At 32.6% G+C, this 134,761-nt stretch overlaps 15 protein-coding genes and 1 long non-coding RNA gene across 28 annotated transcripts; 5 read left to right on the forward strand and 11 right to left on the reverse strand.

Moving 5' to 3' along the window:
* The first annotated feature begins 16,842 nt into the window (after positions 1-16,842).
* ARF2A (auxin response factor 2A) lies at positions 16,843-23,180 on the forward strand. Of its 2 annotated transcripts, none has more exons than XM_010320115.4 (15): positions 16,843-17,523; positions 17,628-17,743; positions 18,006-18,101; positions 18,243-18,299; positions 18,454-18,609; positions 18,695-18,779; positions 19,553-19,643; positions 19,722-19,886; positions 20,356-20,475; positions 20,695-20,770; positions 20,854-21,025; positions 21,132-22,069; positions 22,143-22,333; positions 22,431-22,627; positions 22,754-23,180. In XM_010320115.4, the coding sequence occupies exons 1-14, from the start codon at positions 17,451-17,453 to the stop codon at positions 22,606-22,608; spliced, it is 2,514 nt and encodes an 837-aa protein (XP_010318417.2). In that variant the 5' UTR covers positions 16,843-17,450; the 3' UTR covers positions 22,609-22,627; positions 22,754-23,180.
* Positions 23,181-24,360: 1,180 nt separating this feature from the next.
* On the reverse strand, positions 24,361-26,987 carry LOC101266110 (transcription factor ICE1). 2 transcript variants are annotated; one of them, XM_004235794.5, is made up of 5 exons: positions 26,793-26,987; positions 25,546-26,663; positions 25,012-25,239; positions 24,768-24,938; positions 24,361-24,697 (listed from the first exon to the last, which is right to left on the reverse strand). In XM_004235794.5, exons 2-5 carry the CDS (start codon positions 26,656-26,658, stop codon positions 24,611-24,613), a joined length of 1,599 nt encoding a protein of 532 aa, XP_004235842.2. In that variant the 5' UTR covers positions 26,659-26,663; positions 26,793-26,987; the 3' UTR covers positions 24,361-24,610. The 2 variants fall into 2 exon arrangements, with proteins under 2 accessions (XP_004235842.2, XP_069151473.1); XM_069295372.1 differs by lacking the exon at positions 26,793-26,987 and having other exon boundaries at positions 25,546-26,775.
* An 8,480-nt stretch (positions 26,988-35,467) lies between these two features.
* Positions 35,468-37,617, forward strand: LOC101246334 (uncharacterized). The gene has a single exon (XM_010320366.4). The coding sequence runs from the start codon at positions 35,536-35,538 to the stop codon at positions 37,285-37,287; it is 1,752 nt and encodes a 583-aa protein (XP_010318668.2). The 5' UTR covers positions 35,468-35,535; the 3' UTR covers positions 37,288-37,617.
* Positions 37,618-38,015: 398 nt separating this feature from the next.
* LOC101246041 (probable LRR receptor-like serine/threonine-protein kinase At3g47570) lies at positions 38,016-40,634 on the reverse strand. Its single transcript, XM_010320365.4, has 2 exons — positions 38,659-40,634; positions 38,016-38,536 (listed from the first exon to the last, which is right to left on the reverse strand). Exons 1-2 carry the CDS (start codon positions 38,984-38,986, stop codon positions 38,421-38,423), a joined length of 444 nt encoding a protein of 147 aa, XP_010318667.2. The 5' UTR covers positions 38,987-40,634; the 3' UTR covers positions 38,016-38,420.
* Positions 40,635-45,980: 5,346 nt separating this feature from the next.
* CD4A (ATP-dependent protease CD4A) lies at positions 45,981-51,666 on the reverse strand. The gene is made up of 10 exons (NM_001329961.1): positions 51,567-51,666; positions 49,957-50,538; positions 49,738-49,853; positions 49,364-49,486; positions 49,095-49,280; positions 48,241-48,456; positions 47,845-48,062; positions 47,466-47,541; positions 47,294-47,383; positions 45,981-47,179 (listed from the first exon to the last, which is right to left on the reverse strand). The coding sequence occupies exons 2-10, from the start codon at positions 50,525-50,527 to the stop codon at positions 45,995-45,997; spliced, it is 2,781 nt and encodes a 926-aa protein (NP_001316890.1). The 5' UTR covers positions 50,528-50,538; positions 51,567-51,666; the 3' UTR covers positions 45,981-45,994.
* A 1,080-nt stretch (positions 51,667-52,746) lies between these two features.
* Positions 52,747-60,443, reverse strand: LOC101265320 (dual specificity protein phosphatase PHS1). The gene is made up of 11 exons (XM_004235792.5): positions 60,096-60,443; positions 59,777-59,851; positions 59,562-59,695; positions 58,319-58,523; positions 57,743-57,919; positions 57,489-57,649; positions 55,661-56,747; positions 54,846-54,992; positions 54,527-54,754; positions 53,694-53,851; positions 52,747-53,442 (listed from the first exon to the last, which is right to left on the reverse strand). Exons 1-11 carry the CDS (start codon positions 60,132-60,134, stop codon positions 53,076-53,078), a joined length of 2,778 nt encoding a protein of 925 aa, XP_004235840.1. The 5' UTR covers positions 60,135-60,443; the 3' UTR covers positions 52,747-53,075.
* A 1,757-nt stretch (positions 60,444-62,200) lies between these two features.
* On the reverse strand, positions 62,201-63,215 carry LOC104646567 (ATP-dependent Clp protease ATP-binding subunit ClpA homolog CD4A, chloroplastic-like). The gene is made up of 3 exons (XM_010320363.4): positions 63,110-63,215; positions 62,512-62,992; positions 62,201-62,415 (listed from the first exon to the last, which is right to left on the reverse strand). Exons 2-3 carry the CDS (start codon positions 62,983-62,985, stop codon positions 62,296-62,298), a joined length of 594 nt encoding a protein of 197 aa, XP_010318665.1. The 5' UTR covers positions 62,986-62,992; positions 63,110-63,215; the 3' UTR covers positions 62,201-62,295.
* Positions 63,216-65,894: 2,679 nt separating this feature from the next.
* On the reverse strand, positions 65,895-69,926 carry LOC101265627 (serine carboxypeptidase-like 45). 2 transcript variants are annotated; one of them, XM_069295373.1, is made up of 11 exons: positions 69,812-69,926; positions 69,010-69,250; positions 68,816-68,917; positions 68,621-68,716; positions 68,084-68,176; positions 67,906-67,985; positions 67,486-67,767; positions 67,273-67,397; positions 66,736-66,828; positions 66,509-66,626; positions 65,895-66,330 (listed from the first exon to the last, which is right to left on the reverse strand). In XM_069295373.1, exons 1-11 carry the CDS (start codon positions 69,812-69,814, stop codon positions 66,181-66,183), a joined length of 1,383 nt encoding a protein of 460 aa, XP_069151474.1. In that variant the 5' UTR covers positions 69,815-69,926; the 3' UTR covers positions 65,895-66,180. The 2 variants fall into 2 exon arrangements, with proteins under 2 accessions (XP_069151474.1, XP_004235841.1); XM_004235793.5 differs by lacking the exon at positions 69,812-69,926 and having other exon boundaries at positions 69,010-69,553.
* Positions 69,927-72,286: 2,360 nt separating this feature from the next.
* On the reverse strand, positions 72,287-75,813 carry LOC101264710 (DNA-directed RNA polymerase V subunit 7). Its single transcript, XM_004235790.4, has 2 exons — positions 75,690-75,813; positions 72,287-73,123 (listed from the first exon to the last, which is right to left on the reverse strand). The coding sequence occupies exon 2, from the start codon at positions 73,111-73,113 to the stop codon at positions 72,571-72,573; it is 543 nt and encodes a 180-aa protein (XP_004235838.1). The 5' UTR covers positions 73,114-73,123; positions 75,690-75,813; the 3' UTR covers positions 72,287-72,570.
* A 2,544-nt stretch (positions 75,814-78,357) lies between these two features.
* Positions 78,358-87,999, reverse strand: LOC101264412 (coiled-coil domain-containing protein SCD2). Of its 4 annotated transcripts, none has more exons than XR_011220170.1 (18): positions 87,148-87,999; positions 86,275-86,468; positions 85,546-85,621; positions 85,340-85,381; positions 85,173-85,235; positions 84,834-84,883; positions 84,730-84,757; positions 84,422-84,496; positions 84,211-84,321; positions 84,040-84,100; positions 82,215-82,328; positions 81,976-82,094; positions 81,744-81,810; positions 81,208-81,249; positions 80,848-80,905; positions 80,737-80,777; positions 80,294-80,420; positions 78,358-78,742 (listed from the first exon to the last, which is right to left on the reverse strand). XR_011220170.1 is itself a non-coding variant. In XM_004235789.5 (17 exons), exons 1-17 carry the CDS (start codon positions 87,511-87,513, stop codon positions 78,615-78,617), a joined length of 1,704 nt encoding a protein of 567 aa, XP_004235837.1. In that variant the 5' UTR covers positions 87,514-87,999; the 3' UTR covers positions 78,358-78,614. The 4 variants fall into 4 exon arrangements, 2 of the variants coding, with proteins under 2 accessions (XP_004235837.1, XP_019068695.1); XR_011220171.1 differs by having other exon boundaries at positions 80,737-80,797; XM_004235789.5 differs by lacking the exon at positions 80,848-80,905.
* A 7,284-nt stretch (positions 88,000-95,283) lies between these two features.
* Positions 95,284-96,650, reverse strand: LOC543929 (acyl carrier protein). Its single transcript, NM_001247593.1, has 4 exons — positions 96,594-96,650; positions 96,337-96,432; positions 95,547-95,672; positions 95,284-95,408 (listed from the first exon to the last, which is right to left on the reverse strand). The coding sequence occupies exons 1-4, from the start codon at positions 96,648-96,650 to the stop codon at positions 95,286-95,288; spliced, it is 402 nt and encodes a 133-aa protein (NP_001234522.1). The 3' UTR covers positions 95,284-95,285.
* A 2,187-nt stretch (positions 96,651-98,837) lies between these two features.
* On the reverse strand, positions 98,838-99,219 carry LOC138347317 (uncharacterized). Its single transcript, XR_011220172.1, has 2 exons — positions 99,094-99,219; positions 98,838-98,993 (listed from the first exon to the last, which is right to left on the reverse strand). It is a non-coding gene; the product is annotated as an uncharacterized lncRNA (long non-coding RNA).
* On the forward strand, positions 99,081-103,106 carry LOC101265525 (NF-X1-type zinc finger protein NFXL1). Its single transcript, XM_004235708.5, has 2 exons — positions 99,081-99,317; positions 99,406-103,106. Exon 2 carries the CDS (start codon positions 99,449-99,451, stop codon positions 102,827-102,829), a length of 3,381 nt encoding a protein of 1,126 aa, XP_004235756.1. The 5' UTR covers positions 99,081-99,317; positions 99,406-99,448; the 3' UTR covers positions 102,830-103,106.
* Positions 103,107-104,694: 1,588 nt separating this feature from the next.
* LOC101262797 (stromal processing peptidase, chloroplastic) lies at positions 104,695-121,077 on the reverse strand. 2 transcript variants are annotated; one of them, XM_010320359.4, is made up of 25 exons: positions 120,659-121,077; positions 118,361-118,552; positions 117,428-117,654; positions 116,505-116,703; positions 116,360-116,407; positions 116,144-116,251; positions 115,842-116,030; positions 115,454-115,753; positions 114,575-114,676; positions 114,056-114,190; positions 113,224-113,448; positions 112,682-112,885; positions 112,023-112,193; positions 111,585-111,734; positions 110,793-110,930; positions 110,184-110,411; positions 109,896-110,048; positions 109,557-109,683; positions 107,492-107,594; positions 106,761-106,881; positions 106,586-106,666; positions 106,231-106,332; positions 105,925-106,075; positions 105,689-105,812; positions 104,695-105,159 (listed from the first exon to the last, which is right to left on the reverse strand). In XM_010320359.4, the coding sequence occupies exons 1-24, from the start codon at positions 120,842-120,844 to the stop codon at positions 105,721-105,723; spliced, it is 3,732 nt and encodes a 1,243-aa protein (XP_010318661.1). In that variant the 5' UTR covers positions 120,845-121,077; the 3' UTR covers positions 104,695-105,159; positions 105,689-105,720. The 2 variants fall into 2 exon arrangements, with proteins under 2 accessions (XP_010318661.1, XP_004235747.1); XM_004235699.5 differs by having other exon boundaries at positions 118,361-118,558.
* A 1,222-nt stretch (positions 121,078-122,299) lies between these two features.
* LOC101258544 (uncharacterized) lies at positions 122,300-128,627 on the forward strand. Of its 5 annotated transcripts, XR_003246134.2 has the most exons (8): positions 122,300-122,421; positions 123,082-123,151; positions 123,224-123,367; positions 123,575-123,648; positions 123,723-123,895; positions 126,748-126,793; positions 126,992-127,085; positions 127,208-127,682. XR_003246134.2 is itself a non-coding variant. In XM_069295375.1 (6 exons), the coding sequence occupies exons 2-5, from the start codon at positions 123,104-123,106 to the stop codon at positions 123,856-123,858; spliced, it is 402 nt and encodes a 133-aa protein (XP_069151476.1). In that variant the 5' UTR covers positions 122,300-122,421; positions 123,082-123,103; the 3' UTR covers positions 123,859-123,895; positions 126,748-128,627. The 5 variants fall into 5 exon arrangements, 3 of the variants coding, with proteins under 3 accessions (XP_069151476.1, XP_004235820.1, XP_010318660.1); XR_011220173.1 differs by having other exon boundaries at positions 126,748-127,085; XM_069295375.1 differs by having other exon boundaries at positions 126,748-128,627.
* A 1,360-nt stretch (positions 128,628-129,987) lies between these two features.
* Positions 129,988-133,311, forward strand: LOC101254676 (nudix hydrolase 18, mitochondrial). 2 transcript variants are annotated; one of them, XM_010320357.4, is made up of 5 exons: positions 130,032-131,350; positions 131,489-131,609; positions 131,727-131,945; positions 132,057-132,321; positions 132,401-133,311. In XM_010320357.4, exons 1-5 carry the CDS (start codon positions 131,265-131,267, stop codon positions 132,415-132,417), a joined length of 708 nt encoding a protein of 235 aa, XP_010318659.1. In that variant the 5' UTR covers positions 130,032-131,264; the 3' UTR covers positions 132,418-133,311. The 2 variants fall into 2 exon arrangements, with proteins under 2 accessions (XP_004235807.1, XP_010318659.1); XM_004235759.5 differs by having other exon boundaries at positions 129,988-131,350; positions 132,057-133,311.
* Positions 133,312-134,761: the final 1,450 nt, after the last annotated feature.

A 134,761-nucleotide genomic window follows, 5' to 3' on the forward strand; every position in this document is an offset into this window, starting at 1 on the left:
TATGAAATATATTATTATTATTATTTTGGTAGAACCATTTAATATACTTTTGAGTATTTTGTGGATACAAATTATTTTTATTGACTTCTATTTTCTACTAATAAAAATATTTTTCTACCTATGTCCTTTTTGTTTGCACCTACCTTGTTTCAATAATTACAAAAAAAATTTAAACAATTTTAATTTTGATGAGAATCTAGGGGAATTGATTATAAATTTGACTACTATACATCTAATTGATTTGTATTAATTAATAAAGTGTTTATATTTAAAGGACAAAGCTTAGGTTTCTAATTATGACTAATTAGAGGATTAGATGTTGTCTTTGAGACCTACTAAAACCTTAATTATGTACTATATAAAAAGGTAGGACGGTGGGGCTAATATTTTTATATTCAAATAAATAAAAAACTTTATTTAAACAAAAGCTCCCTATGTTTCATTGTTCATAACATGTTCTTCTTGACACAACATAACCAATCAAAATATTTTTTTAAATTATTATAATAGCGAAGTCAGAATTTTAAATTTAAAAATAAAAAATTCAAGTGTTAATAATTTATTCATTTTTAATTTTTTCCACATATTTTATTAATTAAAAAATATTGTATCATTCAAATTCGTATTTAGTCTTCTACCTCTGTCGTACTTATCCTTAAATATATTATTATGCATTTTTCAAATAATAGCAATGTTTATATCAGCTTATATCAATATATGATCTCAATAATTCATTGAGTAATATGTATCTTTACTAATTATCGTTTACATGGTCAAATGAAAAAAAAAACGTATAAAGATAGGATTAATTAATCTTAATGTAGTAATATATATTTGTTAATAGTTGGTGAAACATGATCGTATGAAGAAGTCATGGTTGGCCATAATTCGAAGCCCATTAATCACTAATATTTTGACACATTAACATGGTCCCATCATAATATTAAAAATAATTTCAAATATATAGTCTGTGCATTTGGGATATTTAAAATTTAATTAGTATTATTAAAACTTATCTTCTCCCAAAATGATGGTGGAGTTTGGCCCATGTTTGCTAAATGGATTGGTGGTTTAGTCGTCTTATTAGATTACAAAGTCTTAACTAATGCTCATAAATATATATTATTTTTGTGATAATTATTGGTAATATTCATCAACCACCTCCTCCTAAATCTATGAGTAAAATACTAATCATAAATCACTCTTACTAAATGTAATATAGATTTATAATTTTTATTCTGTGTATGACAATTGTTAATCACGCTTTTATATTGGCGATAAATAAATACCTATCAAAAATAAAGTAATCTTTTGTTTTAATTAAAGTGAAGAAATAAAATCATAAAAAGAAGAAAATCTAGTTGCAAAAGCAAAAAGGAGGATATCCCCTTTTTTCTTTTTTCTTTTTGTGTTCGGCTGGTGCTATGTAATAAAGTTTGTAAAATCGTGTTTTTTAAAACATGACTAATCTATATATGTGTATAAAAAAAAATTGTTGACGCTAGGCTTTTTCCCCTTTATGAAAATGTAATATTTTCCAAAAATTAATCTCTAAAATATAAAAAAATCTAAACTCACAGAGATAATATATAATTAAATTATTTATATCGTGTAACTTTTTAACGAATATTTCATTGGACGGAGTGTCTTGTTATCATGGTCCAACATATTAAAATGAATAATGTATTAACAATATTTAAAGTCATCTAGATTAGGACTTATCATAATATCATTTGTATCTATCAATTTTTTATACTTTTGAATTGAACTTCCACTTTCTCATTTGAATTTGCTCTCGTCTTATAAATAAAGTGATATATGGATATTCAATTTAGTGCTCTAATTTTTATTTTTTTTTAATACTATAATAACTATGCAAAAAGTCAACATTTACATTTATGATTAAATTATCTCATAATTAAACTCCCAAAAAAAAATTTGTGAAGCTCCTTCCCAAACTATGTTGTTAAAAGTTACCAGTTTTAATAACGGAATTCAAAATAAAAAAATATATATAAATAAACTACAAAATATTAAATCAAGAATATTTATTATTCCTATGCTCCAAACTTTATAATTTCTTTTTAATTTCGAGGATAAGAATTAAAAGAAATAAGTCATATATACTAATCATTGTTTTATAAGAATTCAACTCGTTGAAATGTCATGTCAATAGTGACAATTTTTTCAATGACCAAAGAATTTTAAACATCTTATGAAAAAATTCAACCAACCATTTATAGATAATAACAAAGAATTAAGTTAAAAGGAAAATTAAGAAAAGTGACTCATATCCCAAAAAAAAAAAATAGGATTATTAAATTGACTAATCACATTCACACGTGTTAATAGTATCCCCTCCCAAATTACAGAATAATATATTATTTATTATTTTTCTTTTCCTTTTTAATTACGATTTCACATTAATTCAGTAACTTTCTTTTACTATCTTAAAATTCAACTATTACTATTTATTAGTTTAAAATTATTACAAAAATTTTAAATTATAAATTCAGATTCCACCTCGATCAGTGGCTGTAACGACCCGTTTAGTCGTTTTGAGCAACAGACTTCAATTCTGGAAAAACTGGCAGAAGCGACGGACCCCACGACGGAACGTCATGGGCACGACGGACCGTCGAGGGGGTCTCGTCCCAAAATACTTAGAAAATCTGAAATTGGGTACTGAAAATCAACTCTCTGAACTTTGTGACGGAATGGCAGGACGGACCGTCACAGGTGTGACGGACCGTCACAGACCCTTGGTGGAAATTTGGGTCTCTGAACTCTGCGACGACCTGCAGGACGGACCGTCGCAGGCACGACGGCCCGTCACAGGTTGCGCAAATCCCAGGCAGAGTCGGATTTCTGGTGAAGTTTTAAGGGACGTTTTTGGACTATTCTTTCCTTAATTATAGACTTCGGGGGTTTATATTAATAACTCAAATTCTTGAGGGTTAAAAGAGGTAACCCTAAGTTAATTAGCGGGGTATTATTGCCACCTTTTATTCTTAATTATATACTAATTAGGGTAAAAGAAAGAGGGTTGAATAAGAAAAAGAAGAAAAGAACAGAAAGAGAGGGAGAAAACGAACGGGAAAGAGGAGAAACGAGAAGAAGAACAAAGCTTTGGGAACTTGCTTGCTTGATTTCTAATCTTCGGTGGAGGTAGGTTATGGTTTTCATGTTTTCATAGTAAACTCTTAATAGAGAATGATATGTATTTGTAGTATTGCAAACCCTACTATATGCTTAATTGTATGTTTGCATGAATATGATTATGTGATTTTGATAAGATAAGCATGATCAAAAATATTGAATCCCAAATCTTGAAAAGAAACTTTAATATACATTATTAATGATGATGCCTTGGTATAGAAGAAGGCTTGATGAATTAAAGTAATGGGATTGAGGATGCCTTGGTATAGAGAAGGCTTGATGATTTACAGAATGATATTAGTGGATCGGAGTGTCACGTTCCGACACATAGATTTAGTGGATCGGAGTGTCACGTTCCGTCACATGTAGGGGATCGGAGTGTCACGTTCCGACACATGTAGGGGATCGGAGTGTCACGTTCCGACACATATAGGAGATCGGAGTGTCACGTTCCGACACATGTAGGGGATCGGAGTGTCACGTTCCGACACATAGAATTAGGGGATCGAAGTGTCACGAACCGACACAAGAGGAGGAAAGACAATGAATCTTGAAAGATGTTAATATACTCAATCTAACGAACATGATTCCCAAATGAGTATGGTATTGGGGCTTGAGTCCTCATGTGTGAATTTGATGGTACTTATTGATGATTATAGTACTTGTTGTTGTTACATGTTGAGTTTTATAGTTGATTTATGATAATACTTGATATATACTGTTCCCTATTTTGAGTTGGCCGATGATATCTACTCAGTACCCGTGTTTGTACTGACCCCTACTTTTATTGTTTTCTTCTTGTTTAATTGTGGAATGCAGCAAACGTGCCGTCATCTTCGACTCAACAGTAATTCAAGCCAGTCTTCGTCACACCGGATCTTCAGGGTGAGCTAACATTTCTAGCTTGAACTGGATCTCCTCCGTCACGTCTTGATGCCTTGAACCTCCGGCACGGACTAGCTTCTTATGTATTTTTAGCTTTTAGAATACTCTTAGTTTAGTCATTTGATTGTAGATGTTCTTGTGGTGATGACTTCCATATTCTGGGGATAATGATAAGTTTTTGAGTTATAGAAGTTGATTATTGATTTTTATTAATGAGTTTAAGTCTTCCGCATTACTTTTGTTGTTATTACATTGAAACGTTAAGGTTCGATCGGTTGGTTCGCTCACATAGGAGGGTAAGTGTGGGTGCCAGTCGCGGCCCGAATTTGGATCGTGACAGTGGCGTAGTCATATAATTGAACACCCTTTCTCGAAAAGAAAACATATATACAAGTAGAATAATATGCGAAATGACTAAATAACATATATTCAATATCCTTAACATAATAAATTGTTATTTCTGAACAGTCTTTAAGAAATTTTTAACTCTGTTACTAGCTTCGATGTTTATCAACTTGTTTATTGGATATTTAGAGATAACATTAAAAATTAAACATGGCTTGTGATGGTGGACTGTCTTGTCTCAATAAACAGAAGAAATAGTGTACCAATTATATCATATAATATTATTAGTTGTGAAAGTAGCTTGATGGGAAATTAAATATTTTTTTAAAATAATAAAAGAATATATTGCTGCCTATTTGTGGACAACCTAGGCCAGCAACAACATCTGAATGTTTATTATAATAATTAACTAATTAATAAAATAGATTTCCATTTTGTTGGACAAAATTAGCCAATGGTAGAAGGTCAAAGACTATGACTTAATAGTATAGTATATAAAGTATAATATATAATACAATACACATAATAATAATATAATCTAGAGCCCACATTTAAGCAACTTTTTTTTAATCTATGATTGGTTTTTCTTGCATGCGAAAGTTACGCATTTATAATGTCATTTCTTAATTTGAAGATTAGTTAAATTTATAAAGTAAAACGTCATAAGTAAAAATTAATTAAAAAAAGATATTTTATTTTTTTTTTATAAAATAATAGATGGTCAAAGATGTCACAACATATATTTCTTGTCGTATAAGTCAATATAATGTATGTTTACCAACACCAACAAAGAAAACCTTGCAACATATCATAAGGAGAATATTGAATATCAGTTGAGTGGGACGGTTAAAATTCCTCCAATCTTAATGAAGATTTTCTATTTGAATTCCTCCAAAAGAAAAAAAATATATACATTAGACGCATACAAAGCACAAATACAAATATAATCTCATAGAAGAAGAAAAAGTGGAGTGTACTGGTCGGTTAAAAAAAATTATTTTGATAATAGTGACACAAATTTATACGACAATAATATTTAAAATTTATATTTAATTTATTTCGCATCTTCAATTATAGCTAACACATTAAGATTTGTAAAATTAATAATCTCATATTGGTGCAAAAAGGTATATTCTCTAACACAATTATAAACCATGGTTATGATCATAATTATTGGTTTTAAATTTGTTGATTGTTGAATCTTTGTTATGATAAAGGAAATCTCATAAGTAATTTGTTTGTACACATAATACATACATCATTCTTTGTGTTCCCCAATATCCCCATCAACCCTAATCTCTAGCTGGAACCTAAAACCTTATTAAATTAATTAAGCATGCTTGCTGTTGCACTAATTAGTGTTATCCTGTCTTAATTAACACAACTTGTCAATTGTCATCACTTAACCCACCAATTAAAAGATTACAAAATGGTGCTTAATTAATTAATCAACGAGAAAGCTACGGGTTTTCCTACTTAAATAATACGACAAAACAAAAGAGATATTTAGTAGTAATAGATTTTTTTTATTGTCATGGAAATATTTAGCCACAATTGAGTTAAATCACTGCGTTCAAAAACTCTAAATCTTAAGTGAAATTTATATAAGTATTGATTAAGAATACTCGTATTTATTATTGTTTTTTTTTTCTGTGAATAATGATGATCACCGGTGTTCAAATGATTTTTTCTTCTTCTTCCCTTGTGTTTATTTAGTTCTCTAAACTTTCCATCTCAATATTATTTATGTTTTTTGAACTAAAAATACAAAAATAAATAAATTGAGGAATATGTTTAAAAAAAGCTAACTTTTTTCAATTGAAACTATATTACCCAAACAATAATATTTCAATACAATAAAAATAACTATTAGCGGTATTAAATATTGACATTAATAAAGAGTGTTAAAGTTTTTATCGGTATTAGTTAAGTGTCATCAGAACCAATGTCGCTAAAGATTTTAGGGACATATATAAAGAGTGACAATTACCCCTAAAAATACATAGTTAACGACAATTAAGAATTAAATATCGCTAATGATCATTCTTATAATAGTATTTAGGAGTTATTCGTCAGTTAGCTAGAGTAGTGCAAGTATTCATAATGTAAGATTAGTTACGAGTGAATTTCTCCATTATACATGCATATATTAGTTAATAAAATTAGTTACTCCCGCATAAAATGACATATAGATTCTCTCAATGCTACACATATATTAGAAGAAAGATTTATAGCCTTGGTGATAAAGGTAGTTGTTTTGCAATGTCGCGAGCAAATCAGTTATAGTATTACTTTTTAGAAGGAGTAAATAAAAGAGAGAACTCATGGATTGAATCTGTTTAGTATTATCTTTGACCTGCCTCATACCTTTAACCATATGAATGATCAAGAGGGAGGCAGATTCAACATAATACATGAATAACTTATTTCTTATCTACCTATTATATGTCATATCAAATTAAAAATTAATACATAAATTAACTTATTTTTGTCCAATCATATTAAATAACCCCTCAGATCTTCAAAATGTGTTTATTTTCGATGTAAAATTTCTCAATCTCAATACAAATACGAAATATCGAATAAAAATAAAGATATCAAACGCAAGCATGATGTAGAATACGTTGTAAAAGAAAAGGTCCGTTACGATACGAACTTTTTACCAAAGTGGTCACGCAAACTCCATGACACGACGTAACAAAATTTTATTCCATCTTCAACTGTCTGGCGCCATATGATTTGTACACGTGTCCATAATATGACATGTTGACACGTGGAGCATTCCTATTGCATGATGTAAAGCAGGTCCAGGATGTGTACCTATCTTATCTTTATGCATTTCCTTTTCTGTCCTTTTCCTAAATAAATTATAAGCTGTAACGCAATCCCGTTTCAAGTCCGTAACCGTTAAAGCTCAATTTCGCTAAAAAGACCAAAACGGGATTTTGGAAACTTGCCGTTACAAACGGCGCCAACTTTTAGTGTTTGGAAACGTTGTCGTTAGCTAAGTTTTCTTTTCTTTTTTTCTCGGTAAAATATACTCCCATAAATAGAATCTGAAAAAAGTAATGTATAAATTGTTTTGTTTTTATTTTTTTAAATAAAAAAATGTTATTTTTTTATTAAATCATGTCTATATTGCAAATACTAAAAATAGAAATGCCTGATTAAAACAATTAAAAAGAGAATAAATAGCTATGCTAAATAAAAGGGGGAGTTAGGTGAGGTTTCGTTGATTCGAACGAATCCAATAGCTTTTTATAGACTCTATATTAGTACTAGAAAATTAATTAAATATATATGTGTATTAATTTGTGAACCCAACAAAATTGATTAACGATTCTTAAGAAAATTTTAGATCTTCAGATTCATTATCCTAGCTCCGCCTTTGAATTGCTAAACATAATAAATGAAACAACAGATATTCGATAGCGGACTAGAAACATCCTTTAATTTTCGATATTTAAATCTTATTATTAAGATTCACGTCCTTGTTCGATTACAAATATGTCATAGTTATCTAAATGATTTTTTTTTTAAAAAAAACATTTTCTTCAAACTACTTATATTTTTTTATATTTACTTTCGTATCGACAATTTCTTATATCTTTTTACTGTTCAAATCATCTCATTCTCATCTCTCTCGTATTTATCATTAATTATGTTATTAAAATAAAAAAAAAAGAAAGGGATATGAAAGTGGTCTGCAGATTAGGGGCCAAAAGGGTAGAAACTTGTGGAATTGTGCAATTGTCCTAATAAATGCTTAGCCCAGAGGGCACACTGGTTTACTAGTGGACCCCACAATAACTTCTATTATTGTTGGCTCCACAGGGGACACTACCTTGTGGGGCCCTCTCCCTCCCGCCGGCGTTACTTTCCGATATCCTCAGTCAAACACGGCAAACTCCTCTTTCACTAACATATTATAATATGATCGAAAAATTATATTATTTACATTTTCTATTTTTTATTATATAGAAGAGTAAAGTGAGAGGACAATCAATAGTAAAAAACGTAATTTCACGTTAATAAAAATTTATTAAGAAAAATAATAGATAATTTGAGAAATATCTTTTTATTTATTAAGTGAATAATGATTAAGGACAAAAATGTAATTCCAATTAATAAAAATGATAACAGCAAAATTAAATAGTTCTAGAAACATCTTAAGTTATAGTTATTACCATTAACTTATTTTGTTATTACTTTACTTTTTTGTGAATTATTGTGATATTGATTTTATTATTAGTGCATTTTATTATTACTTTAATTTAATTCTTAATATTTTTTCAATTGATTATGCTTATAAAAAATGTTACTTTTTATATAAAAATTTATCATGAATTAATTATTTTCATTTTTATTTTGGTTCTAATTAATATACTTGAAAATAAATAAGTGTAATAAAATTAATTATATATATTAAATTGAAATTAAAGAAGAAAATGTTAAAAAGTAACTTTACAAATAAAAATTAATAGGATGATATATTTGTATCAAAGACGAAATAATTTAATTCTAACAAAAATCTATCAAGAATATATAATTCTAGAAACATCTTTCTATGTATGAAGTGAATGATGATCAAAGATAAAAATGTACCCTCACGCAAACAAAAATATACCAAGAATGATAATAAAAAAATTAAATAGTTCTAGAAACATCTTTAATTATTCTTATTAGTATTACCTCATTTTTGTTATTTCTTCATTTTGTATGAATTATTGTGATATTTATATATTATACAAAAGTAAATATAATTATGATTACGCTTAGGTCTTAATAATTATATATCACGTATCATATTAGGTAAAATCAATCAAAATTTAAAATAAAATTTGTATGTATATTTAAATTTTGTTTATTGAAATACTTTTTAATTCTGTGATCTTAAATATGATATATAAAAAAATTAAAATTCAGAAGTTATTTTCTTTTTGAAATGAAATTAAAAAATAAATTCATATAAATCGAAAAGGAGGGAGTCATATATTAAAAATGAAATATAATGATTTGAAAACTTTAATTCTTCGTTTTAGTTTCTATTGTGTTACATATTTAAAAATTACATTAAAAAGAATCTTAAAAACACAATGTAATAATTTAAGATATTTTTAGAAAAACATAGCTTTAGCATAATGAAATTTGGTTGAACCTGCGCTAACGCAGACACCTGATAGTATATATTATAAAAACTATAATTTTAGTTAGATATACTTTCAAAAGTGTGTTGTCAATTTTGTAATCTAAAAATATGAAACTGAATAATGTTATTAATAAGTTATTGACTTGACGACAATTGAAAGTGGTGTTAATAGGAGTAAGCTTTTCTTCAAGTTGCTATGACCAACGTACATTTAGTTCCCATTTTTATCGACAACACGTTTTAGTAATTTATCGACATGTCTTCAAAAGCTTGCACTAAACGTAAAACATTTTTTTTAATATTAAATTTACATCGTATTTTGATTAATTTTATGATATATTTATTATCGCTAAATATTATTTTATTATAGCATGTGGTGTGTTAAAAATAATATATATATATATATATATATCTTGTACTTTACTTTTTAATTCTTTTTAAAAAAATTGTTTCTCTTTAATAATTTTGAAATATAAAACTCAACATATTTAAAACTACGAAATAAAAAAAAAGCATATTAATTGCATACATCAAAACTAGTATTTTTTATATAATATGTATTCTTTCATAAATTAGTTCCTAGGATATAAGCCCATACAAGATTATATTAGATGCATACATCAAAGGAACTAAAAAAAAAGTTAACCTAAGAGTAAACACGATTTAAGATAAAATTGCAAAGTAATATAAAGAGAACATTAATCTCTAATAAATTAACTTTTAACATTATTAAATTTAATATTTTTTTTTAGATAATGTTACTGAATAATTTTTATATACTCTATCAAACGACACGTTAGATTAGTATGGCTGTAATTGACATTGGTGCAAGAGTTTGGAAGTACAATAATTGAGCTAGTATTATGCCATGTCTAGAGAACTATACTCCTCTCATTGACCCTACATTACCTCGTGTACTTTTATTGCATTAATTATAACTTAAAATATCTTTCTTTTCGAATTATTTAGAAGTTGTATTAGTAGCTTATTAAATATGTTTTGTTTTAAGATTAATTAACTCAACATTCTGAACAATGTCTATCTTGTTGAGAGTATTAATCTCCAAAATAGATATTCGTAATACATGAATTTAAGTTTTTTAAACTTTAACGTGAATATTAAATACTGAATAGAAAAAAAATAATATATAAAATATCAAAAATAATTGTGTGAAGTCATGTAAATATAACAAAACACATGGCCGGGTTTAGGAAGGGAGAAAGGGTGTCACGTGACACTTCTTTTCGGAAAAAAATGGCTAAATCATATATAAGGTTATGAAACAAAAGCAAACATAAAAGGTCTATATAATAAAAGTGACACTGCTTGAACAATAGAAGCGTATAATTATAATTAGGTTCTGCTGAAATTACTTAGCCTAGGTTTTGCATGTTCAATCCTACATAGCAACATTTTTTTAATTTTTTTTCTTTGACCTTCTTTGTTTAGCAATTATTTAGTATTTTGTTTGTGTATTTTAGTATAATATCATTAAGGAAATTAATTTGAATATATTTCATAAAAAGAATTATAATTATGTTTTTTTTAGAAGAATAAATTATAACAATATACACGAATTGCATTTATTTTTTTTTTGGATTTTTTTAAAAAAATATGATTTATATTATTTATTTATTTTCTCATTTACAACATATCAAGAATAATTCTCACTGCTATGTAGTGGAAGTATTTGGACAGGAAACTGTGTATATTTGCTTTTCTTCCAAAATTGATTAGTTCCATCAAAGTCTACAAAATGAAAAGGTTACAGAAACATCATGATAACTTTTGGAAAGATGGACAACTAAAGCATAATTTTACCTTTGTTAGTAGGGGCACATTCATTACCTTAATTTATGATCACAACTTTTATATGTTTGCCCTAAAATAGTTTCAATGTCCTATTTTTCTCATTTAGTGTTTCGTTTTTTATACTGATGTCGATTTAAATTAATTTTTTAATTTTCATATTGAAGCTCAGGTATTTGTTTACAAAGGAGATTGTGTATCTAAGACTCAAATTTAAAATATCTAATGCTTATCATTACATCACAGTCATTTTCTTTTTTAATTCATAAATAAACAACCACTAACAACACACATCTTATTCACTCTTTCTAGCTTTAATCTATTACAATCAAGTTCAAAATATCAAACTTTGTGATATATATATACTAAGATGATATGGATATGATATCATGATATCGAATCGTAAGATGAAATTGAAATTTTGTTTGAACTATTGGACATGTGATATAGAAATTTTTATGTTGTATATTTTCTTATAAACATAAAAAATGCATAAGTTGTAAAATTATTAAAATAGCCCCAATTATTTATTCAATCTTATAAAAATAAAAAAAATTATTAAGTCGCATAGTAAATTATTACAAAGGTATTTGATCTCCACTTAAGTAATTGTTTCGTCTAGCTTTAACTTAACAAAAAAATTGAACGTATATTGTAGTGTAGTACTTTTTAATATAATCCTCCCGCATAGTATGAACAATTTTCCTCAAGTTGAACTTGCATTTCTCGATCATGTGACTGAGAAGACTAACCAACATTGTTATTTTGAGTCATTTGTTGGTCAATATCATCTGCAACTATATTTTTATGTTTATAGACCATAATTATTCATCACTTTAGTAATCGATTGGTGTGAGTTGAAGTGACTATATGTTGATGAGAATAATAAATTTTATGTCGGTGAGAATAATAAATTTTAAAAACTAATGATGTGATTATAAATTTTATTTACATATGAGATAAATGGCTAGTAAACAAAAATGTAAAGTTATTTTAACAAAACATAAACCTGTGGATCAATTTTTGTATTAAAATTTCTCAAATCAAGATGTGGATCACCATGTAATTACATATGATGTTTTTTGGAGAATATGAAATCATGAGTTAGAATCATCGTAAAATCGCATGTCTAAACGCTGACCAAATACCTACTAACAATAGTTAATTTGTCATAATAGTCTATTAGTATATTTACCACGTTATTAGTTTGATCCTTAACATAGTGTTTGTAATTATTTGTTAAGTAATTGAATTGTGTGAACATTTTTTTTGGCTACTATTATAAAAAAAAATTATCCCATACAAATTAGCCACGAGACGTGCACCTAAAGGTATAGTCAAGTGATCAATAATCTAAAATTTAAATCATAGTGAAATCAAAATATTAGAACATGATTACTTCTCATATATCGAAATCTAAGTGGTGATGAAGTAATTAAGTATCTACGCAATAATAATATAATAAATTATTCATAAAATTAGTTTGAGGTACAAGTTGTCTAAGGTGGTAAGATATTTTATGAGTATAAAAGCAAAACTAACCAAGTGAGATGTATTGTTAACCTACAAACACCTAGTATTGGGGTGTGGCAATGCTATTTGCTTGATTTATTTCCTAATTAGGGTAAGCCCTTCAACCAAACCCTAAAACACCATGCATTGTTTGGGACAATTTGGCACCCTATAAAATCTACATTCATTAATTTATTATAAATGAAAATTTAAAGGTTGTGAAAAATACTTTTTTTTTTTATGTGGCAAAAGTTAAAGGACTAAATAATTGTAAATTCCATGGAAAAGTGAGGTCAAAGTTGAATAGGAAAAAACTTCCACCAAGTTGTGCTTTATTTTGTACTTTGCTTGTGAACAAGCGGAAACTACATTAGCACAAAAGATGATAGAGACGTTGCGGAGTTCGGGTCAAGTAAACGAAGAAATTATTTCATTCGTATTTAATGATAGATTAAGAAGAAAAAAAAAAAGAAAAAGACGATGATGGATTAAGAAGAAAAAGAAGAAACCAATAAAATATACTGGGTTAAGAAGAAGAAAGACGATTATGGAAAAAGAAGAACTGAAAACGTGATGGACTAAGAACTGAACGGGAGAGAAATTGTTCAAATTTTTGAAATTTCAAATATTTTGAATTTTGAAATTCAAAATTTCAAAATTGGGAGTTTTAATTAAAATTAATTAAAATTAATAATTCAAAATCCAAAAACTGATTTAAAAGGTTGAGTGTTTTAATGGAAAAATTCAAAATCCAAAAACTGATTTAAGTTGAGTGTTTTAATGGAGAAAAAATAGGCATTAAAATGAGTAATCGTGTATTATAGGAGAGAGAATGTTATGTATCTATAAACTTATACTAAATTAAAAAAAAAAGAATTATGTAATATTTTTTTTTAAAAAAAAGAAAAAATTAGAGAATATAAAACGTATAGTTGTGTATTTAAGTTATTTTTCCTATATTAATTAAGGTTCTGTTATAAACGATCTAAGAATGAGATTGCTTATATAATTTTTTTTTTTAGATCCTAGATTGTATGGTTGTTGTTTCAATGTTTATATTACGTAACTTTGTTTTATTAATGATATGAACATATATTTGATAAAATTATATTGCACGATGAAATTATATATAAAAATATTATATATCTATATTAATTGTAAACATTGAGTTCGGATAAAAATAATAATTTAGAGATGCTTTCTAAACTTATAATATAAAATATAATTGAAAACAATATACTTTGTCTTTAAACTTATAAAATGCAAATTTTATTGGGGATAATTTTTATTTTTTTTCGTAGTGGACATTTATTTTGAGGGAGTAGCATTTAGACCACTCAATAGTAGTAGACAAAATCAGCTTGGTCCCATTTTAAAGGACTTTTCTTCATCTTATCATTTCTCGTAACCATTTAATATTTATACGAATCTTTGATATTTATATTAAAATCTAATTAATTTATTTTAAAAATTTTAATATTTAAAATTTAAATTCAAGACGTTTTGTTAAAAAATAAACAAATTGATATCTTCTGTCTAATATTACAACGTCGAAAGATTTTAATCTCAATTTACATGACATATATTATTAACTAAAAATATTTATTTCTTAAAGCTTATGATTTAATACGTCATCCAAATTTACGACTTACATATTTTATGTTTTTCACTAAGGATTTAACTTAAATTGAGTTGTTTTTTTTTTCTTAATTAAAAAAAACACTTTTTTTGGAAAATTAAATTATGCCTCCATTTTCAATTTCTCCCCTCTACTACGTATACGTTTTGCCTTACTTAGCTTAGGTACAATTAATAAACCATATTTAATGAATAGGTAATTTGTTATGTACAAGTACAATGTATATTCTTTATAATCACAACCGTTTTGGCATTGAACTTAGCCATAATTAAGAGTTAAGTTATGTTACGTAATGTTTCATTTGTTCTAATTACTCTTATTATACAATATATAGTTCCAATATATTTATTTACCCTCAAAACGAGTTTATATACGTGATTTAAAAAACGAACCTTGAAATCATCAAGTTTCAAAATATAAAGTAAAAGTATATGCTTGCGCTAAGCGTTTAAGACTATACTTGACATTAATCATGCGTAATCAAATTTGACATATTCTTCTTGATATATGTCACATTTTTTTAATTCATCTCATTCATATCTAATTTTTACCTCATACAATATCATTATATTTTATTTAATAAAATCGATATAATCGATTATCATATTGAATATTTGTTTTTGTAATTTGGTGCTTTTAATTTTTGTATTATTAATTAATAAAAACATATTCTTTATGTTCATTTTGGTAAAGAAGCAAACTGATCTTATGAAGTGAAATAGAAAGGAAAAATAAAACACGAAAGCTTCCCAATTGAGTAATGTTAGAATAATTAGGATTTTTGCATTCTTAATCACCATTTCAAATTTAAACTTTATAATATAATATGTATATTAAAATTTAATCAGATCTAAAAACTGTTTTTCTTATTGGTAATACGTCTAGTAATCATAATATCACGTCACATCGGCGCGCACATATAGTGAATGACACCCTGACTCATACAGTATATTTCATTTACTATTCTCTCCGTTTCATATTAGTTGGTCATTTTCATTCTTTTAGGCATATAAAGAGATAAAAAATATAAAAAAAAATTCTTATTTTGTAATAATTAATTTTTTTGTTATATAACAAAAAATAATGTTGGATATACTATGATATTACATACATCACATATATTATCCTTTGAAAGGGTAAATAAAATTACTCGATAAAATGAGATTAAGAAGAAATAAAATTATCTTTTACATTTTTATTTGTTAAAGTAATTTTGAAAGAATGAATAGAATTTTTAAATGATAATTTGAATCAAGAAATAAAATGTGTTTTAAAAAATAATAAATAATATATTTATTCGAAAAAAGACATTTGATTCATTTAGTAACTATTATAGTAGTGCTTAATGGCCAGAAAATTTGACTAGAAATATTTTAAGATCTATGATATTTTTTTAATTTCAAAATAAAATGATTTTACCATTTTAAATTAAAAATGTAAAAATATTTTAAAAGATAAAATAACACGAGAAAAGTCCCATGACCAAATATTCTGGCTAAAATTTCCTGTCAGAGCAAACTATTGATCATAAGTATATATATATTTTTTAAAATATTGACGATAAATGTATTTTGAGGCAAAGTATAAATAAAAAGATATTTTTATTCAATTTAAATAATTTATAAATTTTTTTTAAAAAATAATAATTAAATCAATTAATATGAAACGAAGAAAGTAGTAGAGTTACCAATGGATTGTTGAGTAGTTAAACCCCATCCTACTTTGCCCGTAAATAGCACGACAAAGCAGCTTCCCCATCAAAACAATAGTATACTCTATCGACCTTTTTTGAAAACCAACATCCAACATTTATTATATTTATTTGACAAAATTATAAATGTGACTTTTCATTTACATTTAATTTATATTTATGTCATTTCATATTATAAAATTAAATTAGAGTCAATATCTTAAAAAAGCCACTGAATTATGAGACATATATTTTATGTGGCTAAGTTTATATATAATATTATATAGGATGATATTTATATATGTCTATTTATTTAATTTTATATTATTTTAAATGAATATATATATATATGTGTGTGTTTTATAATTAAAAATCATAAATAACAATTTAAGCTAAAAAGGGGACATGTTTGTATATTACATTTTCTTTTTATCCTTGGCAAATTAAGTTATAGTTACACAAGTATATTTATATTAGATTATAATTTTTAAAACAATATAATTAATATATTTTTGTTAAAAGTAAAATATATTTTTGTTAATTCAGTATATTTATATCTTATTAAGGTAAATAAGCTATTTTAAAAATGCTTTCAATATCATGTCATGTCCTGCTTAATTACTTCTCTTTCTCGTGACATTTGCCTTTCGCACATAGTAGTCTAGCTAACGGCGTCAATCTAATAACCCAATGAGAATACGACAGCATCAAACGTCTAACCGTGCACGCCGTTAATACCTCCTTTATGAATTGTCCCCCTGGACAGTGTCTTAATGACTGGCTATACCCGGTTGAAAAGACAGAAACAGACGGGCTATAGCAAGTTACCTAACTAGGGTTAAAATTTAACCGCGGTTGAAATGATTGCTACAACCGTTTTGACCCCTTTGGTTATCGAAAGGCTCTCCCTCTTTCCCTCAATGCTTTTGTGTCCTTTTCTTTTTTTTTGCTCTCTTTCTCTCTCATCACTCACATGAAGAAGCTCCTACTTCTATCCATTGAAGATAGATAAATGAACACGCATATACAAACAGTTTTTAGAGAGAGAAACTAGAGCGAGAAGGCTCTGTAACTTCAATTTTGAGTGTTGATTGCTGTTTCTAGGGTCTCTTTGGTTACCAGTTTTGCATGCTTTTGAGCTGAGGAAGAGTTTAGTGCTTTTTTTCTGGTGAATTTTGGAGAAGGAAGTTTTATTTTGTGCTTGTTTTATGAATTGATTAGTGTGGATATGAGAGATCTGTGTTGAGAATTAGTGTACGGAAATGGCTGCTTCGGAGGTGTCGATTCAAGGTTACAGCGAGCCGAGTGATGGTTCTAGGCCGGTTTCAGAGACTGGTAGGAGTAGTTCCGGTGTCGGAATAGGTAATTTGAGTGATTTGTTTTATAATATGGAGTTTTCCGGTGAGTTTTCTTATTTGTGTTTGTTTTTGTTTACAAAGTTGATGCTGATACGGCGTTGTACACGGAGCTTTGGCGTTCATGTGCCGGTCCACTTGTGACGGTACCGCGAGAGGGTGAGCTGGTGTACTATTTCCCTCAAGGACATATCGAGCAGGTTTGTTTGTAAGAACACTTTAATTTCGTTTTCTACCTTCGTTTTATGGAATCGCTTGTTCAATTTCACTTTTAAATACACTGTTGAACATGCATTACCGAGGTACTCTGTTTCTCGTTATGATGTTTTTAGCTTTACAGCTTAAATTCAATCATGATCCTTACCTTTTTGGGGAGAGGGGGTTGAGTTTGAGAAAATTAAGTTGTCAATCGCACTGATTTGCAATAGAGCTTTTATGTAATCGATTGTGGTTGAATGATAGGTTGAAGCATCAACTAATCAAGTGGCTGACCAGCAGATGCCTTTGTATAATCTTCCATCTAAGATTCTATGCCGTGTTGTGAATGTCCTGTTAAAGGTAATGGTTTTGTTGATGCTGCTGTCTTAATGTGTTTCCATTTTTTTTAGCTTACAGTACTTTTTCCTTTTATGAACATTCTTATCTATACAGTTAGTGCTTAGCTGGTGTTTCTGTGTTGACTTTTGACTGAATTTGCAGGCTGAACCAGATACTGATGAGGTGTATGCACAAGTGACTTTGATGCCGGAGCCAAATGTAGGTTTACCATTATGTTTATTTTTAACTTTTTCTTTTATTTTTCAATTTTTGGTTTTTTGATATCATGTTGAATAAAGTAGATCGAGCTATATATATAAATCTTGAATTTCTAGTTAAATAAATCATCTAATTTCCTAAATGACTATCGTAGCAAGATGAGAATGCAGTGAAGAAGGAACCTATGCGCCCTCCTCCACCACGATTTCATGTACACTCTTTTTGTAAGACTCTAACAGCCTCTGATACAAGCACTCACGGTGGATTTTCTGTCTTGAGACGACATGCTGATGAATGCCTCCCCCAACTGGTTAGAAGAATATTTCTTAATGTGTTCATGGATTTTGTATTGGTGACATTGAGTGACTAATGATTATTATTTGCATCGTTAACAGGACATGTCTCGGCAGCCTCCCACACAGGAGTTGGTGGCCAAAGATTTACATGGAAACGAGTGGCGATTCAGGCATATATTCCGGGGTATGATACCCAGCAGAATCTTAATCACCTTTTGTCTATAAAACTTACCACCTCCACCCTGTTTGGCCAATTTATGTCCTTTGAGAGCTTAAGCGGAAGGCAATAAAGGCCAGGTTTCCTTTTGAGGAGTGAGGACGGGGGTGGGGGGTTGTGGGTGGGTGCAACATAGAGATGCACCATCACACAGCACATTCTTCCCTATTAAGTGCCATTGTTGGTGTATAATACCTATTGCATTCTTGTGATCACGCGGCCAAATGAAGATCACTACAAACTTTATGTGGCTCTTGTAAAAATATTTAGTAGATTATTTAGGATTTTACAATAGGAAAATCGTAATGAAGAAGAGCTATGCAAATTTCATTTGAACAATACTTTAGTGGTTAAAGAAATTCCTGTCTTTGTGTTTCATATCATAATAATAATTTAACTGAAAATATGATAACATAGTGTCACAACTCAAAGGAAGAACAACATAGTGTCACAGCTCAGAAGAAAAATAATGTTAGTAATCAATATTTTGATTTTTCATTTTCTTCTTTTGGACGGGTGCTTTGGAGGATAGGGGAGAAGTCTGTTAACAAAATTGTGTTTCTGTAAACACAAAGTTGTAAGATTTTCAATTCTCATTTTCTTCATTTTCGAAATTGTCTTTGGAAGTCTGGTAACATGCTGCTTTATTTACCATGCACTCTGCAAATTATTGGAGGGTTGATGTGCTTTTCCTGCCATGTAACCTCTGGTTTGTTTCTCACCCAAGCTTTGAACTCCAGGCCAGCCTAGGAGGCATCTTCTTCAGAGTGGTTGGAGTGTCTTTGTTAGTTCGAAGAGGCTTGTTGCTGGGGATGCATTCATATTTCTTAGGTTCCATTCGTGAAACCCTCTCTGAATTTATTTGTGCCACTATTAGAATCTGACTAGAGAAGTGTTGTGCTACTTTAGAGGTGAGAATGGGGAGCTTCGTGTTGGTGTTAGACGTGCCATGAGACAGCAAGGAAATGCTCCATCATCGGTGATATCCAGTCATAGCATGCATCTTGGTGTACTTGCAACAGCTTGGCATGCCATTCAAACAAAAACGATGTTCACTGTGTATTACAAGCCCAGGTACCTGGTCTGAAATGACTAAATAAAGCACCGACTAAAAGGACATAACTAGAGATCTTTGATTATAAGTTAAATGTTACATTTACTCTTTCTACAGAGGTTGGAAACTTAGAATCAGTAGCTCATGTTGTTTTATTGCTTGTTGTCTATACATTTGGAAACATTTTATAGTATTTCTCCAGTGGTTGGTATTAATAGTGCATGTTGTTTCATTGGTTGTTCTCTATGCATTTTGGAATCATTTTATTTTTATTGGTTGCCCACTAGAATACTCGGCTGCTCATATGTTTGATGGCCTCCTAATATCAATAACTCAACATACTTTACCATTTATTTTTTGATTTGTATCTTTTTTATGTCCATTTTTTTGGGGAAACTAGGGTGAGAAAGTAGGTACTTGAATTATTGTTGGTGTTTAACATTAATAAAAGGATTAAACCTTCCTTACTAACTCACTTTTATGTTACAGGACAAGCCCTGCTGAGTTTATAGTTCCATATGACCACTATATGGAATCTGTGAAGAATAATTACTCTATTGGAATGAGGTTTAAGATGAGGTTCGAAGGTGAAGAAGCTCCAGAGCAAAGGTGGGCAGCAGTTTATTCTATAGAAATCATCTTTTTACTGTTTAAATTGTGAGTTGGCAGGTTGTAATCTTGACCTGTGTAATGGACTTCAAACTGACAGTATATAATGACAACTCATTTGGTGACTGGCTGTTAATCATTTAGACTGTTGATTTAATTTTTCTGTAGCAGGGTATTTACTATTCAGTTCTATAATTTAATTAACTTACAATGTTATAGGTTTACTGGAACTATTGTTGGTATTGAAGATGCTGATCCCCAAAGGTGGCTTGAATCTAAGTGGAGATGTCTGAAGGTAGTTTCGACTTTATTTTCCTGGTTTGACTGCTTCTTTTACCTCATTTCACATTGTAAGTCATTCATTTCTGGTTTCTTAAGGTACGGTGGGATGAAAATTCAAGCATTCCAAGGCCAGACCGAGTTTCACCGTGGAAAATAGAACCAGCTCTTAGCCCTCCTGCACTTAATGTACCTCCAGTTGCAAGGCCAAAAAGGCCTAGATCCAGTATTTTGCCCACATCTCCTGATTCATCTGTCCTTACTAGGGAAGGTGGATATCTCATCCCGATCTTTTCCATTCAGTATCTTGTGCACCGCTTATAAGTCTTGTTTTCGAGCTAAGTAATTGTCATGTACTTTCTTATTTTTTGTTTAAGGTTCATCAAGAGCGACAGCAGACCATTCCCAAGCCAGTGGGTTTCCGAGGGTCTTGCAAGGTCAAGAGTTATCGACCTTTAGAGGCGGTTTTGCAGAAATTAATGAGACAGACTTGTCTGAGAAACCAATGATATGGCAAACATCAGTGAATGATGAAAAGAATGATATTCATTCTGCATCAAAGAGATATCTTCCAGATAAATGGCTACCTTTAGGGAGGCCTGAGTCATCTCTCACAGATTTATTATCAGGTTTTGGCTCCTCCCATGGGTTCTGTTTACCCTCTGTGGACCAAGCTGCGTTTGGTGCTAGCTTGGTGAAGCAACAAACACAAGATCAGGAAAAGGATTTTAGCTTATTGGGAAAGCCATGGTCTCTTCTGTCTTCCGGTCTCTCTCTTAATCTGATGGATTCTGGTTCAAAAGCTCCTGGCATAGGGGGTGATACTCCCTATCAAATGCGGGGAGATGCTAGGTATAGTGGTTATGGTGAGTTTTCAGTACTCCCCGGTCATAGGGTTGCAAATCAGCAGGGAAGCTGGATTATGCCTCAACCAGTGTCGCCTTACATGCAGCTCTCCTCTCATTCAAGAGAAATGATGCATAAACCCTCTGTAGTAAAGCAACCCGAGGCTGTGAAACCCAAAGAGGGTAACTACAAACTATTTGGCATTCCTCTTACAAGTAATGTTTGCACAGATGCTGTTATGATGCGGAAAAGTTCATTGATTGATCCAGCAAGTGACATGAATATTGGTATACACCCTCATCAATCCCTTGCCACTGATTCTGATCAAAGGTCTGAGCAATCAAAGGGATCAAAGGTGGATGATGGAGTTGCAGCTAATGATCATGACAAACAATTTCATACCTTTCATCTTGCTGCTAGAGACAAGGATGGCAAAGGGCATAGTAGTTCTACAAGGAGCTGCACAAAGGTTTAAATCTGATTTGTCACAACTTTAGCTATTGGCTTTAATGAAATTTCTAATGATTTATTTTTGCCTACAGGTTCATAAACAGGGTACAGCACTCGGAAGGTCCGTAGATCTTGCAAAGTTCAACAATTATGACGAATTGATTGCTGAACTGGATCAACTTTTTGATTTTAATGGTGAACTCAAGGCTCGGAGTAAGAGTTGGCTGGTTGTATACACTGATGATGAGGGTGACATGATGCTTGTTGGAGATGATCCATGGCAGTGAGTACTTAATATCATTCCTTTTATATATCAAAGTGATTATTTTCTTTCCTCCTGCGCTGCTTACTTAATATTGGCTTGCACTGGTTTGAAACAGGGAATTTTGTGGTATGGTTCGCAAGATTTTCATCTATACAAAAGAGGAGGTGCAGCGTATGAATCCAGGGACCCTTAATTCAAAAGGTGAGGACACTTCTTCTGTTGCTGAGGGCTCAGACGCTAAAGAAGTGAAGAATCTGCAACTTCCTTCTGAATCTGGTCAAGCAGAATCTTAGGTTTTCCTCCAAAATTGAGGTACTTGGAAAAGATTTACTTGAAGAGAGCAATCTTTTTGCTTCAGTTTTTTAAAACCATTTTCCCTGTAAATGCCTCCAGGTGTTTTTCTGAGTTACTTAATTACTGTTGTTTTGTATTTGACAGGTTTATAAGATAGCGAGGAGATGGCTTTTATCCACCTAGGTGTTACTTTTTTGGGGATTTTTGAATATAACCTACAATATCAACTCCCTTTGACGTGTGGATGGGGATGGTCTCTTCATATAAATGCAGCTTCAGTATTTGCAGTTTTGAGCCTTTATTTGGAGCCAATATCTGGCCCCTTATCTATCTATATACATAGTATATGTAAATTATCAGCGTTGGTCATTAACGTTGCTTCTGCCAATCTCACTTTTGTACATACCAATTTCTCTAGCTGTAGCTGTAATTAAGATTTCGATTCTACTATGTATGTACCTGCCTTACTGTTGATTTTTGTGGAAGTGGTATCCAACTACTTTGGGCAGATAACATATTTTGTATCAGCAATTATGGTAATGTGATAGAAAAGAAGGTTTTTCTGAGTGAAGAGCTTTTTCTGTCGTGCAATTTTGGTCATTGGCCTATCTATTTATTCTTGTTGCCCAATATCCTTATCCATTGTCTTCTACACAACCATATTGCTGCTTGCGTTTGGAAAGTTGGGCAAATCATGTAGTTGTATTAATGTTTGATATTTGAATTATAGGATAGAGAGGAGCAAGACATTGTAAATTCTTCTTCACGCATGCTTTATGCAGCAAGCCAAGGTTTTTTTTCGTCTTAGATGAATAGTTTTGTCTAAAGACAGGTCTTTTTTTTCGTTTTAGATAAATAGTTAACTCATTCAAGTTCTAACCTATCTTAAGAGAATCGACAGTTGAACACAATTTAATCCGTTTTAAGACTCTCTTTACGTTGATGTAATGTATATTGATATGAATTATTATCTATTTTTATTATATCTTGTAGGATTTTTCACCCCAAAAAATTGCAAAATTGGACGTGTTTTCATGCCCCAAAAAAAGGGATTTTTGTGCCTAGGATTGTCATTTTTCTTTCCTTATTCTTATTAGATGGTTTTTTGGCAAGAATTTTGGTAGTATTTTTACATTCTTTTTAGTTAGATTTTAGTATTTAATAATTGCCATAAAAGTAGATTGATTTTCATGTTATTTGGTATAGATTTCCCACAGATATAGCGGTGAATTTGATTTTTTTTTTTTTACAAGAACAATATTATTATAAATTTAATAGGTTGTCTTCTTTACACCACTTTTGAGGGGTGAGATTATTTCCTAACATCAAAATTTTTAATTAAAAAGGTAATGAAGTACTAATTATTGACTATTTTTAAAAAAATAACAGGGTCCAGATTACCTTTTAATCTAAGTTCAGGAATTGATTTTATGGAAAATGGTCATATGGTAGAGGGACAAAAATGACATTTTCCGTTGATTTTATTAGTATCATGATTAACCTTAAAATACTAAATGCTTAATTTTGAACTTTGAGAATTTTACTATCTTTTATCTTTGTATTTTCATTTCCCCATTATTTTGTTATTTTTCCAAGTAAGTTGATTCTTATCACTGTTGCTAAGTATTTGTCTAACACAATTATCGTTGCAAATATTATTGTATTTATCGGGTTTTAATTAGGTAAAAGTTTAATTCAATAAAAAGCAGTTATATACTGTAAATAAAGAAAGATAAAGCTGGACAAGGAACTTGTTGAAAGGAATTTCATAGCATTCAGTTTTGGAGCTTCATAAGCTCAATGTTTCTCCTAAAGAAAACACCAATATAACTGACTAAAAAAGAAAAAGGACAAAACCCGGTTCGGACCACCATGGTCTGTAACCATCTAATAACATGAAAACACAAGTAAACTAATAAAGTCTTGAGGTCTAAAAGCTATAGCACCCTGAGGTCCAAAATCTTCGATAGAGCCTCTCCTTCGTATACTAGATCGAGCAGCTTATATCGTCCCCCCTTGAAAGCCAGCAGTCTCCATCAACACAGCTTTGATCTGATCTGGATGCATCTCTTGACCTTCGTTCGATTGCTGCAATTAAATACAAGTCAGAATTAATACTACTACATTTTTAATCCTACTGTCCGAGATGGAAAGGTACCTCAGCTCGGAACACATCCAACACAAACCCATTGAAGCAGCTGATAACAGCTTGTTGAATGTCCAGTCCAAGACTGTCCAGAGCCTTCATTGTTGAGAGTAAAACCCCTGGTTTGCGGCTGCAGATCATATGAATGTTCACCGCTTTTCCTTCCCTGACCCTCACTTCAATCTACATGAATAAAAAGAACAATAATGCATCATCGAAAAAACCAATAACATAACGAATGAGATGCCAAGATTACCCTAGCAGGTTGTCCAGTAGGGCTGGACAGGGGGCTTGGAACAAGTTCCTCCTTTATACGACTTGGCAGAGCTGATGCAGTCGGTGTCAGAGGATGGAAGCTGGTTGCGGGACTCAATGAAGAGTTGTTAGCTGGTGTGGACTCCAACTCATTATGCAGCTCATTGATGTCATGCAGAAGCTCCTTCAAGTACTTAATTGCATCTCCTAAGATTGAAGCCCTGTCCATCTGCCAACATACAATCAGATTCACCGCGCATAACCAAGAGGGAAAGAGTGATTACTTCTCCCAGCAATTAAAACTTAAGTTCATACAACAAGCCAGTGAAATAGATAACATTTGTTTACTGTAGGGGGAGGTACCTTTCAAGAATAGTTCTATTCTCTATGTGGTCCAAAAATTTTAAAATCATTTCATACAGTCCCATGTGAGTAAATTAAATGCTACACTATCAGTTTGTACTATGCAAAACTCAATCTAAATGGAAGCTAAACGCTAAAACATGTTGAATTCGAGTTAAAAGAATTTCATTACCTTGGTTATCTTTGGGACAACCGATCGCAGCATGTAAAGCCTGTCATTCAGCTTCTTTCTGCGGCGTCGCTCCGCCATCAGGTTCTTAGCTGGAGGTCCCTTCTTTTTTCCCTTTTGATCAGCGCCACTGACAGTGCTGGCTGCATTAGAGCTGTCCCCAATCTTGATCCCATCTTCCATTTTGTTAGAGATATCCATGAACTCATCCGAGTCGTAATTCAATGTTCCATCCATGCTAACATCTTCAAACTCATCATTCATGCTGGACTTCCTTTTTTTATCAGTCAGATTACTGGAAGATTGACCGATTTCTGTACCTAAATTTTCACCATTACTAACCAAGTTCTTTGCAATCCTTTTCTGGAAAAGAGTTGGCTGTGCTCCAATGGAAGCAAAATTGTCTAAAGGTTTATGAGTTCTAGACCGATTGAGAAACAAAGTGTTCCCATTAGCAGAATTGTTAGCTCCAAATCCCATCGAACTGTACCCACCAGCTACCTGAGGTAGCTGGAGCAGATTGGGAGAAGAAAACTGAGTATAAGAACTCAGGTTGTTCGTCCCCATTTGGTTTGGTGAACCCAGATGATGATACCCAGTATTCATCATCCCGTTCCCAGCTTGATTCAACATACCCAAATTGAAGCTGTTATCCATTGGGTTGTTGGATAACCCAGTGAGTGAAGAAGGAATAGTAGATTTTTGGAGCATGAAGAAGTTCACCTGAGAAGGGTCAATGTTGTTGAAAACGTTACCAGAAACAGGCGAGCAGGAAGCTGAAGAATCAACGGGTTGCAGAAGCAAACTGTTTTCAGCTTCAGTGAAACTTGTAGAGTAAGAAATGTGGCTCTGCATGTTGCTACCACCACCACCATTGTTGTTGTTGTTGTTGATGTGATGATTGTTACTATCACCACCACCCATAAACCAATCCACACCTCCATCATCAACCATACCTTGGAAATTAGTAAAACCACCATTGTTCAGCTGATGATTTTCATTGGGAAAACCACCATTGTTCTGTTGATGATTTTCATTGTTCTGATTAACCCAAGAACCAGTTCCTCCATCCTCCTTACCATCAATCCAACCCATATCATTCACTCCAGTTATCATTTTTTCTGAAGAAAAAAAAACAAGTTAAACAGAAAGAATAATCAAAAGGGTGTTACTAAAAACCAACAAAAACAAAAACAGAAAAGTGGTTTCAAAAGAAGCAGAAAAACAGGGGAAAGAAGAAATGCAAATACCTTTTTTTTCCCTTTATATGAGAGAGAAGACAACTTAACACAGAGAGAGAAAACTCAACTCTGCTATCACTATTATTACTACTAAACTTTCTGCTTCTGCAAATACACAATTAAGCCTCAATTTATAGCAATATTTGCCAACTGATCATGGGAAGTAATGATTAGTTTTTTTGGATGGATTCTTCATTTTCAGATGAAAAGAGATAAAAATGGCAAATTTCTAGGCTTTATTTTGTAATTAAGCAAAACAAAATCATCATTAAAGTTGACACAAGTTTGGCTTCTTCTACTCATTTTGGTTTTAAGCCAAACAAATCAATCTACCTACTTATTTTATTTTGTTTTTACGCGGTATCTGGTATATCTTTCGTGACTATTTATTTTTCCTTTTTTTAAAATGAGAGATTAAACAAGATATTTTATTAATTTTTGTATTTGAAATTTGTGTATTCATACGAGGTGTATTATTCATATTTTTATTGAAATTTACGTGTTCATACGAGGTGTTCCGTTGATATTTGTATTAAAAGAACTTTAACTTTAAGTTCATGAATTTATACCTAGTGTAATGTATTCCTTAACAAAAATGAATTCATATTTTAGATCTTTTGATCTATAGTTAAAAATGAACATTTTTTATTATTATTTTATTAGTATATTCAATAGTGATATTTGTATCGAAATCACTTTAATTTGAAATTTATGTATGTATATGAGGTGTTTTCTTTATATTTCTATTATAATTTTAAGTTTACGAGTTCATACATAGTGTGATATATTACTTAATAAAAATGAAGTCATATTTTAGACTTGAGAATATATAGTTAAACATGAAAAAACATATCATCTAATTTATTCATATATTCAATATCTTGATTAACTCGAATTTATATTAAGCATTTTAATTCATATTAGTTAAAAAATTATATCTTAACAAATTTGATTTATATTTATATCTCAAACATAAATTATTTAATTATAAATATTTTTTTTTTTTGTGATTATCAATCATTTCTACATTCTACTTTTAATACTTGTTTATTCCTTCAAAAACCTCATCCATTTTTAATGTCTCTTCCTTTTTCTTCCTTATTTATCTATTTATGAATAAAATGTTCTAATTTTTTTTTAACTTGTTTGATTTAACTCATGAGTACTGTCAATGCTTAGTCAAATATCTATTAATTTTCATTAATATAATTATCGAATAAGTATATTTACCAAATTTGATCAGACAAAAAGAATAACAAAATTATCTATTGACATTATTACTTGTAGATAGGATTGTAACTGACAAATAATTTTAATAAACTTTTATAAAATATTTTTAATTTTATATTTTATAAGAATTTTTAATTTCTACATATAAATATCTACGAATAGAACATAAAGAAAACTTTGCTAGTTATTTTTTAAAAATAAATAAATTATAAAGGATTATGCTCACCTTTTCTTGTAAATTGATACAATAGTAAATAGGGATGGGCTCACATATGTTAATGGATAAAATTTGTTTGCTCATAAATTCACTCTTTTAAGAATATTAGTTTTTATTTTATTTAAATAGCCATAAAATCATTTTAAAAAATAACTTATAACCTACTCATTTTTTACTTCTTATTAAATTTTAATTAAATTAAAAATTTATACTAAACATATCAATTTATATCTGAAAATTTGAAATACATCCTAACAAATATGATTTGTTTTTATATTTCAAATCTAAGTCATCTAAATAAAAATAAAATATTATTCATCGCTATACCATAATCATTTCTTAATTCATCTTCCCAAACTTGTTTTTTCCTTCAAAACCTCTTTCATTTTTATTTATTTATTTATATTTATGAACAAAATAATATTTTCTCAATTTTTGTAATTTCTTTGATTTAACTTGTATGTACTTTGAATACTTCGTTAAAAATTTACAAACTCGTACCAATACATTTATTAAATAATTGAATCTACCAAACTTGATCAGACAAAAAAGAATTACAAAAATATCTATTAACATTATCACTAGCATGTAGGATTATGTCAAACATATAATTTTATTATTTTTTATGAATTTATTTTTATAATTTTTACGTATAAAATATTTAAAGTAACACTTAAAATGCTTTGCAATTTTTTATTTTTTTAAAAAAAGTTATATTATGAAAGGCTACGATCACCTAGCTGTTGTGACAAAGTATGAAATTGTTGATTGTTAAATTTTTAATTTTAAAAAGTGAAATTCAGAAATTAAAATTGATTTTCACCCATTTTAATAAGAAAAAATAATCGTTTTTTGAGCATTTATTATATGTCTGCGCTATTATAGCAGTCTCTTACATTTAAATTCAAACTTTTAGAATATTAACTCTGAAAATTGTTGTGCATATCTTAGTAATGTGAAATATCCGTCTTCATAAAATTATTTTCGATAAATTGTGAGTTCAAGTAAAATATTTTAAATTAAATTAAAAAAAATACCAAATTATTTATAAATTTAAATAATTTACTAAATTAAATTTTTAAAAATTGACATAACATTGAAATGTGGTGTGACTAGTTGGTCCCTCGATTTGAAGTTTTATGGGAATTTCATGTTATAATTGGATGCACCAAATTGTGCAATCACTTTTAAACTCATAATAATCCAATCGATGCCTTTTTCTACTATACATATTGCCTCTTATCCATGCAAGTAGGGACACATCTAAATTATCGAAAACTCAATAATTTTTATGTGAATTTAACATTGATAATTATATTAAAAAATCTATTTAACATGTACACAAGTTATCTTAAGGAAAGTAGTAATAGTGAAAAAACTTGTTTAAGACTTTAAGTTAAGTTGATCTTCATAATAATAATACATTAATTTAAAATTGAATTCGTTTCTCCATGCAAGCCTGCTTTCATTATCTTTTTTTGTTATATACTTGGACGTATTTAGTATTTGTATTGATATTGATTGAATTTTGATTCACGCCGAAAAATTTCATTTCTTATAAAATTATTTTCACACTCAAGATACAAATCCGACATAATTCCACCATAACTCTTATTGTTATACTTGTTTCAATACTCTTCGAATTACCTCAAGTTTACTGAAATCATTCGGTTCTCCCCGTCGTTATTTTATAATTTTATATTTTACCATCATCTATTTTTTAGAAGAAAAAAAATAAGAATAAATAGTCCCTCCTTATCCTACTATATATTCCCCTACATATTCTATTATACTGTAAAATAAAAAGACGAAAGGAAAGGCGATAATTAAATTCTCAGAAATATTTCCTTATTAATAGATTGAACTATTAATATTTTTCTTCATCGTCTTTTCTCAATTTTAAAAAAATTATGTTAATATATATCCTCTACGTTCGTTTTTTTTTTTAAAAAAAAGAAATTATTGCAAATGTGAAAAATAAAATAAAATAAACTTTGTGTTAAAATTAGTCAAAAATAGAGTAGGTGTTGAGAAGAATAATTAAAGAGTGCAGAGCCGAGGAACCCGTGAGGCCTTAAATTGTTACCACATTTTCAATTATAGACTTTAAATTTTAATGGGCCCAATAAAAAGATGGGCCCATTTGTATCCAGCAATGCTCATCCTTTTTCATTGTCAATCATCTTCTGCTTCTTCAACCTCCACACTTGACGTTCCGTTCATTTTTACTTATTTATTTTAAATTGAAAGGCTCAAAATAATCTCTCATCTTTAGGTTAACGCTCAAAGTGATTCTTGAATTTTCACATGAAGCACTAATAGTCTCTCGTGTTTGCAATATTGGTGCACTTTTGGTCCTATCCTAAAAATTTTGTCTATTTTTTAATATTAATTTTGTCCAAAATTTTATATAAGGAATGTCCAATCGTCTTTTTATGTATTCAATAGAAATAATAACTCTATCTGAGAGAAGGTGATAAAAAAGACACCTTGTTCTGTTCACTAGAAATATTACTGTAGCTAAACTAAGAACATATTAACATATGACTTTGCAGGAAAAGAAAAAATTAAACTATTTGCGCGTGAAAATATCGCGATGAACCTCTCGACTTTACCTGCAATATGATTTCTACTAAACAAAATAAAGTGTTTTTCTTCTCACATTCTTTGATACTGAATTGTTATTTCTACTAAATATATAAAATGACGATTGGACATTCCATACATATAGGTTATCGATAAATCAATGCAAAAAAATAGGTAAAATTTTGAAGGAGGATAAAAAATGCACCAATACTGCAAACACGAGGGACTATTAGTTCTCCATGTAAAAAACTCAAGGATCACTTTGAGTCTTAACCCAAAGAAAAGGAACTATTTTGATCCTTTCCTCTATATGTTTCGTACAAATATAATGATTGATATAAACATGTTACTATGATAAATTAATTAATTGATGTATACTTTTAGGTTCTGAAAATGATCCGTGAAATAAATAATTAATGTTGAGTGTAATTATCTTCTTTTGATATATTAGAATTGACAAGTAAAACTAAAAAAAATATATTTAAATACAAAATAAATACAAGTGAACGATGAAAATAGCATTTTATTGCTAATTTTGTCATTTGCTTCGCGATGAATTTAATATTATAGAGATTAGTATTGTAAAAATTACATCGAGGTAGAGATTTATATAACATGCCTTCTTTATACGATAACATTTCATCGTAATGGTCAAATTCTCTTTGATATTAATTTTAATCTTATGTTATATCATTATATGTTTTCTATAAGTGATATTTAACTATGATACGTATATATATTTATTAATTTTTTCATTGCGACTGATGTTATTAGATTTATATAATAAACGGTTGGATACACCCCATTATTAGAGAGAGATTATTGACAAAGACAAAATAGGCTTCCTTTTCATTTTCATATTGGGATGCAACATACATATATATATATATATATATACATATATATATATATATATGAATTAATAATAATAATCAGTGTACCAAAAATTATCGGGCATAAATGTAAGGCGTAGATTCATACGGTGTAAGTTTTAGAATTCGGGCGTAAACTCCAAACATAAAAACGCAAGTCCTAAGCATAAAAATGTAAGCTCTGATATTTTTTTTAATTATTATTTTGAAACTTATTTTATTTTAAATCATATTTTTTGGTGTGATGATATTTCTCAAATAGTAACTGTATTACTTTTTACTTTCATTATTGGTGATAAATACCTTTCTCAAAACAAAATTATAATATTTTTAAAAATATATATTATAAGTTATTTAATAAAATTAATTTGTAAAATATTTGAAAATTGTACTTTTATTTTTTTAGTAATATAATTATAAAATTGAATATGCTTGAAATTACACTCGTTAGATTCATAAGACCTACATTTTGTATCTCGAAGCTTTCGTCTCACACCGTACTATATAAAACATCTCGCCTTACGCTCCATTTTTTTAAAACACTGATAATAATATTGTTATATATGCATAAAGATATATAGTTTTGTTACATATGTGTTGAAAAACATATATGTTTTTTTCTTTTTTAAAGATTTGGTGACATACAATAAATAGTGATAGTAACAAAAGAGCTCAAATACATATTATAGTGGGGTTGTGTGAGAGTGACATTTGAGGAACAATAAATAAGAGCTACAATTCAGATGCTAAGTTTGTCCATGTTTCATAAAATAGCAATATCACCTTTTACCATTTCTTTCTTTTCCTCGTGATTTGGGATAGTATATCATCAATATGATCGAAATATAAATTATAGGCCAATTACATCAACAGATTTCTAAATTTATTGGATTTTTTCCTTTAGGTATCTCAACTACGTCATTTTTCTATTAATCATTGAATCACACATAATTTGTTCCTTTATAACACTGTTGGTTAATTTTGATCGGTTTTTCTATTGTAAATGCCTTCAATTGTGTTCGGATTGTAACAATTTTGATTAAATGAATGAAGACAAACTGTGTTAGTCTCATTTGTTTTCTAATGTGTTCAAATGACTAAAATAAAACACAATTATTCTCGAACATTTTCACTATCAATTGGACTAATGAGTTGTGGAACAACATATGTATCCTCTATCAATACTCCTCACAAATTTGGTTCCACATCAGACAACGGTGTTTGTTTAAACGGATTAAATTATGGGAGTTCAATGATTCAATAGGAAAATGACGTAGTTGAGGTACCTGAGGGAAAAAACTCAACAAATTTAGGAATCTGTTTATGTATTTGGCCTAAATATATAAATATATATTATTAACGATATACATATTATGTGTATATATATCATTAACTTTTGAAATATAGGTAATATTGTTATCAAAATGACAAGACATGTGAACAGTTTAACAACGACATATAAAATGACGATTGTATCGAAGTTACTCTCCGGTCAAAATAATTTGTGTACAAGACAAAATTTGTAAGTTTGATATGGCTTGTGAGTGTATAACAAAATATAAAGAATGAAAATTACGTCAAAATTATACTATGATTAAGATAAAATTTGTCAATTCGACAACACTTGTAAGCAATTTATTAAGAGAGATACAAAGAAGATTGTCCTAAAATTATAACCTAAAAATTGTGAAAGTGTAATTTTCCAATATTATTGGGTGGGTTATGCATGTGTAGCACCATAATTATTTTTCCAAAATTTGATCAACAACATCAAAATGATCTTATATCTGCAAAAACCCAGCCCAATTGTATCAAACTCGACTAGCAAACTCTCTTATCTGGGCTCAGGCCCAAGTTATCCAAGTACTATTCTTGGCCCTTTCACTCAAACACCAAGATAATAGTGGCCCAATTCCCTAATCCTTGTTGAAGTAGTTATGTGCATTCGATTTTCCGGTTCGATTTTATACTGTTCGGTTTGAGTTTTCAGTTTTTGATTTTGAAGAAGCGCAATCCAATCCAGACCATAATAAATTTGGTTTGGTTTGGTTTTTCTCTTTTGTATTTGATTTTTTTTCGATTTGGTTAATCGACTATGTCAATAGTAGAAACAAAACAAAGTTATAAAATATTGAATTTCTTAAATATACTTTTTAATATAAATCACAAGTAAAACGTAAAACACAATATCAAAAATATATCAATTATAGATGTCCAAACATAAGAAAATAAACTAAATCATAAATCCATAACCAAACCAAAAATCCAAAAGATCAATCCAAATTAGAATTTGATTCGATTTGGTTTGATTTTTCGGTTTAATCCAAATAGTGCACACCCCTAAGTACTATGTAGGGGTGTATATGATTGGGTTAATTTGGGGTTTTCAAGTATCAAATCAAATTATTTGTATTGGATTTTTAAATTTATAACCAAACCAATAAAACTCAAATTTTTCAACCTCGGGTTTTCCGATTTTTTTGAGTTTTCCATGTAAAGTATTTATACAAACATATAATTTACTTGAACTTAAAATATTTCTTCAGTCCTACCGAAATACAACTATCTAAGGTGCTTCTTGAGAAAATAACACAAACAATAATATTATTAATGACACTTAGATATCCAAAAAATAATAATAATGAAATCGCATAAAACAAATATTGCAAATTAACAAGTCACAATGAAAATGATCATAATTTAAAAGTACTAAATCATGCTAAAATAAGTTTGATAAGTATTAGTTACATGACTAAAATATTAAAGGAAATTAAAATTAGATTATGTATTTTAATTTTCTAAATCATATAAAACCAAAGAACAAATATTCAATATTATTGTCATTTTTAGTGTTAAATTGATTTTCTTTTTGCATCAATATTAACTTGATTTTAATTTAAATTTTATTATAATTATCATCGGGCAGCGTTTGTGGACTATAATCTTTTATGGAACCATTCAAAATTCTAAATTTCAAACTTCGAATAATATATCAAAAGATAAAAATTATATTAAAAAAATAAGAAATATTTAAAATTATATCAAAATAATATTTTTATATATAAAATAAAATTTTAAAATTGTATATATAATGTCGCGTTGATCTGGTTTCGGGTTGTTTTTTTAAGTTAAAATCAAATCAATTCAATTATAATCGGATTCTTTTTAAATACCAAACCAAATCAAACCAACCACTAGCCGGATCTTTTTTTCGATTTGATTCGATTTACAAGTTGATTCAATTTTTGATTCGATTTTGTAGACCCCTAATCCAATCCATGTTAGTGTGAGGGGCAGCGCCACCTTGTGGTTAATATCTAGTTATACATAATTTATAAAATCAAACCTCACCCTTAGTTAATAATTAGTGTATCTATTTCTTCATATTTGGATTCGTTTGATGAAAATATTGGCCGCACTATTATTGATGTTGTTATGTATATATTACTCTTACATATGTAAAACCTTATTCATGAAGAGGTAAATTATATAAAATTTTCAATTATAATAATATGTATATTTCTTTTTTCATTTAAAAGAATATAACTTTTTTCAAATTAGTAGTTTTTCTCTTCTTATTATGCTATTTTTGATTTATTATTTTTGAGAGTAATAATTTTTCTAAGACTATTTTATCTAATTATTCATTATTAATTCGACATATTCTTTAAAAATAATAACTAATATATACTACTTTGTTCAATTTAATATTTTAAAATATATATTTAATAAAAATAAAATAGACACGAAAATGGTAATCATTTTGCTTGTAAATAATTAGTACGTTTTCTATCAACCAAAATACCGCCAAACGGAGCGAGGAAGCGGGAAACAGAACAAACACACCATGGCTGAACAGCAGCTTGTAAGCATGGGCTTTTCAGAAGACATCGCCGTCGAAGCACTGACGGCCACCGGCGGCGATATCATCAAAGCCACCGAGTGGATTCTGAGTCACGGCCATAACCACAAGGGTTCTCAAGATTCTTGCAATTTCAATCCAATTTCTTCCTCCTCCTCTGGGTCTCCCACTACTGCCGCCCACGATTACCATCCGTTCCAACCTAAAATCGATCGATTTTTTCAATTTCAATCCAAACCCCTCACACCCACTTCCGTATCAGTGGTTAAACCCATTAAAGGAGTGACGACCCATGAAGAAGAAGAGGGAAAAATAGACGAGGAACCTCCTTTACTCCGTCTAACGAAGCGTCCTAAAGTAGTTGAATCTGAACAAGGAAAGAAACGACCCCCTCATGAACCTTTGTCCGAACGAATGCGACCTCGAACCCTTGACGATGTTGTTGGGCAAGATCACCTTTTGGCACCCAAATCACTTCTTCGATCAGCCATTGATTGCGGTCGTCTTCCTTCAATACTTTTATGGGGGCCACCCGGTACCGGCAAAACCTCCATTGCTAGAGCTATAGTTAACACTTGCTCTGCTTCTGAAGCTGGTGGAAGTACCTACCGGTTTGTTTCTTTGTCGGCTGTTACTTCGGGGGTTAAGGATGTTAGGGAAGCTGTTGACGAAGCGAGGAGAATGAAAAAGAAGAGCAACAAGAGGACCATTCTGTTCATTGATGAGGTTCATAGGTTCAACAAGGCTCAGCAAGATTCCTTTTTGCCGGTGATTGAAGATGGTAGTGTCATTTTCATGGGAGCAACCACTGAAAACCCATCATTTCATTTGATTACGCCTTTATTATCCAGGTGCAGAGTTTTGACTCTCAATCCTTTAAAGCCCCACCATATTGCTATGCTACTCAGGCGGGCTGCCGCTGATTCTGATAAGGGGCTGTCCTGTTGTATGGGAGAGAGTATGAAAATTGAAGTAAATGATGAATGTATAGAGTTTCTTTCAACAAACTGTGATGGAGATGCAAGGGTAGCATTAAATGCCTTGGAAATTTCAGCTACCACTGCTGCTGCACGTATGGGAATGGCTAGAGGATCAAACAAGGAGTCAGGGGACAAACAAGGAAATGCTGATGAGTCTCCTTTGCCTGCAGTTGTCAGTCTGGATGATGTCAAAGAAGCAATGCAATGTAAGCATTTGGCTTATGACAGAGCAGGGGATGAACACTATAATCTTATCAGCGCCCTTCACAAGTCTATGAGAGGAAGTGATGCTAATGCTTCCATTTATTGGCTGACGAGAATGTTGGAAGGGGGTGAAGAGCCTCTTTACATAGCAAGAAGGCTGGTCAGGTTTGCTAGTGAAGATGTGGGGTTAGCTGATCCATCGGCTCTTGGCCAAGCTGTTGCTTGCTACCAAGCTTGCCATTTTATTGGCATGCCTGAGTGCAATGTTATCCTTGCTCAGTGTGTTGCGTATTTGGCCTTGGCTCCGAAGTCTATTGCTGTCTATAGAGCAATGAGGGCAGCTCAAAAAGTGGTAAGAGAATCTGTTGGTCAAAATGAAGGAGTGCCCCTTCATCTTAGGAATGCACCAACTAAGCTAATGAAGGATCTTAATTATGGGAGGGACTATATTTATCCTCCTGACAATCCAAACTCATCCCAAACTTACTTGCCACTGTCTCTTCAAGGTTGTAAGTTTCTTGATTGGCCGAATATTGCAGCAAATGATCAATGATGAGGATTACATCACAATGTTATGGCTTCTAAGAATAGGTTCTTTGCTGGTTAGCACTGTTTTTTCTGTTTTATCTTATTTCTCTGGTTTTGGGAATCGTAATTGATCAGAGAAGTCTACAGTAATTGTGAGCCTCTGTGTAGTTATTTTTTGGGGACTTTGATTAGTTGTGAGCAGAGGAATAGGAAGAACTAACTGGTTTGGAGGGATTGAATGATGCCAATTTTGGTTGTAGTTTTGTCAGAATGTATGCATCCCCCTCTTTTTTGTTTTTGTTTTTGGGCTATATCTGGAAACAATACATATTTATTTGATGAGATCTTGTGAGGACATGTGAGGTTTACTTCACTGCTTCTATCTCTATTTTACCAGGATTGTTCACTTGCTATCTCAAAAACTTAATCTGAAATTTGGCCTAGATGTAGATGAATAATTTCTTCATATTTGACCTATATGTCCAACGATTGCGCTTTGGTTCCACACAATAGACAAATGAGATAATAGTTATGACGTAACTGTTTTAGATGATGCCCAAATTCAGAGCTCCTCTTTTGTGATGTCATATGATTTAAGAGTTTTTTTTGACTCGGTAATGATGTCTTTTTTAACTGCTGTGTTAACGATCTAATCTATACGGCTTCATATCATGTCTTTATGAGCAAGTAATGTGGAGTAGCAGTTGCTGATTGAAGGTATAATAAAATGGGACGAGCTTGGGCTTTGTGATGTATTTTATCATCTGGGAGAAAAAAAATATTACTGCCATATGTGTAAAGTACAGTATAAGTTGATATCTGAGATTGACCACACATAAGACAATTCGTAACTATTAACTCAATCAAGCTTTTCTGTGAGCGGTTTCTAGGGACTGCTTAGCAGTGTGTTCCTGTTACTTCAGAAACCTGTCCTGATTATTATCAATTCCCTGTAAACTTGCTCCATGTTAATTCTCTCTTGTGGTGTTTCTGCTGAACATGCTAGCCCAAGTTGGAAAATAGAAACCAAGCACTTGATCTGTTCACTACTTATATTCTTGTTAGCATCCTCTCCTGTCATTTCTCCACAGAGAGCGAATCCATCAACAATATCCATTATTTGATCTGGTAATGCCAGTCTGACGAAAAGGTGCAGAGTCACATTGTCTTGAAATAGTTTGTCTGCGGGCCTTTTTCCAGTGAAAATTCCAGAAACAGGATCCCATAACTATACAAATCTCCTGTTACGGCGACCTCAGCAACCATGCCATACTCTGCAGTATTCATCCATATTAGCCACTCACTCTGTAAAACGTGCATTTGAAACTAACCCAAGTTTTGAAGTATTTGTCAGATTTAAGTAGAGGACAATTGAAAATTGAGAAAGGATATTTACCTGGTGGGGTGTATCCAATAGTTCCCTGTATTTCGAGTGAGCTGAATAGGTTAAGGTTGCCTTCCCCAGAAAAACTAGGGATGAGCCTGGCCAATCCAAAATCACTTACATGTGCTATCATGTCGTCGTCGAGAAGAATATTACTTGGTTTGAGATCAGAGTGAACCACAGGGATTTCACATTGATGATGAAGATAATATAATGCAGAAGCCACGTCTATTGCAATATTTAATCTCTGAAGAATGTTTAAGCTATTGCATTGTATTTGTCCTTCTGATTCTTGATGTAACCACTCCTCCAAGCTTCCATTTTCCATGAACTGATACATTCTGGCCTTAAAGTCATTTCCTTTGAAGTCAATGCTGGATCATACAGTTATGACTTTCACCAGGTTTCTATGCCGGGTATCTCTCAAGGTGTGGCATTCAGCCATGAAGCTTTTAGATGCACTGTGTCTTTGGAGGTTGAGTACCTTGACTGCAACTGGATTTTCATTTGATGAGTGAAGAATTCCTTTGTCGCAGTGCCAAAACTGCCTGATTTTAACAACCTATCTGAAGAAAAACCACTAGTTGCATCATGAAGCTCCTTATATGAAATCATGGGGAAGATGAGATGCCCAGATGTGGATGTTGCATCTCTTTGTTTTTTGGGATCTTTTAATGAAAAACATAGAAAGCAGAAAACATGCTATTGCAGCAAATAAAATAACACCGATAATTGCAGTCAGAATGGGTGTAAGACGCTTCCTCTTTGTTCTATGGTTTGCTTGCTTCGGTCAAGGTGGTAAATCAAACTCTTGGACTCCACCACAAAGCTTGGGATTCCCCTCAACTTGTAATGCGGTTGAATTTGAGAATACTCGTTGGACGGGAACCTCACCCTCTTAATAGTTGTCTGAAAGATTCAGGTACAGTAGGGAGGAAAGATTCAGAGTCCAAGGTGGAATTTCTCCTGATAAATTGTTTCTTGAAATACGGGATGGACCCTTCAAATGAATTGCCTTGCATGTAAAGTAATTCCAAGGCCAAACATTTGCCTATGGTGCTTGGAATCATGCCTGAGAAATTGTTGTAAGAAAGGTCAAAACCTGCAAGGTTTGTTATATCTCCTATCTCCATTGGCAGGGAACCCATAAAAGAGTTATTAACATGTGCTAGGGATGGAGGAACGGTTCCATTTAAAGTATTTCCAGACAAATAAAGATAGAGCAGTCTCGTGATATTTCCTATTGAAGATGGGATCTCACAGCTAAATCTGTTTGAATCCAAGTTGAGAGTTCCCAAGTTTGAAAGGATTCCTATAGATGCTGGAATGCTACCCCGTTCTACAAATTTCTTGCAGGTGAAGTATATTTAGGCTCACGAGGTCTGCAATTTTTTTCGGTATGTTCCCTCGAATCCTATTCTGTCCCATGTGTAATCTTTTCTATAGGGTGAACAGGTTGGTTACTGAGTTTGGAAACATGTCTCCAAAGTTGTGGGCCAAAAGCAATTACTGTAGGTTGCTGCAGTTGGCCAGGGAACTGATGAAATTCATGTTATCCACTCGCCAACTGATTACCGTTAACGTTGAGCCACATTGAGTTCTTCACCTTTCCTTGACTTGCAGGTACATTTCCAGTAAAATTGTTGCCTGGAAGATCAAGTATCTGAAGATTTGAAGCATTGGCAAATGAATCTGGAAATATTCCAGTGAATCAATTCATTCCCCAGTTGATCTTCTCTGCTTTTGGAAAAGCAACACCGATATTGCTTCTCAGATTACCTGAGAAGTAGTTTACGACAGGCCTATGACAAATTGTAGAGTGGAGGAGGGAACTCACCAGAAAGTTGATTGACTGATAAATCATCGAACTTCTCATATGTGACAATGAGTCTGGAAGTTTTCCCTTCAAAGGGTTGTCTGGTTACAAGTATTAGGGGTTATTCAATATCAAATTTAGAGTTATATTTGTCTTAGTGTTTTTTGTGGACAAGAGCTAAAAAGAAATACCCATTGAATTAGATGTATAATGTTTTTTAGTGATTGTTTGGTGTCGTATATGTATATACTTAAGTCTATTTTTAAAGAAGTGTTTAATATTCCTTCCATACGTCATTATTTGTTCAATATTCTAAAAATAGTTGTTCAACTTTATAGTTTGGATAATTTGTTGTTATTTTTTCACCTCGTATGAAATTTTGTTGGACCAGTTAATTGAATTAGATAAATATTTTTAGTAATTGTCTAGTGCCTTATATATATACATACTCCAGTCTTATTTTTTTTTATAAGTGTTTAATATTCTCTGTTCATCATTATTTGTTCAATATACTAAAAATAGTTGTTCAACTTTACTTGTCTAATTTGAATAATTAAGAGATAAGTGACCATTTTGTGTCTACTTTAATTTTGCAATAGGAAACATTATTTATTGATCGATGTTATATTAATAAAGATGATATGATAAAATATCCTCTATTTATTATTTCAAAGTCGAATATGGATTAGTAAAAATACAGAGAGAGTATTACTTTTAATGAAATTTAAATTCATCCAGTTAAAGGATATATACGTTGGTTGATTGCACTTTCTTACACTAAATTCTATTTTTAATATGATTTTTAAAATTATAACTATTTCATTACATAATATACCTTCTGCTCATAATAACTTTCCGTAATGGTCTATCTCTATAGCGTGGGTTGTATCCTTCCTAAACCACCCGATTTTTAAACTTATCTAACACTTGAAGTTCTATCTCCTTCAAGTTATTCTTCAACCTCACAAATATATACTATTAAACCTGTTTAAGAATTGTGAGTTATAATCGTGTACTACTATAATTCTTATCAAAATTTAAGAACAAAATTGATAGAACACCTTATTTTAAAATTTTATATACTTACTAAATCACCAATAAATTTCCTGACAACTTTTAATTATGAAATATAATCTCTCATAGGTTGAAATAACTTTATATATCTGATAATCCCCAATATACACACCAATAATTCTTAATTATAAAATATAATTTTTTAATATCATATAACATATGTAAACACTAAACAACTTCATATACACACTAAACCCCAAGAACACTCAAACAATTCTTAATTATAAGTTACGAAACACGACTCTATTTTCACATTAATAAATGCTAGTAGTAATATTTATAGTTAATGTTATTCCAAGTTAATGGTATATTAACCATATATTTTTATAGTATAATATCTTCGATCTTTTTCTCATAAAACTTATTTATAAATATAAAAGTTTGAGTAATTTAATTCAAAGTATAAAAATGTTAGGCAAAACTCTAAAAAAAACCTTAGGAAATTTCACTAAAAAATTAAAAACTTGGAAATGAAAATTTATCCCAGAAGAAATTAATTAATTTCTTTAATTAATAAATTATCTTCAAACCTCTACATATTTTCTTTTGAGTTTAACTTTAATGCACTGTCTGTGTATATTTTTTTACACTACACATACTTGTAAGGCAATTTTCTTTTTTATTATTAATATTTTATTTTATAAAATATAAGTATCAAATATAATAATATAAGGTAATTGTTATAAAATCAAGCTCATAAGAATATAATCATAAAGAGAAGAAGACAAGAGACATAGATAGAAGAAGGGAAATTTTCTTCTTATTCAAATGTATTCAAGTCTCATATGTATATATTACAATAGTGAATGAACAACCCTATTTATAGAGTGAGAAATCACTCCAAAGGTTACCATATTAAGTATCATAATAAATAGATACATTCTTATCCAAAAAGGTTCATGTCACCTAGTGAATATGAATGGTTGTTCATGTACCAACCTTATGGACTATCCACTTAATTCAATGTATTTATAACACTCCCCCTTGGATGTCCATAGATAATGTGCCTCGTTAAAACCTTACTAGGAAAAACCCTGTGGGAAAAATTCTAGTGAAGGAAAAAGATTCAATGTATTTATAACACTCCCCCTTGGATGTCCATAGATAATGTGCCTCGTTAAAACCTTACTAGGAAAAACCCTGTGGGAAAAAATTCTAGTGAAGGAAAAAGAGTACACATATCTTTTGATACGCACCATTTGTTGCCTCATTAAAAACCTTGCTAGGAAAACCCAGTGGGAAAAAACCTCAATCAAGGGAAAAAGAGTGCAACGCGTATTGTACTCCCCCTGATTAAAACATCACTTGATTTCTTGTGATGATGTCTCCAATCTTTGTACATTGTGGTTGGTATATTCTTTTTTTAAAGAAAAACCACACATTTCTTGAATATGGTGTGTCATTTATCTCAACCAGACGCGCTTTTGACTTGCTTCATAAAGGACTTTTATTTCTGCAGAGCAACATTTGCTTCATTGATCCCCAGGATATTATTGTGCCTCCACATGCAAACACATAGCGTGATTGAGATAGAACTTTATGCGGATCAGATAAACATTCTGCATCTGCGTAACCAATCAATTTTGTTTTGGATTCCTCGGAATAGAATAAGCCCATAACTATGGTCCTTTGAGGATATTCAATCATGTGTTCAACACCATTTCAATGTCCTTTATCGGGGAGAAACTGAATCTTGCCAGTAAATTTACTGCAAAACAAATATCTAGTCAAATATTGTTAGTAAGATGCACTAGTGCCCTGATTGCACCAAGATAGAGTTTCATCACCAAGAAACTCTTATCCTTCTTTTGAGATCAAACTGAATCATCATTTATGTCAAGTGATCTCATAATCATTGGGGTACTCAATGAATGTGATATATCCACATAAAATTGCATCAAAATTTTTCAGTGTATGTGCACCGTTAGACAAATATTTTATTTGTCAAATTAACAATCTGTAGGTCAAGACAAAATTTTGTCTTACCAAGACCTTTTCATAAAAATACAAGGACAATTAGGGTCATTCTTTTGTACCCTTTTTCTTCCTTGACTATTTCAATCCATATAAGGATTCTTGAAGCTTTATTGGATAAGTTTCTTTCAAACTCTTATATGCTTCAGACACCTCGATTGTTTCAAAGATTTTCATATAACCTTCATTGTCTAGCTAGACATTACAATTATTCATTTACATGCATTCAAGTTTTCATATGTTACCAGATCAAAACAAACCTCATTTCATCCACCAAAGGAGAAAACATCTCCACTAATGTCAGGATTTTTGCGATAAACCTTTATGCCCCAAGGCACAAATCGTATTTGATATCTTACGATTATACTATCGCATAATAATTTATTTGTACCCCACTGACATTATACCTTGATTTATGGACTACCAGTCCAAAATATCACTTTTCTAAGTGAAACAAAATATACTTGAATTGTGCATTTTACTTGGTCAACCATTTATCTGTTCACACTATATGATAGATTTGAATTCAAGATCCTCATCACAATTTATATCATTGAGCGCTACCTCATATCAAAGATACCGTCGACGGTTATTTGATATCGATTCCAACAAGACATAACTTATCGAGATCTCTTCATTTTTTATTATTTCAGGTACCTGAACCTTTTTCAAGATTTTATGAATTGTTATGTCAATGTGCTCTTTTATAGCACTTGCCTCATTATCATGACCATATTGATCATTTGCTCCTTCCTTCTTTAAGGAATTTTATATTTGGAATCAATTGGTCTATTACGCTTTCGGCGTATCATAGACTCTGTCCTTCAAGAACTTCACATTGAAGCATTCGCAGCTGAATTATATCATAGGGTCAGTGCATTCCTCTGGCAACTGATTTGCAACATTATACAACTGAATTATCCCTTGAACTTTAAGTTCACATATTTATTTAAATTGCCTTCACATTTTGAAGGACTATTTGAAGAACTTATAGTGTTCTTCCTTTTATCATTACCACAATGATGACTATTATAATTATGTCCCTCCACGCCCTTATTCATATCATTAATCATTTGTCATCTTTCAGACTAACATTCACTGCTACCACATTCATATGATTGAATGGAGCAAGTTAACAGGCGGATTTCAGAGTTATTACATGTTGCTACCACATTCTTTTCAAGGAATGAAGCAAATTCAATAGAACGAATTTCAAGACTTTTCATCAAAGCCTAGTCATCATTATATCATCATTATGGTGCATTGACTCAAACTCAATGTCTTATCCATATAAGGCGTTTTACGCCATAATTCTATGGGACTTGAACCCAATCACGGTGCATCAAATCTCAAATTGATGTCTTACCCTTTTGGTGCGATAGAACTTGAATCTATCGTCTTATCCTCAAATATTTTTATTATGATGCATCCGGACTTTTACCTGATGTCTTACCCTTAACCAACGGTATAATAAATCGAAGTATCATAATAAATAGATACATTCTTATCCAAAATGGTTCATGTCACCTAGTGAATATGAATGGTTGTTCATGTACCAACCTTATGGACTATCCACTTAATTCAATGTATTTATAACAGTAATTAGGATTCTAATCTTTTTTTTACCCATTTGTTTAAGATTCTCTTTCCTTACTTAACTTCCTTCTAGGAAGGCCATCAGAAATGAGGCCCCAAAATTAAACAAGTTACAAAATGTCTAATTTTCACCGTCCCACTCTTACCTCTCGTAGTATTTGAATAGATAATAAACAAATATTATTTACTCAAGTATCGAACACAATAAATAAATAATTTTTCTGAAAAATTTTTACCCAAAAAGAACACCTTTAATCTAGAGATTTTTAACCTGTTTTACCACCTTTATGTGTTTTTTTCAAAAAAACATTTTCACTCAATGGTGATCTTTAAGGTGAAATTTTTAAAGGACAATGTTGTTATTATTGCTCTGTATATTACTGCAGATGTATTAAGCTTCAATTCGTTGATAAGACAAGAGATTATGGCTGACAAAATTCATTCAAATTCGAAATTTGGAAGTACATTTGTCTAGTGTTTGTTGTGGACAAGAACTCAAAATGTTCATAACCAAAATACTTCAGTTATGGTATGAACCAAATTAACAAGACAGCAGAAAAAACATGCTGAAAATGATGACAATGTCTGACCATCACCTACCAAAAATTAGAAGAAAAACGTACTGAAAATGATGATAAAAAGTCTAACTATCACCTACCAAAAATTAGAAGAAATGCTTTTACATATCCCTTTGACAGAATTTTAATGAAACCCAATTAAGTATATAGTGTGTATTCCTGAATGCTATCCTTGAGAAGGAGATTGCCTAGTCAACTTGGAAGAATATATCAGCCTGTCACCCAAAAAATTACTCACATGTTGCTTAGCCAAGACATCCAAAAGCAACATTACGAAGAACAAATTTGTAGAGCTAAATGAAGAATTGATCTACACAAGGATAGGCTCAGGAGCTGAATCTGAGGGAGCACCACTAGTGCCATTGAGGACGGTGACGTTGCCATCTGAATCCACATCCACAATTACTGAATCACCTTCTTTGATCTCACCTGCAAGCATCTTCTCGGCCATACTATCCTCTAGCAGTCTCATAATAGCTCTCCTCAATGGCCTAGCTCCATAGCTTGGGTTATATCCTTCATCAACTACCCTATCTCTAAACCTCTCTGTCACTTGGAGTTCTATCTCCTTATTCTTCAACCTCACAAAGACCTCCTTAAGCATGATATCGGCAATCTCCTTCACCTCCAACTTAGTGAGCTGACGGAATACAATCATCTCATCTAATCTGTTTAAAAACTCTGGCCTGAAGTACTGTTTCAACTCCTCAGTCACCAAGCTCTTGATACGGTTGTAACTACTATCCTTCTCGTCAAAATCTAGATCAAAACCTATACGACGACCTCCTTTCTCTATCACACTGCTTCCAACATTCGATGTCATGATGAGGAGTGTATTCTTGAAGTCGACAGTTCTGCCTTTGCTGTCTGTCAATCTTCCATCTTCAAGAATTTGAAGCATCATGTTAAAGACATCAGGATGAGCCTTCTCAATCTCGTCAAAGAGCACAACAGTGTAAGGTCGACGCCTCACAGCTTCAGTTAATTGACCACCTTCAGTGTAACCAACATACCCAGGGGGTGAACCGATGAGTTTAGACACAGTGTGTCTTTCCATAAACTCACTCATATCAAGCCGAATCATTGCTTCTTCAGAACCAAAGTAGTACGTTGCTAAAGACTTGGCCAGTTCTGACTTCCCAACACCAGTTGGACCAGAAAAGATGAAACTGGCAATAGGTCGGTTGGGATTCTTGAGGCCAACACGGGCACGTCTGATAGCACGACTAATGGCTTTTACTGCTTCATCCTGGCCAATGACTCGGGTATGAAGTGTTTCTTCCATTTTTAGGAGGCGATCAGATTCATCAGTTGAGACCTTCTCTACAGGAATGCCGGTCCAGGAAGAGACAATGTGCTGAATATCTGCCTCTGTCACTATGGGACCTGCTGCATCTCCTGCCTCAGATTCTGCCTTGCTCTTCTCTTTGTTTTTGTCTATCAAGGCTGAGATTTGTGCCTTAAGATCCATTTCTCTATCACGCAACTCCCCAGCCTGTCCAATGCATAAAGAGGATTAAAATTGCACATCCTGAAAATCTCAATGTTTTCTAAGAAATTAATCAGTCCAGAGGAATTTTATGCACAGGATCGAGAGGAAACCAGTCACCTTCTCAAAATCTTGACCGCGGACAGATTCATTTTTCTCCTTTGTAATCTGGCGAAGCTCCTTTTCCAGCTCTCTTGCTTCCTCAGGGAGCTAGATAGTATCAATATAACGGGTCATGACTCCCTTAGGAAGAAATGGCAGGACAGAGTAAGACAAAAAGAGTACTCTATACCTGTGCATGACGAAGTCGAACACGGGAACCAGCTTCATCAATCAAGTCAATTGCTTTATCAGGCAGAAAGCGGTCACTGGAATAAAGGTTCAACTCAAAAACATATTAATGCTTTACTTCAGATAAATCACGGAAAAAGATGATTGTTTTGGAGTGGAGATAAATGTGCAATTTTTCAGGAGATAAACCGTGCATCAGCCTATTCAGACACTGATACAAAAGAAAAGCCGCTTATCCTAAGAGTTTTATTATTGAGAAGGATATATCTTAAATCATACAAGAATAAATTAGTTTGCCGTGAAATCCCAAAGTCAAAATGTACCAACAACTTGACTACGGAAGATACTTTGGAAAATGAATATATGATTAATAATAATACCTGATGTACTGGTGAGAAAGCTTGGCAGCGGCCTCTATTGCCTCATCAGTGTAATGGAGCTTGTGATGAATCTCATACCTCTCCCGAAGCCCTTTCAAGATCTGTATGGTTTCATCCACAGAAGGTTCAGGGACTTTAACTGGCTGGAACCTTCTCTCTAGTGCAGGGTCTTTCTCAATGTGCTTTCTGTACTCATCCAGGGTTGTGGCTCCAATACACTGACAAGTGAAACCAAGCAAAATACTTCTTAATTACACCAGCTTTGAAATTCTTTTGTAGTTTTACCAAGATGTACTCGGACCAAGATAATGATTAAACACCAAATTTAAGGTAGATTTCATAGTGCTCATTGAAATTCCAAGGAACAACATACTACAGGTCGAAACGATAACGAACCTGTAGCTCGCCTCTAGCCAGGGCAGGTTTCAAGATGTTTGCAGCATCAATTGCTCCCTCTGCAGCTCCAGCTCCAATCAATGTGTGTACTTCATCAATAAACAGTATTATTTCATCACTTTGTTTAATTTCCTCCATTAGTTTCTTCAGTCTTTCCTCAAACTCTCCACGGTATTTTGTCCCAGCAACAAGCAATCCCATATCAAGTGTTATGACCTGACCATCACCCAAAGCAAGTCATACACTCGTATAATGACAAGGATATACACATTTTTTGAAAAAGGAGGGTATACCTCATCAAAATAGTTGCATATAAAAAGATTTAGATAAATAGGTTCATCTTCCCTATGACTTCAGTTAGACTTAGAATTGAAGTAAGAGGGTAACTAAATCCTGATATATAGCTGAGTCCATATATCAGACAATGAAAGAAATATGTAAAGTAGGCTCAAGGCGGTTGAAATTTGAAAACCTGTTCGTACAAGTTAGTGGGACATTCAAATGTTTCTGTAAATTTTTGGCACGCCTACCAAAAATATTGATTGGATACTCTTAGAATCGCGTAAATTTTTGGCCTAGAGGCTTTTGGGGTGGGGGGTGGGGGTGTTATATGGGGGATCAGATAACAATATTTGTGTATATATATTTGTCTGCAGAATATTTACTTCCAATTTAAAAAATTACCCTCTGTATAAAATCAAATTCTAAGACATTATAAAAATGATATTTGAAGTCTTTCTATCTAAGAATGTAGCACAGCTTCTGGATCTGCCACACAGTTGAAATGAAATTGATAAAGAGAAAAAAAGCTCAAGCATAAAACATGTTATGCAATTTATCATACACCCCTGTACCTTCTTTCCTTCTATTGTTTCAGGGACATCACCATTAGCAATTCTTTGAGCTAGCCCTTCGGCAATAGCAGTTTTTCCAACACCTGGTTCTCCAATAAGGCAAGGGTTGTTTTTTGTACGGCGACCCAAGATTTGAGTAACACGCTCGATTTGAGCCTGTCTTCCAACTACAGGATCTAGTTTCCCCTGAAAATATAATATGACCATATCAAATAATTGAAGAGAGCCAATCACTTGCCACATTATGACGGACTTATCTTTCTATGTACCTCTTCAGCTAACTTTGTCAAATTGGTGCCGTACTCCTCCAATGTAGGCATCTTTAGGCCAGAAGTTCCACCTCCAACACTAGCACCAACAGCCTCACTACTCTCGCCAACCATCCGTATGACCTATTTATTTATTTTACAAGAAAAAAGAGAAACTGATTACAATGAAGTCAAGCAATTTAAAATACCCTCACCCCCATCAGAAGTAAACAACAACAACAACATACCCAGTGTAATCCCACAGGTGGCATCTGGGAAGGTAAGATGTATGCAGACCTTACCCCTACTTGTGGAGGTAGAGAGGCTGTTTCTGATTAGACCCTTGGCTTCAAGAAAAGCATTTCAAACCAGTTTGAGAAAGGAAAATCACTTGCCTGTGTGCGAATGTTAGTGGGGTCAGCACCCAAGTTTTCAAGAACACGGGCAGCCACACCTTCACCTTCGCGCAACAATCCAAGTAACAAGTGTTCGGAGCCAATGTAATTATGCCCTGCATCACAAAACCAATCAACAGATGCAACAAAGAAATGAATTTTGAGTTCGCATGACAGTTAGGCCATCCAACAAAAGGCTGAAATGATAGATAAGGGTACCTAGTTGGCGGGCTTCCTCCAGAGATAGTTCTAGAACACGCTTTGCACGAGGAGTAAAAGGGATTTCCACTGCAATAAATCCACTACCCCTGCCAATGATCTTCTCTACTTCCACACGAGCATCTTTCAAATTAATTCCCATGGATTTAAGAACCTTAGCAGCAATACCAGTTCCCTCACCAATAAGACCCAGCAGGATCTGTTCTGTCCCAACAAAGTTGTGACCTAGTCGTCTGGCCTCTTCTTGGGCAAGCATAATGACTTTTATTGCTTTCTCGGTGAACCGCTCAAACATTGCTTTTGGGACAAATCGGCACCCTCGTGGCCGTCTGACAAAAGTTGCAGCTGCCACTTTCGAATGGAGAGTTTCTCCAGATTTTACTAGTAGTGTATCTAATGCATTGCACCCTCGCAGTCCTGCAAAATTGTTCAGCCTTGAGGAACAACATTTTACATTACATAGCATTCTAACAGTTCTTTGATCTTTCCGGGATCCATTGAATTGTCCAGCCCTTTCACCAGCAACTGAAGGTAGAATGTTTGTTGACTGAACTAAAGCTCTAGCCATCATGGACCTGCAACCTGACATGATAGCATATAAGAAAAGATCATTAGTGGCAATGGAAGAAGTACCAAGGATCATATTACATAACATATACATATAGTTAGCAGACATCAACAAAACCATCACTAATAACCATTGAAGGCTACTTTTTTTGGACCATTGTAAACCATTAACCGTTGAAGGTTAATTTCTTTAGATGACATAATGTAGACAAATAGGATCATTATGAGAATGCCATACTTCAAAAAACTCTGCAAATGCATGTTGAGCAACATACACCTAGCGCATAAGCTTAAAACTAAATTCAAATTTCATCATAAAAGTTATATCATCAGTAAATGAATAATAAAGCCTCAAAACAAGAAGACCTGGAAAACTATGCAACCACAGGATGGTAACTATTTCATACAGGATAAAGCAGCCAAGCTGCAAGGACTTTAGTTTCTAAACTAGCAGAATCTTGAATATATAATTCCTATTGCATAGGTTAACTTGGTTCCAATGGGATTATATAAACAAACCCTCTAGAATACAACAACAACCCACACCCTTGAGATAAGGCAGTTTTATTCAGCACTAGGAGTAATTCAGTGAAGAGGTTAATTGGGAATTCTAGCACCACAACTAGTCAACCAGAACTACATTGCTTAATTGAAAATATAAACATGAGAGCTACATCATACCCCCATATCCTGGTCAAAATCCACAACAATACCAACTTAATAACCCCATTACTTGGAAAGAAACTAGTCCAAACAAGTAGAAGCAAAAGACCAATCTTTACAACTTCGATTCATTTAGTAAAAACATCAAAATAACAGGTCAGAACAACTCAAATGAGTAAAATCAGGTCCAAAGTTGCAATCTTTACAGAAGTAATGGTTGAATTTCAACACAAGAAATAAAGGGTCGAAGTAGCTAATTGCAGAAACACCTAATTCAAAACACACCCAAAATGAAATCTTGAAAAGAACCCTAATACCAATCTGTGTTATTCATCGATAAAAACATACAGATAATGAGATTAATTCATAAAAATGCTCACCTCAATAACACTAAAGATGGTGGAAAGAGGAGAAAAAAGAAAGAGAAAAGAAATAGAGAGAGCTTGAAAGTCGGCCGTGTGATAGCTATATAGAGAAAGTAGGTGGATAGATATAATTGTCATATATAAATATAAACAAACTTAGATACAGAAGCCCCGGCCCAATATATAGTATTTAATTTGTGTTAATTTTATATTTTTTAATTAATTATTTTTTATAATATTTTAAACAAATCTTTTAAATAATATATGTGGTACAATATTTTGAGAGTTCTTATTTGTAAATCACCATAATAGATTTAAAATGACTAGATTATCCTGTTATAAAGCACCTACGTCCTTCTTCGTGAAATTCGCTTTAAAAAATAACAGAGCAGATAAATAACAATAAATCTTATTTTATTATAAACATATTTATAACATAGTAAATGTTTATTAAGTAGATTTTTTTAATAGGAAACCTAAGAATTTGTTACTCGAGAATAAAATAAATATAGAATTGTACTATCTTTTTTGAGACGGATTAAAAAGAAATTTTTGTCATATAAATGAAATAAACGAAGTATATAATATCCAATTATTTTAAAGTTCTAAATAATACTTTTTTAGGAGTTTCATGCTTTGTATAGTGTATATATAGATAGATAGATATAAATTATACACATATTTAATTAATGTTTTTTTTTAATACTTCATCTGTGGTCACTTCAAATATAATTTTTCTAATAAAAATAATTGTTTTTATTTAATTATTTAATTTATGAAATGTTTAAGACTCACTTAAAATACAATTTTTCTATTAAAAATAAAAATTTATTTTGAAATCTTTAATTAACGATCTGAAAATTCTTTTCAAGAATCTTGGAAGATTTTTTCTTTTTTTTGTCAAATTTTCCTGATTTATTAGAAAAAGATTGTGAAAATTTGTAATGAGTAGATCCTATGGTTGCTTATATTTGGAGTGACAATAACACTTTCGTTTTGTTTTTAGTTTAAGATTCAAGCCCTTGTTTGTTATTCACGTCACCTTTTTTTTTTTTTTTTACAGAAAAGAAAAATAACAACAAATATACTGGTAAACACATGAATTAATGATTTACATTTTAATGGTCAGACACAAATAATGTAGTAGTTGCGTAGATGTTAGAAATTAAGGTACTAATTACGTATAAAATTAACATTTCTCATTGGAAAAATACATCTTCATTTGCTTTACGTAACAGGAAGGAAAAAACAATCCATCCTTCTACACATTGTTAAAGACCAAAATTAGTACAACAACAAATGTGTCAACCTCAAAGACAAAACACATTGTGGTGTTAAGGTCAACAACATGCACAACATGACTACTTTTCACCCTCGACTTACCATGGCTTAGGTAGGGCTAATAAACATTCTTTTACACTACTTGTACATGTTTTACCTTGTTTGCTTGATATTGGAAGTAGATAATCATGGGAAAGATATTGAGCTTCATGTTGGTCAGGCCAGCAGAGCAGACTATGAACCTTAGGATTCGAATTCTTCAATCATGGAAGATTGTCTCTGAGTAGGGCTGACACTTCCACCTCGACTTATTTTGAGTGCATCTAATGCCTTCTGTATCTCCATGTTCATAGCACTGTCTACACTTCCAGATGATAGTTTCTTGTGTGCTTTCTGCAAATGAAGTTTAAGCGAACTGCTGCTCAAGCCAGCGTTCTTTCCACAGATGGGGCAAACCTTCATGATTGGCTTCCGTTGTTGCCATTCCATAGAAACCTTACCATGCAACTTGCGATCTAGGTCCAAAAGAATCTTTGCAAAGCCATCATTAGGTTGGGCTCGGCGATGAACTCGTCTCAATGTATTCCATGCCTTCAACAAAGTAAACTTCCTGCACCATATAATCTTTCCATTATGAAATTTCTTGCATAATTCCCCGACAAAATGGCATTACTAATCTAAACGCCCATTTCTAATAGGCAACTCGTCTAACTACTTCTGAAAATGACAGCAAGCTTACTAAAGAACTTTCTATGCAGAATAATACCAAGTGTTGAGAGACTGGGTCACTCAGAAATATTTTTGTTCTTTACAGAACATGAGTTGATTCATAAACGATTCATGAAATTTTGCGGCACTTACTTCCTGAGCATTAAATAAGCGAGAACTACTGTAGCACTCCTGCTTCTCCCTTCAAAGCAATGAACCAGAACCTTCCCACCCTTTTCTTCAACATGGTCGATAAAATTGTGTGCTTCTTCAAAGAGAGCACTGATATTAGAATCTTCATCATCACATATCTGCTCATAAAAAAAAAGTATCAACGGATATGCAACCTTCAGCTACTATATAACAAACATAAGAGTCGGACAGCATCAAATTACATTAGAGAATTTCTGAAAAAATAAAATGCCATAAACAGATTACTCCCTCGGTTTCAGATTACTTGGCCCATGTTGATTTGACACACCCCATAAGAAAGCTTTTATTAGGGGTGTATTTTATTAAACTAACCTTTTTAATGATACTTGAAAAATGTAAATTTGGCTATCATTCATACTAAGGGCAGAAAGGAAAATATAATAAAACACTCTTGATTTTTCTAAGTTGGACAAGTAAAATTGAACATCTATTTTTGGTCTAGGGGCCAAAACGTAGGGAGTACTTCAGTTGCTAATATAAAAACATCAGTAAAAAACAAGAACTACTTCCTCCAGCATCAGAGATTAAAAGTTTTTAGGATAATTGTTTTATAGTATGGAAGAAAAACAGGTTCAGTTAAGTAGCCACAAGATGAAGACTCAAAAAATTTAGGAGAATTTTAGCACCTTCATTGCTTAAGAGACAGATTTAAATTTGTCAGGCTATATGAAACACAAAGGCTTAACATAAAATTTAAAGCCAGATTTTAGCCAGCATGAAAAATAAAAATCCAACAAAGGCAATAAGGCTTATAGAGAGATTTGAGCACTTACAGAAAAGTTTTTATATTCAAACAAATCAGGAAACTGGGAATCTGACTGCCCAGTTTCATTTGCACACAAACATAAGATATGTGTGATTCCTATATGTTGCAGTGTGTGTACAGATCTAGCAGCAAGTGCCCCACCGATAAACAGACTGCCTGAGATTGCAGATGGTTTTTCTGTATTTGCTGCATCAAAAATCAATGATATCCTTTCCAGAATGTGCTCAAGCCTGACCTATAAGTTACAGAATTTAGAAAAGGATTACAACAAAGACAAACTCGGGTGTCAAGTGTCTTAAGAGACATGCTGAGTAGAAGATTGGCACCTTCAGCTCATAAGCATCGACCACATAATTACTATCACTTCCTTCAAAGAAACCTGTATTAAAATTGTTTTCCTGGCACATTTTAATTGCATCGCTTTTAAGCATCTCAGTCCATTGCTCCAATTCTTTATTTAATTCTGCATCTACCTGAAAAAGAGAGGCAAATGATTTTAATTGGGAGAAGGAGCTTCGTGGCTTAGGGTTTTCTTTTAATAGAAGATCTCCAGAACAGTATATAAAGTCATGCCACAACAAATGACAGACAGGAAAGGAACATTAACCAGGATATGAAAGAATTTTGTGCCAAGATAAAATAAAATTGTTAAGACATATTTCATATGCAAATACACATCATAATGTTTATGGAAAGCAGCTGTTGTAATAAAGAGTTAGTCGCAGAAAATCAAGTAATATCAAGAGAAGCCACTCAAACTACTTTTTTTAGTGAATCACCAAACTTAGCACAATTACCGTCCTTTCCTCCGTTAATAGGAAACTTGACACACATTATCTGGCACCAAACAAGTTTCATTAAACTAATAAGATAATAAGTATAATAAATACCTAAATACTAGTACTCTAGCACAAACACCGTCCTTTTTCCCTGTTCATAGGAAACTTGCCACACATCCTCTTTAGATTTTAGTACCCAAAGGAATATTATTAACCATTACATAATTAATACCGGGAAAGAGAATTTCTTGTCTAAATTTGGAAAACCACATAATAATCTTATCAACTCTTTTCACTTTCTTGTTGGAGTAAAGTCGTCTTTAGTGTTTTGTCAAGAGAAATATTCAATGTACATCACAAACCTTAGCAAATTTGTGAAAGTCACGGAGTTTTGATGTCAAGCGGAGACTACGAAGTGGTTCACCACTGCTCTTATGGCACTTCCCTTGGCTATCACGTGAATTAGGAGAAACCATAGAATCCAAACTATCTCTGCATCCAGAGGATGAAGGTCTAGGAGCTGTTCTCTGACACTCAGATTCGTTCGAATCCAAATAGGTATCACTTGGCACCCGTTCTTTGCTTGGTGTTGAAGGACAATGTCCTACAAAACCAGCAGATTGTGATGGCGACTCAGGAATTACCATGTCTTCTTTCTCAAGATCGCCAGCAGAAGCTCTGTTGATAACACCAAGAAATACTCGAAAGACGCTATCTAGTTTCTGATGAAGGGTGAGAAGGAATATATGAAATCCCTGCAAGTCACGCAAAGCTGCTCTAAATCCAATCCGAAATTCATGCCCTATTGAAGCCAAGTCAGCTGCCTGATTGTTGTTCATTGCATCAGAAGCCTCCGGAGAAGATCCTAATTTTCCTCCTGTAATCTCATATAATAATTTTGAAGCGTACTCAGGACTGTTAATAAGGAGCTCAACCAGCTTAGGATAATTTTCTTGATCACTTGCACGCTTTCCTGCAGGTGGTCTTCGGGGAACCCCAGAGTCTATAGCTACAACGTGAAAATACATACATGTTGTCTCATTCGAAGTTTGACTTACACTCAGATTGCAGGATTTGGGAGATTCTGTAATGTCAGATAGGTCAGAACTCTGTGATATTAATCCTGGGTTAGGAGTGCTTATTCTGCTATCTACAGAATTAGCTCTTCTTTCTTTCTGAAGTGCCCTAATCACTCTCGGCCTATATCTATCAATTGCAGAATCAAAGGCTGCTGCTAATGCATCCATGTTCACAGAACTCACTTTATCAGCTAACAATAAGTTTGCAGGATTTCCGCGCCATCTCAGATGGCGACATGGAAGTCGATCTTCATTTCTTATGACAAGATCCAACATCAAAACCCTACCTAGGGCAGCTGCAGTCCTTTCTCCTGCTTCTCGTGAATCAAATGCATTTGAGCTCTCCAATAGAGGGGACCCATGGATGTAACTGAAATAGCAGGTCATAAAAGCAATAAAAGTATCAAAATATAATTTTAGCATCATATAACATTGCCTTAGACCAGAACTAACTGTATCATTTGTGACAGAGAAAGGGGAAATGTAACACAAGTACTTCTCAAAGTGGTCCCTGTCCTAGTGCATCAAAAAATTGTGCAAAGCACCAAACTGTAGATCATCTAACTTGGTATTCCACTCCACTTTCCTACCTTTGCCTCCTTCATCTTTAACTATTTCCTCTAAGTTGTTTTCATAATCATTAAATTAAATATTCCAAATAATTGATTTAGTAATATATTCAAGCTAAACAGTAAAAAACATATATATGTATGCATCAAATCATGATTATGTGTTAGTATGCATTGGTAGACCATTCATACAAATACAAGAATGAAGCAACGAGATGCTTCTCATTCCACAAGGAGGCATCAGCTGAGAGAAAAGATTGCCAAATCCCGCAACAGCTCCTCGGTTTTGGCTTAGGCTTTCTAAGTGAGGCCTAATTTGATAAGATTTACAACCTAAAAAGAGCAAAACTATCTATCAAATAAATTCTTTTCCCATAGTAAGTAACAGCCTCTTGATTATATTCTCATAATTTTCAAATTGCGTTCATCTAAATTACCATCTTTCTCAGGCACTAATCCACCAGCAAAGGGATGTTAAGAAACAGGGTAATTAATGCAAATGTGCTCTAATGCTCCACAAAAAGATCAAGTTGCATACGCACTTCATTAGCAAAAGGCACCGGCTTAGCTCAAGAGCTTCCAGAAGTTCTGAACACGTCATTTCCACAATCTCGTCACCTTCTGAAATAGCTGCATCTTTTGCTTTTTCTGCAGCTTCCTTGATCTGTAACCACTCTGGACTACAGTTATGAATAACCCTGGCCTGCAATATTTGGATACATAGTTAATGATATGACCTACAAAATCTAGCTGATTAAACATATAAACAAAAACAACGAAAGTGAAAAGGAACGACTTGTGGAGTTTGGACACCTAGCCACTTTGCAAATTCATAGCCAAGACGTTCTGATTGTGTTGCCATCCTTGAAGAGGATATCTTTATAACAGCTGCAGCTTCCTTTGGAGAAGCATCATCGTTTTCAAGTTCATTAAATAGCGCAAAAAACACAACACCTCCAGAATTTACAGTCACCTGTGTTCAGTTGACATGAGCAAATAATTATTAAGAACACAACAATAATGTAAAATGCTCAAACTGTGGACAGAATGTGTAGTTGACTTTCCCTTTGCCAATCCGTTCTTGTTTGTGGTAAATATTAAAAGTTGATTTTACACCAGAAGTTCATTACTTTCTTTAATTCCCTCTCATACCAGAAAGTATGTTCAGTTGAAAATGATGCATAAGATAATCAATATCAAGAAGTTCGTTGGTAAAAGAAAAGTTTAAGGAACTTAAAAAGAAAAAAGAGTTAGATGATTAAGGATAATGCTACAACTATTTATTTTGGCCATACTATACTTGTTGCAGTCAATTCTACATCTTATTCAGGCAATCACGTACTGAAGAAACATAATGTCAAAACTGAAATACCTCTAATGCTTTATTAGTTTCATCCTCGGACTGTTCAGTACTACTATTGTGCTCCGTGTGGTGAAGAGAAGACAGCATGTTCCACGAAAAGGTGCTTGATTCAATGTCCGAAACCGCAGCTTTTCCAAGTCTCTCCCATAAACTTACTTCTGTTGTTGGCTCAGATGGTAGGGGATCAATCTGATCAAGACTCAACTCTTCTGCACTGAACAAGAATTATACTGGAGCTACATTATGGTTGTAGTTTGTGCTTTATTCGTTTATAAAGCTCAACTAGTCCATGCAATTATTTGCACAATAGACTGAAAGAAGAATAAAAATTCCTATACATTTAAGAATAGGGCCCACAACAACAGCTAAGACTTTGCTCTCATCTGAAAATTTTTCATGAAACAAAGGTGTGTTATAACATGTGTCACTCATTTAATCTCAACATTTAAAGGAAAAACACAGTTCCCATTCTTCCACTTTTTTAAGAAGTGTCAACATTGTTCTAGACTCTCACGCAAAAAGAAACTTCATCCCTCAACTTGAAGAAGCTTAGCAGCTACCACAGGAGAAAAGGCTTCTACCAAATTTAGGTACTTATTTTTCACTTGATTTCCTTGTGAAGAAGTAGATAAAAGACAGATAGGAGATCTTTTCACATGCTCCAAGTCCTATGTATAGAAACAGAACATGAATAAGCCAACTTACAACTTCCTCCATTGCATTAGGCACTTTTTCCTTTTTGTACGATTTAAAAGAACGACATATTTCTATATTTGAAAATTCTTTAACATTCTAATTTAGTCCTTACAATATCCTCTTGGGGAATTGAAGTTGCATCTGTTGATAACACGATACCATGGGTACTTTCATTTGGGAGTGTTCTCTATCTTTGCATTATGTATGAAAAGACTTTCTTTTTTTTCTTGAACTTCAAATCAAGTTGCACCACCATATAGAATGAAACCGATGTAATAATAACTTTCACCACGGATGTCTATAATTAATTATAGCTCTAGGCTGCATATACTCTAGTACAATATAATAACGAATTTCAAGGAAGACAACTCAAATCAGGCTAAAAGAATCAAAATCACTAATATCAAATCTCATTTAATGCTTTTCTTTCACAGTGGACTATAGGGAATGTGTGCTCCCAGTACACAATAGTTGGCTAATAGCTTGAGTAAGCAAGTTTTCTTTGATCAATAACGTTAGTAAGCATCAATCTAAATGATCATTTGCTACCACCAACCTTAATGGCATGCTATCAGCTCGTCTAGGGAATCCGGAAGAGCGGTACTTGCTGCTACGTTTACGGACCAGCTCAAGCCATTGGGCGAACCGATACGCCGGCCCTGCAGTGATATCCCCCAACATATACAGCACCTGCAAAACAACAATGTTCCATCCACCCTTCAGTTATCCAATCCCCCAAACTTCAAAAAAGCAATTAACAATGAAACTGACCCGAGAAGTGACAGTGAGGGGCAACGGGGCCTCAGGCTCGTCCGATCCCAGATCGAAATCTTTCTCCTCTTCTCTCTGCATATACATAACTTCTTCCCACTTATAAGCAATATACAAATCGACAGAACCCAGATCTATATAATTCAATACACACACATACTGCAACTACAGTAAAACTAAAAGCTCATAATGATTAAAGTGCCATGTCTATATCTATATGGGTAGGGTTTCTTTTAAATTTTTTTTTGTGAAAAAAGGGGACATGGGTGTTGTTGATTTGAATATAAATAGGTAATAATGTGAAGGAAAGAGAGCGTGCCTGAAGAGAGTACATGTCTTCTTGATTCTCATTGGTCATTGCTTTACTTTTCTTTGAAAAAGCAAAGTAAAATTTGCCGCTTTTTGTGGGTCGTTGAGAATTTGAGAGAATAGGGTGGTAAGTGGGGTTCAAGATCAATCAAAGCTGTTTAGCAGAGAGCGCTTTTCATGGAGATTTTAGATCGAAACTCAGGTGGGTCGCTTCCTTTTTTTTTAGTCGACAGTGATGATGACACACTCACAGTCGAATGCAGTCCACGGCGAATCTAGAAATTTTGCTTAATGATATCGAAATGTTACTATGCAAATATATAATTTTTCGACACTGGGGTTTGAGTTAGCCGTGTGTAAAAATTGATTTGATTGATAAATGAGTTGATAAAAATGTTATTGATTTATTGTTTTTGGGTATTAAATTAACGATTTTTAAATGTAAAAAGAAATTATTGGGTTATTGGATTAGTATTTATTTTTAATATTGGATAAATACATAACCCATTAAGATTAATAATTTACTATTTTTACTTGTGCGTATATATTAATCTCAATATCTTATTAGTTATTCCTTTCGTTTCAAAAAGAATGTTAACATTTCCTTTTTACTCTGTTTAAAAAAATGAACTCTTTCCTTTTTTGGCAACACTTTAACTTTAACTTTTTATAAATCACAAGATTAAAGGATATTTAGATACATTTGACATAACTTTAATTTAGAACCATAAAATTACTCTGTTTCAAATTAAACTAGACGATTCTTTTTTAAATGGAAGGAGTTATATCTTTGTTCTTTTGCCTTCAATTCACCCTTAACAATGACTTTGATTTCACAATTCGCATTATACAACATGTTAAAATCTAAAATAAGAACCTTATTCTTCTTAATTTCTCTTTGTGTTATACTTGTATATTTCTTTTCATATTTGTTATTAGTATTTTTGTTTTATGAGTACTTGTGAAGTTACATTATTGTGTTTTAGCATCAAATCTATTAGAAAAGTAATATATTTGTTTTATAAGTATTGTCTTATTGTTTAAATTGAAAATCAAACTATCAAGGATCAAATTGATAAAAAATATCTTATTGATTTGGTTATTGGTCTATAACAGATTTAAAAATCAAAAACCGATAAATTAATAATATATAAAACGAACTGAACCAATAAATCGAACCAATAATACATAAGTCATTATAGAAGTAAAATTTTTACGCTCATGAGACTTCATATTCTCCAAAAATGATGGTTTGAGTATTTCTTATCATAATTTGAGATTTTTTTAAATACCAAAATCAAAGACTAGTTCACTATCAGTTTAATTTTTTTATTGAATTAATATTCTCCAGTTTCATGTAATGATATGATATCATGATTCCATGTCGCATGGATAAACATGCGCGTCCTAGACTTTTTGATATTATAGTCTTAAACTAAAGATATATAGAAGACATCAAAATATGTTTTATTCATGTAGTCTTTGATATTTAATAAATTATTATAACGAATAGTTTGGGTTAAATCTTTAAAGAAGCTAGAAACCATTGTTTGATAAACCTAGCTAATATTAGGTAGTGTAAAGGTTGTGCCTCGCCTCAACTAAGGCTGACAATTGGACAGGACAGGGTCAAACAGACAGGTTTTATCGGAACCGATATCGATACCGGATTTTCTTATCGGTATCAGGTCTTACCAAAACCAAATTTACCGAAAAACCCAACATTTTTCATCCGATCCCTTAGTAACCGGGTTGGATCGGATCGAAACAGGTCTTACTGGATTAGATAAAAAATCATTATCAATTAGACAAAGTCTACTTTTTAAATAATCAACTGCTCTTAAATTATTAGAAGCATTATCTAAAGTGACACTCATTATTTTATCACATAATCCATAATATTGCAAAAAAGAGTCTACTTTTGATGCTGTATAAGAATTCGTTTTAGTTTCTTCAACATATTTATACGCTAATATTTGTTTTTGCATGTTACATTTATGGTCGATCCAATGGACATTAAATGTAAAATAATCGTATTACCATTAGGACTACGTCTCATATCAAAAGTAATAGATAATCTACCATCGTAATAAGTAAATAAAAAAAATAACAATATTCTTTTTTAATATTTAAAAAAATCACTTTTAATTGTATTACTTGAAATTTGTTCATGCAAAGAGCTAAAACAGAAATTAGGTCCTACATCAAGATTAACACTTGAATACTTTGTTCAATATCAACCATATCAAAAAAAAAATATTTGGGCCAGGAGTTCCACCTCCAACACTAGCAGCAACACCCACATTACTCTTGCCAACCATCCTTAAGACCTGTTTGTTTATTTTTCAACAAAAAAAAGAGCGTAAACGATAACACAAACGGTAGAAAGATTTCCGATTAGACAAAGAAAACGTAAGACCACTTGCCTGATTGTAAATGTTATTGAGGTCATCAGCACCCAAGTTTTCAAGAACACGAGCAGCCATGCCAATAATCTTCTCTACTTCAATACGAGCATCATCTCTCAAATTAATTCCCATGGATTTAAGAACCTTAGCAACAATACCAGTTCCCTCACTAATAAGACCCAACAGAATCTGCTCTGTTCCGATTAAATTGTGACCTAGTCGCATGGCCTCATTTTGTCCAATTACTGCTTTATCAGACATTGCTTTTGGTACAATTCGAGACCGTTTGACAAAAGTTTCAGCAGATTTTGCATCTAATGCATTGCAGGCTCGCAGTCCTACAGAACTGTTGAGCTTGAAAGAAGGAAATTTTACATCACATATCATTCTAAAACTTGTTTGATTTTTCTGAGATCCATTGAATTGTTCATCCCTTCCATTCGCAGCAACGGAAGATGGAATGTTTATTGAATGAACTAAAGCTCTAGCCATAATGGACCTGCAAGATTTGCAAATCAGAAAATATCAACAAAAACAGTTGGATTCATTAAGTGAAAACATGAACAACAGAACAAAATTAGTTCAGAAACACTTGTTCAAAAATTCAAACACATACCCAGAATTTGAAAAGAACCCTAATACCAATCTGTGTTATTCACCGATGGGATTTGGTACAAGTTAAGTTTTTTCCTATAAATAAGGACTTTCTTTATTATAATTGGTCGTTAGGCGATTTTATTTTTATTTTAAGTCCATTAAGATTTTAATTTAATGAGTTAATTTGACTTGATACTATAAAGACGGAAAAAAATAGTAATATAAAATAAAATTGTTATTAAATATAATAATATCTCATTATTTTTAGGAAAAATTACTTGAGATGGTAAACTATACTAAGTAATTAATTATTAAGGATATAATTTAATTTATTTACTCAGTAATTATAGTTATGTAAGTAATTAATTATTAAGGGTATAATTTAATTTATTTACTCAGTAATTATAGTTATGCTTTTCTATATAATTTTATACAAAATTAATTTTATAGTTATGTGTATTATACTTCTTAGTTTTTCATATATATATATATATATATATATATATATATATATATATATTTTAAAAAAATCTTTTTTCTTATCAAATTACAAGTTCTTCAAAATCAGAATAAAAGATTCTTCTTCATCCGTGAAAATTACTTGCTTGAATATTGTGTATATAGTTGTTTTTACATCGAATTATTATATATAAAACTGATAAGGAATTTGCGTTGTTATATTCATATTTTAAGTTTTTTTTTGTATATTTAACTAGTTATATGTGTACATAAGTAATTACTTTAAAAATTGATACAATTATTTGTTTTAAATCACAAAATTTTTGTATTTTACGTTATTACATATACAAAACTGCTTCAGGAATTTGTGTGTATACAATTTATTTATACATATACAAGTGATATTCATTTTATTTACATTAATTTTAAATTCTAACTTCTAAACAAATACTTATTATTAAGGAGTTTCATGTTTTATTGAAGTTCTAAATATTGTTAGATTATACACATATTTAATTGAATTTTTTTTTCTTTACTAACCTTTTTGGTGATTTGGCTACTTTAATCCTTCCTTTCCTTTTCTATTCCGAGTACCTGCTGCCAAGTTTATAGGATGCTAAATTGTGTTTAGTTTAGAGTTCTTCATAGTTTTCAATAAGTAAGCAAGAGTTTGAATTTCGAAATCTCTGATTATGCATCGAAATATTCTTGACAAAACTCTTTTTTTCTTCTCTTTTGGAAAAATTTCCTATTGTGAAAACTTGGAACAAGTAGATCCTATGGTGCTTAACATTTGGAGTGACAATAACTTTTGTTTTGCTTATAGTTAAAGATTCAAGCCCTTTGTTTATTGTTCACGTCACCCATGCACACAGTATGACGCCTATCATAATTGTGGTGTTAGAATCAATTTATGCACGTTACAATTATTTTTCATCAAAATAGGTGTACCTGATATCTCGACCTATCGTGGCTTAGACCATCCAAGTTAGACGGGCTAATAAAGTCTATCCAATGTAAACTAGTGTAAATAGTTATTGAATTTGTTGATCAAGTTTATGTAAAAGTTATCTAAACGTAATTGCATGATATTTTCCATACGAGTGGAATTGGTAAACTGAAAAGTAAGACGAAGCAATAAATAAACACATTAGTCTAACTTTGACCTTTAACTTTCAAAATGCACAAATAAGCATTTTAACTATTCAACTTTTAAATAAATAAACACATTAGTCCTACATGACACAATACACGTAGGACACCACATATGACAAAAAATGACATGTAGAACATGTGTCTATTTGTTCAACTTTATACAAATTTAGGTGTCTATTTATGCACATCCAAAGTTGAAGAGCATAAATGTAGAGAAAAGGCATAAAAACACCACTGAAGTTGTTTTGAATTTTTAAAAAGACACCTTAACTTTGCGGACTTCCTATTACCCCACAAAAATATTGAATATCTTTGTAAAAGGACCATTTTGATTTATTTTCTTGCCATGTTTGTGAACACGCACATGACGCGCGTGAAGGTCCACTTTTGCTGTCAAAAATCAATTGAAAAGTGTCACGTTTTAATCATTTTCTTTATTAGTTATTTACCTCATCATCTTCCTCAAATTGGGTTACAACTGCCTCAAATGTGTTAAACTTAATTAATGACAGATTAAATATCATTAACACAAATTTACCTCATCATCTTCCTCAATGATGCTTTAATAATATGAATTAGAGTTTCGAAAAAATTATTATTGACAAATAGAATCACAAAAAAACTATTTATAAAAGATGTTTTAACAGAAAATAACTCATTAAATTGACACATCTCAAAAAAATTTCAAACTAGTAATATCAAGTTCAAATCTCCGTTGACTAATCAAAAGTGAATTGACGAAAATGGCAGTACGTGGAGAATTTGATAATGAAGAAGAAGAAGAAAGAGAATGAAGAAAGAGAACAGAGGAGGGTAATGAAGAAGAAGAAGAAAGAGAAGAAAGAAAGAGAAAAAGAAAAAGAAATGAAATTGATAAAATAAGAAAAATAAAAATAAAAATTAATACGTGGCAGATTATAATTGGTGTGTGATTGAACTTCTTTTCTTACAAGTGAGGATGGTTAAAAAATGGGATATTATGCCTAATTATGTAGAGTCAACTTATGCACATCACAACTATTTTTCACTAGTGTAGATACTTGATAACTCGGCCTACCATGGCTTAGACAGGCTAATAAACATTCTTTTTCACCACTTGTACATGTTTCAAGAAGGTAATATTATAACGAATAGTCTGAATCAATTCCCGAAGAAAGCTAGAAAGCGTTGTTTGATAAGCCTGCATAGTATTAGGTAGTGTAAAGGCTGTCCCTCAAATTCATTTAAACTTCACTAGTAAAGTCTGTCAAATGTAAACTAGTGAACAAATAGTTATTGGATTTGTTGATCAAGTTCATGTAAACAGCTATTCTAAACACAAATTAGGCTCTTAACTAACACTTGATACTTCTAATCTTCTTGGATTTCATCTTTGGGATAAACAAAAAATGAAGAACAAAAGCCAAAACAAAAGAAAGAAAGATCCTTTGACATTTAATGGTGAGGTGACAGAGCTATTTACATTATGGTGTCTTATCAGAAAACTTCAGGGAGTGGCTTGCCTTCAAGAAATGACTTGAATAACACAAGTGATCTCTCTGGCTGTGAGAAAGGAGCCTCATGAGAAGCACCTCTAATCGTCGCAAAGGAGAGGATATTATCATAAACATGTGTCCATCCACCAACCTAACACAGCAAAAAACAAAAAATGAAATGAACTTTTGCCTGAAAAACAGCAAATTGGACTCGATTAAATAAGACTGTTTAACTTCTATACATTAACAACGTAATTGCAGCCTTCTAATGAATTTTAAATTGCACCGTTAGTGGATGTATAAGTTTAAAATCCATGTATATATATTACCTGTTGTCCTGCAAACCAAACTCTATAGGGGACAGTTGTGTTCAGCTGCATCTGCCTTGCTAGTTGTTGAACAGTTGCTCGGCTTCCAATCAGTGGAACGACAGAATCTTGATCCCCGCTGTTTGTAAAGAGTTTCAAGAGTATTGGTGTTAGACGTCAAACGAATTGCCAGGTTCACATGAGGAATTAAGTACATGAAGGGACATTAGATGTAGCTGCATTTGTACCTATATATTAAGACTGGAATTCTTTCTTTGATAAGCGTTCCTATTATGGAGATAGTTGGTATCTCTATGTCAAGCAGTTGATAGTCCAAAATACTGTGGAAGCAATGAGAATTATCTGTTATTTAGGGAGTTGTGAACTTGCAAGTTATTATACCAGAGGCAATGGTCAATAAAAAACGCAAGACTAGATATGTTATTCTAACTCTTTAAGAATATCGCCAGGTGCACATTGGTCCTCCATAAGTAGTGGTTTTTTTTTGGAGGATCCTAACACAGGCGCAGTAGCACTTTTGGGGAGTCCGAGTAACATAGGAGACCAGAAGTTGGTGATTATTAATATGCCTGCTAAGTTGAAGCCAGTGGATTGATACGCTTCATATTCTGCTACGGATTCAAGTTATATACACTCATATGATAGCAATCTAGTTACCATTTTTCCAGGTTACAGATTAACTTATGACCTCATTGTGCGAATACTTTTTATTTGTCACTATGCTATTCGGCTGTTGATCGTTTTAGCAAAGCAAGAGCGCTTACCTGCTGCAAACAGACCATCTGTGTACTCCAACAAGCTCAGCATGAAGAGCCCTTTTCACATCTTTTCGGTTCAAGTAATTTACAACTTCATCTTCCACACATACATCTAACTTCTCGGAATTTTCCTGGTTATTAGTATCACTTTAGATAGTCCGTTTAACTGGATAACAACACGAAAGAAGCCCTACAAACAAACGGAGGAAGTACACTTACTTGAGGACTTATAATCTTGGACTGGGAGAGCACAGAGGAAATACAAACATCAAGGGTAACATCATACTTGTCCACAAACTTACTGGTTTCTCTACTCACTAAACTCATGACTCTCGAACAGATTGGGGATACAGTGTCCCTGTAGTACTCGCTAACATATCGAGAATAATTACAAGCAGAACTAAACATTCTGTATGTAGGATCTGATATTAGACCATGAGACCAGAAGTACTCTGCCCTCGAATTAAAATCAGTAGCGAATTCCAGAACCGGATTACCTAGCTGCAACGAAACGAAAAATTGAAAGAAGGGATTAAACAGAACTTTTCTTCTAAATATCTCAATAACATGTAACAGCAAACACAATGCATATAAGCAACAAAGAACTACATGTGATCTGCAACTTAAGGATAAACTTACAGCAATTCCTTTTAGATTGAATAGCTGCTGCTTCTTGTTAAATGCCATCATGAGCTTAGCTAGTTGAGGTACATAATGTCCTGTAATTAAACAAGCCAAAATGTGATTAACCAAGAACAAAAGACATAAAAATACCAAATAATTTTCCATCTATGGCACATATAAGGAACAATCTTACCTGCATAACTTTCGCCAGTTAGAAACAAATTGCTTTTTCTGTACTGTGGAAATTTATGGAACCAGCGTAGTAAGAAAACAACATTGTCCCTGGCTTAAGAATACAAAAAAGATAACAGCTTTAGAATGCACAGCATAAAGCAAGAAATTTTAAAAGTCAAAAAGGCTAAGTTCAATTTGGACAAACAAACAAGGATAAAAAAATCAGAAAGTTTTGCAGAATCCACATTAACAATAAAGAGGACTTGCTTTTCCTTTCCATTAAGTTGTAAGTTACTATTATATTGCTGAAGATCAGCAATCACAAGCTCATCATGAAAGTCAAAAAAGAAAAGATGAAAAGGAACAAGCTTTTCAGAAAATGAACCAATAGTTGGAATGCATGTTGAATTAATTCTTTATAGCTATGTTGCTCGGACTCTCCATAACTGATGCCGGTTACTCAAAAACTGCACTACTTTTGAAGGATCCGACATGTACCAGTAACCGTTTTCAAAGAGTCTGTCTGAGCAACATAGCTTGGGAGTGGCAATAATACCTGTTATTTCATCATTTACTGTCTCATAGGAAGAAGTATCAGATGAATAAGAGAAGCCAACTCCAATTGGGCTTTCCAAATACAACATGTTTGCCTCTGCAAATATTTCAAGAAAACACAATCATTTTCTACTTCCTATACAGTTACCAGAAGAAAAAAATGGGAAAATTTTCTTGAAAAATAATGTTATATCACCTTTGTTCCAACTGTGTTCATTTATAACAAGACCTTCTCCTCTTGGTCTAAATGGTCCATTTTCAGAAAATGCACCAACCCCAAGTGAAGAACATCCAGGTCCTGCATATACAAATTGCAAATACTCAAAAAAGATTGAAACTTTATCAAGAAAAAGAACACCCCAAAAACAAAAATGTCTTGAAATTGTATACCTCCATTCAACCACAAAACTAAAGGCTTTGAAGCTGGATCCGTTTCAGCTTCAACAAAATAGTAAAAAAGAGATCTTTGCTTCTTATCATCAACAGTAACATATCCTGAAAATTGTTGAAACCCCACTTGAGGTTGTCCAGGCAATTTAGTGATCTTGTCTGGATGAGGCAATGCAGACACAATTCCTACATAAGCATAAAGAAGAAAGAGAAAAACAGCCATAGCCATAGGTTTTGAAATCTGCAAATTCACAAGGAAAAGAAGAGATTGAAAGTCAAGTTATTACTAAAAGAGAGAGAATTATATATATAGTGTAGCCAGAGTCCGAATTAACTTTGACAGAACTCAGTAACTTTGATCCAAATTTTATGTTAACATATAAAAATACACTTTTTAAAGATCTAAGATTTATAAAATCAAAATTCCTAAGTTTGACATTTTTGTTAACACATAGCATGCCTAAACCAACATATCAATATCATAATAAAAGTTTTTATCATTTCTTGTCTGTAGTTACTGTAGGCATGGTAATATATTTGATGAGATAGAGACCAAAATGACCAGAGGGGAAATTCTTTTTAATTAGGTGGTGGCCTCCACTTTCCCTACCATGGGGCTAGTGTCAGCACTCAAAATTCTTCTTTATTCCTTCTCTTTCATTTTACAAGGTACTATATTTTTTATCCATTCTGAGAAAAATGAGACCTTTCTGTATTAGAGCAACTTCTCATTTTAATCTTTTATGAGAAGCTTACATAATTAAACAAATGATGCAGTACTATGTTACGATCAAATGCTTACCATCGTGCTAAAAGTTATAATTGTTAGCCAATGTGCAACTTTATTTCTTAAGTACGTAAATTAAGTAAGGGTCATTGTTCGATCATTACTCTGATTCAGACATATGCCCTTCATATCAATTTGATTGACACGGGCTTAAATATGTCTTTTAAATTGAAAAAAAATAAGAAACATAGAAAAAACGCTTTTTTTGCAACAGACTAAAAAGGAAATACGATGCGTAAATTGAGAGGGAGTATAAGTTTTAGGTTCCCAAGGGGCAAGATAATAAGTACAAAGTTAAAAACCAGCACATAGTAGGTTATCTTTTTGGGCAGGTAGCTAAAACACTGGAAAGGCATGTTTCTTTCTTGAAAGTAGCTTTAGAAGAACACTTTTCTATATCTCACTAAATGTATGAAAAATGAACATATATTATGGTGTCTAAGGAAAAAGAATAATTATTTTTTTGCTTCATCTTCAAGTAAAGAGCATGATGGATTATACTTTCTTTTCTTGCAAGAACTTATAAAGCTTTAGCAAATTTTACGAGCGTAAAATACATGTGCATTAATAAATATCAAATCGGCAAGTCTAAATCCTTAAAGTCATGATAATTCAAAATAATAATGAAAACAAAACATAGTTTAAATATAACACTTGTAAAAATGTAATTCAACTAAAAAATGAATTTACTTTTTTTTTACACACTTAGATAAACATTAGATAAAACAAATGGAAAATGATATGTGGTCCAATAAAATTAGTTAAATGAATGTATAAAAGTTGATAATGGAATGAATACACCTAAAATCAAATACATCAATCTTGTAGACATTTTCTTTATGTATTTATTAGGTTGAATGGATTATTATAATATATAGTTTTTGGCCACCACAAGAAAAAGGAGGTCTTATAATAATAATATATAGTATCATGATTTGTCAATTCACTTTTCACACACATTCACAAGAACCCATTATACCTTCTACTTCTAAGCCAGGTCCCCCCACCCCACCCCACCCCACCCCACCCCCACCCCCGCCCTACCCCACCCCAGTCCCCTACAACACAGAAAGAACCTTTACAAAAGTTACACTTACTTAAATCATTCCCTTTTCCCCACTTGCATAACTGCCCAAAAGCAGAGACAGATAGACATCTAAGGTTCCACTTTTTTATAATATTAGCAAAGTTAGAAATTTTTCGTTTAAATATTTTACGTATATAATATAAATTTTTAACGAAAGTTATTTAGTTATCTTACGATTTATGTGCCTTTGTCACTAGGTTTAGGACCCCTTCATGGTCCAATCTTTGTTTAGTGGACTAGCCAAGACAGAAATTTTACTGTTGCATTGCATTTGATGTTTCGAGTTAAAAGAAGATTCAATAATTTTATATAAAGACGTATATTGTATTTATATATACGATATAATTTTTTGATAAAAATAATTCTCGAACCATGCAACTCTACCATTGCCTCTTCTTTTCAGCTAAACATTAATAACACTTTAGAAAACCCCCACTTGGAAATTAGCTGTTAACACTTGAACACAAGTCAAAGACATCTTTTTGGTGCCATTTTTTCATACTCTAACCTTCCCTAACTAACTTAAGAAATATAGCGCACCTAATATGTTGACTTAATTTAATGTCAATGCATCACTTTTGGGCGGTAACAACGTTTTGATTTTATCATTCTACTTTTCAACGTAATAGACAATCTGCTATAACATTGCTAAATTTCAATAATAAGTTTTACGGTATCATCAACGTGTTACGTGTATAATTCATAAAAAAGAAGCGAAGAGTTGGTATGATTAGAAACTCCATCTAGATGTGATATATGAACATTTGACATTTTCCCCCAAAACAATATACATACAAGTATTTCCTACTAGTACTCCTTTTGTCTTAATAGTGCACCGAGTGACAAGTAAAAATGAACGGAGGGAGAAAAGATGAACAGTATCATCTTTCCAACAACAACAACAACAAAAGACATATTACATCTTCTGCACGCTCAAACATGATGTTCTTTTTTATGAATTTCATGCCAGTAATAATAATGTTTTCACAGAGACACTCATGAATTTTTCCACTTCCACTTGCACTCTTTCTTCAGCTGGGGTCTTTGACATGTCTTGTGTTGTTAAAAGACAACAGACACCCAATAAAATCTAAAATCAACTCAACTAACGCACCATTTCCTCAGAACAAAAAGGATACACAATGAAACATAAATCAACTCAACTAAAGCACCAAAATAGCATAAATCCGAAAGTTGCTTCTCAATGCACATATGACCAAAACATGTTCATGTTACACAAACAAGTTGGCCCCAGTAGGTTGTATGTATTCACAAGGGCACCCTCGGAAAAATATATACAGAAGATTCACATATGGTTACCCAAACGAACAAATCAATTAGAATACCAATACATACATTAAATCAAGAACCACTGACCAAATAATAAACACCATGCACCAAAATTTCTATCATTGAACGACTGATCATAACATTTTCAACACATAATAAATGAGTTCACATAGAGAGAAATCAGTCAAGAGAACTAGACACTTCAGAAAGGTATTTTGTTGGAAAGGTTTATCACCTTAACAAAAGGGCTCAAGGAACCAAAGACACTAAACAGAGGGTCAGCAATAACAAAAGAAAAAGTCAAAACAGTACTAAATACAGATATAGCTACAGAAGTTAGCTTCACATATCACTGGTCTATGTCTGAAATGAACCAACGGTGGTGATTAACCGAAATCTAAACAGCATTTTGTGAGATGGGTCCGAGGTAATCACCCTCCAAGCTCACAACAGCTTGGAATTCCTTCTCCGCCTCCACATACCTTGCTCCAACCACGATGAAACGCACCACAGTGTCTTTCTCAATTCTGGACATCTTCTCATTCATAAAGATGGGATTTTCTCCAGGCACATACTTGTAGTCAGCCATCTTCTGATGAGAGAGATATACCTTGTCTGTGGGGCCACATCTCAAGAAGACACCATGCTTCAAGATCTTTTCAACAACCCCATCTAAAATCTCTCCACGGAATATCTTGAAGGTAATGCAGCTGAACTCGACAGGGAAAAGCACATCACCAGTGTGTTCTCGAACTTTCCCTTCCCCAATCCTCTCCAATGTAGTAACAGCCATAAAGTAACCAAGACTTTTGGACGCCTTCTTCGAAGCGAAGTCATCCAGGAGGCGAATAACAATTGCCTTCTGAAGCATTAAACCTTCAACGTCAAGGTTCTCAGCAGGGATTATCACATTCCATGATAATTGAGATTTCAAAAACATTTTATATGACCTATCACAAATCAAAACACAGTTAGCTAACTTAGCTTTATCAAGGGAAATATGGGGCCTTACAAAGAAACCATGCAGTCATAGCAGTGCTAGTATAAAAGTTCAAGAAGACGTTTTTTTTTTAAAAAAATAAAAAAAAATGGTAACTTTTCAAGAAGACATTTTGAATTTCATATACCACAACCGCAAGAAATGCAGTGCACATCTACTAAAATTATCCATCAGGAGAAGATTTCTAATACCCACGAAGTCAGAAACATTAAGATGCAAAAGGTAGGAAACCAAAAGAGACAGAAGGGTACGTCAAATAAGGATTTTGCGTGTTGTGTTCTTAATTAGCAGTATCAGTCATCTTTCCCTCAAATAAGTTGCAGAGATTGGCTTGAAACATCACAGGCAAACATAGAAGACTATACAAGTTCACTCCTGTCAGATACTGTATCAGCTCATACAAGAATGCAGCAATCAGGCTGTGGCAACGTCGTTATTAATTAAATATTACAAACCCTCCTCCAACTCTAATAAAAGTATTTATACAAATTTGAAACACTTCTACAGATTAAAATTATAAGTGAATATCAGTAATATGTCTTAGTTGCGCGGACTCTTCACTTTTGATGCCGCACCAGTCTAGGATTCTTCAAAAATACACTACTTTTGGCAAATCCGACACGCACCCATTGGCATTTTTGAAGAGTTCGAGCAACATAACTAATAGCAGCAACTCCTTATTAGCTAAACTGAATGTTGGAGCAGAATGGTGAAATAGAGTTCCACTGACAAGGAAATAAACTTTTAAAAGAATCGAATCACTTTAGAAGCCAACTGCAGGTAAGTATTTATGCCCAGCATGAGTTGGTAACAACAACATACCCAATGTAATCTCAAAAGTAGGGTCTGGAAGGGTAGTGTGTACAGTGTACCCAAACCTTACTCCTACCTTTGGAGGTAGAGAGGATTTTTTCCGATAGACACTCTGCTCAAGAAAAAGCATAACACCCAGCACAAATTGGTAACTCAAGAAAAGAGGGGGGCAAAACCTTTTAGAACCAGTCTAATTAAACTTTCAAATTACTTTGTCATGTAGATAAAACGTAAATCCTTAATGAATAATACACATATCCATCCTTCCCCTAGGTTTTAGCCGATGTGTGAAAATCAACCTACCAAATGCCTCATATTTCAATCAGCTTCCTTTACAAACGTTTTCCGAGAGTCAAACAACAGCAACTCCTTATTAGCTAAACTGACTGTCGGAGCGGAATGATGAATCAGAGTTTCACTGACAAGGAAATAATTTTTTGAAAGAATCGGATCACTTTAGAAGCCAACTGCAGGTAAGTGTTTATGCCCAGCATGAGTTGGTAACAACAACATACTCAATGTAATCGGAAGGGTAGTGTGTACACAAACCTTACCCTGCCTTTGGAGGTAGGGAGGTTTTCCCGATAGACACTCTGCTCAAGAAAAAAGCATAACACCCAGCACATGGTAACTTAAGGAAATAGGGGGGCAAAACCTTTTAGAACCAGTCTAAGTTACTGCTTTCAAAAAAAAAAAAAACCTTTAAAACCAGTCTAATTTAACTTACAAAGTACTTTGTCAAGAAGATAAAATGCAAAACTGTAATGATTAATACACATATCCATCCTTCCCCTAGGTTTTAGGTGACATGTGAAAATCAACCTACCAAATGCCTCATATTTCAATCAGCTTCCTTTACAAACATTTTCCGAGAGTCAAACAACAGCAACTCCTTATTAGCTAAACTGACTGTAGGAGCAGAATGGTGAAACAGAGTTTCACTGACAAGGAAATAATTTTTTAAAAGAATCGGATCACTTTAGAAGCCAACTGCAGGTAAGTGTTTATGCCCAGCATGAGTTGGTAACAACAACATACCCAATGTAATCCCAAAAGTAGGGTCTGAGAAGGGTAGTGTGTACGCAAACCTTACCTCTGCCCTTGGAGGTAGAGAAGTTTTATCCGATAGACCCTCAGCTCAAGAAAAAAGCCTTACCCAGCACAAATTGAACTTGAGAAAAGAGGGGGTAGAACCTTTTAGAACCAGTCAAATTATACTTACATATTACATTTTTTAGTAGATAAAACTTAAATTCGTGATGAATCATACACATATCCATCCTTCCCCCTAGGTTTTGGGCAACATGTGAAAATCCACCAACCAAACTTCCTTCAAACATTTTCCGAGAGTCAAACAATACAAAATGCATAGACATGTCACAGAGACAACTACGGTAATATAAAAGTAAACATAGATAAGAAAAAGGAAACACCGAAAAACCTAAAACAATCCGATTAGGAAAACTTCCAATTATTAGGGTAAAATCTGCAGGGTTTCTGAAACAATTTTAGAATGATAACAAAAGATAAATTAGGACTTCACCTATGCTTTTGAGCTGCTACAGAGTGCACAAAATGAGCAAAAAAATGGAGAAAACTAGATTTATATTACAGTAGACTACATCATTGCATGATCGGAAAGCAACAAGTAAAGGAAACAAAAAAAAAAGAACCGGTGACGGCGGCACAGTAGTGTGACTAACCTTCGGCGGAGAAACCGGCGACGGAGAAGGTGAGGTACGGGAAGTTCAGTGAATGAGTTTAGCTTACTTGTGTTGATTATTTGTGCTATATTTAATTGATAAATTAATATTTATTAATTTAAAAATGATTTTTAAATTTGAAAAAGGTTAATTTAATTAAAATTATTTTATCTTATTAATTTATGTATCATAGTAATTGATTTCACATAAAATATCATATATAAAGTATAACGAATATATCATAAGCATTGTATCTTAGCTAGCGTTTGATCATAGATTTCCAAATATTCTTGGCAAATATTATTTGAGTGAAAATTTGGGTGAAATTTCACCATGTGTTTGGGCATAAAATTTGGGAAATATATTTCACCTTTTTAGAAAAATATGATTTATACACACAAGTTTTAAAAATTATCAAAACTAACTAAAAGTTTGTATTACAAGTCAATTGAATGTTAGTTACAACAATAACAAATAATGTCAATGACACTAAAGCCAATTTTTAATAATTTTCATCAACAATCATATCATTATTTAATATTCACTAAATATTTCATCACTATTTTGGTGTTCACGTAAAAAATGATATAATACAACGCAAGCAAATACTAGAGAGGGTGTTTTTGTAAAAGATAAAAGATTGGGGTAAAATTTTAATTTTTAAAATATCCCAAATAATGATATTTGGCCCAAATACTAGAAAAAACTAGTATTTGGAAATTTGGGATATTTGCCAAAAATATTTGCCAAATAATGACAAATGGTATGGACAAACATTATTTGCCAAATTTTTCCCAAATATTATTTGGAAAATTTATGGCCAAACGGGCCCTTATTTATTTCAATCTTGTGATGTGTGATAACAAGAGCTTTCAAGATATATTATCAAATATATTTTATCGTGAAATATTAAAAGGTTATGAAGTGGGACAAACTGATCCAATAAAAATAATGTTTTGAATGCTATCAATTTTGCAATTTCTATTTGGACAACAAATATTCAACAAGAGATAATAAAAAATTTTGACACAGTAAAATTCATTCGAGGTATGCAATCTCAGAGAATTTGAATGAATCCACTTGTAAAAATGTCATTCATGATTAATGGTCTCGGTTATCACAATAAAAGAGATGTCAATAACCTGTTCGATTATTCGGATAAAAGGGAGTCCAGGGATTAGAAGAAATTGTAGAGACAATCAGAAAAACAATGTTCATGATGAAGTTGAAGATGATACTAGACCTTTAGAGCCAATTATACACATAAGAAAACATTTGTTGCATCTAGAATTCTTCGCAATTTTATGGTGCAATTCGAAAAGACAATATCAAAGCTCTTAGATGTAATAAGAAAAGTTAGAAATGAGTTTCAACTAGATTTAAATTTTAAGAAAAATCATAACACAATAGAATTATATTTCATTAAATTGTCTTAGATATATTTATAGTTTAAAGAAAATATGTTATCTTATTATTTTATTAAAGTTGGTGATTTTTTCCATTGATCCAAGTCGAGATCGAAGGAAATTTTTTTTAGAGAGGTTATTAATTTACAAAGATTTTACTATATATGATTTTATACTCTTTCATTAATCAAAATCTAATTGTTACCGAGACTTAATTGGTTTATGATTCGATCTTATCAAAATATTTATAGAAGTGCATTTTTATAATTTGATATTTTATTATAGATAATAGTATTTTGCATCAAGAAAAATAATTATCAATGTTTGAAAATATTAAAACAATCCAAACATAGTAAATATTTGAGCTTGAGCTTGAATTTGATTGCCTTGAAATTGACTTATACTTGAAATTTCAAGGTTTTGAAGCATGATCTTGACGGGTGATTGAATTCAAGAATTCTTGAATTTCATGCCAGCAATAATTTGTCTCACAAAAACACTTATATTTAAGTCACTCATGAACTTTCCACTTTTAAGGGTGTACATCGATCGATTTGAATCGATTTATGTATTATTATTCGATTTAACAATTTTCAATTTTTAAATATGTTAAACCAATAATATATTTTTTATCGATCTTCGATTTATCAGTTTTGGTCCTTAACAGTTCAATTTTCAATTTAACCAATAAAAATACTTATAAAATAAATATATGACTTTCCTAATAAATTTGAAGTGAAAACACAATATTGTAACTTTACAAATTCTCATAAAATAAAAACAATAATAAAAAATGAAAAGAACTATATAAGTGTAACACAAAGAAAAATCAAGAATAATAATATTCTTATTTTAAATTTTAACCTCTTGTGTAAAGTGAAATTGTGAACTCAAAATAGAATGAAGTATAAATTGAAGGTTAAAGTACAAATATAGAAATTAATAAGACATTAAAATTAATATATAATATTTACGTACAAGTAAAAGTAGTAAATTACTAATCTTATTAAGTTATTGGTTTAAGCAAATATTAAAAATCAATACCGAACATATAACCTAATATTTTTATTTTTTTTAATAAAACCATTAAACACCGTTAACTCAATACCCCAATAATAACAAACCAATAATACTTTTACCGATTGGTTTGGTTTTTGCTCACCCCCACCCACTTCCACTTGCACTCTTCCTTCTGCGGGGGTCTCTACCATGTCCTGTGTTTTACTAATAGAAATAATGTAATTCAACAAAAGAGAATAATGTAATTCAACAAAAGATAACATTGACACAGACTATTATCACTTTTGCATCACTCAAATTGATTATACAAACAGCTACTAATTACAAGTTACCTGTTCTCAAGCTCTACCATTTCAAAATTCCAGAAAAACAGACTGGAAGAAATAAATCAGAAGAAGAAGATGAAGAAGAAAGAATATCTATCTGAATCGTAAACCCAAAAGGAAAAAGGAAAAGGGAAGAATACAATCCGTAAAAGAATAGACATCAAACAAGTACATCATGGAGATGCCTCCGAATCACTACTCATTTTTCCATTATTAGGTTGGTGGTCAATCTCTTTACGAGATGCCTCCCACAGCTGCTGTTCTATCCCCAGCTTCCTCAATTCTATCAAACCTCTTTCAACTGTCAAAATGAGCAACAGAATTACCATACAAGTCAATATATTTCAATAACACAATCAACAGACAAATTTAACTCTGATTTTCATCATTAGAGTCCTGTCCTCACAAGCCACTTCTTTATATAGCATAATGAAAGATTGAGAAATAGACTAATAATGTTATCTCAAGTCATCAGCGTCATTTTTTTCTTTACTTGAATCCCATCATATCCTTTCAGCTGTCCTTTATAAATATGCAAGAGAATAGAGAAACAAAGAAATAGGATGCTATGAACCAACGGAAGACAGGGTGTTTGATGGAAGAAACAGTATAGAGGATATATTCTCATGGCACCATCGAAAACATGAAGTCTAGGTAACACTAGCTTTGCTGGTCCAGTACTAACCAATGCATGCGATGATCAATTGTAGCTTTACACAAAAAGCTCTTCCACCAACGCCTACAAAAGAATGTTCTATGGCACATCGATGGTGCCATGAGAATATATCCTCTATACTGTTTCTTCCATCAAACACCCTGTCTTCCGTTGGTTCATAGCATCCTATTTCTTTGTCTAGGTAACACTAGCTTTGCTGGTCCAGTACTAACCAATGCATGCGATGATCAATTATAGCTTTACACAAAAAGCTCTTCCACCAACGCCTACAAAAGAATGTTCTATGGCACCACTGACAATATTCATATAGGTAAAACTAGCTTTATGGGTCCCAAACTTAGCTCTTCCAATAAAAGCCTACAAAGTATGGACTTCACTACCATGATAAGTGAAAGTTCCTAACGTGCTTTTAGAGGCATCTTAATTGCTGTCCAAGAGAGCAAAGAGCAACTCTATTACAAGTGAAGGAACAAAATTATCTTCAAATTGTTTCTATACTAGCTATAACAAATGCAACCCTATTACATGCGTAACCTTACGAAGTAGATACTGTTCAGAATTTTTCCTTCTACTTTCCTTGAAACTGTTTAAATTGAAATCTCCTACCCATAACTGTTGACCCTATTTGGTTGTAACTTTTCCTAGTATGTATATTAATGAAAAGGAAAACATGATTTTTCAAAGGACTTCAATTTCCATGTTAAACATAATTTCCTAAATTTTAAAATGAAAAGTTCCTTTAGAAGTGTTTGAGAAAAACAAAAATAAAATTATAATAGGAGACAAAGCTTGAAGGAAAGTGAAGTGTAGTAGAAAGACCAATTTAGCTCCTATCCCGGCCTCAAGGTAGCATCATAAAATGGGGGTACCCGAGGGTTAAACTATAATGGATCAAGAGACTCGGCTATATATTGCAGGAGCTTGGGCTTTCACTAGTATTATAAATTACTAAAAAAAGTTTTTTGTGCTTAAACCTTGATTAAACATAATAAAATTCTAGGAACACAGGCCTTTTAGGAAGATACTTTTTCTGTAACAGGAATTTCCATGCAAGGCTCCAATGGAAATGTTTGAAGTGGCAACAGTGGAACGTGATAGCTACCATTATTTGAGCTTTTATTAGTAGTATGGATTGCATTCCTTTTATCCAAGAAAAAAGTTGAGGACGTTAATTACCATCAACTGCATCATGAGTGGTTGGTGTCTGTCCACTACGGCCTATCCAGACCTGAAGTCTCTCTTCTGCAATATCCTCTTCTACACAATGCACTTTGGCTCTCCTCCAAAAGTATGTAAGCCAAGCCTGCAATTTTAAAGATACCTCATCACGTGGTGGAACTAGTGCTACCGACATTGGTCAAGTGGAATACTCCTCAAGTAGTTTCAACGTTCAATTAAACCATGGCCTCTATTCAGATCTTTATAGATCTATAAAAATTCCACCTTGTAAATTGATCTCACCAGAGCATGTATGTAATTTTTTATTTTGATAGGTAGAGGAGTATGATATGTATATCTTCCAGCATGCTCATATATATTCAAGGGCCAATTCAACAGAAGAAGAGGAAATGGCTCCAGAAGAAAATAGCTTAATCACGAAGAAAAAGAAGACAACTGACCTCCTTAAAAAGAACATCTTCCGACTCCTCTTGCCCCAACTCTGCAACCAAAAACACAGCTCTAGGATCAAACCCTTGTGAAGAACCCCAAGAGAGAAGTACAGATTATACCATCGCAAATCAACAGCCTCCAGTTTTAACAAAGCATGCCCTATATACCAAACACAACCTAGAAAAGAACAAATACAGACTGATATGTAAAAGGGAAATGGGTAATTGACACTGATATGTAAAAGGAATTGCATCTTCTACATCTGCATAGAAGTCCCAAAGAGAGTCTATATGTACATACATAGGATCAAGAAGGGATTATTCCAGCTGCTCTTAACAAATTCTTAAAATAGGAACGTAATTAAATTGATCTACCAATCCTAGTTAAGGAGGATATTCAAATAACCTAGTTGAGCAAATCAAGGTGTTCCAATCAAATATGTTCAAATTTGTATAAAGTGAATTGAGCAAATTCCTTACCATATGCATCCATCAACTTGGGGTCAACAGATGATTTAGGATCTGCAAGCAACAAAAGCATAAAAGACGAGAGTCAGTGTTATTCTTTTTTTTTTTTGGTTGAGATTATTCTATTTCAAAACTAACAAAAGATTGAGATTATTCGATTTTAAAACTAACAGAAGATGGAGTAGGGGCTTGAACATAAGAGAACTGCACCAGATGGAACGGCAAGAAGACTATCGAGCTAATCATTAAGTTAAAGTACATGCGCCACTGGATGTTTAGCAAGCAGTCAAGTTAATAATATAATTCAGGATTGCAAACAACACAGAGATGGACAACAGATATTTGCTCTAAACTGATGACAATGCCCTACTGCAATTAGGAAAATCAGATATGGTGTCAAGCAAAAATGTATGAACTCTAGGAGATGGAAATTTTGATGTGTAAAAGCATACAACAGACACCTCAGATGAGAGGAGTACAAAGTAGAAATAAGTTACATGCACTGAAGCCAACAGAACTACAAATTTACACAAAATCATCAGTCATACCAGAGGACTGCCGAACTACATTTGAGCGCCGATGCTGCGCCAATGCAAGAATAACAGCATCCTCTACCTAAAAGCAGAAAAAATGTTGTTTAAAGAATATACTGCAGTTTTTTGTTTAATTTTTTTCAGAAATAATGTCATTCACAGCTTTTACGACATATAATAGGAAGAAAACATTTTTTGTTATTTCTTTTTCATTAAAAAAAAAAGAAAAAGGAAAACAAACAGAAACCTTGAGGGAAGCTAATTCTCTTAGAGCCATTTCAACTGACAGCATACTCTCAATATTTCCCTCTCCAGATAAGTCACTAATGTCACGGGCACGTTTGCTCCGATCAGAATCATCGCCACCTGCTTAACACAAGAGAGATTAAAATCCAACTTAGATGCAATGAGGGAAACACGAGTAGCAGAAAAAAGGCACATTTAGAGTTAATGCAGGACAGAAAATTGCAAGGAAAAGCTAAGCACCATTCCAGGATTCCTCTCTGGCCTTCTGGCCAGCAGAAATCACAACTTCAAATGGAAGAGGTGCAAAGGATGACCAATGTTCATGCTTCGTCCCTGCTATATCTGCACAGATACCTGAAACCCCAAAAGTTAGCACACCAATTCATTATTAGCATCCCCCCTTCTCCCAAAACCACCCCAAACAAAAAATCAAGTATATATCAAAGAAACCACATGACTAAACAGCCGCAAATGACCCACGAAGAACACACTTATAAACTAGAGTATTTAACAAATAAATAAAATGGTTTCGTGAATAAGATTGAACATGAAGAGAAAAGGCTACTGCTTAGTTCATTACGAGACTCCCACGTATCATTAAAAATATTAGTACTCCCATACATCAATGGTTTGGGTAATCACCAATCGGTCCTCAACTTATCACCAACAACAATCCATTGCTATCCCTAACTTATCTTGCATAATAATTCATTCTAAACATAAAGACTAATAATTTAAAATGGTTTCTAGGATAGTCAGCCAAACTATTTCAACTAGAGGCGGCTTCGTTTCTTTTGTGAAAAATGTTAAAAGAGTCAGGTGGCTTATCTTTGTGATAATAGCAATTGAGTGAGTCAAAGCTTTCGCAAGGCAAACTAAGACTTGTGGATCATGAAAGATAAAATAGTTAAGCATCCAGGTAAGTGGTCAATGGATTCAAATCCAAGCAGAGACCAAAGAGCAAACCACTAGTTGATTTCAGCTCATGTATCTAACCTTGGTGGAAGCGATCAAGTAACAGTAAATTAATCAAGGTGGGGACTAGTTGGCTGGAATACCAACATTTATAAATAAAATTAGAATTTAGATAGTCGAAAGCTAAATTACACACACACACACACACCAAAAAAAAACCAGGTTCAAAATATAAGGAGCATCAGCTAGCTCCTCTACATTCCTCTTAACTTAAGTACCAGACTTTGTTCACGACATGGTAAGCCTCATATTGCATGTTTTCGAGATATATTGAGAAAGATCCCTACCTCACCATGCAGAACAGGAGAATGCACCTAAATATTCCTGGTAATGAAAAAGAAGGAAGAAAGTGAATACAGTTTGAGATCCTTCTTTGGATTTGCTTCATTTTGGATAACAACTTTCTTTTTTTGGAGATAAATTTTGGATTACAACTTCAGTCATATGAATCTTAAGTGTCCATCTCGCTCCTTTTAAGTTCATATTGGTCCAATATTATATAAATTAGAAATTTCTACATTTTTAAAGGCTCTAAAATCTCTGGCGAGACCAAAAGACTTCTCCAGCGCACACAGGTCCAAAAGTATCATGCTACTATAACTAAACTTCATGCCAACTGATTGGAGTTGCCTATATATATCTTTTAATTCTATTGTGCCCTTTTATTCGCTAGGTCTACATGAATTTCAAGACATTACAAGTCATTCAGGGCCACTTTCTTTCAAGTGATTTACGTATTATGGGGCCCCCTTTTAACACATTCAATCACAATGGTGTCATACCTAGGGACCAGTACATCTGGAGGCCAATGTAGGACAAATTTGATGCTCCTTGAACCTTCTCAAACTAAAACTTCATCCATTTCTTTGGCCATCTGACTAGGAGGATTTTCTCAACTACATAATGCTACAATTTGGACACTTTCAGTGATCATGGTATTTTTCTACTTGTTAAGCCAAGAAACACATTTTATCCTACATAAGCAATTGGAAGATGCTAAAGATTGTAACTTCTGAACAGTAACTATAGTACTATACATATTACACCCACTAAACAAATCCAAAAGAAAGATGCTGATTGAGCAAATTACCATATTGTACAGCTAGGCCCCAGTATCGAGAAAGCCAACATCTCTTTAGAACCACCTCCTCCTAGAATGTCAAAAGGACAATAGATATCCAAGTAAGAGAGACTGGGCAGTGAATAGCATAATCTGAAGCTAAAGGCAAAAAGTTTATCGCATCAGAATTCAAACAACAACCATCTCTTCATGGGTCAAAATCATTCTCTGTGTCATTGTTCGAAGAGCTTTGGCTTCAGCTTCAGCTTCCTGAAGCTGTTCCATTGCATTTGCAGTGTCATCCTTCAAGTTCTGAACAAAAAAAAAATGCAAAAAAAAAAAAAAGAAGTAAAAAGGAAGATCAGTGACAATAAAAAAAGCACACAGCACCCAGAGAGTAGCATGAACTAACTTCAATCTCAGTACGAAGTATCGTAATTTCGTCTTCTCTTCCATCCTTAGTTTGTTGTGCAGCTTTAAGAGCAGCCTGCAATAATAATGCAGGAGAAGAACAGTATCATCAAACCAAAAGCAAAACAAGCATAAACATTAAGCAAGCAAGGAGGAGCATTATCAAAATTCCCAATAGACTTCACTTGTCCAGATACATTAAAGTTAAAACATTAAAAAAGTATGACGAGCAACATTATTTGATGCATCATGACACGTTAAGTAACAATGTTTGTCTTGACTACTTTTATTCACAGTTCTTCAAGCTACCTCTCTCTGGCGAAGTGCTTCTTGCTTCCTGTAGTCATTGCATACCATCAGACAATGTTTGTTAAGCAGAAATATGGAAGGAGAGAAAATATTACAGATTGTACCTGGTTAATAATTTAGCTTCAAGTGATAGTCCTTCTCCAAGAGAAGCAACCTGTAAATAAGTAATAGATATAGCTTCATACAACTGTTAAATCTAAAAAAATAAGTGAAGAAAGCCATAAGTAATATATGTCTCATTCAATGAAAACCAGTTAAGATGATTAGCTGACTGAAACCACTTTTTGCACAATAATCAGCTACACCCCTTTTCTTGGTGCTTATAACTAACTTTAACATTTTACAGATGTCCTGGGAACAGATTAAGTTTATAGTATGTAAAATTGGAATCACCCACAAGAAACTACTATCCTCAGTGTAGACCATTACTACTGGTGACTTACCTGTTTCTCCAACAAACGAACCCTAGCTTCAGATTCTTCACGTTGTTCTTCTGTACGACGTAGCTGTAAATTACATCAGCAATTGTGATCCACAAAGTTACAAAGTCGCAAAACTTCTTCTTCTTTTTTCATTTATCCTTTTCATTTAGAAAGGTAAACCAACTAACCTTATCTAAAATAATGTCATTTTCTTCTTGAAGCATATCAAGCTGCAAAGAATTACAAAACCCTCATTTGAATATTAACAGAATTGTTATATATCCAATTGTCCAAATTACGCGAGCCTCGAGAGACAATGAACACATGCACCAGAATGGACAAGTCTAGCCTATTTTAGTAGCCATCCAGATACCATCTTCATTAGATGACATACCTCATCACGAAGCGCAGAAGTCTCATGATCATTTCCAGAATCCTTCAAATCCATTCGGCCTAATTCTGGTGTGAACCTAAAATTAATTTCTAATACAGTTAAAGATCATCATCTTGCCATGATTAAAAAAAAAACATCACATCAAGATATTATACAGATTAAGGGGAACATCATTATCGTACAATTTAAAATATGTCATATGGTTATTTGCCACTATCCTCCTGTATGTCACAGGAAGAAGGCTGTCTTATGGAGTCTAACATATGGGATTGAGAGGCGTTGACTGATAGTTGACTGATTGCTCCTGAACATCACAAGAGTAGTCCTTAATTCTATGTAGTTTGTCAGGTCTTCAACAAATAAACTATGCTTACTTCCAAATCTCTTACAAATTAAGCATCATAAGCAATGACAAGCAAGAAAAAGATGAATAAAATTACGAAAGTTAGAACAGATGAGAACTAGGTGAAAACTCAACATCAGGTCAAAATTTCACTATTTCAGTTTCAGTCCAACTGTAATCTGTTTATAGTTTGAGTTTCAAAATAAACAAGGCAGAAGTAGTAATCCATCTGTTCAATGCAAGTATCAAATAAGCACTGGAAAGTTGAAGTTACACAGTATACTAGTTTTAACAAAATAAAATAAGTTGATATAGTTCAGTCAAATATTAAATCAAAATATTAATAGATGTTATCAGTGGAAGATAAAGAAAATAGCAATGGTTACCTTTTCTCTCTCAAGCGATTACTAGGAGGTTCTATTGGTGGTATGGTAACTGGAGTTCTCACTGATGACCTACTTGGTTGCAGTATTGCTCCAGTTGTTGTTGCTGCTGCTGATGTACGAACAGACATCGAGGAGGGTCTTCCAGTAGACGATGAACGAACAGAAGGAGTGTGATCCATAAAATTTCGACCTAACTAAACATGATATCATCTAATTACCATCAGAAAAGAAACCTTAAGCAAAGTATTTGCATGACAAGTTATAAAGCATTAGTAGTTTATAAAAAAAAAAAAAGTTACTAATAGAAGTGTCTTCTAGAATGCTAAGTCTCTAGACTTAGCATGTGTCTTCATGGATTTTTCTCCACCCCCACACCCACGACGACACACATTCCCACACACACACCGTGACTTCTGTGTATTCTGGCTGGCAAGATGAGAGGTGAAATAATAGCCTTTGGCTTTCAGATTTTAGAACGAGATATATCAAAAGCAAAATTATTTCATTGAATCTTGAGCCAGCAGATGAAAAGTCAAATGGAAAACCACATCAGTGCACTTTCCCTCATAGTCAAGCAATGTATCATATGTTTCCAGTCAGAAAATTATAGCCTAAGAAAAGGGTTGACCTGTAAATAATTTTTTACCTCCTCTCTAATGAACTATTTTTTTTTTTTATCAAGAATCTGATTGACCAACCGATTCCAATCCAAACAAATTCAACTAAACACAGTTCAAGAATCAAGAATCATTAGTTCATCGAGAATCATTCATAATCTCACATCAAATCATGCAACAGCCGATATCAAGCACAACATTTAACATACAAAACACAGTTCAATTTATTTTCAAATTAAAAGGTAATAAAAATTACCGAGGGGGAAGGAGATCTATTGGGTTTGGCTAGTGAAATAGCCGTCAAACCACTGTTCTTGCTATTGCTATTACTCCGATTGTCATTAGTAGAGAAAGCAGCTGTAGGAGGCCGAAACCCTAGATCATCATCATCTTCTTCTTCATCAGGCCTATGAGAAGAAGCCATAACTTGTGCCAAACGCTGAGCAGCAGCTTTGGCGGCCACATTCTGAGTCCTCTTTATAGTAGACATTCCTGTTACCGTAGGAGGCAATCGAGCACGGGGATGAGCCGGCGATCCCGCCGGCGACGATGAACCTGTACTACTTGATCCTCCACTCCACTGCCGAGCGTACACCGGACTTTCCGTCCTCCGTCGATCCATCTACTCCGTCGGAACTGTACGTGAATTTTGAGAAGTTTCTAGATTTCCATTAGAAATCGTTAGGACCTAGATTTTCTCTCCGATGGAAGATCGGGAGAAAGAAGAGAAAGAGATTTGACGGATTAAAAGACGGCGTCAAACTTGAGTCGGAAAAAGTACAATAAATAGAAAATGAAACGCGTATCGCGGGAGAGACGATAGAAACGGAAAAAAATTGACCGTTCGAAAAAATAGCTAGCTCGGATTTCAGTTACCGTCAAATGGACCTTGAGCTATACTATATGTACCTTTTTATTTTCATCTCAGCGGCGAAGACCCTATGTATTAACGGTAGATGGGTTATAGCATTCGGTTCGAGATTTTCAAATTTATCGTATTTATAATACTATATTAAAGTTATAATATATTGTATTATGAAAACTTAAATTCGAATATTGTAAGTTTAAAATTTTACTCTCGAATATCAAATATTAAATAATTCAATTCGACTTGATAATTCATTTTTTCATGTTTTATATCAATCCGGAGTTTAAGCAGGTGACAATCAAAGAACAAAATTTACGAAAATAGTATAAGTACTATTGGTAAAAGATAAAGTTTAAGTAAGACCGTTAAATCTATTCTACAAGAAACGAAAAATGTTCAACTAACACCTATAGTTCGCGTAAGGTCGTATTCTCGATAGTCAATAAACTTAAGATGTGTTAATATGTTGTTTATCTAAACACTTCCTTCTATGTCTCTACTCTCTTAACATCTGGCGTCATTATCAATCTCTTATATCTCTTCATTGATATATTTACATTTCTTCTTTTTACATATTCAAATAATTCAAACTTAAAATCTTGATATTTAATTGAAAAAAATAATATTAGTATTATTTCATTGTTAAGAACTTCGGACATTTTAACAAATAAGAAAGAAAATATAGAAAATAAAAAAGTCAAAGAACAAATATGTAATGATTTTGTAGCTGTATAAGATTTACTAAAAATCCTCTTTTTGATTTTTCATTTTGGTTGAAAATTTAAGGACAATGATTTTTGTGACTTGAAGAGTTTGTTTATGAATTTTTCTAATTTGATTTAAAAAGTGACGTACTAAAATGACATGTCAAAGCTTTAGTTAGTTGCTTGTTTCAATTTGGTACGACATCTAAATTAATATTTTAAGAAAATTCTTTTATCAAAATTAAACTCGTCACATTATTACTATTATTATAAATAATATAAAATCAGCCTAAATATACTTCATTTGTTTTATATTAAATGATCGCTTTTTATTATATACTGTAATTAAGAAATCATTAATATATTGATCAATTTTATTATTTCTTAATCTTCAAAATTTGTTTAAATTTAGGAAAATCATATTAATTATTTAATTAATTCTATCTTGATTTAGTTAGTGACTAAGAACTCCATCTGTTCTTATTTATATGTTGTCCTTGTTGAAAATAGATGTTTCTTTATATTTATTTTTTCACAAAATCAATGCATAAATGACATTATTCTTTCTATTTTACCCTTGAGAATTATTATTCTTAAAAGTATACATTTGATCAACAATTCAACATAGTAATTAATTCATTTTTACGGGTCAAGTTAATAAATTAATTAATGTTCATTGATTGAAAACTTGACTTCAAGAGAATGTTCTTTATGTTCCTAATTGTTTGTTCAACTAGGGAATTTGGCCGCGCTTCGCGCGGTCTTTAAAATGAATATTAAAGGATTACTTTTTTCAATCAATTATATAGCTCTCTTTATTTCCAAATGTAATATTATCACTTTATTTTTTTACGTATATATTAATTATGAAGATCGTTTTGAGATGATGATTGAAATGAAACTTAGCAAATTTAACATCTATAATCTATTAAAAGAGGGATAGTACATTATTAATCAATATGTCAAATGTCAATATATATTTTCTTAGTAATTTTTTATTTGGACATGTACTTAATATGTCACTTTCTACATTTTATTGGAATATCAATGAGTTTGAATCTTTATATTACTAACATATACTCCGATGTACTTTTTTTCTTGAGTATATACGAATTATATTATAAATAACTGAAAAATACTAATAAAATATATCTACACGTCTTATTATCCGTTTTCATATTGATATGATAAAACTCCTTTGAATATTTCATTTTTCAACCGTTTTTGTTCCTTTTTCAAATATACAATTTAAATTTGTATGATTATTGCATGAATCACATCTATTGGTATTTTAGATTCTTTAGTTGCACCTATATCAAGACAATTGTTATCATTTGTCAAATTTATTTTTTAAGAATGTTATCCAAAATGTTACGCTATTATTAAGTTTCAATATATTCAACCTCGAATAAGAATATGTTTTTTTAAAAAAAATTATTAAATCGTTTACTATATTTTAATCTATATCTTTTATATGAAATATAAAGATAAAAGATTCGTATAAACTACATAAAAATATTTTATAGATAATAAACATCTTCGCATATTATGTGTATAAAATAATAAAATTCAAAAGTTAATTAAACTGAATACTCTGATAATATGTTTCATTTCAAATATACTTCTTGCATTCTCAAATCAATGATTGCACTTCTTTCTATGTAAAATTAATACATGAACACCCTAAAATATATACTCATTACTTAGTATTAATCAAATATTTTTATTTTTATTTTAATATTTTAATATTAAAAATATTTTAAGGATCGTTTATAATTTTTATACTCAAATAGATTGAATTTCAAATTTTAGTTATTATTAAATTGTAAATTAAATAATGTAACAATAACGGCGTTTTATAAATTTTGTGTTATTGATTATAACCGTAATTTAAAATTACAAAATATATATAATATTAAATATATTATCAGAAGTGTTTGACTTTTAAAAAGAAATAAAAACAGATAATTGCAAAACATTCACGTATAATTATGAAAATAAATTTAAATATAATCATATGAAAATAAATTTTATTTTGATTAAATTTTTGAGTTATAGTTGAAGATTGACATAAAAGAATGATGCAATACCTCACTTTGGTCAAAATTATCACTCGTCTTTATTGTCAATTTTTTTTTCTTTATTTTGATTTATAATATTCACAAAAAGAATATAAAATATCTTATTTATCTTTCTCCTTAATATTATTACAATCTATTAAATATTTTTCATTTCTCCTAATCATACTATTATAATTTATTATTTTTTCTACATTTTAGTTTTTAAAATAATAATTTTATTTATCTCTCCTCTTTATCATCCTAATTAATTATTTTTTTCCTTAATTATTTTCTTTCTTTTGATTCATAAAATTTGAAGAAAAAATAGATTTAAATATTATTATTATTCAAAAAGTTCTTTTTCAATTTTTTTTCTCTTGATCCGTAAAATATGTAAATAAATAAATAAAATTTCTCTTTGATGAAGACTCATAATTATTATTTTTTCTCTTTTTCTTGACTCTTAAATTTTTTTTAATTTATATTTTATGATTAACAACTCAGAAGAAGTAATAATAGTATCTAATTTAGTTTTTTTTAAAAATATATTTATAGTACTCTTCTTATATTATATTATGATTACAATAAATATATTTACCTTGTTTATCTCTCATCTTATCATTACTACAATTAATTGTTTTTTCATCAATTGCTATAATTTAATATTTTTTCTTAAATTAGATTTTTTACCCTCTACATTTTTATAATTTTTGAAAATCAAAAATCTTATTTATCTCTCCTCCTTATTGTCATAATTTATAATTATTGTTGAAGAAAATTTTCTTCCTTAAAGTTTTTTTATTGATTTATAAAATCAGTAAAAAAAATAAATTCAAACACCTTATTTGTCCCTCTCCTCACATTACTACAATTTATCATTTTTTCGTAACCTTTCTTTTACCTTCTATTTTTAAAAAAAAGATTATAGAAATAATAATATTATTTATTTTTCTTCCTTACTATCATGCTTAATTTTGTTACTATTCTCTTTTACTTTTCTTAAATGTTGTAGAATTTAAATTATAATTTTAATTCTAATGTAGAAATCTCATATTTTGTTTGTCAAAGTCCTAATTTACATTTTTTTGTTATAATTTACTAAATTCATTTGTTTAATAAATTGAGAAACTATGATTATCTTAATGCTTTGAAGACACGTGATAACTTAAAAAGATGTGATTATTTTTCTCATCTAAATGCATATGTTATAACAATAAACTTTTTTTCTGAATTATTTTTGTAAAAAGGACTCAACTTTATTTCTATGAGCATTCTGATAAAGTTTGTTTAGAAAGTTTTTTCCAAATTTGTTATATGTATTTTGTTAAAGTATATAATGCCTCAAATTATTAGTTTCTTTAATTACTTTATTCTTTATGTAATTGGGGTTGTATATCTCTCAATCTCTCTCTCTATATATATAAATAAAAAAAATTGTTTATATCTCTTCTGTATAACCATAAATAATTATTCTTATTCACAAAAAGCTCCTTTTTTCTTAATTGTTTTTTTTTTAATTTATAAATTTGAAGAAAAACGCAAATGTTAAATATTTCTGTTAATATTCACAGACTCTCTTTTAAAAAAATATAAATAAATAAGTTCTCTTGATAAAAATAAGTTATCCCTTGATTTTTATATATTTTTCTCCTTTATATTTCATGCTAAAAAAACTCAAAAGAAGTTATCCATTTTCTTGATTTTTAAATATTTTTCTCATTTATATTTTATGTTAAAACTCAATAGAAATTATAAAATTGTATCTAATTTAATATATGACATAATTAAAGTATTACCTTATTTATCTCTCTTTCTTACTTTTACTATAATTTATTGCTTTTATCTCTCCTCATCATAACTGTAATTCACTAATATTTTTTCTTAAATTAGTCTTTTTATCTTCCATTTTATAAATTTAAAGAGAAAATCTTATTTGTCTCTGCTCCTTAATATCACAATTTACTATTATTATTATTGAAATTTGTTTTCTTCTTTACAATTTTTTCTTTTGATCCATAAAATCAGTCAAACAAAATTCAAACATCATGTTTGTCTCTCTCCCTAGTCCCCACGTCACTACAATTTGTCACTTTTTTTTAAATTCCTCTCTAATGTATTATACTTTTAAAAAATTCTAAAAAGTAAATTCAATGAATTTATAATATATATATATATATATATATATATATATATATATATATTCTTTGAAAGTTCAATATATATATTTATAAATCTTTTTCTATTTAAAATTTTTTATAATAAAGAAGAAAGAGAGAGAAGTAGTTAACGAAAAACTAAAAAAAAACTAAACGTTTTGTTTTCCTTTCTTGTGTTTATTTTTATTTTAGTTACTTTCTTCCTTTCATTTTTTACTTAATATAATATAATTTACTCGCATTTATAATATGATATATATATATATATATATATATATATATATATATATATTCTTCTATTTAAAATGTTATATAATAAAGAAGAAAGAGAGAGAAGTAGTTACGGAAAAATAATTAACAATAACGTTTTTTTTTTGTAAGTTTTTACATTTGTTTTCCTTTCTTGTATTTTTTTTTATTGTATGTAGTTACTTAAAAAAAAAATTCTTTCCTTTTTTTTCTGTACCTCCCTTTTACTGTTTACTCAATGCACTACTATATATCTTCTTCCTTTTATCTTGCAAGTTGCAATGTCATGCCTCATCTCTTTATTTTTTTTCTAATTATATCACACTAAATTTATTCTATGCTATTAGAAAAAATTTACTAATATCTTCTTTTTTTTAATCTTACTATTTCTTACTTCATCTTTTTACACTTTTTATTTGTGAAAAAAAAAGAATAAAATTAGAAAACTATACTTCAGACATTGTTTTTACGATTTACAAACTGAATATTAGAGGACATTTAGATGTTTCTCGATCTTTGGTATATTGAATTTCTATATAAAATTTCATTGTACAATTTTGATAGATCCGTTGATATAATTTTCGTTGGCATAAAATGATTAAACTTGCACAAGTATATTCTAATGAATTCATTTATATAAGAAATCAAAATTTTGATTTACCTGAAGCAGTAAATCTTCTTGTGGAATGATTCTTCAATTTTGTTAATTTACCTTCATATCCTCTTGTCTAACTTCATTTGTACAAACAAATAAATTTTTTATTTATTTGAGGCAATAAAACTTTTCAAAAATTCAATTACAGTAGTATATCTTCTAGTGCAATAATTCTTCCATTTCGTCACTTACTTTTTGATTATGTGCTCTCATTGCATAACTTTATTTGTATAGACAAATCAAAATTCTTGATTTACATGAAGTAGTAATTAATTTATTTTGCAATGAAATTGGAATTTTATTTGTTACTTTCAGATTATGTGCTCTCTTATTTTATACTTTTTATTTGATTGTAATAAGTTATTGACAACCGTTACAATTCTTCATATTCCATTAGAACAATAAAAATATCATTTATGTAAAAACTTTTCATTGTCCTCTTTAATTGTAAGTTAATAGATGCATTAGATGTATTTAGTACATTATTATTTAAAAAAAAATGTTCAAAAATTGAGAGAAAAAATAAATTGAAATGGAGGTCATATAGGCATGCCACATCAGCTTTTCTATATTCAGCTTTATATATATATATTGATTTTCATTTTTTTCCTTATTCATTTTGACAAATCAAGAAATTATAATTTTCTTTACCTAACGTACCCTCAATTAATTACTTTAAAAAAGTTACATCTCTTTGAAGATTTTAAATTTTTAATTTATGCATTTCATAATTAATAGAGGCAAAATGATAAACTTATTATGTCAATCATTATTTTCTTAATAGTTGTGTCAATTAAAAAATGTATAAATAATTAGGAACAAGTGGAGTACTAAATAATATAGTTAAAAACTTAAGGGATATTAAATCTAAAATGGTGATAAATAAATGAAAATTTAGGAAGTAATATGACTCGTTTACAACAAAATTTAAAGTGACTGAAACTAAATTGCAATCACAAACAAAATACGGAGAAACATGATTTTATTGATAAAGGCTGCGAGTACAATTATGTTCGTCCCTTGATTCTATTATGCTGAGATTTATCTATGATTTGAGGACCATTAGTGAGTAACGTATTTAGGATTAAGTAACCTTCGAAAATTCTAATTGAAACTGAACATACCATCTAGAATTTCAATTCGAATTGAACACGTCTCGTAAAATTTTACAAAATTTTAATATCTAAAATGATACAAAATATTTTAGTGAGATATACCTCTAATAATCATGACAACTGCACGCTCCTTTTCCATCATTGTCATAGTTGGCAATATTACAAGGAAACAAAAAAATAATTATTCGAGGATTACACAAGTAACATAATTACTCAACTAATAAAATGCAATCGTAAATCTAATTAGTAACATATGGAATAACAAAAATAATAACAAGAAGAAAGTACTCTTCTATAAAATAATAGTCGTTTGACATCGATTTAACAGGAGGAATAAAAAGCAGTAAATTATTCATTAATTTTATAAGTTGAATAAATATTATTAAATATCTTAAGATAATATAGCGAATCAGTAAAGATGGACGGACGGAGGGAGTATTAAAAGAAAAGTCATCATCATTCAGATACCAAAATATTGCAAAAAGAATTCAATCCAAGACCAAGAATATGAATTACAACGAGTCCATCAAAATTTAAGCTAAAATTAGAACTCAAATTATCATTTTTCCCATCCTAATTAAAAATGTCTACTTCTTCTCAACAAGTTTTTCAATCAAGTCAGCAGCATCTTGAACTGTTACAATATTCTCAGAGTTCTCTTCTTCTACTGCAATCCCAAACTCTTCTTCTAGGGCCATCACAATTTCTACCTGTTCGCGCGTTACAAACACTTATAAGGCTCATTCTCGTACTGTATATATAAGGTTAAAATTATTATATTTGAATGTACGTATAGTAACGAGATGTTGAATTGTTTTAATAAAAATCCTGAATCCGACACTACTCACAGTGTCCAGAGAGTCGGCTCCGAGGTCCTTAGTGAAAGTACTTTCAGGGCTGACCTTAGTGTCTGCTGGTAAAGCTAGTTGTTTTCTCACTATGCTTATTACCTTATCAATTGTCTCTGCCTTTGCCTGCTCATCATGCAAAATGTATCAAATCAATAAAGAGAGTGAAAACTCATACTATTTTCTGTTTCAATTTGTTTGTCTGATATTGATTTGACATATAATATTTAAAAAAGTTTGAAAGACTTTTGAATCGTATGATTACATTGAATATTACTATTTTGCTCTATTGAATCCGGACGTAAGTATAAGTGTGAATTAAAATAAAATGTGGTACAGCATAGTAGAGTGGCAGCAATAAATAGACACATTAATAAAGAGTGTTAAAGTCTTTAGTAACATTAGTTAAGTGTCATTAGATCCAATATCGCTAAAGTCTTTAGGTATACACAAAAAAAAATGTTAATTGCTGCTAAAAGTATATGTAAAGAGTACTTCTAGGCTTTTGCGAAGGCCATTTACCAACAATAGGATTATAATGTTAAACACTTATTTACGAGTTTCACTCTTTAACTATCCATTGTTCTATTTACCTATTGTTTCATATCTCAACAATCAAATCTCATTTTATCAAAACATGTTAGCCTATTGACAGTTGGGAACAAATATTCGGCCAACTCAACATTTATGATTCAATACAAATTAATGGAGTGATAGTTCAGGTAGATAAAAGAACAATGGATAGTTAAGATATGAAACTCGCGAAATGAAGAAGAAGAAGGAGATTTACAGCTGCAACACGAAGGCGGGATGTTCTTAGAGAAGGGAAACCAGCACTACTCCTTCCCCAACCCACTGAAACCAACTTCACAGTGCCTCCGTTTATCTGCACACATTTTGCCCAAAATTACAAGTTTCAATGAAATAGTTTTATATCAAAGTCATTTATCTTTTGACTATTGTAACAAAATGTTGTTACAATGAACAAACATGTATAACATGAAAAATTAGTCGTTACAGTGAAATGATGTTATTAGTAATGTTGACCTGAGATGTGTTGACAGAACAGCCAAATCTGAGACAAGTAGCTGAAAGACTAGCCATATTATGAAGAATGAGAAATGCAGAGAGAAGAAATGGAGTTTGTTTGAAGATTTAAAGATGAGTACAACAATAGTTGAAGTAACAGTAATAATATTATTATTACATACAAGTTGACAAAACAAAGAAAAATGAGTGGTGAATATTTAGTGTGCAAATCCTATCCAAATTAGTGTGTATGTTGCTATCTTATGTGACATAGCATGGATGCTTTGCTAGCTAATGTTTTGTCTTCATTCTCCCTTTCTCAACTTGACCACGTGCAAGTAAGTAATCGTAAATATCGATCGAACTCAGTAACTTTCATCTAACTTTAATTTAACTGTTACGAAATTAGTAGGGAATAAATAAATCTTATTGCATTTTTTTGTTTTGAATATGTATAAATTTTTCACTTAGTATTTGGTAATTTAGCAATCATATATTTCATATGTAAGATCGAGAAATATATGATCAAATATTAGATTTGAATATAATATTATGTTGAAATATATGTTTTAAGAATGAGATATTACTTTGGAAACTTACATAAATATATTATAATAAAAAAATATTTACCGTTTATAGTAATAATATTTTTTTTCACTTGACCACTTTTAATTTATTTACTATACAAGTTTAATATATATTAAAATATGTGATAATACATTTATCACATATTTTGATACACTTATAATACAATGTGACTGTTTTTTACCAAACAAACATAATATATTTAAAAAAAATATAATTCATATATATTGCATATATAATTCACTTTTAATATATATTAAAAATTTATCATAATATTACTATAAATGATAATAAATAAAAAAATCACTAAAATCAGTAATTATTTTAAAAAATGTATTAATTCGCAATTTTGATGGATATTGGGCTCTCAAAGCAAATTGGGCCTCGAATACCTACCAACATTTTTCAATTGGATCATGTGCTCAAATGCAACTTCTAATCCGCTGATTCATTTGTACTTTTTTTTAGGGCAAACAACAATTTTTTAAATTTAAATTTATTCTTAAATTTTTTATAATTACAAAACTTTCTAAAAAAGGATATAATTTTATAAGCGTTGATACATTACTCTAATGCACGAGATACACTAATTTGATGCGCGAGATACATTTTATACATGATACACTAATCTCATGCGCGAGTTGCATTTTATACATGATACACTAACCTGATACACAAGATATACTAATCTGATGCGCGAGATACACTAATCTGATGTGTGAGGTACATTAATGTGATGCGCGAAAATGAGAAATTTTAAAAATTTATAAAACTTATAGGGGATAATAATAATAATAAGTAAAATAAAAGGCGAAATTTCCGTAATTAATCTACCGTAACCACTATCACCATCATATTTCAACCAAGAAGAAAGTCATTGACTATTCATAAAATCATTACGCAACTCCATCGCCATCAATTTGAAGATGTTACAAAATATTCAAAAGTAATGGAATTGTACATCGTATTCATGAGTTAAATCTTTTTGTACTTTTTGAGAAAATAACTTTTAACTTGTGTCATTTAAAAACATACCTATTAAACGCAAACGATTGACAATATTATGACACGTGTATTATATTTATTTATTTTTGGAAAAAAGGATAACCCGCAATTTTTATAACCTTTGTTGCCCTTCGGGTGAGCACTTTGTGCACACTGAGTAGTAACCCCCTCTCTATAGTAGCCTGCAAACTACACAGGGATGTAAGCCGTAAGCAAGTCTTATGTGACAAGCTCGAATTAGAAAACATTAAGAGGGAGATCGATCCCTAGTCATCCATATCGCCGCTACTCCATCACCATAACTATTATCGCCACCATATTTCGACCAAAAAGAAATCCACTAACCAATCATAAAAATCACCGCACAACTTTAGCATTATCAACTCAAAGATATTATAAAAAAAACTCTAAAAGATACTGAAGCTTACAATGCCTTCACGAGTCAAAGATTTTGTGCATCTGAAAAAACACTATAACTAATTATGTCAGTTAAAAATGTGTCAAAATTAAACACAAACGACAAACAAGACATAACACATGTATTATAACTGTTTTACGCGCGCGAAATACCTAAATTTTTCTGTCCATCTCCTTCATCTACTATTTACCGCCACCACTCCATCACCATATCCAACCACCACAAAAGAAAATCATCAACCAATTACAGAAATCAACATACAAATCCATCTTTATCAAATTCAAAACTCAAAAACCATTGAAATTAACAATCGTATTCATAAATAAAAAAAAAATTATCTTACATTCTTGGAAACTTTATAACTAGTGTAGTCTCAACTTCTTCTTCCACTTAATTTTGTGTTATTAAATCTTGAAATAATGAACAAATAATGTTGTTAGAAATGTATAGAATGTATCACAAAATTATAAAACAAAAAAATAATTAAAAAGAAAATTGGGACCGACGTACCAGGCATCCTGTCCAAGTAAAATATGTCAGCTGTCCAATTTTTGCTTGTTCACCAAGGCGAATTTTTAGCCCTATTTATACCTTTCATTACTCCTCTTTTCTTCATCCTCCTCCGTCATCTTCTCCACAGAAAATTCAGTAGCCGACTCCGGAGAATCAAAACTCTCTTCTGTTTCTGGATTTTGTCTTCGGCGGGCTGTTTGATCTTTGTTTCATCGAATCAGGTATTGAAAAATTTTCTTTTAGGGTTTGAAATTGAATTCCTTTTTTTTTTCAATTTTCTGAATTTTCCCCTTTTTTTTTTCTGTATAGAAATCTGTCGTTGGATAGGTTAATAAGAAATTCAAGTCAGAATATGAGCTTTCCTGCACAAAACAATAGAAGGAATAACAACAGTAATCGGCCTAGAAACAATAATAATAATCCTGTTGTTCAAAGTGGTGGTGCTCGTCGTGAGTGGGTAGCTAGGGGATCTGCTCCAACCAACACTGTTCCATTTTCAGCTGCCCCTGTTACCCCGGTAACAACAACCACTGTTGTGACCCCTGTGTTTGGTGGGAATGGAAGAGACAATGAGAATGTGTCATCTGCACCGTTTAATCGATTTCAAAATCAAAATCAGACCTATGGGGAACCTAAATTCAATAGGGGGATGTATGGGAATCAGAGGGGAAGGGGCAGGGGGAGCTATAATCATCAGGAGAACAAGATGGAGAGGCCGGTCAGGGAGGTCAGTGGGAGGATTAATCAAGAGCGGGTGAAAGATCCTAATTTGCCTCAACTTGTGCAAGAAATAGAGGAGAAGCTTTTGAAGGGAAACATCGAGTGCATGATATGCTACGATATGGTGAGGAGGTCTGCGCCCATGTGGTCATGTTCGAGCTGCTACTCGATTTTTCATTTGCATTGTACCAAGAAATGGGCAAGAGCTCCAACTTCTGTTGACACATCTGCGGAGAAGAATCAAAGGTTTAATTGGCGTTGCCCAGGTTGTCAATCAGTCCAACTCACTTCGTCCAGGGACATACGGTATCTTTGCTTTTGTGGGAAGAGGCAAGACCCCCCTTCAGATTTATACTTGACTCCACATTCATGTGGGGAGCCTTGTGGCAAGAAACTTGAGAAGGAGCTTCCAGGGAATGGTCTGAGTGAAGAGGATCTTTGCCCTCATGTTTGTGTCTTACAGTGCCATCCTGGTCCTTGTCCACCTTGTAAGGCATTTGCTCCAGCTAGAAGTTGTCCCTGCGGAAAGGAAGTAATTACCACTCGTTGCTCTGATCGGAAGTCCGTTCTTACATGTGGACAGCAGTGTGGTAAGCTTCTTGACTGTGGGCGTCATCGGTGTGAACAGACTTGCCATGTTGGTCCTTGTGGCCATTGTCAAATTGTTGTGGATGCCCATTGCTTTTGTAAGAAGAAAACAGAGTCTCTTCTTTGTGGAGATATGGGTGTGAAAGGAGATATCAAGATGGAGGATGGCGTCTTTTCATGCAATTCAGTTTGTGGAAAGAAGCTTTGTTGCGGAAATCACATCTGCCGTGAGCTCTGCCATCCAGGGCCATGTGGGGACTGTGCTTTGTTGCCTAGCAAGGTCAAGACATGCTGTTGCGGTAAAACCAGCTTGGAAGAAGAAAGGCACAGTTGTTTGGATCCAATTCCAACCTGTTCCAAGGTCTGCGGAAAGCGTCTCCGTTGTGGGGTACATCGCTGTGAAGCTGTGTGCCATTCTGGTGACTGTGCACCATGTCTTGTTCCTGTGACTCAACGCTGCCGCTGTGGGTCAACCTCTCGAACAGTGGAGTGCTACAAAACGCAGGCAGAAGATGAGCAGTTCACTTGTGATAGACCTTGTGGGCAAAAGAAGAACTGTGGAAGGCACCGTTGTAGTGAGCGATGTTGCCCTCTTTCTAATCCAAAAAATTCCATAACTGGTGGTTGGAATCCTCATTTTTGTTCAATGCCGTGTGAGAAGAAGCTTAGATGTGGGCAGCATTCTTGCGAGTCGCTTTGTCACAGTGGTCACTGCCCTCCCTGCCTTGAGACAATTTTCACCGATTTGACTTGTGCTTGTGGGAGAACATCAATCCCTCCTCCGCTACCTTGTGGCACACCTCTTCCTTCGTGTCAGCTACCATGCTCGGTTTCTCAGCCTTGTGGCCATCCACCTACTCACAGCTGCCATTTTGGAGACTGCTTGCCATGTGCTGTTCCTGTAGCAAAAGAGTGCGTTGGTGGACATGTAATTTTAAGGAACATACCTTGCGGGTCAAAGGACATCCGATGTAACAAGCTTTGTGGGAAGACCAGGCAGTGTGGCTTGCACTCATGTGCTAGAACTTGTCATCCTTCGCCATGTGATGTTTCTGCTGGACCTAGCAATGGCTCCAGAGCCTCTTGTGGGCAGACGTGTGGTGCTCCTAGAAGAGATTGCAGGCACACATGTACTGCTCTCTGTCATCCCTCTTCTTCATGTCCTGATGTTAGATGTGAGTTTCCTGTCACTATTACTTGTTCTTGTGGCCGGATTACAGCAAATGTTCCTTGTGATGCTGGAGGTCAGATCGTTGACTCTGTTCTCGAAGCCTCTATAATCCACAAGCTGCCTTCATCTCTTCAACCTATTGAAATAAATGGGAAGAAGGTTCCTCTCGGTCAGAGGAAGCTTACTTGTGATGACGAGTGTGCAAAGATGGAGAAGAAAAAGGTTCTTTCTGATGCTTTTGGTATAACCCCCCCTAATCTTGAGTCCCTCCATTTTGGTGAGAATGCAGCTGTCTCTGAAGTGCTGGGGGATCTTCTTAGGCGGGACGCTAAGTGGGTGTTGTCTATAGAGGAAAGATGCAAGTTTTTGGTTCTTGGCAGGAGCAGAGGGGGGCTGAATGCGCTCAAAGTTCATGTTTTCTGCCCAATGTTGAAAGAAAAGCGGGATGCAATTAGACTGATAGCTGCAAGATGGAAGCTTTCAGTAAATGCAGCTGGTTGGGAGCCCAAAAGATTCATCGCTGTACATGTTATACCCAAGTCCAAAGCTCCAAGTCGTATACTTGGTCCTAAAGGTTGTACTGTCAATAACATTGTTCAGCCTGCTGTTTTTGATTCTCTGGTGGATATGGATCCAAGGCTTGTTGTAGCTTTGTTTGACTTGCCAAGAGATGCAGACATTAGTGCCTTAGTTCTCAGGTTTGGTGGTGAGTGCGAGCTTGTCTGGTTGAACGACAAGAATGCCTTGGCTGTGTTCAGTGATCCTGCCCGAGCAGCAACAGCTATGAGAAGGCTAGACCAGGGGTCGGCTTATTGTGGTGCTGCTGTAGTTCATCAGAGTGGTGTTGCATCAGCAGTGGCATCCACTACTAATGTTTGGGGAGTCTCTGGAGGAGCCAAGGACGCGGGAGGAGTTGCATCAGCTCTTAAGGGTAATCCATGGAAGAAGGCTGTAGTCCAGGAGCCTCATTTGAGAGAGAGCCTATGGGATGCTGAAGAATGGTCCAAGAATCCCACTGATTTAGCAGCCCCTTCTGCCTGGAGGGCGAATGAAGCTCCACCTACTGCCTCGTCTAATAGGTGGAGTGTCTTAGAGCCTGAAATTGCTTCCAGCTTGCCCAGGACATCTATTACAATCAAGGAACCTGTTACTGAGACACAAGTGGGGGGTTCAGTTTTGCCTCCCAAACCTCAAGATGTGGGGATCGATGATATGGCAGATGTAGTGGACGATTGGGACAAGGCTTACGACTGAGAGCTTCTGGAAATGCATATTGTTTTTGCTGTCCAATTATTTCTTTCATTTTTTCTTTTTAGTGCTCAGACAGGAGCTGGTTTAGTTATGTTTAGTAGCCCTGTTTTAAAGGGAGTGATGTTTCCTTTATGGTTCGAAAACACAACCCTTTTTAGCATTGGTGCCAATATTCCCAATGAAGGGCAAAAAATATTGGTAGTGTAATGTACCTTTTGGTACGTGTTCTAAGATGCTGCTTGATACAATTGGTAAAATCCAGACTAATTGATCTTCCCTTCTTATGATTTGTCAGTTATAGGATGAGCTTCTCTTTTCCAACTTGAGATGCTGCTTTGTTTATATATATATAGTAAATAGAAGGGTGAAATACTTGTGAAAAACCTTCATGTTGGTGCCATGCATGTCAAGTGTTCATTTAGATGTACTATGGAATAAAATAACTGAAACACATATTCAGTTGGAATACATACATTTTTGGCCCCTCTCTGCATAGAGAACAAACTTTTATTTCAATTGGGCAAGAAAAGAGATTGAGATGGTTTAAACATGTGTTCTATTTTTAAATTATGGAGTAAATGAAACTTGAATATATTCTTGTTCTCAATTTTAGGCCTAACCTATTGATAGCCACTTAAAGTTGACATCAGTTTCTATTTGGACACCTCAAGTAAGCCTTATTATTCATTTCAAACACCTTAAGTAGGGGGACGCTGTGTCATATTTACACTTTTTTAACAATCAGCCAAATATATAGAATGTGTAAATTATAGTCAAAGTAGCGAATTAAATAATGACATGTGGCATATACATATAAAAGAATTTATTAAAAAATATACTATGAATAAAAATTCATTTTAAAATTATTTAATTAATTAATTACTTAAAAATAACCTTTCAATAAAGAAGAAAAATTAAAAAAAATAAAATGTACAACACCTTTAGTTTTCTCCTTCATCATTTTCACATCTCCTCCTCCTCTAACCACTATTACTATGATGCTTTCTTCCATCTTTACTATCATTCTTTTCTTCAAACCTATATAATCAATTTGGGTTATAAGCAAATACTCGTAATTTAACTGTTATAGTATTACCATCTCTTTAATCCTTCAAATTCATCTTTTTCTTCAATCACCTACACCATTGGAACTGTTCGTTTTGAAAGTTACAAACTACTCCAAAAAATTTTATCCATGATAAAATCAAATCTTTTCATGAATTTACTTGAAATGTATTTATTAAAATAGAAACAGTTAAATGCTTTGAGAAGTAGAAAATTAGTAATTCAAAAATTGAATCTGAAAAAAATTAATTCAAATAGAGAGAGGTGAAAATAGACTAACAAACATTTGAAGGATTCAGTAAACTTCCCGACAATGAAACTACGAAAAAAATGAGGTGAAAAAATTCAATATCATGAAGAAGATATATGCTCTAGACATATTTTCCAGTCCTTTCTTAAATTATTTTTGTTGATATATAATTAATTTAATTTTCCACATCAAGAAATGACAAAGTTGAATATACAATGGTGACAAGGTGATGATATATGGTGAAGGACGTGTGGGAAGGAGAGAGAAGGAAGAAAACAGAAATAAAAAAGTTTATACATCCTAAAATTATGCCTTTCCACGCGCTCAAAGTAAGTGTAACACACATAATACGTCAACTCAGCAAAAAGTGTAAAAATGACGTAATAAGATCCTACTTAAAAGTGTCTAAAATGAAGTTTAGGTGTCAATTTTTAGGGGGCTTTGACCTCAATTTTAATCATACCTTTAAAGGACTGTGGAGAAAGATCAAATGTATTAATTTGATGTTTACTCCCGACTAGTAATCCTGGAACGTACCCAATGAAATGAAATCTACAATGGAATGCAAGTATTTTCTTCATCTGCAATTACATATGTACACAATACATGAACTGTGATCTGTCAGTTGCTGACTTTACTCAAGAAATACAGGGGGTAAAAAAGAAGAAAAAAAAAACCCAACTATAGTATCTATACATCAAATATAACAGTGATACCGAATACTGCTACTCGATCTGTGTGATGACCAGGAAAAAAAATAAAGAAAAATTGCGTAGACTTTTATCATTCAACAGGTTGGTACATGCAAATCATCTTTGCTTGGCCTTGAAGAGTAGTTCTTTCAGAAATCCATCATACAAGGTTGCTCCAATTGCTTATTGTTTTGAGACTTCTGCAGGTTTCAGACCTTGAAAGATCTTTACTAAACCTTCTCTTAGCCGCATGTCGTCAATAATCATGTAAGATACACTGGTAGCTTGTCACATAAACGTTATGTGCGAGTATGATAACCTACAACCTAAGAAAAAGAGCAAAATGTGGTTTAAATGCAAGTTGCGAACCATTGTGAGATAATGTAAAACGATTAATGGAACAAACCTGCAAGGCTAGAAAAAACCATGGACATGGCATAAACTAGTACTACATCATCTAAGGCGTTTTGTGTGACTCAATCCGATACACATTTCTCTTAAAAGAAGAGAGTACAAGGAATTAAAGATCCAAACCTATTCCATGTCTTAACAGAGATGCATGAGTAGAAACAACGTAAAGTTAAGACCTCTGTGAACAAACATTTTCTCTTGATTCAAACCATATATAACAAATAAGTGAAAACATCTAAATTTAGAGCTTGAATCTCATGTTACTGAAACACCTCATTATTACCTTTTTCTTCTACATTTTTATATACTACCAATTATCACAGTTTCAGATCATCAATTCCTTTTCAGAGGCTTAGCTTCATAACGAGGTTCCTTCAAAAAATTCCTAGAAATTGAATGATAGAAATACCTATATTTGATGATATGAATAGTCAAGAGTTGTACCTTAACTGATCAACGATTTTTCCACTAATGACTCATGTAGTTGGACGTGTCATAGTAGATGACCCACGTCCCATGGGAATAACACCTTGAAGGCCCTCATCAGTTTCTTCCACTTCTAACAAGGCTGCACAAACAGTTCAATTTGTCAATGACAAAATGTAGAATAAGAGTTGCCTAGAGCACACAAGTAAACCTGAGATGAGACTACAGAAAAGGAGGAATATGAATAATTTTACCAGAAACATCTTCTCCAGCCTGAGCCCCAGCAATACCAATACATGAGTACAGAGAGTTCTCATCTATCTTCAATTGCTCATAGGCAACATATACATCTTCAATGGTGGCAGATTCATACAACAAAGTGAGATCTTTGATGCAAGAGATGTCCTGATAACAAACAAAAAAAGATAGAAGAAGTTAAAGCTCAAATAATAACATAGCTAAACAATAGAACTGCAAAACTTTTGGGTTTCCATGTGATGTCTCTTTGGTTATGGATAAAATAGTACATTGGGAACAATAAACTAAGAACAAAGCAATACCTTCCTAGGTACAGAAGGCGCTTGTAAATGAGATAACAATCCAAGCCAATAGGCATTTGACTTAATTTCGGCTTCGTGTCGCATAAGCAGCGTTCGTCTTGCCTATACAGAAAAGAATTGTGTAAACCACATGAATTTAGTTTAGACAATATGATGTCTAACTAACATCTAAAAAAATCCTGTAGCCTGGAAGAGAAGAGTCCGAATTTAGTTCAGTTCCATTTTACTAACTGGTCAATCACATGCAATAATCTCGAAATTCTAGTATAAAACTTAGGAAATGACTCACATAGTGGCTGAGACCTGAAGCAGAACGATCTTTTGTTAAAAATTATACACAAGGAAAGAAACTAACCCGGTCCAATTCCCTCGGTACAATCCTGTTGCTATGCAAACCTCTTAGGACACTCTTGCAAGCATCAACAGCTTTGTGCACCTGTAACCCGGTCCAATTACCTCGGTACAATCAGTCTTGAGAAAACAAATTCGAACTGTTATATAGACTAGTTCAAGTAGAAAAAAGATTGTACCTTTCCAGGAGTTGAAGTCACTGAGATGACATACCATCCAAGCTTCAACCGGTCAAAGAGGTTAAGTTCAAATGAAACATCATATGTCAATCCAAGAGAGTCCCTAACTGTTGTGAAAAGCCTGCACAATCGTTATATTGTAATATAAGCACCAAAGAAACAACATTGCAACTGAGGGAGCAAGTTATAGCAACCCTCAAGATTCATGAACCAGAAATGTATTTAGCTGCAAATGGCGACATGTAACAGACTAACAGGTACTTTTTTGTGTCATCTGAATAGAGCTTTCAGTTTATTTGACAACTCGCTACCACCATAGTGGCAGTAAAAGTACAGTTACCATCAAGTAACTATTCCTCAATCCCAAGTAGCGTTTACAAGAATCCCCTATATATAATTTGCTCTATTTGCGCATGTTCACTTCAAGTACCTAAAAGATTATCTCTTAAGATAAATACGGAGCTCTCTAACTCTCACACTTGCTTCTGAAAAAAGAAAAAAGAAAAAAGGAAGTCCCAAACTTACCCTACAGAAACCTACAAACTTTTAAATAAAACATGATTAACGTGTCGTCCCAACTAGTTGGTATCGCCATATAGACCTTTTGCTTCAACTGTGTTTTGTTCTTCACTGGGTTAGCATGAATTCCAAGAGATGCATGTCTTCTCATATAATTTAAAATCAAGAGAAGGAAAAAAAAGAATGAGTAAACAAATTAATTCATAATCTACCTGGAGTTTATGATCTCAGCTAGCAGACCCATTGCAATGGCAAAAAATAGAGGATGATTACGGACTCGTCCTTGTAGGTTTGTGTCACTTTGTTCCAATTCATCTGGAAAGAAATTCACCCGTTTGAATTATGTTGATGACTAACATATTATACCATTCATACAGGCATTAATCGTTAACTCTGTCATTCTTAGGAAGCTTTGCAGATTAAGTATGAGAACCAGTCTGAATTATGTCAATGCAGAACCTTGTATACATGCATTAACTAGTTCATCTATAAAGACGCATAGTAAACTAGGATTTGCAAGAACATCGATACTACAAAGGACTTCGAATGAGTGTAGTCAAAAGAAGTTAAGGAAAGGCAGTCATTCACTAGTTCCACAAATGGTTTCACATTATTTGAGAAAATAAGCACTTCAGAGTGGAGGGAGACAAGCTAATCACACCTTCTGTAGACAATAATTTTTATTCGCTACCCAAATAATACCTTGAGCTTCATTTCATTTTCTTCCACATTTCAGACAATGGCATTCTTGACTCATCTTTCTTTACTACCCACCTTTTTTTCACGATAATGGTAACAATACATAATTCAAACTGTTTGGCAGGCTATATTTAGGCTAAGGGTCTACCGGAAAACGCCTCTCTATCTCTATGAGGTAGGGTGCGGTCTGCGTGCATTCTACCCTCCCTCGACCCCACTTGTGGGATTACATGGGTATGTTGTTGTTATTAATTCATCAGCATGTGTGCTGGGAGCCAGATTTACAAAAGATTCAATGAGTAATATATATATAGTTACAAAGATTCCAACTCTAGTGTACTAAGACTCCTCTACTGAAAAATCTTTACACCAGAAATGCAATGACAAAATACAATCAGGCTTGATCTCCCGTATAGAGTTTTTGCTTGCCCTAAAAACACCTGATTTTCTTTCTCTCCCCACTGTCCACCAGATAGAAACAGGCATGACTTTCCACCATTTTGCTTTACTCCCTGCTGAATATTCTAGCACCTCAACAGGTTAAGAGCGTTTCTTGGTATTACCCATTTCACCTTCCCCAATGTCAAAAACAACTGCCACAGTTGATCAGTCATCACTCTACAAGTGACTATTATTTTCTTGTGCGTCATTACAGGGAAGGCACCTGGAAACCAAATGCCAGTCCTTCTGTAAATTCTCAGGAGTAAAACAAGCCTTGTGAGCTACCAGCCAGACAAAACATGATACTTTGAAAGGGGATGTGACCTTCCAAATTTGTTTCCCAGGCCAAATCACTTGGTGATCACCCAAACTACATAGCCATAAATACGCTCACTTCACTGAAAAACTCAGTTTGTTCCCTCATTGCCAAGTAAGTGAAACAGCCCCCACGATTCTACCTTTTGAAAGCTTCAAAAGTATTGAGAAGCGCAGCTACTCTTCTTAACTCCAATCATTTAAAGCTCTCCTGAAGATTAGATTCCAATATTGTTGATTCCATAGCTCCATAATTGGTATGTCAGGTGTGTAGAAAAAAGTTTAAAATGATCCTCTCGCTGCCATAGACAATAATTTTTTTAAACCCAAATACTACTTTGAGCTTCATCTTATTTCTTTCACACATCAGACAATGGTGTTCTCAACTCATATTTCTTTACTACACACTTTTTTTATTACTAAGCATATAAAAAAGTTCAACGATATCCTCTTACTACAATTGCGAGATCATAGAGTTCATCTATTACGCTTTAATAATTTTTTGAATTTCTTTCACAAACTGCAAGAGACTAAATGAGACAAACACACAAAACTGAATGAAGATTTATAGTGTGCTTATGAATCCACAGAAGAAAGAAAATGCAGTAAGTTATAATGTCCATATCGACCATCTATCATGATGCTTTTATGAAACATCATTTTTTTCAACTCTAGACATGCTACAGACGAGATTAAAGAAATCTTTATGCAACCATGGGGACATTATCAGGTTACATTTACTTGTCACAATTTTTTGGAATAAGTTCAAAATTTTGACACTTGTTGCAACATTGAATCCAAGTATATGGTGAAAACACTCACGGTTATTTGGAGATGGACTGCCAACAAACTCAAAAAGATCGTTCCCCTCAAAAGTATATCCCCAACGGTTTGGTGCAGGGCCGGCTATATAAGCACATGCTCTCTCATCTGTATCCTTTAAAAATACCTGGTAATAAATAACCAACGAACTACAGTTTAGAAAAAATGAAGGAAAGAATTGGAATTATAAAAGCATGAAAAATCATTGGCCTACAATAGAATTGATATCTTTAACATAGAAATTTTAACATATACCACAAGAAACCACCACCAAGAGCCAATATGATCATCCAAAGAAAGGCATAAAAAAACATATGACGAGAAACAATCTTTTCTTACTTGTTGATGCTGCAAACCAAAGGGAGCAGTGCTAAACAAGATTGGGCTGTATTGTTGTGCTCTCTCAAAACCCTTTGTTGGTCTGACAGTTCCCAAATAGTCAAGAATACATGACTCAATATCTTCCTCTGAGAAGTCTCCAACCATACTCACCTAACAAAGCACAATTACAATCAAATGAAGAGGAAACACAATCAACAAACACGGAGGTACTATGTTCAAATGAGCAGAACAATAAATTGACAAAAAAAGTTATCGAAATACTTTTGTAAAGAAGACAAAGCTCACCTCCATGTTGTCACTGACAAATTGATCCATCACAGCAGCTCTTACACTTTCCAGCGTTAAGTTTTGCAATGAATGTGGAGTCGGCTCAACAAAACGCTCATCTCCATTTAGCATAGCTAGCATGAGCTTATGGGCAGTTGAGCGTTCTAAACTCTTGGGGATAGAGCGGTAATATGACATGTACAACTGTTTAGCTCGGTCAAATGCATCATCCAGCCAAACGCTATGCTGCATGTCACTCATATTTAACTTAAAGTGAGAATATTTCTTAACAACACAATAGCAAGTTAGTATTCTAAATCGTACAGATGATTAGCAGAGTGACTACACACATCTTGACCAGCAAATCATAACTTTGAACATCTCATTGCAAAGCTTCAGGTTAGAAAATATAATAACCCAATAATTACAACAAAACCTTGGCAATACTCGAAGGTGAAGCATAAATTGAACTGCCATTTTTCATCTAGGTAATGTCAAAAGGCGCCATTTTTATTTCCGGGAAATCATGAGGGGATGATAAGCAACATTGAGCACAAATGCAGAACTGTATCTAGTATTGATAATAATTGTATGAACTACTAAATATGCTGTCTTTGTTTAAATTACCTCAAGCACCATATGAAGTAACTGGAAAGCAGCACGCATTGCATTGTCTCGTAAAGTAAACCGGAACTCCATGCAGATAAATTCTTCTGTTGACTCCAGTGAGCAATTTATTAGGTGATTCACACAGAAAAGCTCTACCTGGAGACACATCATAAAAGAACAAAAAGTTGACAGATGTCATTCCTGACAATATCTATGCAGATTCAGCAAAGATTTAATTGCATGGCAACCACCAATACCTCCATTGCAGATGCAAATATGTGCAAATAATAAACAATCTATAGACCATGGAAAATTTTCATAAAAAGAAAAGGTTAGACTTGTTAGAAGAAAGTGAAAATCACACCAATTGAACAGGAGAAGTTGTCTTCAATAACACACCAAGTCCGAAGAACATAATATGAGAAGCCCCAATTTGTCCACAAGTTGTCAAGGACATGTAGAAGTATTGTGTACAGTCTCATCTTTGATTAGATTATTGAATACTAACTAATTTAGGCTATCAGTTGAGTAAGTGCACAATTAAGACTAATGATACAACTTATAATTAGAAAAAAAAAGATCTATAGTAAAAGAACCAGCAAGAATTTGCCAGATCAAAGAGGAACTAAAAGAGCTAATATCATCCTGATGCAGTATCATTATTCTATTTTATAAACTTCGATCAAAACAAAGGCATACTTTTATAAACTTCGATCAAAACAAAGGACACACTAGAAATCTGCTGTTTCTCAAACTATTTAAGGAGCAGACAAGATGTGGGCAATTTCATCAAGAATAATAGATCCTTACCTGTTCTCTTGAAAAGTTTCCAACACGGCCCCCTTCACTCAGAGTGCGAACACCCACAATCACGGATCCCTTTTCATCAGAACTTTCAGCTGCCCGTCCACCTCCAACAATAAGTCTCATCACCCCACAATTGGCTTCATTTTTTGTAATCTATCAAATTACAACTAAAAAATCAAAAACTAGAGAAACTAACAAGCAAGGAAACAGGAAACTGTCATATTTTTTATTTTCTTTTTCATTTGGTTGCAAGATCTCAGATGTTTCTTGTAAATCAATTCTTATTCGTTTGGGTACACCAAAAAAATGAGCTTATGAACCCGATTAGATGAATCAAAATAATCCTAACACCGGGTAATGTTAAAATTTCAGACTTTTGAAGGTGATAACAAGACGAACAGTAGAATCTAAATATAACTTGAACATGGTACATGACCCTACCTTATAATTTACAGGAATACCATTTGAAAGGCGTCTTTGAACGATCCCAGTTTCATTGTCAAAGGATTTAGTGATATTTGAATTTGTCTCCACTGGAACAAAGGACGGGCACCTCTTCAACCTCAGTTCTTCAAGTTGTTTTGACGTGATCAATTCAGTCGGCACCTCAAGCTGAAAACATCAAGAAAAAACAGTGAACAATCATCTACGAGTTGTTGACTGAAAAACCTCTACCTTGCCTTTACAACTTGAAAAAGAGTTTTAGGTCAACAATAACATACCCAGTGTAATCCCCCAGGTGATCTCTATGGAGGGTAAACAGACCTTACCCCTACCTCATGGAGGTAGAGATGCTTTAGGTCAGAAAAAGAAAATAAAATTCATCAACAAAATACCCCGTGTAATCCCACAGTCCACAGGTTGGGTCTGGGGAGGGTAGAGTGTACGAACACCTTACCCCTACCTCGCAGAGGTAGAGAGGTTTCAGATCGGAAAAAGAAAACAAAAATCCATACTAATTAGACTTTGTTAAGAGAATACATTTACAGTAAACTGCAGCAGTTTGCACCCTGAACAATCAGCTAAGAGAGCCCATTGCTCCATAAACAAAATAAGAGCTGAAAAGGCAGTTAAAAGATGAGAGAACTTAAAAAATCAACCTCCGGCTCTGGCTCAATTGGTTCCTTCAGACCAGATTTGATAGCAGTTGTTATCTCCTCTGGAGATATTCTGAATTCATGTTCTCCTCCTTCTTCAACATGCACCTTTGTCGGAACACATGCAACAATTGCTGCAGGAAGGGGTGCTGATGGTTTTCCAAAATCAGAAATATATTCCAACACTTCAGCACCAGTGGCGTTTACCTGAAATGCAGTTAGGTCATAGAACATATCGTTAAGAACTTCAAGCACCAAGAAGCAACGGTTTTGAAAGCTCAATAAGTATAAAATATGGTTGGCACAATGGACTGAGTAGCATACTGGTTAGGGATTAAGAGATCATATCATGTATGCACCAAAGGAGAAAATATATGCAGGTTCAGTAAGTAACAATAATTAACGCTTATTCATCATATAAACATCAAATAACAGTGATTGAATGCAACAAGTTGGACTGAAATAGAATTTCCAAGATAATCTAAAAACACAATGTGGAGAATAAAAGTCAACTGCAAGTGTAAAAGCACTAATTAGAAGATCACCTCCTCCAACGTGATAGTTCCAGCAACAGCAAGCAAGCTTTCATGCCCTTGACTTTGATCCATAACAGTATGGCCAAGTGCATCACTCTCCATGACAAAATCCAGATTATCCACTGATGAAACATTGTCGATCATAGCAGCTAACTGTTCACTATCTTTTAGCAAGGCATCTGTATAACGAGCTAACTCACCCTTTGTGACTCCGAATTCTTTCAGCCTTCGGACCTTTACCATATATAGGAAAACATTATCAAAGTTGAAGAAAAACGATAGGTGGGAAGATGAGAAGAGCCTATATGATCAGCATAAAGTAAAATGAATATCCCCATCAGAACAAATGAAAAGAAAAGAGACATCAAAAAATCGCAAAGTACAGCCTTGATCCATTTTTTGAATAAAAATACAGAAAAAGTTGCAAGCGAAAGATATGTTGAAGTGTGCAACCATCTCATCTCAAAAGCTTAAGTTGTTAGAAAGAATAACTTTTTGTTTACTTGATTATATCTTCAAGACTCTAACACACTCTTATGTGCGGGCTTAATTCTATTTCATGAGTCAAGCAAATATAAATAAAAAAAAAATTAATACTAATGGGTAGCAGTGATACCCAGGATCTCTGCTAAGCAAATATACCATTTTGAAGTGTGTAACCATTTCATTTGAAAACTTAAGCTTTAGAGGGAACATACTTTTGTTTACTTGCTTATATCTCCAACAAAAACAAACATCATAATCAAGAAGAGTACAATGGCGACAAGGAGGATAACAAACAAATTATCAAAAGAAAAAAACTGAAAGTAACTTCTGTACTGAAGCAAATAGCAGAACAAACCTCCTGCACAGCAACTTTAATTGCATTCTGCCAATTTTTAGGTTCCGCAGTCACCGTGAGAGTGGTCACAGTACACCCTTCCCTTCCAGAGTCACTATGATCCAGTTCAACTGAGGTGAATGGAGGATTTGAACTCTGAAAAGTAATTCAAAAATTAGCAAACAATAAAATTGCAAAATTTGAATTTCAACTGTTACACTATACAGAAGAATCACCTCTTCCCCCACCACCCACCCCCTCGAAAGAAAATTAACTAGCAGAATTCTCAGTTTGCTTATAGGAAAGTCATCCTTGCAACTCTAGTATAGTAAACATATGCCTTCTCGGGAATAAAAATACCTTTCATCAAACAAATAGTCCCATTCAGGAAACTAAGAATCATAAAAAATAAGTACATAGGCTGATAAACATTTGAGGCGTGATTGAAAGCCTATTTTCAACATCATATGGTAAAGTGTAAGAAGGTAATAGAAAATATAAAATGACAAAAAGAGGTAGACAAAAGTTACATAGATGCACCTTGTACCGAGTGTTGATACGGAAATGCAAAGCAGAAAGAAATATCCTCTTCATTAGCACATTCCTCAAATTACCATATGTCCGGACCTTGTTCACAGGAATCTAGGAAAGAATAACAATAAGAGAAAAAGCAAATCAGAGAATGCAGATACAAGAAGGAAACTCATATAGGAAATTGAAAAAAGAAATGCTAGGAAGAACGAACATTATATAAACCCACAGGCACCACCATAAATGAAATGCAAATTGCATAATTTGATAATAACTATCTGATAAGGATCTAATAACTATCTGATAAGGATCGAACAACATCAGTTTCACATGGTCATTTCAGAGTGAGATCTCTTCTTTCCGATTGTCGAAGAGGAGAATGGACATTGTGCAAATGGCTGGTGTATTCACCCCAAGGTGAGAAGGTAACATTACTATGATCTTATAGACAATAACAGCAAAATTCAAACTCAAAAACCAAAAAACTTATTTCTACAGCTGGCACTGACCCTAACCCATCCCCTCACTGCAAAATACTTCAAAGATAAACAGGACAGGGCATTAGACTGTCTGATGGTACGTAAAATCACAATAAAAAACACCTGCAGAGCTTTACAGGTTGAAGTTACACCAGGGGAAAAAGAAACAACAATTTCCACACATAAGACTAGCAGTCTGATTTTCCTAAAGCAATTGTTCTTTATAATATTGCTGAATAAATGAAATTCTAGATTCTCTTTAAGAAAGAAAAGACTCCACCATAAATGGAGAAGAATTTGTACACTCTACTAAGTAATAGTTACAAAGAAAAAGAAATATAACAATGACACTGAAAAAATCAAAATAGGAAATTATGCAATAAGAGTTCAACACTAGGTCCAGTCATACCTTGCAAAACATATTAATTGAGAAATTCTGTAGTAACTCATGCTGAAATATCTGTGGTGTTTTAGCATCATCGTTGTGCCCAGGAAGAGACCAATTATGCTGAACTGGAGGCCGCACTGCATGCCTCTCCCTCCGCAATGCTTTGGACTGATCCAAGGAAACAGATGACCTGTCATGCGTGGAATTGCTTGAGAGTCCAACTGTCAGCTTGGGAACTAAAAAACTAGCCATTGCACCAAAAGCACTTGGACTTGGTGCTGAATTAGACTCATTATCCATTTCCGTTTGCCCAAAAACATCCTGCAGAGATTCCTCTGTAAGCACTGGATACAGTTGCAGGAAATTTCTACAAAATGACACAAAAATTTCTGTGTGCAAAGAAACGTACTTCAATATGGTAAATGGTCTGTGGAATATTATCTATATCTCCCACAATGTATAAGGTGGAATTTGCTGGAAAGTACCAACGTTCATGAAATTTTCTGATTTTATCAGCATCCCATTTCTTGATCTGCTCTTCCAGCCCGATTGGGAATCTTTTGCTCAGCTTGTTCTCAGAATGCAAGTGTTGTAACAACTGAGATGAACAAAGCATGAGAAGATAATCGTTTTTTATTAGTATGAGGACTTCAAACTAATGCACTACATAAAAGCAAACAAAAAGATGATTATGATCATCTTGCTAATCACCTGGCAATCGACACGGTATTCTATAGTATTCATCATTTGTAGCTCTGACAGTATTGCACGTCTTTCTTTCTCAACTCGCGAAGCGAGAAACTTAGGATGGAAAGCGATCTACATTTTTTTTGAAAAAAAAGAAGCTTAAAACAATTAACCAAGATTCTAGGAAAAGCGAGATTGCTGCAATCAAAGATGCAAATGAAAAATAATAACTACTAATACCTCATTCAGAGCATCTAGGACCACTGGAAGACAATCGCCTTCTGAGCCCTGGAGGGAGAAATTTTGATCAACCAAAATGCATGTGACGCAAACTAACTAAAAGCAACAAATTTCAAAGGCACGATGACATGAAAACTTGGCAAACCTTTGTGCTAGTGGGTGAATGGATGTGGAACACAGTATGATGAAAATCTGTGTAAGCATTTGATCGTGCCCCGGTTCCCAAAAGTTTCTCGCGTTTCTTACTTCCAAGAAAAGCAACATGTTCAATCATGTGAGCAATTCCTTGCTCATCATCTTCCTCATCGATTGATCCCACATGAACTTCCATGTGTGCTTCAAATCTGTATTTAAACATGGATAAAAAGAGATGAAGAATCACAATCACATGATTGCTTTTATAGCATGACAACAATCAAATTTACTTATCAAAGAGGAAGAGGGGGGCCAGCAACCAATTTTAATCCCTTAAAGGATAGTCCAGGGTCATACAACATTTGGTTTTTTCTGTATGATAATTTGCTTCCATGGTGACTATAACCCACGGCCTTAAGGTTGGAAGTCAGAGGTGCAATCTCTCTTGTCTAGGGTTGTACAATATTTTAATTTTGTTTGGTCAATTCGTTTTCTTGACAGTTTTGATCAGCATCTCTCACATTACCTTCCAGTGGCAGTTTCAAATTAATCAGCGGATGTATTTTAAAGAACACCCCTATTTCATATATTCTTATGGTGTAAGAACGAATGCAGTGTGATTGTACAGTCAGGATAATTTGAAAGATGAGGGTAGATAAGGTTAGGTAAGATTAAAGGAAATATTGTAATAAAAGGCCACACAGACTGCATTATAGATTTTAACGCTAACTTGGTGTGCTGTTATAAAATACCTTAATTTATCAAAAAAGTGGAGTTGAAGAAGATAATATTTGACTATGAGTTTCTCCCAAATTCAAAGAGAAGTAACATCCATAAACAACATTTATTCACAAGGGCGGAACACGAGATTTTTGGAATCGTTATAATATAATCAAAGTATATCGATCCTTTCAAAAATTAAAAGGAACATACCTATTTGGAGGAACTTTATTAGGTAGAATGAGGTAGCGAAGTCCATTTTTGAGCTGCCCTCGGTACAATTTCGGGTGAGATGGAAATTCAGAACTCAAAAATTGTTCAAACTCTGCTCTCTCTACTTCAGGATCAAGCATATCAAATCCTTGTTTCTCCAAGACGCCTTCTGTCCATGTTGTACTTGCTGCATGAGGTTCATCTGGGCCAACAGTCGCCCGTGGGACCTGCAAATTTTTGGCTTGGAAATGATATTCTATGGCAAACCAAAACTAGGCAAGTATAGCCGAACAATTAAAATTTAAGAAAATATAGTTGAACAATTTGAATTTAAAATACAAAGCTAATCAAAACTGCGCCTTTTAGTTCTTAAACTAGTTATAAGAAGTAAAGAAATAACAAAATAGTACCGCAATATACATATAACATATCTAGATTAACAAGCCCAAAAATCTTGGCATGCAACATCCTTATAGGAGCACCAAAAAAATTTTAACCAGAGATAGCATAATACTTCGATCATTCTTCACAAGGACATTTACAGATCAACCCTTCATTGATTTAGACAGTGCTGCATCAACTGAGTGTGTTCCCTGTTTGCCGTCATCATCGAGACAAGAGGAATTGGGAACATTTTTGGAGATAGGGATTTACCATTAAGAAACTATATACATGGTCCTTGCACAATTCAACTTCTTCACTGTAAACCATTTCAAATTCCAACCAATAATGTCAATGCTAAAAAGCCAGGTCAATGAGACAAGCTCAACAGGCATTTTATCTAATTAAAGCATGTCCTTATTTAATAAACCGTAAAAATATTTGATTGAGCATTTAATCATCAATAAACACAATAGCAGATTTATCGAGAGTTTAAACCATCATATAACAACTTAAAGGCCACCGTGAATACTGCTGAAAGATAATTCTTACAGAGATGTTGGCACGAAGCTGCTTTGACAGATGAAAGCTAGACTTGTCAAGAAAGACCCCATTTTTTGGTCGTTTGGGAAGAGTTTGTCTGGTTCGAGGATAGAGAAAGCACGAAACAGGTTGCCTCCGATATAATATATTGGCTCTGTTTAATTGTTCCACATTCTGATGAAGACATCTTCCCTGAACATTCTGCAACTTAACAAAAAGGTAAAAGATTAACAATGATAGTGTCATTGACAGAAGGATGCAGTGCTGCCGTAGCCAGAAATTTTAGGAAAGGTGTCCAAAAATCTCATAGCTTGTAAAAATATTTAAAGAATGGGTACTTAAATTTTGCAAATCAAACTACATGACATTAATGATTAATTTTTTTAATTAATAAAATGTACCAAAAAATTTTAAAATCAAACTACGTAATATTCAGCTTTAGTGTCACGTTTATTGATAGGAAGTGAACAAATAAAGAAAAAGAGAGATATTTCAATTTAGAGTGAAATTACTTTTATGCTTCAACATTCACAAAACTCTGATGACTAACAACGAGAAATGAAAAATAAATAATAGGATCAAACGAGTTATATTAAAAGAGAATTTATATAAAGTATTTTCACTTTTAGTAGCTTAATGGAATAAATAAATAGGATTTTCTTATTAACTTTAAATTAGACAATTCTTTTAAATTTTATTTAAATTTTTAATGAAAAGAAAAAAATCAAAGTCAAATAACGGGAATCGAACCCGCAAACTGCAAGTTGCAAAGAACTTAGTAAGAGTTGAACGAGTAAAATCACTAACCTAGAAAATTTTTATTGTTTTTTCAAGGGTGTCCAAAATGTGTTACTTAACTATTTAAATTATTGTTTTTCTTATAGATACAATGCAATTTTCTGACGAAGGGTGTCCAATTGGACACCCTAGCCAAAGGGTAGCTACGCCCCTGGAAGGATGCATTCTTCAATCAAGAAAAGAAAGAAAATAGACAAAATTAAACCAGAAACCATTAAAAAGACAAATATACATTCATTTGGCTTGTCTTCAAGTCCGAAACCATCATGTACATTTTCATCATATAGTAACCCCTTATGAGTTATCACAGAGTAAGTTGAACAGGCAGAATAAGTGGACCAAACTACTGCAAGACTATGAAGACACCAAAATGGTTTCAAAAGCCTTATCCTAGCACATATATCTCTGGCTGCTACATTTTTTATCTTTTCTCTTTCTGATAGGGAAAAATAGGTTTTTAAAAGAGGCGTGAACTTGTGATGCCTCATAAAGAATTGGGCAATCATAATATTCTCCAGCTGTGAAATATGACATAGTAAATGTTATATCCAACAAAACACTTTTTTGTTATTTTGAAAAGTTAAGTATCACAAAATTTTGGAGATCACTATACACACACTGTAAAGGGAAATCAGAACTATCAACCTCGTAATGAATCCAGACAATTCAATAACAATTAATTGAAGTCAAGGTAGGAAATGACTAATATGTCTAAGGTTGTGGTGTAGTAGCCAATGTCCAAAGATCTACCAGGAAAACCATGACATCTCACGTTCAAATATCAGCAGAGACCAAAACAAAAAGAACTAGGTGATTTCTTCTTATCTACCTAAGTCTTAGTAAGTAGAAGTACTTGGTACTTCGACAATGGAAGTAGCACATGGTAGTGGAATAGTCGAGGTGCTAACATACTGTTATAAGAAGAAAAAAGTACACATTGAATCAAGTTTTAGACCTCAAAACTCCAATGAGTGCACATAACCAAACGATATAATTATGAAGGTAAACAGCTATTGCAGATTCTTGACCATTACTTCTTTTCTATTTAATGATTAGAAATCCATTTACTTCTTTTCTATTTGATGATTAGAAATCCATTTGGACCCATCTTCTCGGCGAATATCCTTCAACACTTAAATGGGTCTGCCCCTCTAACCTTTTCCACTTAAACACGAGACTTAGTTTGCTTCAATGGAAATATACAAAACACTCAAAGGGATTAAACCCTAGGATATATGTGGTTATGCCAGTGGTTTGCTTGGGCAGGGCTAGAACTTGCTCTTCAAACAATGCCAATTGAGTTAACCACAGGGGCAATTTACCTATACAAAGAAACCAACTATTGCTGATTCTTGACACGTTGAAGCAACAAAATTCAATTGAGAACAAATAAAACCCGAAAAAGAACAAGAAAATTAGTCAATTAAATCAAGAAAACCCGGGAAAGAACAATAAAACTAGTCAAATGAGAGGAAGAAAACCCGGAAAAGATCAAGAAGACTATCATACCTTATGCTGGATGAAATAAGCTCGATTCTGAGGATGCCTCCGAGGACGCAACTTAACACTCTTCTTCCGGTGAACCCAATTGGATTGAGATGCTACCAAGGAAGACGACGGTTCGCTGTATCGACTCTTGACATGAATTGGAGCTAGAACCGGCTTGGTATTGAATACAACAGATGTTGCTTGCATATTTTCTTCCCAATTCTTGAGAAATTAGGGTTTATGGGAAAGAGAAGAGCGATGAAAAATGTAAGTCGCTGTGGAGAGTTACTCGAACTGTGCGAAAAGAGGGGTTGTTAAAGATGAGCCTTTCGTTTTAACGGTATGTTTGGAGGGTATGGTTCAAGAGGAGGAGTCCGTGTGTTAACTGTTAAGTGGTGGCTCAGATTTTTTTTGGGTTTTATTGTGGAGAAAAAATCAACATTTGGTTTGCAAAAAAAATGATATTATATAATATATATTTAATATACATCAATTATTATATTATTTTATACCAAAAATCAATTTGATAGAATAGTATAGCAAAGTCATACACCATGTTAACCACCTTGAATTTATTGTGTCAAATCGACAGGATTATTCATGTTTGGTTCATTTTTAACACCCTTATTGGCACTGTCAATTCATCCAATATCGAAGAAAGAAAAAGGGCTAAGGATGATCCCTGGTCCAATCTCATCAACACTTGGAAGTGTTTTGAATATCTGAATCATGGTTTTATCATACATGTCCTTGATCTATGTGTCATATGTATACTTCTAGCCTCTAAACATCTTCATAAAATATTTTGTTGGACATTGTTATACGCTGTTTTCAGATCAATGAACATCATGTTAAGTTCTCTTTATTTGTAGTTGAGTGTTCCAACATGAATTTGAATTGATTCTCGGAAATAACCACGAACTCTTCACCCTCATCTCTATCATCTTCACCCAAACCTTTGTGACTTAACATTTCGATACCTAGTTCTATAGTTGTTGCAATTGTAATTGTCACCCTTGTTCTTGTGCAATAAAATTGTTGTACTCTGTCTTCCATCTTTTGAACATCATTGTCGTCTTGAAAATGACACTCTTCTACAATTCGAGTGGAATCTTTATTGTCTCGATCGCTTTAGCCTACACATCCTACAAATTACCCTCTTAAAACACCTTAACTTTTATATGCCTACAATATCCAGAATCACTAAGTGAATTTTTTAAAATTGAACGACTCTTTAATGATTTTGATCACAGCTAAATTAAAAATTTATTACGTCTCTTTAACTTCTTCTTCTTCTAACATATTTAACATCTTGTCCTTAACCTCGTTCATTTTATCTATTGGAAAAATGTTCTATATCAACTGTTAAGGCAAGTCTTTTTCAATAATACCAAATTAAAAAATCCTAACAATACGTTATAAGTTTTGCTTTAAGTTCAAACGAAACAGCAAATTTAACGAGGTTAAAATTTATACAATGTCACAAAAACTCTATTGTGCATATTACCTAATTCCCCTAAATAACGGTATAAAAAGTGGCTATATTGCCCATTTCAGGTCTATCGAGGTTCAAGCATTGGGCCCTGTGATTTTAAACCCGCAAGCCCACAATATCTCTTTTAGCCCGTTTACTCGACTATAAATATATCCCGATTGATTCATTTCTTCCCCCAATTTCAAATTCCGCGCGAGCTTTCTCTCTTTCCCTCCGCTCCAACTTGCTCCTTTCCATTTTTCTTCCGCGGAGAACTAGCGGTGATCAGTTTATCCGGCAGCGTCGGGTTGTAAGTCTCTCTCTCTACTACGTCTTCATCTCAAATTTTGGTGACGACGTTTTCACTGGGGAACAAACTCGTTCGAATTGCTTAAATACGATAAGTAATCCAGTATCAGAAAATTTGACTAATAATCCACAACTACTTTGCACTGCCTAAGCTCGACGATTATCGATTTGCTGATTGAGTTGTAGACTGCATTTGTTTTGCTTATTGAAGAAGAATTATGAATAGGAATTGGTATATTTCACACGCATCGACAGTATAACTACCGTACTAATGATGACTATGGATTTTATATAAGCTATTAACATATTATGTAGAAGCTTGACCTAGAAAAGTAGCTCAACCAAGGAATCTACTGTTTGTTTTTTTTAATTTGTGTGATTTTAATTTAGCTTCACGAGTATTCTGCTGTTTAGGTGGTCAATACTGCAAACTTTAGACAGCGTTTATCCATGCTTGTTCTGATTAGGAAGTGTTAGTGTTTTCTATTGTAGCAAGTTTTTTTTTGTTTTTGGGACACGTTTTGTATCTGACATTTGATAGAACATTACATGTGCATTTCAGTTACTAAGATTATGAGGAATTCTCCGTAATATGGCGTCATTTTTGGTTTCGTATTCGTTTATTGTTTTGGCAGTCTCTTACGAGTGTAATGTTTTCCAGTTTTTGCTAGTACAGATCCACAATGGAACTAGCAGTTGCTGATGTCACAAATAAGCGCCTCAAACCTTCTGTATGTCCCCTATCTTCTTTAAAAGCATTTTAACTTCATATTTTTCCTGATTGAAGTTATTATTGTTGTTAGGTGGAGGATAATGGAACCACACAGACTGATAGTGAAGTTGCTAAGACAGTAGAAGAAGAAACTGCAGTTGCCACATTGACATCTGAACAGATGGAGCTGGAGATTGCTAATATTCTTGAGAAGATCAACCGTTTCACTAACCTGGTACAATATTAGATTCTTATTTTTTTAATACCTCGACAAATAACTACGATGCTGACATAAGGAAGGGAGAAGAGACATTTAGTCTAATCAAGCGAATGATGGACTTGATGTTGTTAATACCAGTGATTGTAATTTAAGTTTCGCTCACACTCTTTAATATATGAGTGTGTATTGGTTTGACACAATTCTTGTTATCATCTCGAGAAGGTCTCTGAGCTGCTGGAATCAGGGAAGTCCATGCTGAAGGAATTGAGTAATGAGTTTGAAGAACGAATAATTTTGTAAGTGTGGAAGTGGAAAAATTAACTAATTAGGACAAGGTCGGCTACAAATGCTGAAGTATTTTTATTTGCAGAATCCACAAGGAACAGATGGAAAAGTGGCAAGAAGAGATTAAGGAACTGCGCTTGCTTGATACTTCAAATGAGGAGGCTGATGGTCTTTTGTTGAATGCTAAATATCTACTTCAGAATGTCCGGGGTGAATCCTGAGCTATTTGCACCATTCTAAACCTTCTGAATTCAATAGGTAAGCTGTTCACGTTATCCTGAGTAATTGACTGTTCTGCATTTCTAGTACTTTTGTCACCTAGCTTGGTACTTCTGTTCTCACTAAAAGAAGAAGAACCAAGCCTTATATGATCCATAGCTATTGAGGAATTGCTGCATATTTTATTGCTAACTGGTGTAAAGTTGCTTAGTATTTCCCTTGATAGTACTAGTTTTCTGACTGATAAGTATATCATAGATATCGCAAATTGGGTATGGTTAATTTTTGGTGCACAAATCTACTGATTTTCTTAACGCTCTTCATTTTGTTATGGTGCTTTCCAATCTATTGTTCCTTTCGCTATGTATGTTGTGAGCCTGATTCATTAGTTGTTCATAGCTAGCTGGTAGTCTTCTTAATTTTCATTCCATCTATTACTTTAATCGCCTTATTTGAACTATGATCCAAGGTACCAAGCTCTCCCAGGGATATGTGAAAATCAATCATAATTCTGTTAGAACTTTATGGGGAAGTAAATACATAAAAGTGATTTTCGTTATGCTCTCAGGTAGAAAGTAGAGTGGACTTTCCAAGTTTAAGAGCTGCAGTATAAATTACAAAGTACCTTTTTCTGTTTGAGATTCAAGATCCATGATATCATCTTCTTAAAAACATGATGAAACAAATGAATCTTTCGCCATGGATGCCTAAAATAGATAGGAACACGCTGAAAAAACCATAAGCAGTAAATAGAAATAGAGTTTATTCTGTGCTTCCAGCGAGAATGTAAAATTGTCAGCTCAATTTTCATCATTAGCTTTTGATGTTCGCAAAAAGTTGTCAAACATGGATAAGATAAGACTTCTCCATTAACCATCCAGATGAAAATTACATAAACAGGAGAAGAAAAAAGACTAAACAAGTAAGCAATCTAGATAGAAAAGGAAAACTGAGATAAACTCTTCTAAAGGTTTCATAACCATTTAATATTCTGTACTGGAGGCATAATTACGTACATAGAAACAAAGCCTAAAACCCTCTTAAAATGGTAGAGCAAGAAAGATGGTAGAACCTAAGTGATCTATATAGGCTTCTTGTAATTGAAAACAACCAATTTTGACTCAATACTTCTAAGAGTCGCCAACAGATATAGGTTGGCCAGATATTAACCCAAGGCGTGATCTAGAATGTTGCCTGGTCATGATGACCTCCCTTGCTAAAACCGGCCGGTCAATTACATTTCTCTCAGACTCTTCCTCCTTAATCTTCTTCACTTGGCTATGCATAATGTACTGACGATGATTGTCACCTTCTTGGTTTTGTTCAAAGAATCCTTCTTCTTTCTTTGACATGTTGCTGTTCTTCTCCATATGAACTCTCTCCAAAATAGGCAGTATTCAGTTTTTCTCTTAATAAAATCACTGAAATGGTTGCTCTATTAATATAGATTTGGTGAGTTTGGTACCCAAACACAAACCCCCAAGAATTTTTTCTTCCCTTGATTTGTGGTGGAAGTTTGGTCATAAGAAGGGAGGGAAGTGAAACAAAAAATTGGTGGAAGATGGGAACTTCTTTGGAAGATTGGATAAATACAGAGTTTTTGAAACTTGAAAACTTAGACCACTGTTTTAGACCATAACCCATATGCATCCCCAAAAAAAGAAGTAATTTTCAACCCTACGCGTTAGGTATGATACACGTGAAATATTAAATCATTTATATCATAAGGAAGGTATGATTAAATCTCATACAATTTCCCCTCGTAAACTGCAGGGGACGACTTTTTATAACTCTTCTCCTTTCAGACAAAAATACTTAAACCTCTATCTCATAAGTCAAAAGATACATTATTTTTTTTAATGCAAATTAAAGTCAAAAGATAACATTTTTTGGGTCATTGGGTGCAAATCAAAGTCAAAAGATACATGCACTAAAGTTAATTACATAGGTTTAATGTTCACGGTACATGAATAATGATATGATAATGAATTTAATTTATATAAACTAAAAAGAATCTATAACCTATAGTAGATGAAAACTGATAATCTTCTCCCCACGTCATTAACGCAATCTTATTATTCACAACCACATGTGATATTTTTCGTGATAACTTGATACTGTAAGATTTGTCATACGTCTCGTATAAATTAAATCTGTAATGAATTTATTTCAAGTGTTATACGAATTATATGAAAATTAAAAGCTAATTTCATAATAGGTCAATTGATTTTGTCCTTTTGCGAATTTGTGTTTTTAATTCTATATTCTTTCTATGTATAAAAAAAAAATAATGGCTCAAGAGATTTGAAAAGATCATTTAAAAAAAAAAAAAACAGTAAGGGTTGATAGGATGCATTACGGAAAATAATGTAAACATTTGAAATGTATGCTATTTTTAATATATTAAATCAAGTTCAAGAAATACTTTTAATATAATTATTTGTTAAACATAATTAATTTCAACATTACGTAAAATTCTCCAATTTTTGTAATGAAAGACATCCTAGTCTCTTGGGTTGGATGATGCTCTGATTGCTTCCCCTTTCTCATCTGCAAATTAAATGCATGTACGGTTTACTTCAGGTGTGAATGTGGAATAAAACTTTAAAAGGTCAAAATAACAAAAAGTACTCCGTAATCTACTTTTTACATGATTATATTTATGATGAGGACACAAGGTATATGTGTATTTTGGTTGGTGACGTGGCTCTATATAGATTAAAGAAGTTTATGTAGTTGGTTTGGCTTTACCTGTGGGCAAAGTCCTTTTCAATTTGCTTGTGGTTGGTGGATAGATAACTAATTAGTAATATTAAGATAAAATATAGAATTATCTTATGTCACATTTTGTTAGAGATATTAATTAGTCTTGGTATTTTTTTGTTCCATAGTGTATACTAAAATGGTGGAGTGGGATTAGGTGTCCAAATATGGCAGGTAATTAACTACCTTCAGGAATTTTTTTTTTTTTTTTTTTTTTTTGTCTATTACAGCCCGCATAAGCTAATATGAAACTCAAGTTTCTAACAATAGCGTGTGAAGGCAGACAATAGTTGATTTTTTTTTTCAGTTTTCTCATTTTTTTAGTTTTGTTTAATCAAATTCAAGTTTTCAACCATCGAGAATATCTTCTAGGAGGAAGCCCAATGCATGTGCACCAAAGCAGAGGCCCAAAACCCTTAGACGGCGCAGTTTTTCTAGGCTAATTCACCAAAAGACAAAAAATAAGGTGAACTATAAATTTGTAATTATAATTTGGGCTCTTACTAGTCTTTTTGTTCTAGAAAAACAAAAAAACATCATAATTGGGGCAGATGATTATTCTTAACAATGGGCTATTTGTTGACTTAGGTCCTCTAAAATAATGTGGGCTGGAGAAAATTGCAAGGTCAACATTTAATTGATTGAGTGCACTAGAGTTATCAACATTTTCCAGAAAGTAAGAAATTCGAGGAGCAGTTTTTTCAAAAGAAAAATTCGTTGGGAAAGCAAAAGTAGTGGTTAACATCACCAATAATTCCATGTGATAGCATTTATTATTGATTTAACGAATCCAAAGGTGAGAATTGATTCATATTGGATTGATACCACACAAATGGGAGAAAAAATGACACATCATGTTCCCAACTGCCGAGCTCATCAAATATCTCAAAAAACTTTATCTCGAAAGTCTTTGAGTGTATTTTGGGAAATTAAGTTTTTTTAAATTTTTTTTAAAAAGTATCGATATATTAAAGCTCTTGTTATGTACTGGGTGTAGGAAAAACTCAATCATAAGAGTTTTGTCTTACATTTTTATTAGAAATGAATTTCAAAGTTTAAACACATCACATAATAATAACTTTATCCATTAAATCTCTTAAAATTTATTAGTGATATCCTATTAGGCGTTTCTTCTTCACCATCCATAATGTTTGTTTAATTATACGCAATACTTTTGCTAAGGATTGGTACAGATACATGACAAGTTGTTTGCGACTTAAATAGTAGGTCCACAATAAACACCTTTTAACATTTGTTATACACGTGGTCTTGTCTTTTCAGTTCAGCATCAGCATGTTCTTGTTTGTTATGATAGGGGCCAAGCTATCGTATTAAATACTTTAACGAGAGTTTAAAATTCATAAATTTTAAATTTGATCCCTCGTCCTTAGTTACGCAGTCAAAAGTGTCTTTTGTGTCCAACTTGCTATAAGTTATTGCGTGTTTTAGACATGGTCTTCTTCACGCTTTGCATGCAATAAAATAAATCCTCTGTCTCTGTGTGTGCCAAAACGTGTATTTTTTTATTTTTATTTTCTCTTGGACTTTCATCACAGTCTACGTATACAAACTTATTAACAAGGTAAATTTTGTGAATTGTGTACTGTAAAGAATTGAAGTTTCTGTTTCAAATTGCACATTTGGGAGTTCCTATTATTTTTTTAAAAAAAATAAATGTCAACTAGGCCCAACTCGTTGTTACATGGTAGAATCATATTTTGGAGTCAAACGTGTAAAAGCAAAAATAAATAACGACAAAAATGAAATCAGTGAAAAGCTATACGAAATGAAAATTCTTCTCCATCCAAGGGTGAGTCGGTTGAAATAAAGATAATATTAGAGACCTGATTTATATTCGATGTATAAATAGACATAGTTCTTTAATGCTATGCACCTCCTTCTTAACTTCACTGTTCACTCATTTACATTCACACTGTGTGTATAGTAAGTTTTCACATGCCAATTTTGGAAAGTGTCTCAACTGCCTTAAATTGTAATAAAACAAAATGAGTGGAGAGGGAACATCGACAAACACTAAATCCAATTATTTGACATAGATAATTAAGTAATAATTTTGAGTGCTACCCAATTGATATACCATAATGATCAAAATATAATACATACAAATACTACTTCGATATCAAAAGTGATATTCTTTTTTATCATGGGAAACACCTTTAAAGGCAAATTTTTAAAAATATAAGAGATGATGTTGAAGTGTAAAATTTGCTCGCATCAGGTGTTTGCACAAAATTAATATATGTATGTCATGTGTTTAAATTTATTGTTCATTTTACTGCATTAAATCACATGCTAATGGAGATTTCATTTGCTTAGTGTAAACACCCGGTACAGATAAGTTTTTTCTCGATGTTGAGTATATAAATAAGAAAGTCTTAGATTCCAATAACGTTTAAAAAAAATTCAAGTTTAAGCTAAAAGGAGGAGAAATAATTAATGAATTTGAACTACAATCAATATTCTTTCACTATTACATATAATATCGAGTTGCGGATAATTTTTTTGTTACTAAAGTTATGGACTTGATGGTGCCAAATTTTAAATATTTTTACAAAAGTTATCTAATATATATATCAATTACATTTATAATAGTAAAAATGTATGCAAATTAAATGGAAATGTCTTATTCCTTCCTTCGAAAATAAATTTTTTACCTTAAGATATTGGTAAGGTGTGCAGACATATTTGTTTAGTTTGATGTATTAAAAGAGTATGCATTGTACGAACATATTTGTTTACAAAAATATTCTTCATACTTACGGTGGAAAAGATGTAAAATTACTTTTGAAGGATAATTGGATCTTTAACCATATTAATACATATATTAAATCCTTTGCATAACTAACACCTAGAAATCCATAATAATTATTAATACAGTGCTCAATACACAAAAGAGTGTATAACAAATACAAGAATTAGTTTTACATTACATATATAATTAATCTTTATATTATTTTTACTAAAACGTTCTACCAAATGACCCCTTAATATGTTATTATTGTTATTGTATGTTGTTGCTATCAGTTTTATATCCTAAATTTCTTTCTTCTTCGATAGAGTGAAATAAAATATTTACGATGGATTCATGTGAATCTATTGTTTACGACCTAGGTCTAACCCTAATAAAAAATTATTGGAAGGAAGCATCGTGGTTCGAGTGATAACCAAAGTCACAAGCGTGTATGGGCCGAGTTTGGGGCGGAAGTTGAAGTGACCAATTAGGGAATAACTATTGCTGGTCACAAATACCGAGTGATTAGACCCTCAGATTACAGAACCCTTACGATAGTGACTTGTAACGCGTTACCCAACAATATACTTATTATTAGTTTATACAAATTTATGTTAGGTGGGGACCTATTTATAGTCTTCACCCAACAACAACCCTAATAATAATGTTTATTACTTTAAAGGCGTCGTTTAATCGGTGAGATAAAAATTATAATAGCAAGAATATTTTATCATATGGTCAGTATTGTCTTTATTCTTAATTATTTTTATATATTTTTTTTAATAATTGTCCCTAATTACTTATCTATTTTGACAAATTATGAAAGAACATTTATTTTAAAAAGATAGAACTTTTCGAAAATTTTAAATTTTAATCCATCCACTTCATGATAAACAGGTAAATTTCACTATGTCTATAGTTATTTTCTTAATAGGTGTATTAATGCAAAAGTGGACAAGTAATTAGGGACACAAGAAGTAATAATTAGTAGTATTATATAATTCTACAAATTATTTCATTTTGAGAATATGATTTTAGATAAGAAGAGGTGGATGGTTGAAGATTATTAGGTTGTAGAATGTTGTCCTTTTGTTTTTTTTCATTTGAAGGTTTAGTTTTGTTGGTGTCTAATACTATTCACGTTATTGTAATTTTTGTTTTTGGTATCTATCATCATGCGTTATTTCTTATGCTTATTGTTCCTTTCTAGTAGGTTTCGAGCTACTTTTCTATGCTATCTTCGCTATTTTCATTTTCTTTTACTTGAATTTATTTTATGTGAACAAAAGGTCTTGTGAAAACAACATTTATAATTTCGTTGATTTCATTTTTTCGAATCACACTAATAAAATTTTACTAAATATGTTATTATTATTATATTTTATTCAATTATTTTAATATTAATAATAAAATAAGTTATTTATCACATCCCTCCCACCAAACGATCCGTAATATAAAATAAACACGGCCTTCTCAGAAAATTACAAAGAACATAAATTAATGATTGACCCACGCCCAATTTGCCCACTTTTCCCCAATTGGCCCCCTCTCACGAAAATTCTATAAATCACTATCTTCATTTTCTATTTAAAGGAGTGGACACACACAGTTTTAGCATAGCTTCCCATATTATTATTATCCACACACAACAAATTACAAAACAAAATATACTAAAATCTGTATTTTTAGCTTCTTTTCACCATCTAATCTCACAAAAATATCATCTTTCCCTGTTTTATCGAGTAAATAAAGATTAGTTCCAACTGGATTTTGTTCCCTTTTCCCCTTCTCTCCATAACGAACCTAATTTGCAGTTCTGTATTTGGGGGTTTTCTTCTTTTGGAAGAACAGAAAAAAAGGTGTCTTTTGTTTTACTTTTGGAGTTATTAAGATATGGCAATGACCAAAACCTTATCTATGATCTCAAGAACAGGAAGAGACTTGCAGAGATACAATGATGGATGTCGTCAAGTTGTTGGGTGCGTATTAATTTTTGATTTTTTTTGGTTGAATATAAAGAAAGTTGAAATCTTTATATGTGGGGTTGTGTTTAATTTTGAAAACAATTTCTGGGTATGTTTATCTGATCTTTCTGTAAATTTTTACCAATGGCGCAGATGCATTCCGTACAGATATAGAAAAACCAATCAATCATCTACAGTTCAAGGGACCCAAATTGATGATTTGGAATTCTTATTGATCAGCTCACAGAAGAGTCCAAAGTGGATGTTCCCTAAGGTATAATTACAATCCAGTTTGTTTGTTTGTTGTATTTTGCTCCCTATTTGGAGTTTGGATTACTATTCTTAATCATTCTTGGATTTGACTTTTTTTTTTTGTTTTGTGATGAAATAGGGTGGTTGGGAAACTGATGAGGCATTAGAAGATGCTGCTTTAAGAGAGACTTTTGAGGAATCTGGTGTAGTTGGTGATGTTGGGGTTCAGGAGTATTTAGGTACTTGGAGTTTTAAGAGCAAAAGTCAAGGGACATTTCATGAGGGGCATATGTTTCCTTTACTTGTCACAGAAGAACTAGAAGATTGGCCTGAGAAAACTGTCCGAAAACGTCTATGGGTAAGTTGTGAATCTGCTTATCTTAGCTGCTGTGATCTCGAATCACTTTGATTTGTGTAATTTGTTAGTTGGATAGTGTATCCTGATGTTATATTTGATTTTATCTTGCAGTTGAAATTTAGTGAAGCAAGAGAAGTATGTTGGCATTCCTGGATGAAGGAAGCTTTAGATGTCTTTGCCTCTAAGCTCACAAAGAGAAATAAAGACGATGAGCCTCAGACATGCCCTTTCGATGAATTGTGCTATGAACAGACAGTTGCTACTGTATCTAACTCTAACACAATGTTTTATGAAGAACCAATAATCAGCATTGAAGCTAATGACTTGACCTGTGAGGAGGAGCTGAGACTTAGCCTTGTAGCTAAGCCTTCTCTAGGTAAGCTCATGTTCAATGAAGATGCAAGGCGAAAGCCGTTTTCCAATGAAATTAGTAATGTAGCCTACTCAATGTTCAGTGAAGAAGCAACCATGAGCACCAAAGCCCAGAAGATGTTCAATGAAAAATTGGGAAGAATAAGCATTGCTGCTTTCAGCTAGCAAACAAATGATGGAAGAAACTTCAAGACTTCTAAAAACCGAGAATGAGGAACCAGGTTCGCCTATCCTGTAGAATTCTCGACGAGCTGGAAGCCAAGAATGAGCATAATGTAATGGAGAAAGAAAGAAAGAACCTTGGAACGCCGTCGACAGAAATTTTGATGACTATAAATATGCTGGACTTGGCATTGTTACCTACAATCTGCAAAGAAAGGACAATAATCTATCGATGCAGTTACAGGCAGCAGTATTATGGACCAGAGAAAAGAACCTTTCAAATCCCTGCCTGATACGATTCTGTATATTGTCCCTTTAACCCGAGAAGAAGTTTGAGTTAACCTTGCTTTAGATGATTCAAAGAGAAACTAATCCAGTTTCTCAAAGGCATAACACATACATAGACACTCAAGTTTGGCCTCGATTGGCAAGTAGACAATCCAATTTTGGGAGTGGACACACGATGATGCTGACTTGACACATAAATTTTGGATGCGTCCAGATGATTATTTCTTTAAGCTGAGTGTTCAACTGACACAATGGAGACGAGTTGAAATTAGTAGATGTGCATCGTCCTTGGAGCGTTTTGTCAGTTGAGACCAAGTTTGAGTGTCTATCTTTATATTATATACCTTTCTCAAACACCAGATATGGTTAATCGCATAAGTTTCTAACATCATTCTTTAATTCTTTTTTGTTGTTACAAGGTGTACATATGATCATTTAGTTAAAAGAACACCAAAATTGAACCCAAAAAAATTGTCTCTAGTTGTTGGCATTACCCTGTTGATTCAATGATTGAAGTATAAATTAATGGCTATGATGTTCTTGACTTGTCTGAGTTTTGGACAAATTTACTACTGTTGGGATGGATAGGTGAGGAACTTGATTTTTTCAGACTCATTTACCAACCATATACTATAGTTTTATTTTAATTTTAAGCTCTAGAAAAGAGACCAGTTCAACATATCATTGCCGACATGATAGAAAATAACAATGAAGCCAATTGCAGTTGACTGTATAAACATAACATATACAAGGAAATTGCTATGAAAGAATGAAACATGGTTTAGAATTATTTTGTTGGAAGCATCCATGAGTCGTGGAGTGTCTTTGAGAATCATATGGTTTTGTTTAATGATGTTATGGACATGTTTGTTGGGAGTTCACGAGGAAGACATACCCATCATGCACCAAATCTCTCGAGATATGGTTGATGAAGTAGAGATAAAATAATCGATCAGTTCGGAGTGAGGTATAACGTATAATAATTCCGATCTATTATTTGGTTGAAGGTGTTAGGTAGTCATTGGATTATTTTAGTGATGAAATAAGTTATTGCAGAGTCACTTTATAATTAGGGGTTCATTCGAATTCCCTTACGTGGAAAATTATATCATTTATATTTGGTTAAAATAAATATTTAGGTATATATAGTAGATGTCGAACCCCCTTTGATTAGTTCGTGTGTCTATTTTTTTTCCCCAAGATTTTGAACCCCTTATTAAAAATTCTGACTTCACCACTGCATGGTAGAATTACTTATTCCAAGTTAACTTGTTTCCAACCAAACAACCCTTTAGAGAAATAATGATCACTTTATGACAACTAAACTTAGTGATTTTTTGAGATATTAACTCGATTTAAGTTTCAAAACTTGGTGACGTATTGAGATGCTAACTTGATTTAAGTTTCGAAGTTCTAAGAGATTATTGTATTTTTCTTTGTTGTTTTTTTTCTTTTATAGTGACAACTATAAAGAAGAAGATAAGAATTTGGTGAAGTTTTGTTCTGTTTTATATGTTGTTTTGTGGAGTGATTGTGACCAACTTTTCTTACTAATTCGATACAAGACATATCCACACAAATGAATACGAAAGATTTGATTTTATAGTCCTTTTTATTTGTTAGTTTATTATATTTTTCACAAGAGATCAATACGGTAATAAAAGTAGAAACTTCAAAATATCTAGATGTTGTTTAATAACAAGTATTAATTACTAAAGAAAAAGTATTAGCTACCAAACGACCCTTTTGATGTGTATATTTTGGTTATTAAACATGCCCATATTAGTGCAAATTCAAAGGTCCATTTCATGTTAATGTTTAATTTACAGAGCTGAATTTAATAAGGGATTCATAACTTATTAAATTAGATTTTTCTAATAAGTTGTATGTCATTAGCCTAACTATAAAACAAAGTTGTCTATGTTTCATCAAAGACAAATTTGGTATTAAGACTTATCTTGATTTCTTATCTCATGTTCACGTTAGTATATCCA

Source organism: Solanum lycopersicum, chromosome 3 (assembly GCF_036512215.1).
Source record: "Solanum lycopersicum chromosome 3, SLM_r2.1".
In the NCBI taxonomy this organism is placed as follows: domain Eukaryota; kingdom Viridiplantae; phylum Streptophyta; class Magnoliopsida; order Solanales; family Solanaceae; genus Solanum; species Solanum lycopersicum.

What these genes read in the sequence shown, in the direction of transcription:
- ARF2A (XM_010320115.4), top strand. Translation starts at nt 17,451, where the DNA reads ATGGCTGCTTCGGAGGTGTCGATTCAAGGTTACAGCGAGCCGAGTGAT. An exon ending in GATGCATTCATATTTCTTAG is followed by an intron (nt 19,644 to 19,721) that starts GTTCCATTCGTG and finishes GTGCTACTTTAG; the next exon opens with AGGTGAGAATGGGGAGCTTC. An exon ending in GTTGGAGATGATCCATGGCA is followed by an intron (nt 22,334 to 22,430) that starts GTGAGTACTTAA and finishes GGTTTGAAACAG; the next exon opens with GGAATTTTGTGGTATGGTTC.
- LOC101266110 (XM_004235794.5), bottom strand. Translation starts at nt 26,658, where the DNA reads ATGATAACTGGAGTGAATGATATGGGTTGGATTGATGGTAAGGAGGAT. An exon ending in TTGTCCCAAAGATAACCAAG is followed by an intron (nt 25,240 to 25,545) that starts GTAATGAAATTC and finishes GTATGTTGGCAG; the next exon opens with ATGGACAGGGCTTCAATCTT. An exon ending in CTACTGGACAACCTGCTAGG is followed by an intron (nt 24,939 to 25,011) that starts GTAATCTTGGCA and finishes TTATTCATGTAG; the next exon opens with ATTGAAGTGAGGGTCAGGGA.
- LOC101246334 (XM_010320366.4), top strand. Translation starts at nt 35,536, where the DNA reads ATGGCTGAACAGCAGCTTGTAAGCATGGGCTTTTCAGAAGACATCGCC.
- LOC101246041 (XM_010320365.4), bottom strand. Translation starts at nt 38,986, where the DNA reads ATGTATCAGTTCATGGAAAATGGAAGCTTGGAGGAGTGGTTACATCAA. An exon ending in TATTGGATACACCCCACCAG is followed by an intron (nt 38,537 to 38,658) that starts GTAAATATCCTT and finishes TGAATACTGCAG; the next exon opens with AGTATGGCATGGTTGCTGAG.
- CD4A (NM_001329961.1), bottom strand. Translation starts at nt 50,527, where the DNA reads ATGATGGCTAGAGCTTTAGTTCAGTCAACAAACATTCTACCTTCAGTT. An exon ending in TGACAAAGTTAGCTGAAGAG is followed by an intron (nt 49,281 to 49,363) that starts GTACATAGAAAG and finishes TTATATTTTCAG; the next exon opens with GGGAAACTAGATCCTGTAGT. An exon ending in AAACAATAGAAGGAAAGAAG is followed by an intron (nt 48,457 to 49,094) that starts GTACAGGGGTGT and finishes GGTGATGGTCAG; the next exon opens with GTCATAACACTTGATATGGG.
- LOC101265320 (XM_004235792.5), bottom strand. Translation starts at nt 60,134, where the DNA reads ATGACCAATGAGAATCAAGAAGACATGTACTCTCTTCAG. An exon ending in GCTGATAGCATGCCATTAAG is followed by an intron (nt 58,524 to 59,561) that starts GTTGGTGGTAGC and finishes ATTCTTGTTCAG; the next exon opens with TGCAGAAGAGTTGAGTCTTG. An exon ending in AAACTAATAAAGCATTAGAG is followed by an intron (nt 57,920 to 58,318) that starts GTATTTCAGTTT and finishes AACTGAACACAG; the next exon opens with GTGACTGTAAATTCTGGAGG.
- LOC104646567 (XM_010320363.4), bottom strand. Translation starts at nt 62,985, where the DNA reads ATGGCTAGAGCTTTAGTTCATTCAATAAACATTCCATCTTCCGTTGCT. An exon ending in TCAATAACATTTACAATCAG is followed by an intron (nt 62,416 to 62,511) that starts GCAAGTGGTCTT and finishes ATAAACAAACAG; the next exon opens with GTCTTAAGGATGGTTGGCAA.
- LOC101265627 (XM_069295373.1), bottom strand. An exon ending in TCAATCTAAAAGGAATTGCT is followed by an intron (nt 67,768 to 67,905) that starts GTAAGTTTATCC and finishes GTTTCGTTGCAG; the next exon opens with CTAGGTAATCCGGTTCTGGA. An exon ending in AGATGGTCTGTTTGCAGCAG is followed by an intron (nt 66,829 to 67,272) that starts GTAAGCGCTCTT and finishes TTGCTTCCACAG; the next exon opens with TATTTTGGACTATCAACTGC.
- LOC101264710 (XM_004235790.4), bottom strand. Translation starts at nt 73,113, where the DNA reads ATGTTTTTGAAATCTCAATTATCATGGAATGTGATAATCCCTGCTGAG.
- LOC101264412 (XM_004235789.5), bottom strand. Translation starts at nt 87,513, where the DNA reads ATGGATCGACGGAGGACGGAAAGTCCGGTGTACGCTCGGCAGTGGAGT. An exon ending in ATGACATTATTTTAGATAAG is followed by an intron (nt 85,236 to 85,339) that starts GTTAGTTGGTTT and finishes TGTAATTTACAG; the next exon opens with CTACGTCGTACAGAAGAACA. An exon ending in CACTCATGATGCAGTTGATG is followed by an intron (nt 78,743 to 80,293) that starts GTAATTAACGTC and finishes TCATTTTGACAG; the next exon opens with TTGAAAGAGGTTTGATAGAA.
- LOC543929 (NM_001247593.1), bottom strand. Translation starts at nt 96,650, where the DNA reads ATGGCTAGTCTTTCAGCTACTTGTCTCAGATTTGGCTGTTCTGTCAAC. An exon ending in GTTCTGTCAACACATCTCAG is followed by an intron (nt 96,433 to 96,593) that starts GTCAACATTACT and finishes AAATGTGTGCAG; the next exon opens with ATAAACGGAGGCACTGTGAA. An exon ending in CCCGCCTTCGTGTTGCAGCT is followed by an intron (nt 95,673 to 96,336) that starts GTAAATCTCCTT and finishes CATGATGAGCAG; the next exon opens with GCAAAGGCAGAGACAATTGA.
- LOC101265525 (XM_004235708.5), top strand. Translation starts at nt 99,449, where the DNA reads ATGAGCTTTCCTGCACAAAACAATAGAAGGAATAACAACAGTAATCGG.
- LOC101262797 (XM_004235699.5), bottom strand. Translation starts at nt 120,844, where the DNA reads ATGCAAGCAACATCTGTTGTATTCAATACCAAGCCGGTTCTAGCTCCA. An exon ending in AGCTTCGTGCCAACATCTCT is followed by an intron (nt 117,655 to 118,360) that starts GTAAGAATTATC and finishes AAAAATTTGCAG; the next exon opens with GTCCCACGGGCGACTGTTGG. An exon ending in CAGTCCATCTCCAAATAACC is followed by an intron (nt 107,595 to 109,556) that starts GTGAGTGTTTTC and finishes ATTTCTTTCCAG; the next exon opens with ATGAATTGGAACAAAGTGAC.
- LOC101258544 (XM_069295375.1), top strand. Translation starts at nt 123,104, where the DNA reads ATGGAACTAGCAGTTGCTGATGTCACAAATAAGCGCCTCAAACCTTCT. An exon ending in ATAAGCGCCTCAAACCTTCT is followed by an intron (nt 123,152 to 123,223) that starts GTATGTCCCCTA and finishes TATTGTTGTTAG; the next exon opens with GTGGAGGATAATGGAACCAC. An exon ending in TTTGAAGAACGAATAATTTT is followed by an intron (nt 123,649 to 123,722) that starts GTAAGTGTGGAA and finishes TTTTATTTGCAG; the next exon opens with AATCCACAAGGAACAGATGG.
- LOC101254676 (XM_004235759.5), top strand. Translation starts at nt 131,265, where the DNA reads ATGGCAATGACCAAAACCTTATCTATGATCTCAAGAACAGGAAGAGAC. An exon ending in CAAAGTGGATGTTCCCTAAG is followed by an intron (nt 131,610 to 131,726) that starts GTATAATTACAA and finishes GTGATGAAATAG; the next exon opens with GGTGGTTGGGAAACTGATGA. An exon ending in CTGTCCGAAAACGTCTATGG is followed by an intron (nt 131,946 to 132,056) that starts GTAAGTTGTGAA and finishes TTTATCTTGCAG; the next exon opens with TTGAAATTTAGTGAAGCAAG.